This window comes from Hemiscyllium ocellatum, chromosome 36, assembly GCF_020745735.1.
Source record: "Hemiscyllium ocellatum isolate sHemOce1 chromosome 36, sHemOce1.pat.X.cur, whole genome shotgun sequence".
NCBI lineage: Eukaryota > Metazoa > Chordata > Chondrichthyes > Orectolobiformes > Hemiscylliidae > Hemiscyllium > Hemiscyllium ocellatum.
The window spans coordinates 47527824-47672002 of NC_083436.1; the positions used below are offsets into that span (position 1 = coordinate 47527824).

At 43.2% G+C, this 144179-nt stretch overlaps 2 protein-coding genes across 2 annotated transcripts; both read right to left on the reverse strand.

Annotated features, from left to right (window-relative positions):
* Positions 1-17440: 17440 nt before the first annotated feature.
* wdr32 (WD repeat domain 32) lies at positions 17441-119154 on the reverse strand. Its single transcript, XM_060851474.1, has 7 exons — positions 118838-119154; positions 93705-93818; positions 72396-72593; positions 59709-59911; positions 49353-49463; positions 21664-21809; positions 17441-18492 (listed from the first exon to the last, which is right to left on the reverse strand). The coding sequence occupies exons 1-7, from the start codon at positions 119092-119094 to the stop codon at positions 18124-18126; spliced, it is 1398 nt and encodes a 465-aa protein (XP_060707457.1). The 5' UTR covers positions 119095-119154; the 3' UTR covers positions 17441-18123.
* An 8999-nt stretch (positions 119155-128153) lies between these two features.
* Positions 128154-144126, reverse strand: si:ch211-175m2.5 (uncharacterized protein LOC568697 homolog). Its single transcript, XM_060851622.1, has 6 exons — positions 144027-144126; positions 140456-140623; positions 138194-138293; positions 134069-134199; positions 133696-133966; positions 128154-132027 (listed from the first exon to the last, which is right to left on the reverse strand). The coding sequence occupies exons 1-6, from the start codon at positions 144066-144068 to the stop codon at positions 132023-132025; spliced, it is 717 nt and encodes a 238-aa protein (XP_060707605.1). The 5' UTR covers positions 144069-144126; the 3' UTR covers positions 128154-132022.
* Positions 144127-144179: the final 53 nt, after the last annotated feature.

A 144179-nucleotide genomic window follows, 5' to 3' on the forward strand; every position in this document is an offset into this window, starting at 1 on the left:
AACAGTGTGAGGTGATTCATTTTGGAAGGAGCAACAGGAATAAAGTGTACTGGGATAATGGTAAGATTCTTGATGGTGTAGACAAGCAGAGAGATCTCCGTGTCCATGTACATAGATCCCTGAGAGTTGCCACCCAGGTTGATAGGGTTGTTAAGAAGGCATACAGTGTGTTACTTTTTTATGGTAGAGAGATTGAGTTTCAGAGCCATGGGGCCATACTGCAGCTGTACAAAACTCTGGTGCAGCCACATTTGGAGTATTGTGGACAGTTCTGGTCACCACATTAAAGGAAGGATGTGGAAGCTTTGGGCAAGAGTTCAGAGGAGATTAACTAGGATGTTGCCTGGTGTGGATGTAAGGTCTTATGAGGAAAGGCTGGGGAACCTAAGGTTGTTTTCAAGAAAAAGGTTGCAAGGTGACTTAATTGAGACATACAAGATAATCAGAGGGTTAGATATGGTGGCCAGTGAGAACCTTTTTCCTCGGATGGTGATGGCGATCACGATGGGACATAGCTTTAAATTGAAGGGTGATAGATATAGGACAGACATCAGAGGTACTTGCTTTACTTAAAGAGTAGTAGGGGCATGGAACGGACTGCCTGAAGAAGGGCTCATGCCCGAAACGTCGATTCTCCCGCTCCTTGGATGCTGCCTAACCTGCTGTGCTTTTCCAGCAACACATTTTCAGCTCTGAACTCCAGAATCTGCAGTCCTCACTTTCTCCTAGAAGATTTTTGCCTGCAACAGTAGTAGACTCGCCAAATTTAAGGGCATTTAAATGGTCATTGGATAAATAGATGGATGAAAATGAAATAATGTAGGTTAGATGGGCTTCAAATTGATTCCACAGGTCCACACAACATTGAGGGCCTAAGGGCCTGTACTACGCTGTAACATTCAATGTTCCAATTGATTGATAGTTGGTTTAACAGCAAGAGACAGAGAGTGATGAAGGGCTCCTGTCCGAAACATCGATTTTCCTGCTCCTTGGATGCTGCCTGACCGACTGTGGTTTTCCAGCACCACTCTAATCTCCAGTCCTCACTTTCGCCCTGTAGAATAGAGGGACCTAGGGGTTCAGGTACATAATTCTTTGAAATTTGTCATTCCCAATGAAGGCTTATGCCTGAAACATTGACTCTCCTGCCTCTTGGATGCTGCCTGACCTGCTGTGCTTTTCCAGCACCACCTTTTCAACTTGATATAAATGATTTGGATGAGAATATAGAAAGTATGGCTAGGAAGCATGTGAATGACCCTAAAATTGATGGCATTGCAGACAGTGAAGAAGGTTTTTTGTCAGATTACAAAGGGATCTCAATCAAACGAGTCAATGGGCTAAAACCTGGCAGATGGAATTCTATCTGGATAAATGTGAAGTACTGCATTTTGGTACAGCAAACAAGGGTAGGGCTTTGGTTAGTGTTGTAGAACAGAAGGACCTAGGGCTTCAGGTACTCAATTCTTTGAAATTTGTGTCAGAGGTAGACAGAGTGGTTAAAAAGACATTTAGCATGCTTGCCTTCACTGCTCAGTCCTTTGAGTATAGAAGTTGGGAACTCATGTTGTGGTTGTACAGGATATTGATGAGACCTCTTCTGCAATACTGTGTCCAATTCTGGTCCCCTAGTAATAGGAAGGATATTATTAAGCTGGAGAAGGTTCAGAACAGATTTACCAGGATGTTGCTGGGTACGGAGGTTTGAATTATAAAGAAAGGCTGGATAGGCCAGGACTATTTTCACTGGAGTATAGGAGGCTGAGAGGTGATCTGATAAGTTTATATAATAATGAGGTACAGATACAGTTCAAGACTAGGGGACACATTTTTAAGATGAGAGGTGAGAGCTTTACAAAAGACAAGAGGCAATGTTTTACATGGAGAATGGTTGTGTGGAATGAACTTCCTGAGGAGATGGTGGATGCAGTACAATTACAGTGATTAAAAGACATTTGAATAGGTACATACATAGGAAAAGTTTGGAGGGATATGGGCCAGGAGCAGGCAGGTGGGACTAGTTTAGTTTGGGATTATGTTTGGCATTGACTGATTGGACAGAAGGCTCTGTTTCTCTGCTGTACGACTCTGAGAAACTGCAAAGGCAAAAAAAAACCCTGATGAGAGTTATACACAAGACCCTAGCAGTAATGAAGCTGTGGGAAAGGAAAATAAATCAGGAGCTAGAAAGGGCATGTCAGAAAGGCACTGTTAAAATAATCATGGAAAACTTCAGGATGCAGGTGGACTGGGAAAATCAGGTTGGTAGCGGATCTCAAGAAAAAGAATCTGTGGAATATCTATGAGGTGTTGTTTTGGAGCAGCTCATGGTGAAGCCTACAAGGGGGAACAGACAATTCTGGATTTAATGATGTGTAATGAAGCAGATTTAATTAGAGAGCTGAAGGTAAAGGAACTCCGAGGTGACAGTGACCATAATTTTTTTTAACTTACAGTGTGGAAACAGGCCCTTCGGCCCAACAAGTCCACACCGACCTGCCGAAGCACAACCCACCCTGACCCGTTCCCCTACATTTACCCCTTCACCTAACACTACAGGCAATTTAGCACAGCTAATTCACCTAACCTGCACATTTTTGGACTGTGGGAGGAAACCCACGCAGGCACAGGGAGAATAAGATGATAGAATTCACCGTACAGTTTGCGAGGGAGAGGATTGAATCAGGTGTAACCGTATTACAATTGAATACAGAACAACCTTGATTATCCAAATGAGACGGGAGGAGAGTATTTATTATTTGTTTGGATAACTGATCTGATCACAAACAAAAGAAGCAAGATAAATGGAACTCAATGACACACAGCCTCAGCCAGAAGCACCAACTCGTGTTACAGCAGTCAACTTGATCAAATCAAAACAAGGGCATTTATGATGGCAGATAATTTTGAAAATGATTAAAATAGATTGAATTGTTTCATGAATTAAATGGGAGTATTTTAAAGAAAGGTTAAAGTGATTCGGAGCTTCTCAGGTAACTCCAAATATTTGCAAGCGTAGTCCCGTTCCCTTAACAATAAGATGTAGTTTGAGGTACTACAACACGAGTATAAGGTCTCTACGCATGCGACAGTAAACCTTCTGAAAGAGTTTTAATTACATTTTTTATAATAAGTGCAGAGATGCTAAATTGAATTTGTTCTGCATCGTTGTAAATGAGCTTCCCATTTTGAACACAAACCATTGTACCAGTGTCTATGCTGGGAATACTGGTCAATGATGATAGAAAATAGATGTCCCCAGAAACAAAAAGTGAAAATACTTCACAAGCAGAACTAATTAGTAATGTACAGAGCTACAATCTATTTGTACAATCCGTTCCTGCTGGAGGGTATTTACACTGTAGAGTTTATCAGCATTTTAACGCATTACAAAATGAAAACCACTCAGTAAAAGTGTTACTGCAAACTGACATTTGGCCAAGACTTGATACAGTGTTTACACAGTGAATACACATTGTTTTCAGATCAAGGACAATTTCTTAGTGGCTGCGGTAGTGGATAATTTGTAAATCAAATACTTCCGTTGTTTAAATGAATACATGTCAACAAATGATCTTACAGTTCCTTACCATTCCTGGTGGATGCAGAAGGAAGGAAGGAAGATACCTTGCGATCTTGTTCGGGTAATCCGGAATTCGGATAATTGATGTTTGGATAATTGAGGTTGTTCTGTAAATGCAACTGCAAAGACCTGAGGGAGGAGCTGCCCAGAGCTGATTGGGAGGGGAGCCTAGCATGGAAGATGGTGGAGCAGCAATGGTAAGAGTTTCTGCCGGTAATTCAGGAGATACAGCAAATATTCATCCCAAGGAAGAAGAAACGTACTAAAGGGAGGACGAGCCAACCATGGCTGACAAGGGAAGCCAGGGACAGCTCAAAATCAAAAGAAGAGGTATACTATGTGGTGAAAATTAGTGGGAAGCCTATAAAAACCAGCACAGTATCACTAAAAAAGCAATAAAGTGGGAGAAGATGAAATATGAGAGTGAGCTAGTTAGTAATACAAAAATCACAAGTTTCTTTTAGGTATGTAAAAGATAAGGGAGAGGCAAGAATGGGCATGGGACCACTGGAAAATGAGGCTGGAGTAGTAGTAATGGGGAACAAAAAAAGTGGAGGAACTGAATAAGTACTTGGCATTTGTTTGCACAGTGGAAGATACCAGCAACGTATCAGAACTTAAGAGAGTTGGGGACAGGTGTGATTACAGTGGCCATCATTACGGAGAAGGTGCTGGGAGGCTGAAAGGTCTAAAGGTGGGTATGTCACCCAGACCAATGGATCATACCCCAGAATTCCTAAGTAGATAATTGAGAAGATTATGGAGGCATTGGTGGATTCAATTCAGGAATCACTGGAGTCAGGGAAAGTCCTAAAGGACTGGAAAATGGTTCATGTAATACCCCTGTTTAAGGAAGTGAGGCAGATGATGAGTAACTATAGGCTGGTTAGCCTGATGTCAATCCTCGAAAAGATTTCAGAGTCTGTTATTAACATTCAGACTGCGGAGTACTTGGAAGTATAGGGTAGAATAGGGCTGAACCAACATGGCTTTGTCAAGGGAATTCAGGAGTGTGGTGCTGGAAAAGCACAGCAGGTCAGGCAGCATCTGTGGAGCAGGAAAATCAACATTTCAGGCAAAAGCCCTTCATCAGGAATTCCTGCCCAAAACGTCGATTTTCCTGCTCCTCGGATGCTGCCTGACTTGCTGTGCTTTTCCAGCACCACACTCTCGACTCTAATCTCCAGCATCTGCAATACTCGCTTTTGCCTTTGTCAAGGAAAGGTCATGCCTGACAAATCTGCAGAGGTGGCAATGAGCAAGTTAGACAAAGGAGAGCCAGTGGGTGTGATCTGTTTGGATTTTCAGAAGGCCTTTGACAAGGTGCTACACAGGAGGCTGCAAAATAAGAATTCATGGTGTTCAGGAAAAAGTACTGGCATGGATCGAGGATTGGCTGACTGGCAGAAGGCAGACAGTAGGGGTAAAGGGATCCTGTTCAGGATGGCAGGTGGTGAGTACTTGAATTTCACAGGAATCTATGTTGGGACCATAATTATTGTTATACATTAAGAATCGGACAAAGGAGTTAATGGCAATGAGACAAAGATAGGTGGAGGGACAGGTAGTGTTGAGAAGCAGGGATGCTGCAGAAAGTACGATCAAGCAAGGAAAGTGGACAAAGAAGTGGCAGATGAAATACAATATGGAAAACTGAGAGATTAAGCACTTTGATAAGAAGAGGAACAGACCATTTTCTAAATGGGGAAGTCTTCAGAAATCTGAAGTGTTAACATGCAGGTTAAGTTGTCAAAAAAAGTTAGGAAGGCAAATGCAATGTCAGTATTCATTTTCAGAGGGCTAAAAGAGCAGGCATGTACTACTGAGGCTATATAAGGCTCTTGTGAGACCACATTTGGAACATGGTGAGCAGTTTTGAGTCCTGTCCTGAGGAAGGATATGTTGGCCTTGGACACAGTCCAAAGGATGTTCACAAGAATGATCCCAGAAAGGCCTGTCACATGAGGATTGGTCGAGAACTCGGGGTCTACGCTTGGAAGTATGAAGTGGGAATCTCATTGAAATTTACAGAATACTGAGCGGCCTGGATAGAATGGACGTGGAGAACATGTTTCCACTAATAAAAGTGACTCGGACCAGAGGGCACAGCCTCACGGTGAAGGGATGACCCTTTAAAACTGAAATGAGGAGGAATTTCTTCAGCCATAAGTTGAGTCTGTGGAACTCACTGCACAGAAGACCATGGAGGCTGTCATTGAATGTATTTGAGTCAGAGATAGATAGGTTCTTGATTAGTAAAGGGATCACAGGTTATGGGGAAAAGACAGGGGATGGGGGTTGAGAAACCTATCGGCCATGATCAATATGCAGAGCAGTCTCAATGGATTGAATAACACAATTCTTATGGTTCTTAAAAAAAAATCACAATTCTCTGACTTGTCAAGTTTTCACTACTCTGAATGCCTTTGCTTTTGATTTGATATGTTTGTTAACTATGAGTGGTTCATCCTTCTCATTATGTCCTTCTTGATCAGAATAAATTTTTGCTAAGCATTATGAAATATCTTTATCCTGTTTACATTCTTCACTGCTCACATTTAATCTTTTGTTAAACTAAAGCCAACTTTAGACAAACTTTTCTTCATTTCTCTGTAATCATTCTTCTTTGAGCATACTGGATTGAGACATGGGTTGTGATCCCTCAATCTGCACTTGAAATGAGGAAGGATTAAAATTGGACGATGTCAATTGATGAAATTGCAAATAATGATTTTTGACATTCTCAACTAGCCATTGAAAACACAAGCAAGTCAGCCGTTGTCAGATTTTAATGGTGTCAGCCGTTGTCAGATTTTAATGGTGGGGGAACCTTGTGAATTTAAATAACGAACAGCTTCTTGAAAGGGATGAAAGCAAAATGCTGGACATATTGGAAATCTAAAATAAAAACAGAGTGCTAGAAAAACCCAGCAACTCTGGCAGCATCTGTGGAGAGAGAAATAGTTAACTTTTCAAGTCTAATAAGACTTTGTTCTGTTTGTGTAAAAGGAACTTCTGCAGGAAATATGAAGATAAACAGACACTACCCTTCATCTAAAAAACCCGAATGAAAAAGATAACCATCATTAAGCAGTCCATCAGGATCAAGAAAGGTTTGCTTTCACTCTGGTTCAATGATTTCTGAAATGGCTGTTAAGCATGAGAGTCAGACAGTGAAGGTTCAGGTAGATGGGTTAATCGGAGGTTTCAGTGCTCCCCGACACTCAATGTCACCTCTACAGATAGAATTCCCGAATGTGTAAGCAGGCTATTAGGCCCACTGAGTCCACACACCCTCTGAGGAGCATCCCACCCAGACCCAACTGCTACCCTATCCATGTAACCCTGCACTTCTCATGGCTAATCCACCTAACCCACGCATCCCTTGATACTCTGGGAAATTTAGCCAGTCAGTCTACCTAACCTGGACATCTTTGGACTGAGAGGGAAACCGGGGCATCCAGAGAAAACCCACGCAGTCACCTGAGGCTAGAATCAAACCTGGGTCCCTGACACTATGAGGTGGCAGCACTAACCACTGAGCCACCATGCTGCCCTTCTCAATGAAGGCTGATGAATGTGGTGCCTTCCCAAATCAGTATGTGTCTGTCACAAACCAGAGACTTCCAATAGTTGGCAGGTATCTTTGGAGTATTTCCGCCATGCTCCTGAACTCTGTAGAATAATTTGCTTTGAGTCAAGCTAATTAACACATCCTATTCAATGGAACTGGTTTTGACTGATACACATCTCGACGCAGGACGTGTTGCATTGGGAAAAGATGTTGCTGCTGGATTCTATTTGCCACCAAATTTGTAGGATCTTAAGAGAGGTAGTTCTCCAGTGTGTTGAGGCATCTGCTCTCAGTTTATCCAATTCTGTGAAGCATTAGGAACACAAGGATTGTTGCTGCCTAATGAATTCTGATCTTAGTCATGTTTGAGATACAGACATTAATACTTTTTCTTAGATTACCTCCTGAATCAGCAGCCTCCATTTCAGCAGCAGGAGTAATAGAGATGTACAGCACGGAAACAACTCATCCGCGTTGACCAGATATCCTAACCTAATCTAGTTCCATTTACCGAAACTTGGCCCTTATCCTTCTAAACCCTTCCTATTCATATAACCATCCCGATGTCTTTTAAATGTTGTAATTGTACCAGCCTCCATCACTTCCTTGGCAGTTCATTCCATATACACACCACTTTGTGCTTGAATAAGTTGCCCGTTAGGTCCCTTTTAAATTTTTCTCTTCTCACCCTAAACCTATGCCCTCTAGTTCTTGAGGAGAAAGTGAGGTCTGCAGATGCTGGAGATCAGAGGTGAAAATGTGTTGCTGGTTAAAGCGCAGCAGGTCAGGCAGCATCCAAGGAAGAGGAAATTCGACATTTCCTGATGAAGGGCTTATGGCCGAAACGTCAAATTTCCTGTTCCTTGGATGCTGCCTGACCTGCTGCACTTTAACCAGCAACACATTTTCACCTCTAGTTCTTGACTCCACCACTCCAAGGCATAGAGAGTACAAGCTAGGAAGGTAAGTTTGAATATTTAGCTCATGAATTGACAAAGCAAAGGCTGAACAGGAGCAGAATTAGACATAAGGACTGTTAAATAAGTGAATTAATATATTCAGGCAATGGCTAAATCCAAAACACTATATGTGTCGTGTCTCCCACCCATCGTCCTTCTCTAACTAAAAAAAGTGTGTGTGGAGGGTTGGTAAGGTAAAGGTTTTTTAAATGTCTTTTGGCCATTTAGATCAGAGGGGATGGAAACTAGGGCAGTTGCTTGCTCCTCTTGCAGGATGTGAGAAGTAAGCATCATCACTTGAGACCCTGCTGACTTCACCTGTGAGAAGTGCATCCAACTCCAGCTCCTCACAGACAGCATTACAGAACTGGAGCTGAATGAACTTCAGATCATTTTGGAGGCTGATGGGGTGATAGAGAGGAGTTATCAGGAGGTAGTCACACCTAAGTTACAGGATAAAGGTAGCTGGGTGATCGTCAGGAGCGGGAAAAGGAATAGACAGAAAGTGCAGGGATCCCCTGTAGCCGTATCCCTCAAAAATACGTACATCGCTTTGGATACTGTCGCAGGGGACAACCTACCAGGAGAAAGCCTCAGCGGCCATGTCTCTGGTACTGAGCCTGGCTCTGTGGCTCAGAAGGTAAGAGGGAGAATAGGAGAATGATACTGGTAGTAGATTCAGTGGTGAGAGAAACACACAGGAGATTTTGTGATCGCAAACGAGATTCCTGGTTGGTATGTTGTCTCCTGGGTGCCACAGTCGGGGATGTCTCAGATGGAGTCCACAGGATTCTTAAGGGGGAGAGAGAGCAGCTAGAAGTTGTGATACACATTGGTACCAAAGACATAGCTAGGAAAAGGGATGAGGATCTAAAAAGTAAATATAGGGAGTTAGGTTGGAAGCTAACAGGCAGAATGAGCACAGTAGTAATCTCATGATTACTATCCCGTGGCACTGATAGCAAAGCTAGGAACAGAGAACGGGTGCAGCTGAACATATGGCAGCAGAGCTGGTGTAGGAGGGAGGGCTTCAGATAGGTGGATCATGGAATATTTTCTGGGGAAGGTGGGACCTGTACAAGGAGGGGCACCTATATCCTGGGGAGGAGGTTTGCTAGAGCTCTTCGGGAGAGTTTAAACTAGTTTGGCAGAGGTTGGGAACCGGAACTATGGATCAGAGGATGGGGGAAGCTGATGAACAGCCAGATACAATGTACAGAGAATCTGTGAGGAAGGACAGACAGTTGATAGGGAAAAGTTGAAGTCAGTATGATGGGTTTAAATGTGTCTATTTTAACACAAGGGTGATGAACTTAGCTCCAAGTACTGATCCATGATCTACGATGCTGTGGCCATTACAGAGACTTGGATATGGTTGTTGGATGTTCTGGGGTTTAGATGTTTCAAAAGAAATAGGAAGGTAAAAGTGGTGGGGAAGTGGCATTGCTAATCAGGGATAGTGTCACAGCTGAGAAAGGGAGGTCATCGAGGATGGTTTGTCTACCAAGTCAGTATGGATGCAAGTCAGAAACAGGAAAGGTGCAGTCACTTTCTTGGGAGTTTTCTGTAGACTCCTCACCCCCAATAGCAACAGAGATATGGAGAAGCAGATTGGGATGCAGATTTTGGAAAGGTGCAGGAATAATGGTTGTTTTCATGGGTGACTTCAACTTTCCTAATATTGATTGGAACTTCCTTTAGTGCAAATAGTTTGGATGGAGCAGATTTTGTCAGGTGTGTCCAGGGAGGATTACTGATGCAAATATGTCGATAGACTGACTAGAGGGGAAGCTATATTGGATTTGGTACTCGGCAATGAACCAGGTCAGATGTCAGATCTCTCGGTGGAAGAGCATTTCAATGATAATGATCGCAACTCCCTGACTTTTACTATAGTCATGGAGAGGGATAGGAACAGATGGTGTGGGAAAGTATTTAATTGAGCTAGGGTGAATTACAATGCTATTAGGCAGGAACTGTGCAGCATAAATTGGGAGTAGATATTCTCAGGAAAATGCACAACAGAAATGTGGAGGTTGTTTATGGAGCACTTGCTGAGAGTATTGGATAGATTTGTCCCACTGAGGCAAGGAAGGGATGGTAGAGTGAAGGACCCTTGGATGATAAGTGACGTGGAACATCTCGTCAAGTAGAAGGAGGAAGCAAGGCTGAGGAAGCAAGGATCATACAGGGCTCTAGAGGGTTACAAGGTAGGCAAGAAGGAACTGAAGAATGAACTTAGGAGAGCTAGAAGTGGTCATGGAAAAGTCTTGGCTGGTAGGATTAAAGAAAACCCCAAGACGAGTGAGGTTAGGGCCAATCAGGGATAGCAGAGGGAACTTGCACCTGGAATCGGAGGTGGTAAGGGAGGTCCTTAATGAATACTTTGCTTCAGTATTCACTCATGAGAGGAACCTTGTCATTTGTGAGGACAGCATGCAACAGGCAGATATGTTCGAACAGGTTGATGTTAAGAAGTAGGATGTGCTGGAAATTCTGAAAAACATGAGGAAAGAAAAGTCCCCGGGCCAGATGGGAAATATCCAAGATTATTACAGGAAGCAAGGGAAGAGATTTTTGTGTGCCTTTGGTGATAATCTTTGCGTACTCACTGTCTACTGTAGTACTAGATGATTGGAGGGTGGCAAATGTTATTCCCTCATTCAAGGAAGAGAATAGATAACCCTGGGAATTACAGACCAGTTAGTCTTACATCAATGGTAAGCAAATTATTGGAGACGTTTTTTATGATTATTTGGAAAAGCACAGTTTGATTAGAGAGAGCATGGCTTTGTGAGGGACAGGTCAAGCCTCACTAGCTTTATTGATTTCTTTGAAGTTGAAGATATGACAGAGCACCTTGATGAAGGTAAAGTAGTGGATGTGGTATATATGGATTTTAGCAAGATGTTTGATAAGGTTCCTCACAGTAGGCTCATTCATAAAGTAAGGAGGCATGGGATACAGGGAAATTTGGTTGAAAATGTGTTGCTGGAAAAGCACAGCAGGTCAGGCAGCATCCAAGGAACAGGAAATTCGATATTTCGGGCATAAGCCCTTCATCAGGAATGAGGAAAGTGTGTCCAGCAGGCTAAGATAAAAGGTAGGGAGGAGGGGCGATGGAGATGTGATAGGTGAAAGGAGGTCAAGGTGAGGGTGATAGGCCGGAGTGGGGTGGGGGCGGAGAGGTCAGGAAAAAGATTGCAGGTTAGGAGGGCGATGCTGAGATCGAGGGAATCGACTGAGACAAGGTGGGGGGAGGGGAAATGAGGAAACTGGAGAAATCTGAGTTCATCCCTTGTGGTTGGAGGGTTCCCAGGCGGAAGATGAGGCGCTCTTCCTCCAACCGTCGTGTTGTTATGTTCTGGCGATGGAGGAGTCCAAGGACCTGCATGTCCTCGGTGGAGTGGGAGGGAGGGTTAAAGTGTTGAGCCACGGGGTGGTTGGGTTGGTTGATCCAGGCGTCCCAGAGGTGTTCTCTGAAGCATTCCGCAAGTAGGCGGCCCGTCACCCCAATATAGAGGAGGCCACATCGGGTGCAGTGGATGCAATAGATGACGTTTGTGGAGGTGCAGGTGAATTTGTGTCGGATATGGAAGGATCCCTTGGGGCCTTGGAGAGAGGTAAGGGAGGAGGTGTGGGCGCAAGTTTTGCATTTCCTGCGGTTGCAGGGAAAGGTGCCGGGAGTGGAGGTTGGGTTGATGGGGGGTATGGACCTGACGAGGGAGTCACGGAGGGAGTGGTCTTTTCGGAACGCTGATAGGGGAGGGGAGGGAAGTATATCCCTGGTGGTGGGGTCCGTTTGGAAGTGGCGGAAATGGCGGCGGATGATACGCTGTATACGGAGGTTGGTAGGTGAGAACCAGTGGGGTTCTGTCCTGGTGGCGGTTGGAGGGGCGGGGCTCAAGGGCGGAGGAGCGGGAAGTGGAGGAGATACGGTGGAGGGCATCGTCGATCGCGTCTGGGGGGAGTCTGCGGTCTTTGAAGAAGGAGGCCATCTGGGCTGTACGGTATTGGAACTGGTCCTCCTGGGAGCAGATGCAGCGGAGACAAAGGAATTGGGAATATGGGATGGCGTTTTTATAGGGGGCAGGGTGGGAGGAGGTGTAGTCCAGGTAGCTGTGTGAGTCAGTCGGTTTATAGTAGATGTCTGTGTTGATTCGGTCGCCCAAGATAGAAATGGAAAGGTCTAGGAAGGGGAGGGAGGAGTCTGAGACGGTCCAGGTGAATTTGAGGTCGAGATGGAAGGTGTTGGTAAAGTTGATGAACTGTTCAACCTCCTCGTGGGAGCACGAGGCAGCGCCGATACAGTCATCGATGTAGCGGAGGAAAAGGTGGGGGGTGGTGCCAGTGTAGTTGCGGAAGATGGACTGTTCCACATATCCTACAAAGAGACAGGCATAGCTGGGGCCCATGCGGGTGCCCATGGCAACTCCTTTAGTTTGGATGAAGTGGGAGGATTGGAAAGAGAAGTTGTTCAGGGTGAGGACCAGTTCAGTCAGTCGAAGAAGGGTGTCGGTGGAAGGGTACTGGTTGGTACGGCGGGAAAGGAAGAAGCGGAGGGCTTGGAGTCCTTCGTGATGGGGGATGGAGGTGTTACAGGGACTGGATGTCCATCGTGAAGATAAGGCATTGGGGACCATGGAGGAGGTGGAGGGCGTGGATGGTGTCCCGAATGTAGGTGGGGAGTTCTTGGGCTCCCATCCACCGCCTCCAATCTCATAGTCCTACAACCCCGCACCACCCGTTTCTACCTCCTGCCCAAAATCCACAAACCTGACTGCCCCGGCCGACCCATTGTCTCAGCCTGCTCCTGCCCCACCGAACCCATCTCCGCATACCTCGAAACGGTTCTGTCCCCCTTAGTCCAAGAACTCCCCACCTACGTTCGTGACACCACCCACGCCCTTCACCTCCTCCATGATTTTCGCTTCCCCGGTCCCCAACGCCTTATCTTCATGATGGACATCCAGTCCCTGTACACCTCCATCCCCCATCACGAAGGACTCAAAGCCCTCCGCTTCTTCCTTTCCCGCCGTACCAACCAGTACCCTTCCACCAGCATCCTCCTTCGACTGACTGAACTGGTCCTCACCCTGAACAACTTCTCTTTCCAATCCTCCCACTTCCTACAAACTAAAGGAGTTGCCATGGGCACCCGCATGGGCCCCAGCTATGCCTGTCTCTTCGTAGGATATGTGGAACAGTCCATCTTCCGCAACTACACTGGCACCGTTCGCTGAGCTGGAAGTTTTTGTTGCAAACGTTTCGTTCCCTGGCTAGGCGACATCATCAGTGCTCTGGAGCCTCTTGCGAAGCGCTTCTTTGATGTTTCTTCCGGTATTTATAGTTGTCTGTCCTTGCCGCTTCCGGGTAAGTGTTCAAGGTTTGTGCGAAGATTTGTAGCTCGGGTGCTCGTTGTTGTGGTTCTGTTCGCCGAGCTGGAAGTTTTTGTTGCAAACATTTCGTCCCCTGGCTAGGCAAGCGGCAAGGACAGACCACTATAAATACCGCAAGAAACATCAAAGAAGCGCTTCGCAGGAGGCTCCAGAGCACTGATGATGTCGCCTAGCCAGGGGACGAAACGTTTGCAACAAAAACTTCCAGCTCGGCGAACAGAACCACAACAACGAGCACCCGAGCTACAAATCTTCGCACAAACCTTTAACACTGGCACCACTCCCCACCTTTTCCTCCGCTACATCGATGACTGTATCGGCGCTGCCTCGTGCTCCCACGAGGAGGTTGAACAGTTCATCAACTTTACCAACACCTTCCATCCCGACCTCAAATTCACTTGGACTGTCTCAGACTCCTCCCTCCCCTTCCTAGACCTTTCCATTTCTATCTCGGGCGACCGAATCACCACAGACATCTACGATAAACCGACTGACTCCCACAGCTACCTAGACTACACCTCCGCCCACCCTGCCCCCTGTAAAAACGCCATCCCATATTCCCAATCCCTTCGTCTCCATTGCATCTGCTCCCAGGAGGACCAGTTCCAATACCGTACAGCCCAGATGGCCTCCTTCTTCAAAGACCGCAGACTCCCCCCAGACGTGATCGACGATGCCCTCCACCGTATCTCCTCCACTTCCCGCTCCTCCACCCTTGAGCCCCGCCCCTCCAACCACCACCAGGACAGAACCCCACTGGTTCTCACCTACCACCCCACCAACCTCCTTATACAGCGTATCATCCGCCGTCATTTCCACCACCTCCAAACGGACCCCACCACCAGGGATATATTTCCCTCCCCTCCCCTATCAGCATTCTGAAAAGACCACTCCCTCCGTGACTCCCTCGTCAGGTCCACACCCCCCACCAACCCAACCTCCACTCCCGGCACCTTCCCCTGCAACTGCAGGAAATGCAAAACTTGCGCCCACACCTCCTCCCTTACCTCTCTCCAAGGCCCCAAGGGATCCTTCCATATCCGCCACAAATTCACCTGCACCTCCACACATCACCTATTGCATCCGCTGCACCCGATGTGGCCTCCTCTATATTGGGGAGACGGGCCGCCTACTTGCGGAACGCTTCAGGGAACACCTCTGGGACGCCCGGACCAACCAACCCAACCACCCCGTGGCTCAACACTTTAACTCTCCCTCCCACTCCACCAAGGACATGCAGGTCCTTGGACTCCTCCATCGCCAGAACATAACAACACGACGGTTGGAGGAAGAGCGCCTCATCTTCCGCCTGGGAACCCAACCACAAGGGATGAACTCAGATTTCTCCAGTTTCCTCATTTCCCCTCCCCCCACCTTGACTCAGTCGATTCCCTCGAACTCAGCACTGCCTTCCTAACCTGCAACCTTCTTCCTGACCTCTCCGCCCCCACCCCACTCCGGCCTATCACCCTCACCTTGATCTCCTTCCACCTATCACATCTCCATCGCCCCTCCCCCAAGTCCCTCCTCCCTACCTTTTAATCTTAGCCTGCTGGACACACTCTCCTCATTCCTGATGAAGGGCTTATGCTCGAAACGTCAAATTTCCTGTTCCTTGGATGCTGCCTGACCTGCTGCGTTTTTCCAGCAACACATTTTCAGCTCTGATCTCCAGCATCTGCAGACCTCACTTTTTACAAGGAAATTTGGTTGTCTGGATACAGAATTGGCTTGCCCATAGAAGACAGAGGGTGGTACTACATGAAAAGTATTCAGCCTGGAGCACGGTAACCAGTGGTGTTCCACAGGTATCTGCTGGGACCTCTGCTCTTCGTGATTTTTATAAATGACTTGGATGAAGAAGTGGAAGGGTGGGTTAGTACTTTTGCTGAAGACACAAAGGATGGCAAGGAGGGCTGTTGTAAACTGCAACAGGACATTGACAGGATTCAGAGCTGAGCTGAAAAGTAGCAGATGGAGTAAAATTTGGAAAAATGATAAGTGATTCATGTTGGAAGGTTGAATTTTAATGCAGAATATCATGTCTATTAAAATGCTAGTTTTCCTGTTCCCGTATCTCATCTTTCCGCAATGATTAGCGAAATTATTTTATTCAAAATAATGATTTCCAGTACAGTAACTTCTCCCCCAACACAATCCACTTCCACGTGGATCCCCTTTAATACTTATGATGATGATACTTAAGATGGTTTCAGGATATCAATTAAGTAAGTTTTATTACAATGGTCCAGTCAGGGTATTTCAACAATTCAAATTTCATCCTGACAATTTTTCAGCTCATTCCTACACTCCAACATTTTTCTTGATGCTTAGTTCAAATATCTGGATAGTTTTTAAAAAATCAATATAAAAAGTGACCAATTTATCATTGCCCTGGAATCATAGATGGAATTTAATGCAAGTAAATGTAAGGATTTACATTTTGGTACGACAAACCAGGAAAGGATTTACGGAGTTATTAGTAGAGCCCTGAGGAATGTTGTTGATCAGAGAGACCTAGGGTTGCAGGTACAAAGTTCCTTTAAAGTGGTGTCACAGATAGAATGATGAATATATACGGCACTGTTGCCTTCATCATTCAGAGCACAATGAATACAAAGAGTTGGGACATCATGTTACAGCCCTAGCAGATATTGATAAAGTCAGATTTGGAATACTGCATACAATTCTGGTCGGCCTGCTATAAGATGGAAATTATTAAATGAGCAACACTGCAAAACAGATTTACAAGAATGTTACCAATACCAGAAGGTTTGTATTATATGATTAGGCTGACACTTTTTTTTTCTGCAGTGTAGGCTGAGAGGTGACCTTATAGAGGTTTATAAAATCATGAGGGCCACAGATAAGGTGAATAGTTAAGGTCTTTTCCACACGGTAGGGAAGTCCAAAACTAGAGGGTATAGGTTGAAAGTGAGAAGGGGAAAATTTAAAAATGGTCCTGAAGGACAACATTTTCACACATGGAACGAGCTGCCAAAGGAATTGGTAGAGACTGGTACAATTCCAAATTAAAAAGACGTTTGTTAACATCTCTAACAGGATGACTAGAAAAAAAAAGGTTAAATAACAAAAACAATGTAGACTCAAGGGCTCTTGATGCGCAATGGTAGAGTTCCTAAAGTAAAGACATAGGTCTACAGAAAGAAAAAGATAGTGTCCCTATCTCTAGACAGTGAGGCCCACATTCATGTTTCACCTGTTCCAGTAGTGTGTAATAATATTTCTGGACAGATTGATTAGAAAACTAGACTCAAAACATGTGATGCTAGAAAAGCACAGCCAGTCAGGCAGTATCCAAGCAGCATGAGAATCGACGTTTCGAGCATAAGCTCTTCAACATTCCTAATGAAGAGCTTACGCTCGAAATGTCGACTCTCCTGCACCTCGAGTGCTGCCTTACCAGCTGTGCTTTTCCAGCACCACACTTTTTGACTCTAATCTCAAGCATCTGCAGACCTCACTTTCTCCTCCTGATTAGAAAACTAGGTTAAGTTAAATAAAAGATCCAAAGGCTCTCAGCAGAGTTTCTGAACAAAAAAACATTTAGATAGGTCCACAGATAGAAAAGGTTTAGAGGGATATGGGCAAAACCAAGGCAAAGAGGACTAGTTCAGGTTAGGAAATCTGGTCAGACAAGAACAAGTTGAGCTGTCTCAAACTATATATTCTAAGCAGGATTAACAATTATTCTACAATTATTCACTGACTTCACACTTGGCAGTGTCAAAACAGTAAAATTGTACATGGCCCAAATGATATAATCAGAAAACACCTATTGGGGTTTTCTATACACTATAATTACATTACCAATACAAATGAGAATTACAATTCAATGTTACAAGTTCAAAAGTAACAGCACTAGTACATGTCAAGTGCTTTACATTCACTACAGTAGACTAATTAATATTGATATATTGAAATTAAAATTTAGTGTTACAAATAAGGAAAATTTAAATGAATTTGGATCATGCTAATTGCTTTATTAAAAAGTTGACTAACACTCAACCATATGAATTTGATATCAGTGTATGTTATTTGCATGCATCCTCTAGCCGTTTCAATTCAATGTCTGGTTAAGCTAAATTTTCACATCAAACACAACGTTCATTTGCATCTGAATTTAAATAATTTAATTCCACTGTTAAACTCAATATGTATAGAAAAATTAACAAATATTTATGCTAACATTGCATTTGAACAAAAACAACAGGTGAATATAATACAAGCTGAAATGTAAATGTTTATGAATGGACCAGCAGTGCTTTTAAACTCATCTGATTTTTTACTAACAATGTATTTTTTTCAAGATTTTACAAATGCAAGCAGACAAACTTACCATACAATGCACTGGTATAATTTCACATTAATAGCAGAGGAAAAGATTGTTCTTTATAGCAAACTTCAGAAAAGAAATAGTATGAACTTCTGTACCTGTTGCTGACGAGTAATGGTTTATTGTATTGCACTGGAAACTGTATTAAATTCGGATTTTGAACCCTGACATCAAATACCTTAAACATCAATTACTAATTACTGAAACAATTTGCTTGATGTTCAACTCTTCTTTCAAGTATTTCAGGTCACTTAGAACTTTGGCTGGTATAGGTAAACTTGTCCACTAAGGCACCCAGAGGCAAGTTGACAATGAGTTGGTGAAAATTTTGTTGTCAGCACAACATCACTATGAGAATAAATAGTTCTAACTTCCTGCAGTGCAGTGGGTTCTCTGGGTAAGCAATCACAGAGTTCATTGCACTGGCTATCAAAACCCAACAAGCGGATTCCATAACCAAAAGGAGAGCAAATCAGTCGACCATCTGGACTGAAGCAAAGTTCTTTGATGTAACCACGACCCACATTAGCTTCTTCAATATAGTGCGTAAGGCAGAGGGAGCAACGAGGAGCAGATGCACGAACTGGAGGCCCGTCCTGAAACTCATAGATGCAAGTCCACTGATAAAAAGAAAAATATAAAAGATTGATGACCTCTTCCATTACCTCTCACAAGCTCCTTGTTTTCTATTCACTCTTAGTATGTGGACATCACTGGCTGGCCAGCATTTATTGCTCATCCCTCAATGTCTTTCAGAAGATGGTAGTGAGCTGGCTTCTTTAACCACTGCAGTCCACATGCTGTAGATTGACCCACAATGCCCTCATAGGAGGGAATTTCAGGATTTTCACCTGCTAACTTGAAGGAACAGTGATCTATTTCCAAGTCAGGATGGTGAGTGGCTTGAAAGGTAATCTGGAAATGATGGTATTCCCATGTATCTGCTGCCCTTGTCCTTCTAGATGGAACTGGTCATAAGCTTTGAAAGTGCTGTCAAAGGATCACTCATGAATTTCTACAGTGCATCTTGTAAATAGTACACACTGCTGCTGCTGAGTGTCAGTGTGAAGGGCGTGGATGCTTGTGAATGTGTTGCCAATCAAGTGAGCTGCTTTGTCATGTATGGTGTCAAACGTATTGAGTATTGTGGAGTTGCACCCATCCAGGCAAGTGGGGAGTATTCCATCACACTCCTGACTTGCAACTTGTAGATGTGAACAGGCTTTGGGGAGTCAAGTGGTGAGTTATTTGCCACAAAATTCCTTGCCTCTAACCTGCTCTTGTAGCCACTGTGTTTATGAGTCAAGTCTAGTTAAGTTACTTGTTGATGGTAACCCCCAAGGATATTCATCCTGGGTGATTCAGTAATGCTAACACTATTAAATGTCAAGGGGTTGTGATTAAATTGTATCTTATTGGAGTTGGTCATTGCCTGGCATTTTTGTGGCACAAATCTAACTTGCCATTTGTCAGCCCAAGCCTGTATATTGTCCAGATCTTCTTTAATTCGCACTATCTCAGTATCAGAGAACTTGAAAATGGTGCTAACATCCCCATTCTCTCCTTATGATGGAGGGAACGTCATTGATAAAGCAATTAAAAATGGTTAGGTCTAGGACATTACCCTAAGAAACCCCTGCAGAGATGTCCTGGGCTGAGATGACTAACCTCCGACAACTAGGCAAAAGTGAGGACTGCAGATGTCCGAAATCAGAGACTAGATTAGAGTGGTGCTGGAAAAGCACAGCTGGTCAGGCAGCATCCGAGGAGCAGGAAAATCAACGTTTTGGGCAAAAGCCCTTCAGCAATCAATTTTCCTGCTCCTCAGATGCTGCCTGACTGGCTGTGCTTTTCCAGCACCACTCTAATCTAACCTCTGTCAACCACAACTATGTGACAGGTATGACTGCAATCAGTGGAGAGTTTGCCTCCTGATACTCACTGATTCCAGTTTTGCTTGGGCTCCTTGATGCCACACTCAGTCAAATGCACTCCTGATGTCAAGGGCTGCCACTCTCACCTGACCTCTGGAATTCAGTATTTTTTTGTGCACTTTTGAACCAAGGCTCTAACGAGGTCAGAGCTGAGTGACTTGACAGAGCCCAAACTGGGCATCATTGTGCAGATTATTGCTCAACAGATGCTGCTTGATAGCACTGTTGATAACACCTTTCATCACTTTACTGAGAATGGAAAGCAGACTGATGGTCCAGTAAGTGGCCAGATTGGATTTGTTCTGCTTTTATGTACTGGACATACCCGAGTAATTTCCACATTGTCGGGTGGATGCCAATGTTGTGTATCACTTACTGGTTATACTGTTAATATGCAAGAAGTCCTGTTAGTAGCTTCATCAGATTGACACATCATTTTCAGGTAAGCCTGGTGTGGCAGCTGGTAAGCCCTCATGCACTCTTCATTAAACCAGAGTTGATCCCCTTCACTTGATGGTAATGGTTGAGTGAGGGATATGCCTGGCACTAAATTGCAGATTGTGCTAGAGTACAATTGTGCTGCTCTTGATAACTCATAGTGCCTCATGGATGCCTAGTCTTGAGTTGCTAAATGTGTTTCAAGTCAGTTGCATTTAGCACATTGATAGTGCCACACAACATAATGGAGGGTATAATCAACTAGGAGAAAGTGAGATCTGCAGATGCTGGGGATCAGAGTCATGAGTGTGTTGCTGGAAAAGCTCCTGCCTGAACGTCGATTCGCCCGCTCCTTGGATGCTGCCTGACCTGCTGCGCTTTTCCAGTAACACACTCTCGACAATGGAGGGTATGCTCATTGTAACGGGAGGACTTTGTCTCTACAAAAAACTGTGCAGTAGTCACTTTTACCAATATTGTCATGGCCAAATGCATCTGCAGCTGGCAGATTGTTCAAAGATTAGATCAAGTATGTTTTTCCTTCTTGTTGGTTCCCTCATCACCTGCCACAGACCCAGTCTAGCAGCTATGTCCTTGAGAACCCAGCCAGCTCAATCAGTACTGTTTATGCCAATCCACTCTTGGTGGTGGATATTGAAATCCCCCACCCAAAACGTGTCTGCCATCCTCAGTGCTTCTTCCAAGTGCTGTTCAACATGGATTCATAAGCCGAGGGAGGACAGTGCATGGTAATCCTTACCATGTAAGTCTTACTTCAATGATAGGAAAACTACTGCGAAGATTCTTAGGAACAGGATTTACTCGCATTTGGAGAAAAACAGACTTATTAGGGATAGTCAGCATGGCTTTGTGTGGGGAAGGTCTTGTCTCACAAACTTGATTGAGTTTTTGAGGAAATGACGAAGATGATTGATGAGGATAGGACAGTAGATGTATTCTACATGGACTTTACAAAAGCATTTGCCAAGGTGCCCCATGGTCATCTGGTCCAGAAATTTAAGTAATATGTGTGAGTTGCTAAGTTGGAAACAAAATGGCCTTCCATGACCAAGCTAGAGGATAGTTGCAGAGGGGTACTTTTCTAACTGGAGGTCTGTGGCCAGTAGTCTATGGAGAGAGAAAACAAGCTTAAATCCAATGACTCTTCTACGGAAATGAACTTCTTCCTTGAATGTTATAGCTCTATGACTCACTGGATAGACTTGCTAAGCAATCAGACAAAACACACTGAAAATCTGTCGTCTTGTAGTTAGGACACACAAAAGTGCTCAGCCAGCATTTGACTTTGCGGCAACACAGGCACTGTGGGCTGAAGGGCCTGTTGCTGTGTTGTTCTATGTTTGCACTCCCCACTAAAACAAATCAGCTCAGATTTGAAATAATATCAAAACCACTCACCTCTTGGTCATCAGTGATGCTAGTGCATCTAATTAATGTAGCCCAGCCTTTGGGATGAAGTTGTAATGATGTGATACAATTCCCTCGATCTCTTTCTGCAGGAATTTCTGGTGTTAAAACTTCAAGGCTATTTCTTGGAAATTCAGCTGCAATACAAATTTAGTCATTTTGAAGCTCCGGGTTGCATTGTCTAGACAAGCTGTATATTTGTCATGTGATTTATGAGGTAGACTTGAATAAATTTACAGCATTAGAAAATTGTAGATTATTGCTCAAGAGATATGTTACTCATTGTCTTGTACTCATTAGGACAAAAAGAAAATTTCAAACAATCTACAGGATTTACTACAGGAGGAAAATGATTGAGAACTGATTGGCCAAAGTATGGTCACAGAGAAAGCAAAAATCAAAAAAGCACAAGGCCAGCACATGGGTAATACTTTTGCTCTGAAAGACTAGGTCCCCGAGTAAATGCCAACCTAACGCCAGGCACAGAGGCTGCACGTGCTAATTGGCCGATTGTAAACCACTCAAGGAATGTGACAAACAGCATAATCCAGACAGTCCTAAATTGGCCTGTGCTTGTAAGGCCCAAAACAAAATGTCCACTTTTAGATGTAATTCTGAGATTGGTCAATATTTGCTAAGCAATCCTCACAACTAACAGCTACATTAATACCAAATTTAAGATATTGAGTTTTGCTCTCAAAAGGCACCTTGTGTTGCGGTTTTTCATCTTAGTCTTCGAGATAATTCGCAAGGGAAAAACCAACATTATAATCCCATGAGAGGAGAGCGCTGACTGGATTCTGATTGGGAGAGGCGCTGCCATGGAGAACATACCCATTAATAATGATTGAATTCCCTTTCTTCAATGGCCCATTTTAATAAACTAGTGTATTTTTGTTGATAAACTATTGAGAGATTGACCAGGAGGTTCTCTAACACAGTCTTGTACAAACCTATCCTCATTAGTCGGCATACACACTGAGATTCCTATATTTCGTAGTACTGTAAGTTTGGCCTTTTTAACAATCTCATAATTAGGGTGCAAACCATTTGTATCACCATGCAAACTTGATGTTGAAATAGGGTGCATCAAAAGTATCCTGCAGGATAAGTGATTATCTTGATCAGATAATTTCTTGCTACATATCATGCAAAATTACGAAAGACCTTAAGATATTCTTGGACTTGAAAAATGTGCAGTCCACATCCAATTACCCAGTAAGGGCAACATATTGACAAAGTTAGAGTTAACAGGTAAAGCTAGTTGTTACATGCTGCTACTAAGCAGTAAAAGAACCAAAGAGATGTACAGCACAGGAATAGGCCCTTCAGCTTGCCAAACCTATGCCAATCATTATGCCCTAACTAAACCAAAAAATAAACGTTCTGCCCTTATTTGGTCCATTACCCTCTATTCCATTCCCTTCATGCAACCATCCAGATGCCTCTTAAATATCACCATCATAGCTGCTTCCACTACCTCTTCTGGCAGTGTGTTCCAGGCTCCTACCACTTTCTGCATGAAAAACTTACTTTGCACATCTCCCTTAAACTTTCTCCTCTCACTTTGTGGCCCCTTGAAACTTAACCCTGGGAAAAAGCGTCTGACCAGCTGCTCTATGAATGCCTCCCTTAATTTTGTAGATCTCTGTCAGGTCTTCTCTCCGCCGTTGTCATTCCAGGCTCATCCGAGAGAAGGAGATCTTTCTGGACAAGACCTTCAGCGAGGTTATTACACCAATCGTACCAGAAGAGAGCATATAAAGTTAAGAGAAAAAGTATGACATAGCAAAGATAAGTGGGAAAACGGAGGACTGGGAAGCTTTTAAAGAACAACAGAGGATTACTAAAAAGGAAATATGCAGAGAAAAAATGAGGTACCAAGGTAAACTGGCCAATAATATAAAGGAGGATAGTAAAAGCTTTTTTAGGTTATGTGAAAGGCAAAAAAATGGTTAAGATTAAAATTGGGCCCTTGAAGACAGAAACAGGGGAATATATTACGGGGAGCAAAGAAATGGCACAAGAATTGAATGGGTACTTCAGATCTGTGTTCACCGGGGAAGAAACAAGCAATCTCCCTGAGGTAACAGTGGCTGAAGGACCTGAACTGAAGGGAATTTATATTTGCCAGGAATTGGTGTTGGAGAGACTGTTAGGTCTGAAGGTTGGTAAGTCTCCGGGGCCTGATGGTCTACATCCCAGGTTACTGAAGGAGGTGGCTCGAGAAATCGTGGATGCATTGGTGATTATTTTCCAGAATTTGATAGATTCGGGATCAGTTCCTGCGGATTGGAGGGTGGCTAATGTTATCCCACTTTTTAAGAAAGGTGGGAGAGAGAAAGCAGGAAATTATAGACCAGTTAGTCTGACCTCAGTGGTGGGAAAGATGCTGGAGCTGAAAATGTGTTGCTGGTTAAAGCGCAGCAGGTCAGGCAGCATCCAAGGAACAGGAAATTCTACGTTTCGGGCACAAGCCCTTCATCAGGAATGAGGAAAGTGTGTCCAGCAGGCTAAGATAAAAGGTAGGGAGGAGGGACTTGGGGGAGGGGCGATGGAGATGTGATAGGTGAAAGGAGGTCAAGGTGAGGGTGATAGGCCGGAGTGGGGTGGGGGCGGAGAGGTCAGGAAGAAAACTGCAGGTTAGGAGGGCGGTGCTGAGTTCGAGGGAATCGACTGAGACAAGGTGGGGGGAGGGGAAATGAGGAAACTGGAGAAATCCGAGTTCATCCCTTGTGGTTGGGGGGTTCCCAGGCGGAAAATGAGGCGGTCTTCCTCCAACTGTCGTGTTGTTATGTTCTGGCGATGGAGGAGTCCAAGGACCTGCATGTCCTTGATGGAGTGGGAGGAAGAGTTAAAGTGTTGAGCCATGGGGTGGTTGGGTTGGTTGGTCCGGGTGTCCCAGAGGTGTTCCCTGAAGCGTTCCGGAAGTAGGCGGCCCGTCTCCCCAATATAGAGGCGGCCACATCGGGTGCAGCGGATGCAATAGATGGTGTGTGTGGAGGTGCAGGTGAATTTGTGGTAGATATGGAAGGATCCCTTGGGGCCTTGGAGAGAGGTAAGGGAGGAGGTGTGGGAGCAAGTTTTGCATTTCCTGCGGTTGCAGGGGAAGGTGCCAGGAGTGGAGGTTGGGTTGGTGGGGGGTATGGACCTGACGAGGGAGTCACGGAGGGAGTGGTCTTTGCGGAATGCTGATAGGGGAGGGGAAGGAAATATATCCCTGGTGGTGGGGTCCGTTTGGAGGTGGCGGAAATGACGGCGGATGATACGCTGTATACGGAGGTTGGTGGGGTGGTAGGTGAGAACCAGTGGGGTTCTGTCCTGGTGGCGGTTGGAGGGGCGGGGCTCAAGGGCGGCGGAGCGGGAAGTGGAGGAGATGCGGTGGAGGGCATCGTCGATCACGTCTGGGGGGAATCTGCGGTCCTTGAAGAAGGAGGCCATCTGGGCTGTACGGTATTGGAACTGGTCCTCCTGGGAGCAGATGCGGCGGAGATGAAGGAATTGGGAATATGGGATGGCATTTTTACAGGGGGCAGGGTCGGAAGGAGGTGTAGTCCAGGTAGCTGTGGGAGTCAGTTGGTTTATAGTAGATGTCTGTGTTGATTCGGTCGCCCAAGATAGAAATGGAAAGGTCTAGGAAGGGGAGGGAGGAGTCTGAGACGGTCCAGGTGAATTTGAGGTCGGGATGGAAGGTGTTGGTAAAGTTGATGAACTGTTCAACCTCCTCGTGGGAGCACGAGGCAGCGCCGATACAGTCATCGATGTAGCGGAGGAAAAGGTGGGGGGTGGTGCTAGTGTAGTTGTGGAAGATGGACTGTTACACATATCCTACAAAGAGACAGGCATAGCTGGGGCCCATGCGGGTGCCCATGGCAACTCCTTTAGTTTGGAGAAAGTGGGAGGATTGGAAAGAGAAGTTGTTCAGGGTGAGGACCAATTCAGTCAGTCGAAGGAGGGTGTCAGTGGAAGGGTACTGGTTGGTGCGGCGGGAATGGAAGAAGCGGAGAGACGTGACCTTCCCCATACAAAACCTGCCTGTCACTAACTAGTCCATTTTCTTCCAAATGTGCATATATCTTGCCCCTTAGTATCTTCTCCAACAGCTTACCTCCCACAGACATCAGGTTCACCAGCCCATAATTTCCAGGATTACCCCTGCTTCCTTTCTTAAACAAGGGAACAACATTGACTAATCTCCAGTTCTCTGGAACCTCGCCTGTGGACAAAGAGGATGCTAAGAAATCTGCTAATGTCCCAGCTATTTCTTCCCTTCCTTTCTTTGGGGACTTGTCTACGTTATTACACCTTAGGATACCCTAAAACATCTCCTTCAACATAGTGACGTTCTCTAGAGTATTCACTTATCCTTGACTGCAATATCAGTTATATCTTTCTCGGTGAATACCAATACAAAGTACTCAATAAGGATCTCTCCCACTTCCTATAGCTCTGCACATAACTTTCCTCCTTTGTCCAGTAGCAACATAAACTTTATTAACCACTAAAAGGATACTGCTGTCAACCCAAAATGAGATCCTGCCCATCACACAAATGAGTCGTGTGTACAAAATAGTCAATGTCATTGTGAATGCAGGTCTGTAGGCAGTATGCCGCAAAGACTGGCAGACAGTATCTAACAACACATCCCTTCAGCGAGTTGCAACAAGGTACTGACTCTACATAACTAATCTGATTAGATTACTTACAGTGTGGAAACAGGCCCTTCGGCCCAACAAGTCCACATCGACCTGCCGAAGCGCAACCCACCCATACCCCTACATATACCCCTTACCTGACACTACGGGCAATTTAGCATGGCCAATTCACCTGACCCGCACATCTTTGTGACTGTGGGAGGAAACCGGAGCACCCGGAGGAAACCCACGCAGACACGGGGAGAACGTGCAAACTCCACACAGTCAGTTGCCTGAGGCGGGAATTGAACCCAGGTCCCTGGCGCTGTGAGGCAGCAGTGCTAACCACTGTGCCACCGTGCCGCCGTACAAAAATTGCATACAAGTGTCCAATATTAGATGCAACCCAGCAATTAGATAATCCATTACACTGATAACATTGATAACATTTTCAGATTGCCAATCTGCCTTCGAGTAAGGCGCACTTGCACTTATTAGAAGCTACATATTAACATACAGGTCCTCTTCTCTGCAATCTGAAGAAACATGTACGTGTGCATGTTTCAGCTCAATACAGAGGTGTCAGCCATTTGTTGCTACACTTTTCATAGCAAAACCTTGACCATTCATGATTTGGAGATGCTGGTGAAGAAGCCTGATGAAGAAGCAGCGCTTCGAAAGCTAGTGCCTCCAAAAATACCTGTTGGACTATAACCTAGTATTGTGTGATTTTTAACTCTGACCATTAACAGTCAACTTGCCTGGTTTAAAATGTAAAAAAAGTAAGGTAGTTAAATGTAAATTATCATCAATGGGTGCATTCTCCATGGCAAAGCACCTTCCAGAATTCACTTAGCAACGAGATGGAGGAAACAGACCTGTGATATTATCACAGGACTGTTAATCCAGAGGCCCAAAAAATGTTCTGGGCAAACAGTTTCGAATCCCACCATGGCAGATGATGAAATTTGAATCCAATATAAAATCTGGGATTAAGAGTCTAATGGTGATCACAAATCCATTGCCAATTGTCAGAAACAAGGTCTGCTGTCGTACCTGGTCTGGCCTACATGTGACTCCAGACCCAGTGCAATGTGGTTGACTTTTAACTGCTCTCTGGGCAATTAAGGGTGAGTAACAAGTGATGACCTAGCCAGAGATGCCCTCACCCCGTAAAATAGTAAAACAAAACTAATCAGTACTCTCCTCTTATGCAGTGTAAAAGTTAACTTTCTCCTCAAATTGGTATTCTTGCAACCTGGCCTGATGCATGTAAGACGTAAACCTTACTTTCTATTCAATATGGCATTTTTCAGCAATACTCAAGTTCTGCACTACCAAATTTAAGATGATCAGTCAAATTTGTAATGAACTTCATTCATGTTTGGCAGATATGATGTACATTATGTAGAGACTCATTTCTGTAAACAAAAAGAAATACTTAAACCTTGCATATTTTTCAAAGTATCCAAAAGCATGGAGAACATGCAGTTCCCCGTTGTTTTCTCCACAGCAATGGTTCAGCCAGAATCAACTTGCCAACCAGTCAATATTCTATAAATTCTGGCAATTCCTTAAAGTCTTTTTTACAGTCACGATAAGCACAGGATGAAAAGCTTTGGCAACATGTCTCTCTTGTCAGCCGCGATCAAGTACATTACTAATAGGCAATAAATTGCAAATTTTCACATTCTATAAAATGTGAAACTGAAATTTTAAAATATAACCTACACAACAAACAAGATAGTCAGCTAGATGGTTAGCTTGTGGTTCAGACAAACATCAACAGAACAGATTCAATTTCTGTTCTGGCTGAAGTAGACTTAGGGATCTGTCTCCTCACCCTTCAAATGAGTGGAAGGCAATGGCAAACCATTACTCTCAAAAATTGCCCAGAAAACAACTCAAAGGAAAACCAGCAATGAACCAAGTATTACAAACCCCTCACAAAAAAACGGTGGACTGAGAGTAGTGTGGACCTTGCAGCTTTTCTTGAAATTGCAAGCTTACTTTAGATTTTTTAAACAGATAGTTCTTCTACAAGATTGTAGTTGCATTCCAGCGAAACCTCGCTTAATAGAAATAATGGGGCATATGGGAAAACTGGGGTTGGGACAGACCAGCAAAATATATCACGCATGATTGCGCAAAAATCACACAAACGTCTAACGCAAAGTATAGCACAGCCTGAATGAAGGTTGAAATTATGTCTATTAGCGAAACAAAAGTAAATTTAACACAGTACGTTTTTAAAGCTGCTTTCTGTGCAGTACTTCTCACAAAGCTACTCTGCTGGCAGCTGACATCAGCACATGCGTAGAACAGTGCAGAAACTTTGACACGGACACTGGCGCATGCACAGAACAGCAAGAACATCTGCGTGTGAAAAGATCCCCGCCAGAATCACGCTATTGCCAACAGAGGTAACAGTATATTTTCCAAAATACTGTTCCCTAATTCATAGGCAATCTTATAGCCAAATCGCACTGCCGAAACATGCGCTATCCCAGAACTACCTGTAGTTATTACATTTCAGCAGCAAAAAAATTTTTATTTTGATTCATTTTGTTACTTTTACACTCAAAAATGTAAAAAGTGTTTTTTAAAAAAGTGGAGTTATATTTACGGAGATTTTGGAGAGGCCTACATTAGATGGTCAAGATTTTTTTCCTAAATTACACATTAACAGATAAATAATGTGCATAGGAGAGATAATGTTTTTAATATCATTAAAGAGTTTTTCTAAATACGGAAGGAATTTTTTTAAAAAATGGGAGTTGTGTTTACATAGCTTTAAGAGGGGCCTACACAGGAATGGCTCTGGAGTGATATTCTTTTATCTATTAGAAGATTGAAAGCGGTCTGCTGGAACATTTGAGGAAATATCGTTTTTAATTTGTTTGTTCAGCTTAGTGGTTGATTTTATTTAAGATTTAAATATTTGATTTTAAAAACATTGCATGCTTAATATGAATTATTTGGATAAGGAAATATAGTTTATTTTATGTAAGAGGTGCAATTGAAAATTGCTTCTTTTTAGGCTTGATGTCATTAATGGAGTACAAGAGACAGATTTAGATAGCGAGTAGATTTAGGGAAGCAATTACACAGCAGGATCAGTCACCCATTTATGGGTGACTGTCAGGAAAGGTAAGAAGGTAGTTCAGAAGACTCCTGTGGCTATTCTTCTCAAACAGTTACTTAGTTTTGGGTACTGTTGAAAGGGATAGTCTCTCAGAGGGAAAAAGAGGCGGTCAGATCTCGTGCACGAAGAATTAGTTTTATGTTAGGGGTGGCATGTGATAACATTTTTTTTAGAAATTGTTATAGGGGACTCTCATGTCAGGGGCACAGATAGGAGATTGCAGCAGTGAGTTTGAATTGAGGATGGTATGTGGCTTTCCTGGTGCCAAGATTAAGGACATCTCAAAATGTCTGAAGCATACAGTTAAAAGGGAGAGTGAGAAGCGAGAAGTTATTGCACACATTGGTAGGAATGACATTGGTCAGGAAGACATTAAGGCTTTACAGACTGAATATAAGCGTTTAGTTAGAAGCTAAAACAAAAGAACCTCAAAAGTTGTAAGGTTTGGTTGACTCCCAGTTCCAAGCTTGAGTGAGGGAAGAATAAAAGGATAAAAGAAATAAGTCAATGGCTGAAGAGGTTGTGCGATATTCGGGGATTCTGATTCTTGCGTCTTTGGGATCTCTACTGGGGCAGAAAAGACCTGTTCAAAAAGGACGGGTTTTACCTGAACTGGAAAAGGACCAATGTCTTAGCGGGTAGATTTGCTAGGTCTATTAAGGGAGACTGTAAAGTATGGGGAGGACGATGGTGGTGGTAGTGGTGGTGGTGTGGGATAGGGGGATCCTTTGTAGCAGAATAAATAGGAAGACAGATGAAGATAGTTCTGAATCTGAAAAGAACTAGCAAATTAGAAAAAAAGCAAGTCAGAGAACAAACTCTGAGGAATTAAACTGCATTTATTTCAATGCAAGGGGTTTTACAGGTAAGGCTGATGAACTCAGGGCATGTTTGGAAACATAGGATAGCTATTACAGAAACTTGGCTGAGGTATGGGCATGGCTGGCAGCTCAATGTTCCAGGTTTCAGATGCTACAGAAAGGATAGAAGGGTAAGCAAAGAGAAGAGGGAGTGACGCTTTTGATTAATTACAACAGTAATGTTTTACTTAGAGAAGGTATTCCTGTAACAATCATTCAGTGAAAATATATGGGTTGAAATTAGAAGAAAGGGATGATTACCTTGATGGCATTGTACTGTAGCATCCTCTCCCCGCACCCCCACCCCCAATTGAATAGCAAATATGTGGCAAGATCTCAAATATATGTAAGAATAACAAGCATGTAGTAGTACGGGATTTTAATTTTCCAAACATCAACTTGGATTGCCAGTGTTAAATGTTTGAATGATGAAGAATTAGTTAACCACGTTCAAGAATTATGGAAAAGGATAAGTCTTTCATAAAAGTTAAAGCTCTTAACTGGACTAAGATTAATTTTAAGAGTATGAAACAAGAACTTCCAAAGTTGGAGTAGGTAAAGTTCACAAATAAAGGGCAACTGAAAGTGGGAGGCCTTCAAAAGTGTGATAACATGAGTTCACAGGCAGTGTGTTCCTGTACGAGCGAACAGTAAAGCTGGTAAGCTACTTAGTGTTCTTGTTCTGGAGACTAAGTGTAGAGTTATGCAGGCAGTGGAATGTTCCTCCTGCAGAATGTTTGAGGTAGGGGTGACCACCGATGCTCCTGCCGACTTCACCTGCAGGAAGTGCAGCCAGCTCCAGCTCCTCACAGACCGTGTTAGGGAACTGGAGCTGGAGTTGGATAAACTGAGGATTATTTGAGAGGCTGAGAGGGTCATAGATAGAAGCTACAGGGACATAGTTACGCCAGAGAACAGAGGTAGCTGGGTAACAGTTAGAGGCGGGAAGGGGAGGAAGCAGGCAGTGCCAGGGATCCCCTGTGGTCGTTCCCCTCAACAATAAGTATACCGCTTTGGATACTGTTGGGGGGGATGGCCTAACAGGGGTAAGCTGCAGTGACTGGGTCTCTGGCACGAGGTCCGGCTCTGAGGCCCAGAAGGGAAAGGGGGAGAGGAGGAGAGCGCTAGTTATAGGAGACTCTATAGTAAGGAGGGACAGACAGGCGGTTCTGTGGACATGGGCGAGACTCTCAGGATGGTTTGTTGCCTCCCAAGTGCCAGGGTCCGAGACTGTCTCTTCAGAATCCTTAAGGGGGAGGGTGTGCAGCCAGAAGTCGTGGTGCACACTGGCACCAACAACATAGGTAGGGAGGTCATTCAGGTGCTCAGGGAGTTAGGCTGGAAGCTAAAAGCTAGGACGGACAGTCGTCATCTCTGGGTCGTTGCCGGTGCCACGTGACAGTGAGGCAAGGAATAGGGAGAGAGTGCAGTTGAGCACATGGCTGCAAGGATGGTGTAGGAGGGAGGGCTTCAGGTATTTGGACAATTGGACTGCATTCTGGGAAAGGTGGGACCTGTACAAGCAGGACAGGTTGCACCTGAACCAGAAGGGCACCAATATCCTGGGAGGTAGGTTTGCTAGCACTCTTCGGGAGGGGGTTAAACTAATTTGGCAGGGGGATGGGATCTGGACTTGTAGTCCAGCAAGTAGGTTAGCTGTTTTTCAGGATGTCCAAGAATATAGGGAGGCTGTGGAGAAGGTAGCACTGACAGGGACTAACTTGAGGACACAGAGATGGGCTCAAGTGTGTATACTTCAACACAAGGAGCATCAGAAATAAGGTGGGTGAACTTAAGGCGTGGATCGATACTTGGGACTACTATGTTGTGGCCATCACGGAAACATGGCTGGAAGAGGGACAGGAGTGGTTGTTGGAGGTTCCTGGTTACAGATGTTTCAGTAAGATTGGGGGGGGGGGGGGGTGGTAATAAAGTGGGGGGGGGGGGGGGTTGGCATTGCTAATTAGAAATGGTATAACGGCTGCAGAAAGGCAGTTCGAGGGGGATCTGCCTTTGGAGGTAGTATGTGCTGAAGTCAGAAATAGGAAAGGAGCAGTCACCTTGTTAGGTGTTTACTATAAGCCCGCCAATAGCAGCAGAGAAACAGATTGGGAAAGAGATTTTGGAAAGGTGCAGGAGCCACAGGGTAGTAGTCATGGGCGAATTCTACCTCCCAAATATTGATTGGAAGCTCTTTAGATCCAGTAGATTGGCTGGGGCGGTGTTTGTGCAGTGTGTCCAGGAAGCTTTTCTAACTCAGTATGTAGATTGTCCGACCAGACGGGAGGCCATCTTGGATTTGGTACTTGGTAACGAACAAGTGATGGGCTTGTTAGTGGGTGAGCATTTTGGTGATGGTGACCACAATTCTGTGACTTTCACCTTGGTTATGGAGAGAGATAGGTACGTGCAACAGGGCAGGTTTTACAATTGGGGTAAGGGTAAATACGATGCTGCAAGACAGGATCTGAGGAGCATAAATTGGGAGCAAAGGCTGTCAGGGAAGGATGTCGTTGAAATGTGGAACTTTTTCAAGGAATAGATACGACGTGCCCTTGATATGTATGTACCTGTCAGGCAGGAAAGAGATGTGTCGTGTGAGGGAACCTTGGTTGATGAGTGAGGTTGAATGTCTTGTAAGGAGGAAGGAGGTGGCTTACATAGGGTTGAGGAAACAAGGTTCAGACAGAGCATTGGAGGGATACAGGATAGCCAGGAGGGAGCTGAAGAAAGGGATTAGGAGATCTAAGAGAGGGCATGAAAAATCTTTGGCGGGTAGGATCAAGGATAACCCCAAGGCCTTTTATGCGTATGTGAAAACATGAGAATGATGAGAACGAGGGTAGGTCCAATCAAGGACAGTAGTGGGAGACTGTGTATTGAGTCGGAAGAGATAGGAGAGGTCTTGAATGAGTACTTTTCTTCAGTATTTACAAATGAGAGGGACCGTATTGTTGAAGAGGAGAGTATGAAATGAACTGATAGCTAGAGGAGATACTTGTTAGAAAGGAAGATGTATTGGGCATTTTGAAAAACTTGAGAATAGACAAGTCCTCCGGGCCTGACGGGATATATCCTAGGATTATGTGGGAAGCAAGAGAGGAAATTGCAGAACCGTTGGCAATGATCTTTTCGTCTTCACTGTCAATGGGGGTGGTGCCAGAGGACTGGAGAGTGGCGAATGTTGTGTCCCTGTTCAAAAAATGGTATAGGGATAACTCTGGGAATTACAGGCCAGTTAGTATTACTTCGGTGGTAGGCAAAGTAATGGAAAGGGTACTGAGGGATAGGATTTATGAGTATCTGAAAAGACATTGCTTGATTACGGACAGCCAGCACGGATTTGAGAGCGGTAGGTCTTGCCTTACAAGACTTATTGAATTCTTTGAGGAGGTGACCAAGCATGTGGATGAGGGTAGAGCAGTGAATGTAGTGTTCATGGATTTTAGTAAGGCATTTGATAAGGTTCTTCATGGCAGGCTTATGCAGAAAATCAGGAGGCATGGGATAGTGGGAAGTCTGGCCAGTTGGATAGAGAACTAACTAACCGGTCAAAGTCAGAGAGTGGTGGTAGATGGTAAATATTCAGCCTGGAGCCCAGTTACAAGTGGAGTTCCGCAGGGATCAGTTCTGGGTCCTCTGCTGTTTGTAATTTTTATTAATTGACTTGGAAGAGGGAGTCTAAGGGTGGGTCAGTAAATTTGCAGATGATACGAAGATTGGTGGAATTGTGGATAGTGAGGAGGGCTGTTGTCAGCTGCAAAAGGACTTAGATATGATGCAGAGCTGGGCTGAGGAGTGGCAGATGGAGTTCAACCCTGTCAAGTGTGAGGTTGTCCATTTTGGAAGGACAATAAAAATGCGGAATACAGGGTTAACGGTAGGGTTCTTCATAAGGTGGAGGAGCAGACGGATCTTACGGTATACGTTCATAGATCTTTGAAAGTTGCCACTCAGGTGGACAGAGCTTGTAAGAAGGCCTATGGTGTATTAGCACTCATTAGCAGAGGGACTGAATTCAAGAGTCGTGAGGTGATGTTGCATCTGTATAGGACCTTGGTAAGGCCACATTTGGAGTAGTGTGTGCAGTTTTGGTTGCGTCATTTTGGGAAAGATGTGGAAGCTTTGGAGAGGGTGTAGAGGAGATTTACCAGGATGTTGCCTGGAATTGAGAATAGGTCGTACAAGGATAGGTTGAGAGTGCTAGGCCTTTTCTCATTGGAATGGCGAAGGATGAGGGGTGACTTGGTAGAGGTTTATTAGATGATCGGGGAATAGATAGAGTAGACAGTCAGAGACCTTTTCCCCGGGTACAACAGACTGTTACAAGGGGACATAAATTTAAGGTGAAGGGTGGAAGGTATGGGGGGGGGGGGGGGGGGGGGGGGGGGGATGTCAGGAGTAGGTTCTTTACCCAGAGAGTGGTGGAGGCATGGAATGCGCTGCCTGTGGGAGTGGCAGAGTCAGAATCATTGGTGACCTTTAAGCGGCAATTGGATAGGTACATGGATAGGTGCTTAAGCTAGGACAAATGTTCAGCACAACATTGTGGGCCGAAGGGCCTGTTCTGTGCTGTATTGTTCTATGTTCTAGGTAGGATTAAGGAACAATGAATGAATAAAGATATTGAGATTCCAGTCCTGAAGAAAAAGTAATGTAGTAGGTATAGACAACTGGGTTCAAATGCATCTCTTAGAGAGCATAAAGAGTATAAGGACATTCTTAAGATGGAAATCAGGAAGGCCAAGAAGGGTTAGGAGATAGCCTTGGCAGATAAAGCAGTATGAGGATAATTCCAAGAGATTCTACGAGTACATTAAGAACAAGAGAGCAACTCGAGAGAGTTGGGCCCCTTAAAGATCAAAGAGGTCATGTTTGAGTTGAACCTTGGATGATGGGAGAGATATTCAATGAATGTTTCACGTCAGTTTTTAACTGTTGAGAAAGTGTTAGGTCAGAGAGGAGGGTGGAGTGGATAGGTGGAAAGGAAGATTGGCAGGTAAGACAAGCCATGGGGACAGTGCTGAGCTGGAAGTTTGGAAAAGGGGTGAGGTAGGGAAAGGGGAAGGGGAAATGAGGAAACTGGTGAAGTCCACACTGATGCCCTGGGGTTGAAGCATTCCAAGGCGGAAGATGAGGCATTCTTCCTCCAGGCATCAGGTGGTGAGGGAGCGGCGGTGAAGGAGGTCCAGGACCTCCATGTCCTCGGTAGAATGGGAGGGGGAGTTGAAAAGTTGGGCCACAGGATGGTGTGGTTGATTGGTGTGGGTGCCCTGGAGATGTTCCCTAAAGCGCTCTGCTAGGAGGCGTCCAATCTTCCCAATGTAGAGGAGACCACATCGGGAGCAACGGATACAATAAATGATATTGGTGAATGTGCGATGGATGTGGAAGGCTCTTTTAGGGCCTTGGATGGAGGTGAGGGAGGTGGTGCGGGCGCAGGTTTTGCAATTCCTGCGGTAGCAGGAGAAGGTGCCAGGATGGGAGGGTGGGTTGTTGGGGGGGGCGTGGACCTGACCAGATAGTCACGGAGGGAATGGTCTTTGCGGAAGGCAGAAAGGAGTGGGAAGGGAAATATATGCCTGGTGGTGGAGTCCATTTGGAGGTGGCTGAAGTGTCGTTGGATGATTTAGTTTATGCGAAGGTTGGTAGGGTGGAAGGTGAGCACTAGGGGGTTTTGACCTTGTTATGGTTGGAGGGGTGGGGTCTGAGGGCGGAAGTGCAGGACGTGGACGAGATGTATTGGAGGACATCTTTGACTATGTGGGAAGGGAAATTGTGGTCTCTAAAGAAGGAGGCCATCTGGTGTGTTCTGTGGTGGAATTAGTCCTCCTGGGAGCAGATACGGCCGAGGCGGAGAAATTGGGAATACGGATTGGCAAGTTTGCCGAAGGTAGGGTGGGAAGAGGTGTAATCTAGGTAGCTGTGGGAGTCAGTGGGTTTGTAGAAAATGTCGGTGTCAAGTCAGTCGTTATTAATAGAGATGGAGAAGTCCAGGAAGGGGAGGGAGATGTCAGAGATGGTCCAGGTAAATTTAAGGTCAGGGTGGAAGGTGTTGGTGAAGTTATGAATTGCTCAACCTCCTCGCAGGAGCACGAGGTGGTGCCAATGCAGTCATCAATGTAGTGGAGGAAGAGGTGGGTAGTGGTGCCGGTGTAACTACAGAAGATGGACTGTTCTACGTAGCCAACAAAGAGACAGGCATCGCTGGGACCCATACGGGTGCCCATGGCTACCCCTTTGGTCTGGAGGAAATGGGAGGATTCAAAGGAGAAATTGTTGAGGGTGAGGACCAGTTCAGCTAAACTATTGAGTGTGTCGGTGGAAGGGTACTGTTGGGATGTTGGGAGAGGAGGAAACGGAGAGGAGGTGTAGACTGCATTGGCGCCACCTCGTGCTCCCGCAAGGAGGTTGAGCAATTCATCAACTTCACCAACACATTCCACCCTGACCTTAAATTTACCTGGACCATCTCGGACACTTCCCTCCCCTTTCTGGACCTCTCCATCTCCATTAATGACGACCGACTTGACACCGACATTTTTTTACAAGCCCACCGACTCCCAGTTACCTGGATTACACCTCTTCCCACCCTACCTCTGCAAAAATGCCATCCCGTATTCCCAATTTCTCCGCCTTGGCCGTATGTGCTCCCAGGAGGACTGGCTCCACCACAGAACACACCAGATGGCCTCCTCCTTTCGAGACCGCAATTTCCCTTCCCACATGGTCAAAGATACCCTCCAACGAATCTCATCCACATCTTGCACCTTCGCCCTCAGAAACCACCCCTCCAACCATAACAAGGACAGAATCCCCTCCCCCCCCCGGGCTCACCTTCCACCCGACCAACCTTCCATTAAACCAAATCATCTGACGACGTTTCCGCCACCTCCAAACGGACCCCACCACCAGGCATATATTTCCCTCCCCACCCCTTTCTGTCTTCCGCAAAGACCATTCCCTCCGTGACTACCTGGTCAGGTCCACGCCCCCCAATAACCCACCCTCCCATCCTGGCACCTTCCGCTGCCACCGCACGAATTGCAAAACCTGCGCCCGCACCATCTCCCTCACTTCCATCCAAGGCCCGAAAGGAGCCTTCCAGATCCATCAAAGTTTTACCTGCACATCCACCAATATCATTTAATGTATCCATTGCTCCCGATGCGGTGTCCTCTACATTGGGGAGACTGGATGCCTCCTAGCAGAGTGCTTTAGAGAACATCTCTGGGACACCCGCACCAATCAACCACACCGCCCTGTAGCCCAACATTTCAACTCCTCCTCCCACTCAGGCGAAGACATGGAGGTCCTGGGCCTCCTTCACCGCTGCTCCCTCACCACCTGATGCCTGGAGGAAGAATGCCTCATCTTCCACCTCGGAACACTTCAACCCCCAGGGCATCAATGTGAACTTCACCAGTTTCCTCATTTCCCCTTCCCCCACCTCACCCCAGCTCCAAATTTCCAGCTCAGCACTATCCCCATGACTTGTCTTACCTGCCTATCTTCCTTTCCACCTATCCACTCCACCCTCCTCTCTGATCTATCACTTCCATCCCCACCCCATTCACCCATTGTACTCTTTGCTACCTACCCCCACCCTCCTCCATGACTCAACACCTCCATCTCCATTCACCTATTGTACTCTATGCTACTTTCTCCCCATCCCCACCCTCCTCTCATTTATCTCTCCGCCCTGCAGGCACTCTGCCTGTATTCCTGATGAAGGGCTTTTGCCTGAAACGTCAATTTTCCTGCTCCTTGGATGCTGCCTGAACTGCTGTGCTTTTCCAGCACCACTCTAATCTTGAATCTGATTTCCAGCATCTGCAGCCCTTGTTTTTACAAAGAAAAACAACACTCCAGAGTTGTTTTTCAGACGGAAGGCCTGTTATCAGCAATGTTCCACAGGGATCAGTGCTGGGTCTTCTTTTATTCGTGATTTATATAAATGATGTAGATGAGAATAAAGGTGACATGGTTAGGAAATTTGCGGATGACACCAAAATTGGCGGTGTACTGGATAGTGAAGAAGGTTGTTGTGGTTCTGTTCGCCGAGCTGGGAGTTTTTGTTGCAAACGTTTCATCCCCTTTCTAGGAGACATCCTCAGTGCTTGGGAGCCTCCTGTGAAGCGCTTCTGTCATGTTTCCTTCAGCATTTATAGTGGCTTGTCTCTGCCGCTTCCAACTGGGACAACACTACTATTATAGCGCAAGCCAAACAGAGAACAGCCAGGGAATTCCTAGAGGCATGGCACTCATCCACTGATTCCATCAACAAACACATCGACCTAGACCCAATATACCGGCCACTGCAGCGGACAGCAACTGACAACCGGAACCGAAAGTAGTATAGTTGGCATGGATTAGTTGGACTGAAAAGGTGTCACAAAGCTAGTCCCTTTTGTTTTCTAAAAGCTGTTCCTTGATTCAAGGATACTCTGTCCTTGATTTTTCTCAGAGGGGGAATAAACTGGGCCAGGCTCAAATCAGTCTGGTTTGGTACAGAGGTAAAAAGGATTTTGAGAGGCCTTTTTGTTTATATGTAAACAGACAAGACTTCAGGCCATGTTTTGGAAGTCACCTGTATAATGAAAGGGGAGTAAAAAATGAGGTCTGCAGATGCTGGAGATCACAGTTGAAAATGCGTTGCTGGTTAAAGCACAGCAGGTCAGGCAGCATCCAAGGAATAGGAAATTCGACGTTTCGGGCATAAGCCCTTCATCAGGAATCTGATGAAGGGCTTATGCCCGAAACGTCGAATTTCCTATTCCTTGGATGCTTAATGAAAGGGGAGTGTCAGCTCTTGAGCTGGGCAGTTTTAGGTCAGTCTTGAAGTTGTTGGAAGTTCCACAGGGAAACTCACTCACTCTCTCTTTCTGCCCTTCAATGTCAACCAGTAAGCATGTGTTTTTAAAAGGGAGTTTGCTTATTGGGACTGTTGTGTATATTTGAAACAGCATAATTAAGTCTAGTTGGATCAACTGAGTTCAGTAGGAGGGTTCTTTATTCTGTTCTTTTGTGTTTTATTGTGTAATCTTTGGAATAAATGTTTGTCTGTTTTAAAATCTAGTAGTCAATCTAGCTAACTTAATCCAGGTAATTTTTACTGTACACTAACCAACACAAATTGCTAAGTTGTGGTATGAGCTGCCTGCTTAAGGATGTTTTGAGTGGTCTGGCTTAGTCCATAACAGATTGGGTGCTCTTTGCGGGATTTTAAACAGTGAGTGGTAGATGCTCGTATCTTCATTGTGGGTATTGATTTGGTTGGGTAGACAAAGCTTGGGATAGTATTGGCTCTTTCTGCATTCCTGAGGGACTAATGCCAAAAAAGTTACAGGTAACAGGAATTCATGATGAGACAAAAAGTGCTCAAGTCTGTAAAGTGAGGCTAGAGAGTCCAGAGAAAACTGGAGAATTTGTGGTAAGAGTACCGGGCAAACTCTCAGGTCCAGGAATGCAATTTGTCCTTGCAAATGATATAACTGATTCACTGGTAGGCATGCTGCCTACTCTAGTTGAAAAGCTAGTGGAGACACAGGCAACTGAAGATGTGATGAATGCTTTTCTGGAATTTTCCCTGATTGTGTTATCACAAGATCATTGAGGCACAATTTGAAGCAGGAGAGATCAAAAGGCACACATAAGGAAGCTGACAGTGTTATCCAAACTTCCTTTGATCATATAAGTGGAACAGAGAAAGAGCAGATAGGTAAATATGCAAGCATCTTTAGCTCTACTAAGCTGATTGAATTACAACAAAAAGGTGAGGAGTTAAAACAATTATATCAAAAGGCATTTACTAAGAAAGTGAATACATTCCTGTGTATTATTACTGAACAAATGTGTCTTAATGAGGAAATGGAGACCATCACACATTCAAGTATATGCGAAATGGGCAGAGATTCATCAAATTGTTTTGCCAGCAGCATATAGAAAGGAGGTACTGCAAGTGGCATATGAGCTACCACTTTGAAGTCATTTAGGGGTGAGGAAAACACAGGCTAAATACAAAGACAAAGACATTTTTAGTGGCCTGGACTACACAAACATGTAGTTGAATTTTGCCAGACATGTCATACATATCAGCTAATTGGAAAATCACAGGCAGTAATAAAACCTGCACCTTTAATACCTATTCCAGCATTTGAGGAACCTTTCACAATAGTCTTGATGGATTGCATAGGTCCTCTATCTCAAAGAAAAAGTGGGAATAAGTATTTATTAACAATATTGGATGTGTCAACTAGATTTCCAGAGGCAGTCCCATTACGCTACATCATAGCTAAAAGGGGTTGGAGAATTACTTCAAATTTTTTTTTAAACTAGATACGGACTGCCAATAGAGATCCAGTCAGATCAAGGATCAGACTTCACATCCAAACTATTCAAGGCGGTTGTGGATAACTTGGGAATAAAGCAATTCAAATTTACTGTGTACTATCCAGAATCACAGGGAGCACTAGACAGATGGCATCAAATACTAAAAACCATGTTAAGGACTTATGGTCAGGATTATCCAGATGATTGGGATGAGGGAGTTTCATTTGTATTTTTGCAATCAGAGATGCACCAAATGAATCAACCAAATTCAATCCATTTATATTAATTTTTTGGGCAACAATTAAGAGGACCGTTAAAACCGATTCAGAGAAATTAATAAATCAGAATTCAGAGATCACCCATTGGAATTGTGTCAAATTTTACAGAACGATTAAATATAGCTGGAGAGTTGGCTAAACAACATTTAAAAGTATCACAGCATACAATGAAACAAGAAGCGGATAAGAAATCACAAATTCGCAATTGTGCGATGGGGATAAGGCATGGTGTTATTTCCAGTAACACATGAGCCTTCAAAAGTAAGGTTTAGTGGAACGTATCAAATTGAGAAGAAATTGAGTGAGGTGAACTACTCACTAAGGACTCCAGACAGGAAGAAATCTCACAGTGTGTGTCATGTGAATATGCTCAAAAGGTATTTTCAAAGGGAAGGAAAGTAAGAGAAGGTGTTCATGATTATAGCACAGAAGGAAGAACCAAGTTCAGAGGATTCTGAATTGGACATTCCTCAAATCAAATTGGAAAATTAGGAAGTTATCAAAAATTGGGATAAATTATTGAGTTATCTTCCATGTCATTTTGATTTTCTTGTGGAAGAGTTATTACTATCACATGGGGAGAAATGTGGAAATAAACTGGGAAGTACTAACCTAATTGTGCATGATATAGATATAGGATATACTGTTCTGATTAAGCAACATCCTTATAGACAAAACCCTCTAAAGTCAGTACAGGTTCAGAAGGAAACAGAGCAATGCACCAAGATGGCATAATTGAAGTGAGTTACAGTGACTGGAGTTCACCCATAGTCATGGTGCGAAAGCCAGGTGGTACCCGACAGTTATGTGTGGACTATCGCAAAGTCAACACCATTACAAAGACTGATGCATATCCAATTCCACGATTGGAGGACTGTGTCAAAGAAGTGGGACAAGCAATTTACATTTCGAAGTTGGAATTGCTCAGAGTCTACTGCCAAGTATCTGTCAGAAAGAGCAAAGGCAATTTCAGCTTTCGTAACAGCAAATGGACTATATCAGTTCAAAGTCATGCCATTTGGTATGAAAAATGCTCCAGCCGCATTTCAAAGACTGACTAATAAGGTAATTGCCAGATTACCCAAACGTGTGCTGTATATTAGTGACCTGGTGATTTTTAGTCACTCCAGGAAGGAACATTTACAAAATTAACTGACTTGTTCCATTGACTTCAGAAGGCAAGCTTAGTGGTAAACCTAGCTAAAAGTGAATTTGCCAAAGCCCAAGTCACCTCCTGGGCCATGTTATTGGACATGGACAATGGCCCCACAGAATGTGAAAACAAAAGTAATTGGGGAATTTCCTATCCGTAGACAAAAAAGCAGTACTACAGTTCCAGAGATTCAGTGACATTTGTGGAAAAATTTAAGGACATTTAAGACTGCTTCGATGGAGCTTGTTGTTGCAGTCATTCAATTTAACAATTGTGCATGTGGCAGGTTGCAAAAACATGATTGCTGATGCGTTATCGAGACGCCTGTCTCCTGTACAATTAAATGGGAGTGGTCAGCTCTCTAGCTGGTTGGCAGTTTTAGTTCGGTCTTGAACTGATTGGAAATTCCACAGGGAGCTGTGTGAAAACGCTCTCCCCCTCTCTCCCTCCTTCCTTTACAGCTTGAAGTTGAAGGGCAGAAAGCATGTGTTCCATTCATACTGGTTTCTAAAGGGAGTTGGCTCATTGGGACTATTGTGTATATTCGTAACAGCATAATTAAGTCTGGTTGGACAGGTAGAGTTCTGTAGGGGTTCTTTATTCTGTTCTTTGCATTTCATTGTGTAATTTTGTGAATAGATTTTTGATTGTTTTAAAATCTAGTGTCAACCTAGCTAACTTAATCCAGGTAATTTTTACTGTATACTTATCGAAACAAATTGCAAAGTTATGGTCTGAGCTGCCTGCTTAATAATGTTTTGAGTGGTCTGTCTTAGTCCATAACAAAGGTCTGTTTCCATGCTGTTTGCTTGTACAGTAGTCCCCCTGTATCCGTGGGTGATATATTCCAAAACCTACCATGGATACCCAAAACCACGGACAGTAGCAAACCCATCATGTAAATGGGAAACGTACCTCCCCAACAGCCCCCTGATCCCTGGTTCTGGAATGTTCCATGCAATATTTTCAGGCTGCGGTAAACCGCGGAAACTATTTCCCATTTATGGAGGTTCTACTGTACAAGGACTTTTTATCAGGATTGGATGACACAAAATTTTGCATTTTAAGACAATCAGTGCAGCAAACAGACTAAACACAAGACTGACTAAATATTTTTTGTAGTAACCTACACTTTTAAGTATAGAACAGAAGTTATGGATAACTGTTGACAAACTAAAAACAGCATCAGGTATTTATTATACTGTTCTTTAATTTGATTGTAGGGCAGTTTCTGCAGATTGTAAGGTAGCAAATATAATCCTACTATTAGAGAAAGGATTAGATTAGATTAGATTTACAGTGTGGAAACAGGCCCTTCGGCCCAACAAGTCCACACCGACCCACCAAAGCGCAACCCACCCATACCCCTACATTTACCCCTTACCTAACACTACGGGCAATTTAGCTTGGCCAATTCACCTAACCCGCACATCTTTGTGACTGTGGGAGGAAACCAGAGCACCCGGAGGAAACCCACACAGACATGGGGAGAACGTGCAAACTCCACACAGTCAGTCGCCTGAGTCGGGAATTGAACCCGGGTCTACAGGCGCTGTGAGGCAGCAGTGCTAACCACTGTGCCACCGTGCCGCCCAAATGGGGGATGGGGGAAGAAACAGGTCACAACATACCTCTTAGCATAATAATGCTAGATCTATTATAAAGAAAATGGTAATTGGAAACTTAAGATGAGGAGGAACTTCTTCACTAAGAGAAAGGTATATCTTGGAATTCTATACCTGTGGAGTGTAGAGGCTGAGTCATAAAATGTTCCTTAAAACAGAAAATAATAGATTTCTAAGGAGTAAAGATAGAGTGATAATGGGACCATGCAGGAAAATCAGCCATAATGTAATTGAATGGCGGGGATTTCTCGAGACCAATTAGCCTACTCCGACTTCTCGCTTCTCTCTACAATCCTACCATTTCCCATTAACTTAATTAACTGACTTGAAAATGTATCGCTGTTCCAATCCTCACTGGGTCAAACATCCTGGAACTCTCTCCCTACATTGAGATTACTTACATAGTTCGAGAAGCCAGCTCATCATCACCCTCACGGGGGCAACTTTAGATTGGCAATAAGAGCTGACCCAGTTAAGGCTCCCATCTGCTGAATGAAAAAAATTGCCAATATTCCTATCTATCTGTTGCCTTTGTCCTAGGTGGTAGAGGTTCTGGAGGTAGAAAGTGCTGTCAAAAGCTTTTGAGAATTGTTGTAGTACATTTGATAGACGGTGTACACTTTTGCCACTGTGTATCGGTGAAGAAGGGAATGAATGTGAAAAATGTAAACAGGGTACCAATGAGGGGGCTTGTTTTAAAATCAGAAATTGCTATAAAAACCTAGGTCAGTTGGCATCTGTGAAGAAAAAGCAGAATTAACATCTAGTACCCTCCTTCAAAAGTGGATTGTGTCCTGGATGGTGTCAAGCTTCAATTGCTGTTGGATCTGTACCCATCCAGGCAAATGGGTAGTATTGTACCATACTTGTAAATTGTGCAATGTAAATGACAGACACTATTTGGCAAGTCAGGTGGTGAGTTACTGTTTTCAGAATTTCCAGCCTCTCACCTGTTCTTGAAGCCAAGTATTTATATGGCTAGTCCAGTTCATTTTCTGGTCAATGGTAACCCCAAAACATTAACCATGGGGATTCAGCAATGGTAATCCATCGTATGTCAAAGAGCGATAATTGGATTCTCTCTTGATGGAGATGGTTATTGTCTGGGAGAAAGAGAGGACTGCAGATGCTGGAGATCAGAGTCAAGAAGTGTGGTGGTGGAAAAGAACAGCTGGTCAGGCAGCATTTGAAGAGCAGGAGAGCTGACCATCAGGAAAGTGATGAAGAGCTCAAAACGTCGACTTTCCTGCTCCTCAGATGGTTGTCATCTGGAACTGTTGTGGCATAAATTTTACTTGCCAATCGGGAAGTACTGAACCCTGAAATTTTACAAGTCTGAATTTTATCCAGGCCTTACTGCATTTGGACATGGGCTTCTTCAATATTTTTCGAGTTATAAATGGTACCAAACTTGGTGCAAACAACAGCAAATGTCTCCATTTCTGATCTTATGATAGAAGAAGGTCATGAAGCTGCTGAAAATAGTTGGGCTGAGGGCATTACCAAGGAATTCCTGATTCTAAAAACACTTATAATAGAAACAAAAAGAAATGTGGATGCTGTAAATCAGAATCAAAAACAGAAGTTGCTGGAAAAACTCAGCAGGTCTGACAGCATCTGCGAACAGAAATCAAAGTTGATGTTTTGGGTTTGGTAATCCCTCCAGAGAATTGATGGTAGCTAAGAAAATGTTGATTTATATGCAAAAGATAGTGTGGGGGAGGAGGTAAGGAGTAAAGGAGTAATTGATGGGTAGGAATAGACTCCAAAAGAGAAAGAACAGTTGGACTGACAAAGGAGTTGATAATGATCTGGCTGACAGTTAATAGCTGTTAAGAGACACTGTTATTGGCTAACAATAAGTAGTGTGTAATGGCAGACTGTGATAACAAAGTCAAAGAGTGTGGTATTGGAAAAGCACAGTTAGTCAGACAGCATCCGAGAATTCCTGATGAAGAGCTTATGCTCGAAACGTCGACTCTCCTGCTCCTCGGTTGCTGTGCTTTTCCTGCACCACACACTTCAACTCTGATCTCCATCATCTGCAGTCCTCACTTTCTCCTATGTGATAACAAAACCTAGTCTGCATGATAGGGCCTGTTCTCAGGCCTTAAAAATGTGTTGCTGGAAAAGCGCAGCAGGTCAGGCAGCATCAAAGGAATAGGAGAATCGACATTTCGGGCATAAGCTCTTTTTCCTGAAGAAGGGCTTATGCCTGAAACGTTGATTCTCCTGTTCCTTTGATGCTGCCTGACCTGCTGCGATCTTCCAGCAACACACTTTTAAGCTCTGATCTCCAGCATCTGCAGTCCTCACTTTCTCCCTTTTCCCAGGCCAACACCTCTGTCTCATGCTTGCTGCAGTGCTCCAGCAATGCTCAGCGTAAGCTTGAAGACCATCTCAATTTCTACTGGGGAATGTGCAGACCTCCGAACTCAATATCGAGTTCAATAATTTTAGGCCCTGAACTCCCCCATGTCCTAATTCCCTACCACACACATCTGCAGTTTATTTGCTTCAATGTCAAGAGCATTTATCCTTAATTCCCATCAAGTTCAGCTACTTCATCCAGGTTTACTTACCATTCGAGTAAATATATACTGTGTTGCCTCCAATACCTACATGTTTTGCTTAAAGTATGGTCCCACAATTGCAATATGCAGCTGACCAGAGCTTTGTAAAGAAAGGCCCCAGTTTACAAATATGCAACTTACAAAAACTTGTACAAACGAGATTCCATAATTTTAAGGATCCAACATGCAAACATTTGCTCATACTTACTAATGGAAGTTTTGTACTGAACTGTGTTTCGCCTGGTGTACACATTCGTAACCCAGTGCTCTCCTGTACCGCTATAATACAATATCCATCCACAGTATTTTAGTCTTCCAGCTTTAAAGGCCAACTTCCATTAGTATTCTTGATTAATTTCTCCACCCATTCATGATTTTTTTTTTACATGATCCACAAAACCCTTCAGATCTTCAATGTTTCTCAGTTTGCATCATATAGAAAGTACTCTGTTCTATCATTAGGGTATCTGCTTTGGACCCAAGAATGCTTGCTTATTTTATCACAGCTTTCAGAGTTTCCAAATTCAGTAATGGAAATCTTTAACAATGTGGCTTTCTCTCTGTAATGTATCTAGTATTTATATCTAATTCATGAATCAATACATGAATTAGTTGAGTCCCCAACAGAGATCCTGCCAATCAGATACCTGCCAAGTCTGCTATTTCTTTGGGTTGATTATGATACTCTAAGTTTCTAAAATCTGATTGAAGATTTGTAGCTCGGGTATCCGTTGTTGTGGTTCTGCTTGCCGAGCTGGAAGTTTTTGCTGCAAACGTTTTGTTCCCTGGCTAGGGAACATCATCAGTGCTGTTGGAGCCTCGTGTGAAGCGCTGCTTTGATGTTTCTTCCGGTATTTATATTGGTTTGTTCTTGCCGCTTCCGGGTGTCAGTTTCAGCTGCAGTGATTTGTATGTGGGGTCCAGGTCGATGTGTCTGTTGATGGATGTTCTTGCCGTTTCCGGGTGTCAGTTTCAGCTGTAGTGGTTTGCATATGGTGTCCAGGTCAATGTGTCTGTTGATGGAGTTTGGGGATGAATGCCATGCTTCTAGGAATTCTCTGGCTGTTCTCTGTCTGGCTTGTCCTATGATAGTGGTGTTTTCCCAGTCAAATTCATGTTGCTGGTTGTCTGAGTGTATGGCTACTAGAGATAGCTGATGTTCATGGATGCAGATTGTTAGCTGTCTTCCTGTTTGTCCTATATACTGCAGTGTGTTGTGGCCCTTTTGAATAGTGTCCTGATCCACCCCAACACACACAAACGAAGCTGCATCAGGACACTATTCAAAAGGGCCACAACACACTGCAGTACACCAGAACTGCGAAAAGAGGAAGAGGAACATCTATACAAGGTATTCGCCAAAAAGGATACCCACGCAACTTTATCACCAGATGCCTAAGAGATAGACCACGGAACGAGGACATGCCACAACCAAAAGGACTAGCCACACTACCATACGTCAGGAGCGTCTCAGAACTGACAGCCAGACTACTGCGACCCTTAGGACTCATAACAGCACACAAGCCAACATCCACGCTCAGACAACAACTCACTAGAACAAAGGACCCAATACCCAGCACGAGCCAAACTAACGTAGTTTACAAAATACCATGCAAGGACTGCACAAAACACTATATAGGACAAACAGGAAGACAGCTAACAATCCGCATCCATGAACATCAGCTAGCCACAAAACGACACGACCAGCTATCTCTAGTAGCCATACACTCAGACAACCAGCAACATGAATTTGACTGGGAAAACACCACTATCATAGGACAAGCCAGACAGAGAACAGCCAGAGAATTCCTAGAAGCATGGCATTCATCCCCAAACTCCATCAACAGACACATTGACCTGGACACCTTATACAAACCACTACAGCTGAAACTGACACCCGGAAACGGCAAGAACATCCAACAGACACATCGACCTGGACCCCACATACAAATCACTGCAGCTGAAACTGACACCCGGAAGCGGCAAGAACAAACCAATATAAATACCGGAAGAAACATCAAAGCAGCGCTTCACACGAGACTCCAACAGCACTGATGATGTTCCCTAGCCAGGGAACGAAACGTTTGCAGCAAAAACTTCCAGCTCGGCAAGCAGAACCACAACAACTCTAAGTTTCTTTCAATGCTTCTTCTTTGGACCTCATACCAGCTGGTTAATCAATTTTCCTTTTGTTTTACCATATATACTCGTGTATAGGTCGAATTTCGAAGTTTTTTTTAAAGCTGAAATTAGGGAGTCAACTAACACACAAGACGTATTGTTTTTGAGGGGATGAAAATCATGCTTGGTATGAGTCAAAAAATGAACAAACAAGAGCCAGATCTCTATATAAAATAATAAACAGCAATAGGAAAAATAATTATGGCCATTATTGAATATTTATCTACAAAATAACTGTCTCCATTCTGCCTGCTACGTAGAATGGTACAGCATGCACCCCGTACCCACAGGAGACACTTTACGAGACTGACTGTGGAAGCCCGAAACCACGGATAGGTGCGAACCCATTCATTTAAATGGGAAACTTACCTTCCTAGCAGCCCCCGGTCCCTGGTTCTGGAGTGTTCCCTGTAATATATTTAGGCCATGGTAAACCGCAGGGAACTGAAACCACAGAAACCAACTCAGTAGATATGGCAGTCGCCCTGCACTGTTGTACCATTCCAGTACTTCTGAAAACCTGGAGTTGAGCGTGACAGTTGGCAGACTGGAAGACCCAGAACCAAGTGGTATGGCTAGCAGACTGGAAAGCCGGAGGAAGCACAAAGGGCAGGCACACTGACTCATAAATATTGATCTATAACTGTGAACAACTAGGATCAACTTCTACACGAGATATATGGAAAATAAAAGATTTTTTGGCCCCAAATAAGGGGTCAACTTATACATAAGATTGACCCATACATTTTCAAAGTTGGCTTTTCACTTTTGCATCAATTAATTAAATTGAAACTAGTCATCATTTTCATTTATTAACACTAAAGAAATTTAAATAAAGCCATGTTTTAAAGGAGAAGGCTTACAAAAGAAAACTACTACCACTCAGTTATCAGCATTACCTTCTCTCTCCATCCGAACACAAGACTGTGATGGGTTTTTTCCTGAGTTCTGGTTTGTGCCTATCTGATGTGATCGTAAACCAGATAAGCTGCAAGACGACATGGTTAAATCTAGACATAAAAGCACACAGTTAGTATTTTTTAAAAAATGATTCAAAACTACCAGTATATTTATAAAATAATAGATTTCCAAGTAGAGATATAGTAAGTGGGTATACCCATAAACTAGAGATGGGAGTGGCTGAGGTCAAAAGATTAAAAAATTAGTGACCAAAAAAAAGGTGTCTGAAACTTTTCTGGACAAAGAATCATTAACTTTAGCACTTTTTATGATCTACAGTGAAATGTAAATGCTTCTCAACCAGTTAAATTGAGTGGAATTACTAGACTTGGAGTAGAAATATTAACGACGATTACTGTCAAGAATGTCAAGAATATTTGTTTCAGCATTCAGTCCAGTTGCTGAATGCAGTAGAGGATGAAATCCATATGACCAACAGACAATGATCTTGCTGGATAAGTACACAGAATCCCTGCAGTGTGGAAGATCTCACCTGAGGTCCAAATCACACTTTGGAAACACTAATCAAGCTTATGGTTCTAAATATCAATGAAGAAATTATCACTCCCCAGCAAACAAAGTGTGTGTGTAATTTGCTCTCTTTTCAAAGTTTGTGAGAAGATTTGTAGCTCGGGTGCTCGTTGTTGTGGTTCTGTTCACCGAGCTGGGAGTTTGTGTTGCAGACGTTTCGTCCCCTGTCTAGGTGACATCCTCAGTGCTTGGGAGCCTCCTGTGAAGTGCTTCTGTGATGTTTCCTCTGGCATTTATAGTGATTTGTATCTGCCACTTCCAGTCGTCAGTTCCAGCTGTCCGATGCAGTGGCCGGTATATTGGGTCCAGGTTGATGAGCTTATTGAATGAATCTGTGGATGAGTGCCATGCCTCGAGAAATTCTCTGTTTGACTTGTCCTATAATAGTAGTGTTGTCCCAGTCGAACTCATGTTGCTTGTCATCTGAGTGTGTGGCTACTAAGGATAGCTGGTCGTGTCGTTTCGTGCCTAGTTGGTGTTCATAGATGTGGATCGTTAGCTGTCTTCCTGTTTGTCCTATGTAGTGTTTTGTGCAGTCCTTGCATGGGATTTTGTACATTACATTGATTTTGCTCATGTTGTTATCTGGTCCTTCGTTCTGGTGAGTTGTTGTCTGAGAGCGGCTGTTGGTTTGTGTGCTGTTATGAGTCCTAATGGTCACAGCAGTCTGGCTGTCAGTTCAGAAATGTTTTTGATGTATGGTAGTATGGTTAGTCCTTTGGGTTGTGGCATGTCCTCATTCTGTTGTCTTTCCCTTAGGGATCTGTTGATGAAATTGCAGGGGTTTCCGTTTTTAGCGAATACATTGTATAGGTGTTCTTCTTCCTCTTTTTGCAGTTCTGATGTACTGCAGTGTGTTGTGGCCCTTTTGAACAGTGTCTTGACGCAACTTCTTGTGCGTGTGTTGGGGTGGTTGCTTTCGTGGTTTAGGACTTGGTCTGTGTGTGTGGTTTTCCTGTATACCTTTGTGGTGAATTCTCCACTCGGTGTTCTCTGTACCATCACGTGTAGGAGTGGGAGTTGGTTGTCCTTTTCTTCCTCACTAGTGAATCTGATTCCTGTGAGTGTGGCGTTGATGATCAGGTGGGTGTTCTCTATTTCTGTATTTTTAATGATTACAAAGGTATCATCTACATATCTGACCCAGCACTCATCCACAGATTCATTCAATAAGCACATCGACCTGGACCCAATATACCGGCCACTACATCGGACAGCTGGAACTGACAGCCGGAAGTGGCAGATACAAATCACTATAAATGTCAGAGGAAAGATCACAGAAGCACTTCACTGGAGGCTCCCACGCTCTCTTTTCAAGCCGCATTACATACTACATTCACTTCATGTGGATAATGTTTCCATAATTGTTTTTGTTTTGGATAAAAAACTGACAGCTGAGTTTGATAGCAATTTTGAAAACAAGCTTCTTTATCTTCCAAGTTCTGTATTCTTTGTGCTAACTGAATGGTATGGTCTCAAAAAGGGAACAGCATTACGGTCACATTTCCCATTGATTTCTCTGATCTTCTGAATCCTATTTTGTCAGATGTTAGATGAACAGAAGAATTCATATTGCTAGGACAAGGACATATCATGTTTCAAATTTAGAACTGTGTGTCTTTCTGAGGTGTGATGGTTTTTATGCAAGTGTTGTCTGGTGTCTGATGTGCCTGCATCAGAGTTAAAATCAAAAACACCAAAAATTAGCTCAATGGCCTCTATTTCCTCCAGAAAAGAAAGAGAAATCTTTTTCATTTGAAAGATGGGTGTACCTATATGATCAGGGCTAATCCTCTGTAACCTGTAGGTATATTCAAAACCAACAATAATTCCTCATAATGTTGATTCAGACAATGTTGCTTTGTTATGGACCAGGCTAGACCTCTCAAAACATGTCAAGAATGTAGCCCAGACTCTAACTTTGCTAGTTGTTTTAAGCAGACGTAAAGTGGATATTCCAGGAGAGATGCCACTGATCAAACCACTTAGTTTTAAACAAAACAGAATTTACTTAGAAGATTACTGAATGAAAGACAAACAAAAGAGAACAGAATACAGAATAACAACCTATCCAAAAACCCAACAGATTACCTCAACGTAATGATGCTGTTCCTAATACTTGCAACAATCCCCAAAAATATGCCTTGGCACAAAGGTAAAATCAAACACAGGTTCTTACAGGAAAGAAGTCAGAGAGAGATCAGCGTGGACCTGCTTCTTTGGGTCCAGCAGCTTTTTTGACACTACTGCAAAAAACCAGATAAAAGCTGAGCTGGGAGAACTGGCCACTCCCCTTTCATTGTACAAGTGTTTTTTTTAAAAAGACTTGAAAGTCTTTTGCCTGAGGCAATATCTGTTAGCTATAATCAAACTGGCCCTAAAACCCTTCAACTTAGACTTTTTGGAGTCTGTGTCTTTTACCACCTCTCTGAAAAAAACCAAAAGCAACATAACCTTGTTAAAGGAACAGCATTTTCACAGCTTCATTATAATATTGCTAGTAAAACAAGGAATGTTCATTATAATTTTGCTTGCCAGAGTTCATGCCCCATGTCCTGCCAATCCTGGGTTGAAAGTCTAAGATTTACACAACATCTTTATTTAAAGTCAGGGTTATCTCTGAAAATTCATGACATGAAATGTCAGTGATTCTAATGAATCAGTGCTGCAAAACTAGGTTCTGTAGGGAATACTTTAGTAGGGAAAAAAAACATTATGCTTGTACCGTCTAAATTGAACTGGAACTGCATTTAAACAACCAAATTCCTACAGCAGTAGATAACTCAAAATAAAATAAACTGAAAAATACTTGCAAAAAGCAAACGTAACACATTTTACTTAAAATACCTCCTACAGCAGACCTTCCGACTGTGGAGCCTGAGGTATCACTGACTGGGGTCAGTGCTGAATAGCCCGTTTTTAAATCAGGTTGTGGGCCTGCTACAGCCCTTACTTGTTTCTGGCTGCTGTCTGGTAGTGCCTTTTGGCAGGGCAGCTGCATCCCTTTTGTCCAGGATCCACTTGGGCCACTGCTGGATAAAGCTAACTGCCTGAGCCGGTAATAAGAAATCTTGCAAAAGACATTAAGATTTTTCATCCAAATAATTTACAAATGTTAAAGCTAAACTTTGCTAAACAAGGTGATTTTACATGCAAACTATTTATATTTTGACAAATAAGCTCACAATGTACCTCATCAATGGCAAGATTAACTGTCAAGCTTTTCACTGCTCTGCTCTCCCTGGTGCATCTTGGCTGAGGTGCAGGCAGCAGCCCTGGGTCTGCAGTTCCTAGTGCCTTCTCACCTATTGGTGACCTGGGAGGAGATCCAACATATGCCTCCAAGGTTACCACAGACTGGGGTGATGTTTCACAAATTTTCTTTGCACTATTAGGGTCAGTGCGCCAACACAACAAAGTCCTTTCAGCTGCTTCTCTTCCCCACCTCCTCTCCTATCTGGTTTCACCACTGACACTCCTAATATCTATCACCAATACTGGGAAGTTCTTTGGCCACTCAGACATTGATATCGTCTTCTGTCACTAGATGAAGTTGGCAGCTGAGCAAATAAACTCGAACCATTATTGTGAGTGCAACCTTAGTCACTGAATCATACAGCATGGAAACAGACCCTTCAGTCCAACGAGTCCATGCTGAACATCATCCCAAACTAAACTAGTCCCACCTGCCTGCTCCTGGCCTATAGCCCTCGAAACCTTTCCTACTCTTGCACTTATGCAAGTGTCTTTTGTTAACTTTATTTTTATAAAATCAACAGTTGCTTCATTCATCAATGTAGGAATTTAGGAATGGCCACTATTTCAGCTTAGAGTTTGATGCACTTGGTCTGATGTCAAAACGGCTGAAAAACCAAACTACACTTATCACATTAGTTGCAATGGGAAACTTTAATTTGCTCAATATTGTTACATTGAAAGTCACGTGCCTCAGGAATGCAACAACATCGTTTATTGAGAACTTACTGTTTTCCAGGATTGCTTTCAGCGAATCTAACCAAAAGCAATATCCTTCCATGACATTTTGTGCAAGGTTAGGAACTTGAGAATGTATGAATGTTCAGCTGTTGGCTGTTATATCTATGCCAACATTGTCCCTTATAGGGCAAGTACATTAACAATGAAATATAGCTGAAGGTAGAAGATTAGAGGGTGGTGGTGGAGGGTTGCTTTTCAGACTGGAGACCGGTGACCAGAGGTACGCCACAAGGAATGGTGCTGGGTCTGCTGGGTCCATTATTTGGATGTGAATACAGGAGGTATGCTTGTAAGTCTGTAGATGACACCAAAATTGGAGCTGTAGTGGACAGTGAAGGAGATTACCTCAGGAGTACAAGACCTTGATCAGATGGACCAATGAGTGGCATATTGAATTTATTTCAGATAAATGTGAGATGTTGCATTTTGGAAAAGCAAATCAGGACAGGATTTGTACACTTCATGGTAAGGTCCTGGGAGCATTGGTGAACAAAGGGACCTTGGAGTGCAAGTTCATAGCTCCTTGTAAGTGGGGTTGAAGGTAGTTAGGATAGTAAAGGCGGCGTTTAGTAAGCTTGCCATTATTGGTCAATGTACTGAGTATAGGAGTTGGGAGGTCATGTTGCAGCTGTACAGGATATTGGTTGGGCCATTTTTGGAATGTCGTGTGCAATTCTGGTCTCCCTGCTACAGGAAGGATGTTGTGAAACTTGAAAGAGTTCAGAAAAGATTTACAAGGATTATACCCAGGGTTGGGGGATTTAAGCTGTAGGAAAGTGTGAATAGGCTGGAACTATTTTCCCTGGAGTGTCAGAGGCTGAGGGGTGACTTTATAGAGGCTCATAAAGTCATGAGGGCCATGGGTAGGGTAAATAGACAAGGCCTTTTCCTTGGGGTGGGAGAGTCCAGAATTAGAGGGCATAGGTTTAGGGTGAGAGGAAAAAGATACAAAAGGAAGCTGAGGAGCAACTTCTTCACATAAAAGGTGGCGCGTATCTGGAACGATCTACCAGAGGAAGTGGAGGAGGCTGGTACAATAACATTTAAAAGTCATCTGGATGGGTATATGAATAACAAGGGTTTAGAGCGATATGAGCCAAATGCTGGCAATGGGACTGGATTAATTTAGGATATCTGGTCAGCATGGACAGGTTGGACCAAAGGGTCTGTTTTCATACTGTACAACTCTGACTCTTTATCACCCCAGTTGAATTACCATCTGAATCACTGACTTACTAAGAGGGGATGCAAATTAGGCTTTTACTCAGTACTCTATTGCATAAGATGTAGCTATGCCAAAATTCATTCATTCAGGGTGGTAGTTAGATTGCCTCTTTTTGGAGATGGTCATTGCCTGGCATTTGTACAGTGTGAATGTTACTTGTTTCTTTTCAACCCAAGCCTGGATATTGTCTACATGTTGCTGCATTTGAACATGGACCTCTTCAGTATCTGAGGAGTCATGAGAGGTGCTGAACATTGTGCAATCATCCCCACATATATAACCATATGATGGAGAGAAAGTCATGATGAAGCAGCTGAAAATAGTTAGAGCTAGGGCACTACTGCGAGGAATTTCTGCAGAGATATTCTGTACCTGAGAAGATTGACCTCCAACAATCACAATCATCTTTGTATGTGCCAGATATGTTTGGAGAAGAATAGACTAATCAAAGATAATTAGCATGGCTTTATGCATGAGAGCTCTTGTCTCTCAAACTTTGATAGAGTTTTTTGAGGAAGTAACATAGATAAATTATGAGGATCAGACAGTGGATGTTGTCCTCATGGGCTTTATTAAAGCAGTGACAAAATTCCTCATAGCAGCCTGGTCCAGAAGGTAAGTCATATGGCATCTAAGGTGAGTTGGCAAGTGGAATACAAAATTGGCTTGGTTATAAAAGACAAAGGGTAGTTGTGAAAGAGTATTTATCTGACTGTGATCAGTGATCTTCTGCAAGGATCAGTGCTGTTACCTCTGTTGTTTTATTAAATAAATATAAAAATGATTTAGATTGAAAATGTAGATGATCTGATTGGTCGAGATGTGGAGAGTGAGTAAGATTATTAAAGGATGCAGCATGACAGAAAAGTTGGACAGAGAAATGGAAGATGAATTTTGATCTAAGTGTGAAATGATATATTTTGGGAGGTCAAATGCAAAAGGAAAGTATGCAGTAAGTGGCAACACAAGTGGATAAGGTGGTCAAGGCAGAATATGGCATGCTTGCCTTGATCGGTCAGAGTACGCAATATATTAAGTTGGCAAGTCACGTTGCAGCTTATAAAACTTTAGTTAAGCCAAATCTGGAGTACAGTAGACCCCCGCACTCGCAAGGGATACGTTCCAGGACCTACCACGGAAGCCCAAAATGGCAGATAGGAGCAAACCCATTCAATTAAATGGGCAACGTACCTTCCTGGCAGCCTCCTGGTCCCTGGTTCTGGAATGTTCCAGCCATGCTCAACTGCAGGTAACTGAAACAATGGGTATAGGGGTCGTCCTGTATTTACTGCACTATAGAAAGAATGTGGCAGCTTTAGAGAGAGAGTGCAAGAGGTTTAGCAGGATTTTGCCTTGATTGGAGTGAATCAGCTATAAAGGAGAGATTGAACAAACTTGAATTGTTTTCGCTAGAGCGTCAGAGGCCAAGGGGAGACTTGATAGAGGTAAATAAAATCAAGCAGAAGAAATGGATAGGGTGCATAGTCAAGAGTCTTTGGCCCACAATGGAAATGTCAAATATTAGGGGACATTGATTGAAGGTGTGAAGGGAAAAGTGTAAAGAGATCTTACATAAAGGGTGGTAAATGCCTGGAATGCAATGGCAGAGGAAGTGGCAACACTTAAGAGGCATTTTAGACAGACACCTGAACAGGCACAAAATAGAGGATGCGACCACATGCAGGCAGTTGGCATCAGTTTAGAATGGCATATTAGTAGGCACAGACATGATAGGCCAAAAGGCCTGTTCTTGTGTTGTACTGTTCAACATTCTATGATCTCCAAAGACAGACCCCCCACCCCCCACCACCAAAGGAGCTAGGGCTCCTTGATGCCACACTTGTTTAAATGTAGCCTCGATATATAAGCCTGTCACTCTCATCTCACCTCTGGAATTCAGCTTCTTTTTTGTTCATGTTTAAACTAAGGCTGTAATATGGTCAGGAACTGAGTGGCCCTGCTGGAACTGAAATTAAGCATCTGCAAGCAAGTTACTGTTAAACATTGTTGATAATATCTTCCATCATTTTACTAAGGATTGAGAGTAGACTGAAGACTTGTGTTGTAGAACTTGCTGCGCCCATAACCAAGCTGTTCCACTACAGTTACAACACTGATATCTACCAGACAATGTGGGAAAACTGCTCAGATATGTCCTGTACACACAGCAGGACAAATCCAACCCAGTTAATTACCACCCCATCGGGCATTGATAAGGGAATTAACAGACTGGCAGAGGGCAGAGCCTGGGGATAAAGAAGTCAAGATTAGAGTGGTGCTGGAAAAGCACAGCAGATCAGGCAGCATCTGAGGAGCAGGAAAATCGACATTTCGGGCAAAAGCCCTTCATCAGAAGTCTGGATATAAGTTTGCTTGCTGAGAAGTCTTTTTCAGGATGGCAGCCAGTGATTAATGGAGTTTGACAGGGGTCAGTATTGGGACCACAGCTATTCACATTGTACATTTACAATCTGGATGAACAACATGGGGCCACTGTTGCTAAGTTTGTAGACAACACAAAGATGGGTGGAGGGACAGGTGGTGTTGGGGAGGCAGCAAGGCTGCAAAACTTGGACAGGTCAGGAAAGTGGGAAAAAAAGTGGCAGATGGCATAGAATGTAGGAAAGTGTGAGGATATACACTTTGGTAGGAAGAATAATTGTGTGGACTATTTTCCAAATGGTGAATGGCATCTGAAATCTGATTCACAAAGGGACTTGGGAGTCCTAGTTCAGGACTTTAAGATTAACATGCAGGCTCAGTTGGCCGTGAGGAAGACAAATGCAATATTAGCATTTATTTCAAGAGGGCTAGAATACAACAACAAAGATGTACTGCTGAAACTGTATGAATCTCTCATCAGACAACATTTGGAATGCTCTGAGCAGTTCTGGGCCCCGCATCTACAAAAGGATGTACTGGCCTTGGCAGGGTAAGGAGGAGGTTCACAGGAATGAATACTTGTCATCTAAGATGTAACTCGGTTCTCTGGGTCTCTACTTGATGGCTTTTGGAAGGAGTGTGACTGTGTATGCATAGAGGCCTTGATAAAACACATGTGGAGAATAGCTTTCCAGTAGTACAAGAGAAGAGGATCCGAGGGCGTAGCTTCTTAGTGCAGGGAAGACCTTTTTGAATTGAGATTGAGGGATTTCTTCAGCCAGAAGGTAGTGAATCTGAATGTCACAGAATGTTCTTGATTCGTAAGGGCATCAAAAGTTACTGGGAGAAGGCAGGACAATGAGGTTGAGAAACATATCAGCCATAATGGAATGGCAGAGCAGGTTCAATGGGCCAATTGGCCTAATTGTGTTTCTATATCTATGGTCTTATGACACATGGTAATCAATAAGCGGGTTTCATGGACTTCATAGGGTCCGGAGTCAACATTGAGGACTCCCACAGCAAACCTCTTCTGGTTCTGTCCTGCCACTAGAACAGGACATTTATCTGGGACATTGTAAAGAGTGTTTCTGTAATTATGATGAGGTTAGGTGATTGCTAGACCTTTCTGAGAGGTCTCTATTTCTGATCAAGGGCTTTTGCCCAAAACATCAATTTTCCTGCTCCTCGGATGCTGCCTGACCTACTGTGCTTTTCCAGCACCACTCTGATTTAATCACTATCTGAGAGACAGCTCTCCCATTCTGGGGTCTCCACCCTAGATTTAGGGTTTAGGGTGAGAGGGGAAAGATATAAAAGAGACCTAAGGAGCAACTTTTTTACGCAGAGGGCAGTACATGTATGGAATGAGCTGCCAGAGGAAGTGGTGGAGGTAAGTACAATTGCAACATTTAAAAAGCATCTGGATGGGTATATGAATAGAAAGGGCTTGGAGGACTATGGGCCGGGTGCTGGCAGGTGAGACTAGATTTGGTTGGGATATATGTTCAGCATGGACAAGTTGGACCCAAGGGTCTGTTTCTGTGCTGTACATCTCCACGACTCTACGATTCTATTTGTAGAGTTCACAGAGCTTTTCGTATCATTGTTGTTTCCAATGCCCAAGTTGATGCCAGGTGATACATCTGGTTTCATTTTTTTTTTAGACTTTACAGCTATTGTTATAACGACATTGCTGTGACAGAGACCAGGTAAGGATAGCAGTTTTGTCTCCATGTAGGTTCATGGTCATCATCTGACTCACTTCCAGATTTGTTACTGAATTCAAAGTGGAGTCCCCAGAATTTTACCTGAGTTTCTTAATTAATAGCCTAGCGGTAATAGCGCCAGGCCATTGTTACAGTTGAGGGAGACAGTCATCAGCAAGAAGTCATTAAATCACCAGAGTGCATGCAAGAACTTCTTGCCCAACATGTCACACTGCTAGGAGAAGCAAAAAGCAAGACAATCTTTCCAAAACGATCATACCATGACTGACTTAAGGAACAACAAAGCGCAGATGAAGAAATCAACACAAAATGTAAAATTCAATCTGGAGGGACTATTCAAAATATAAAGGATTAGATTCTCTCAACAAACTTAGTAGTTTTTAAGACAGCAACTTTTGGAATATGAAAGCCATAATGTTCAATGTACTAACCTGTATTTGAAGCAGAACGCTTGCCTCTCAAACTGCGGTAATTAGAAACTTCCAGTGATTGGGTTAAATCAAGGTCATGAAGAATTAACAGATAACCAGATGATGTCGATATTAGCATCTTTGAACAGTCTGGTGTTAAACGCATTCTCATCAGGTAACGAGTGTGGAAGAATTTCTTATGTGGACAGCCTTCCTCTGTACATCTGTTTCACAAAAATTTGATAGTAATTACTATAATCATAGGCATAGAAACATAGAAATTAGGAGTAGGCTAATGCCCCTCAAGCCTGCTCCACCATCCAGTATGACCTGGCTGATCCCCTATCTCAATGCCACATTCCCGCTTTCTCTCCATTTCTCAATGTCTTTAAAAAATATCTATTTCTTTCATGAAAATATTCAGTGACTTGGCCTCCATAGTCTTCTGTGACAGCGAATTCCATGTATTCACTACCCTTTGTTTGAAGAAATGTATCCTACGTCAGTCCTAAAATAGTCTACCCTATATCCTGAGACTGTGACTGCTGGCTATAAAAAAAAACAGGCAAAGCATCCTCTCTGCGTCTAGTCTGTGTAACCCTGTTTGAATTTTATAAGTTTCAATCAGGTCCCTCTCATCATTCAAAATTTCAGAACCAATCTTTCCTTCTGGGATAGTCCTGCTATCTGCAGACAGCCTTTGCAATACAAGGAGTGGAGCCATGATAAGTCTGTTGACGCTGTAGCAGCAGTCCAGGGGAAACGGCTAATGCAGTATTGGAGACATACAGGAAGTACAAAGAACAAAGAAAATTTACAGCCCAGGAATAGGCCCTTCAGCCCTCTAAGCCTGAGCCAATCCAAATGCACTGTCTAAACCTGTTGGTCAATTGCCAAGCGTCTATATCCCTCTGTTCCCCACTTACTCATGCATCTGTCCAGACTCATCTTAAACAAATCTACCGTGCCTGCCTCTACCACCTCTGCTGGCAACACGTTCCAAACGCCCACCACCCTCTGTGTGAAGTACCTACCACGTGTATCCCCTTTAAACTTTCCACCTCTCATCTTGAAAGCATGACCTCTCGTTATTGAATCCTGGGAAAAAGCTTGTCTCTATCCACCCTGTCTATACCCTTCATAATTTTGTAAACCTCAATCAGGTCCCCCCTCAATATCCTTTTAGTCAAGGATGTGGGTCATGGAAAGTCCCTTTGATCAGTCTTTAGAAACTAAGGAGAAAGGAGCTTGGGGTGGGGAAATAGCAGCTGCAGCCTCAACATTTTTGGCCTTCAGGATTGGGAGCTGAAGGCTGTGAACACGGGCACAGTTTTTTATGAAGGGTGTGGAAAATAACTGTACAAGACAACTTGGAAGGGTATTGTTGGGGGTTTGTATACACTAAAATGGCACTTACTTTCAAGAGGGAGAGTGGAATAAAACATGAAATGTGACATCAGGCATGGCCTCCTCATATGGCTGTGAGAAGGGGATAGGTAGATTGGTATAGATGAACATGGATGGGCTGGGTGGGGATTTACAGAAATGTGAAAGCTATTGGTTGAACGGGTGGGCAACTTGGGTTCACCGACAGGGTCAGGCTGAGGCTGAGAACTACTGGAGGAGGAGTGCGCACTTTTGCCATCCATCATGCTGGAAACAGAAAGCGTGCAATGGGGAAAAAAATGGCTGTGACCACACTTGGAATAGAAAGGGCAAATGAAAACCTGTAAAGGAGTAGTCTGCAGCACACTGTTCAGAAGGCTTTTAAATGGCAACATCATAAATCATATGCCCCAAAAAGGTCCAGTACAAAGTCCTGTACTCTGCGCCATTCACCCTCTTTGAAGGTGGCACCTTCCTTACACAGCTACAACTTTGCGCACAGAGGGATCCAAACATTAGGGATCATTTATCATGGGGCAAAAGGTATCAGCAGCACAATGCATACACATTGTTCCAGCCAACTGTAGCTGATCTCTGTAGCTCTGTGCACAAACTTCAATTCATAAGACCTATTATTTGACCAAGAACTGCCACTAGATGGTTCATGGTTAAATCGGTTCAGGATCATCATTTGACTCACTTTCAGATTTGTTAATGAATTCAAAATTGAGTGCCCAGAATTTTACCCGAGACCACCGTTTTTCACTCAACTGTAACAGTCGTCAGCAAGAAGTTATTAAATCACCAGAATGCATGCAAGAAATTCTTGCCCAGCATGTTACACTGCTTGGGGAAGCAAGAAGCAACATACTCTTCTTCACCTCACACAATAGCCAAGTGCACTCCCTAGTTCTGCAGCTGGGATGAAATGAGCTTGCTCTGATGTAGAGACTGCTGGCCCTCAAGTTTTGACTGGGCAATCCTGGGGCCGTTTTTGTCTTGATGGGTGAGACACGCAGAGAATTGCAAGTTAACTTTCCACAGCTTAAACTTCCAAGAATCAGAGAGGGAGAGGCCAGGTGGAGGTGAAAGGCCAAGCCTGAGGAGAAACTGTAGAGGGGCCCCATGTGTAGTTCCTCCCCTTGCGGCATGCTTCCTGGCATTGTCCTGTGTCTTGGTAAGGAGAGCAAACCCAGGCTAGGCTCAAGGTTCATCCATCACACTGTTGCCATGCCTTCAGTCCTGGGGTACAACAGGTAGGATGATCAACTGCAGGTATGTGTGGTCACCAGAAGGCCATCAGGATACTGGGCTTGGCTCCCAAAGGCAACCACCAACCTGCAAATGGAGGCAGTCAGTCAGTTGACTCACTGTACTGATGTAGTTTTTGGGTGGAACCATTGCCTCCCATTTCTCAGTGTTCCTTCTTGTGCATTTAGATCAAGTCCCTGTTTGTCATCTGGCCCCGAGCAGCTGGCTGGTCTCCAGCAATTCTCAGTGCCAGTGGCCTGGGCAATTATTTTGTCAGTCAGTTGTAGAATTGTCGCAGGAAGGTGCTCACCAGATTGTGTACCCTCTCTATCATTATGTTTTCTACTGAGGTATCACTATCTGGGCTGGTGGGGAATGCAGGTTTCGTAAGACGTCTCTAAATCCTCAAAGGTCAAGGATGGGGCTGCTGGTGGAACCAGGTGTTTCAATGATGAAATTGAGGGTACGCTTGTGAAAGTCAAAAAAGTGAGTAGGCATAACACCAATGGTTAGAAATGGCAATTAATGACTGGGAGTGATAATGGGGTTAATGGGGCAGTTAGAGGCAATGGCATGCAGAGTGGGACATGGATGTTTCAGCATCCTTGCAGGAGTGATTCTGCTCTTCTTTTGCATGGGCCAAAATCCCTCAAGGATAAAGAGCCTATTGTCGGCACCCCTCCACCCATTCGGCTCTTATCTCTTGTAATAAGCACAAGTCAATAAGTAAGATTACAGTGAGTGACGCACATATAAGTGCTGGTGCATGTAGGTAGACAGGTAGTGATTGAGGCGGTAGAACAGAAGACATGCAAGATTAGTGCTGTGGAAGGCTGAGAGAAGAGAGCTAGTGAGGGAAGGTATTACTTTCATTATTGGCTGCAATATAGCATAAGCACTGGATGGAGGCATGTACAGTAGCAGTATGTGTATGTGGTGACAGAAATAAGAGCATAGCAGCTTTGTCTGGCAGGGTAGAGATTATTAATCCTTCTGCAGCACTACTGGCCATTCCTCTGCATGCTGAAGATGGCAGTGACTTGGACTGTGACCAGAGACCAGACTGGCAGGGCCTGATGGTACAGAATCACTGACAGTCCTTCAGGAGGAGGATGTCCCTCCTCTATACCACCCTGTTCACCAGGACCTCAAGGCCCAACAGCAATTCGCAGTGCTATCCGAATTCTCTGAGACTGGACACAATGCCTGAGCTGGCGAGTGCAACGAAGGGTGCTGTATCCCAAAAAGCACTCAAAGAATCGCTGAACAAAGTCACCAAGAAACCAGCAAAGCAGTGAAAATCGTGGAAACAGAGCAACTCAATCTACACATACCGAGTGCTGACCCAGGTCCGTCCTTCCGTCAAAATTTCAAAGCCCATATACTTCACAAACTCTGTCATTGATATCTTTCAGCACGTCAACCCAAGGCTTTGCACCTGACTCACTACCAGTGCAAGACCATTTCGGCCAGGAAGGTTCAGAATACTGCTTATCTTATGTTACCGGGGAAACTGTCTAACTCTTGAGATCCTGGTGGACAGGGTGGTGCAGAGGAGGGTCATATTTTTCCTGAAGGACTGCTAGTGAAGCTGCATCACTGGACCCTGTCAGCCTGGTCGGAGGTCACAGCCCAGGTCAGTGTCAATTTTAGCGTCCAAAGGAATGGCCAGTAGCGCTGCAGAAAGACCAATCATCTCTTCTCCACTAGGTAAAAACAATGACTGCAGATGCTGGAAACCAGATTCTGGATCAATGGTGCTGAAGAGCACAGCAGTTCAGGCAGCATCCAACGAGCAGCGAAATCGATGTTTCGGGCAAAAGCCCTTCATCAGTAATGAAGGCAGTGAGCCAGAAGCATGAAGTGATAAGCTAGGGGAGGGTGGGAGTGGGGAGAGAGTAGCATAGAGTACAATGGGTGAGTACAAAGGAGATCCACATCCATCAAAGTTTTACCTGCACATCCACTAATATCATTAGTGGCCTCCTCTACATTGGGGAGACTGGGCACCTCTTAGCAGAGCGCTTTATGGAACATCTCCGAGACACCCGCATCAATCAACCACACCGCCCCGTGGCCCAACATTTCAACTCCCCCTCCCATTCTGCTGAGGACATGGAGGTTCTGGGCCTCCTTCACCGCCGCTCCCTCACCACCAGACGCCTGGAGGAAGAACGCCTCATCTTCTGCCACGGAACACTTCAACCCCAGGGCATCAATGTAGACTTACATAGAAAAATACAGCGCAGTACAGGCCCTTCGGCCCTCGATGTTGCGCTGATCCAAGCCCGCCTAACCTACACTAGCCCACTATCCTCCATATGCCTATCCAATGCCCGTTTAAATGCCCATAAAGAGGGAGAGTTCACCATTGTTACTGGCAGGGCATTCCATGTACTCACGACTCGCTGAGTAAAGAATCTACCCCTAACATCTGTCCTATACCTACCACCCCTTAATTTAAAGCTATGGCCCCTCGTAATAGCTGACTCCATACGTGGAAAAAGGTTCTCATGGTCAACCCTACCTAAACCCCTAATCATCTTGTACACCTCTATCAAGTCACCCCTAAACCTTCTTTTCTTCAATGAAAACAGCCCCAAGTGCCTCAGCCTTTCCTCATACGATCTTCCTACCATACCAGGCAACATCCTGGTAAACCTCCTCTGCACCCGTTCCAGTGCCTCCACATCCTTCCTAGAGTATGGTGACCAAAACTGCACACAATACTCCAGATGCGGCCGCACCAGAGTCTTATACAACTGTAACATGACCTCAGGACTCCGGAACTCAATTCCTCTACCAATAAAAGCCAGTACGCCATATGCCTTCTTCACAGCACTATTTACCTGGGTGGCAACTTTCAGAGATCCTTCTGCTCATTCACACTACCAAGTATCCGACCATTAGCCCAGTACTCCACCTTCTTGTTACTCTTACCAAAGTGAATCACTTCACACTTAGCTACATTGAACTCCATTTGTCACCTTTCTGCCCAGCTCTGCAGCTTATCTATATCCCGCTGTAACCTGCCACATCCTTCCTCACTGTCAACAACTCCACCGACTTTCGTATCATCCGCAAACTTGCTCACCCAAACTTCTAGCCCCTCCTCCAGGTCATTTATAAAAATGACAAACGGCAATGGTCCCAACACAGATCCTAGCGGAACACCGCTCATAACTGCACTCCAAGATGAACCTTTACCATCAACTACTACCCTCTGTCTCCTTCCAGCCAGCCAATTCCTAATCCAAACCTCCAACTCCCCCTCAATGCCATACCTCCGTATTTTTTGCAGTAGCCTACCATGGGGAACCTTATCAAACGCCTTACTAAAATCCACATACACCACATCTATCGCTTTACCCTCGTCCACCTCCTAAGTCACCTTCTCAAAGAATTCAATAAGGTTTGTGAGGCACGACCTGCCCTTCACAAAACCATGCTGACTATCCTTGATCACATTATTCCTATCCAGATGTTCATAAATCCTATCCCTTACAATTCTCTCTAAGACTTTGCCCACAACAGAAGTGAGATTCACCAGCCTATAGTTACTAGGGTTATCCCTACTCCCCTTCTTGAACAAGGGTACCACATTTGCTATCCTCCAGTCTTCTGGCACTATTCCTGTAGACAACGAGGACATAAAAATCAAGGCCAATGGCTCTACAATCTCCTCCCTTGCTTCCCAGAGAATCCTAGGATAAATGCCATCAGACTTAAACAGCTTCCTCATTTCCCCTTCCCCCACCTCATCCTAGTTTCAAACTTCCAGCTCAGCACTGTCCCCATGACTTGTCCGGTCTTGTCCGACCTGCCTAGCTCCTTTTCCACCTATCCGCTCCACCCTCTCCTCCCTGACCTATCACCTTCATCTCCTTTGTACTCACCCATTGTACTCTATGCTACTCTCTCCCCATCCCCACCCTCCCCTAGCTTATCTCTCCATGCTTCTGGCTCACTGCCTTCATTCCTGATGAAGGGCTTTTGCCCGAAACGTCGATTTCGCTGCTCGTTGGATGCTGCCTGAACTGCTGTGCTCTTCCAGCACCACTGATTCAGAATCTCTTCTCCACTGCCAGGTGAAGTGCTATGCTCTTCTGTATCACTGCATACACACACTGTTACTGCACCTGCATTCTTCCACTGCTTGTGACACACAAGGCATTTGGTATGCTTGCCATTATTGGTCAGCGAGGTTGTACTGGACATTGGTTAGGCCACATTTGGAATTCTGCTTGCAATTCTGGTCTCCCTGCTATAGGAAGGATGTTGTGAAACTTGAAAGGGTTCAGAAAAGACTTACAAGGATGTTGCCAGGGTTGGAGGGTTTGAGCTACAGGAAGATTCTGAATAGACTAGGGCTATTTTCCCTGGAGTTCAGCAGCTGAAGGATGACCTTATAGAGGTTTATATCATAATGAGGGGCATGGATACGTTAATAGAGAAGGTCTTTTCCCTGGGGTGAGGGAATTCAAAATTAGAGATCATAGATTTAAGGTGAGAGGGGAATGATGTAAAAGGAACCAAAGGGGCAACCTTTTCATGCACAGGGTGGTGGACGTATGCTGCCAGAGGTAGTGGTGGAGGCTGGTTCAATTACAACATTTAAAAGGCATCTGGTTAGGTATATGAATAGAGGGGGTTTAGAGGGATATGGGCCAAATACTTCAAATGGGACGAGATTTATTTAGGATATCTGCTCAGCATAGACAAGTTGGACTGAAGGATCAATTTCCATGCTGCACATCTATATGACTCGATTTCCTGCAATGTTTTCCCTCACTGGGTCTCTTCCCTCAGTCTTACACAGCACTAACCTTCAATGTCCTCTGTGCTGCCACTTAAATCCTTCAGGGTGTTTGGCCAGTTTCCTGGCAGCATAAGTCACAAAAGCGAACACCAAGTACACCAGTTCCACTTAGACAGACCATGCTAATGAAAAATAATCCCCATCGCTAACATTTGTGCACATGCTCTTCAATGAGGGGGGCAGAATCAGAATGCTAATGCTTCCAGAGTGCCCAGATGGTTTTAGAGATGGTGCTGATGCAAGGTCTCCTTGGAGTCTTTGAGTATAATCTTAGACTGTCATTGAGTAATGAGTAGCCGTGGAAAGGTTATGTGCTAAGCTGAGACAGAAATAGGATCTGAGAGGCTCCATATGAATGAGATAGGTAATTAATACATTGACTGGTGAGATATGGCAAGAAGACTTGCGAGGCCATGAGGTGACAAACACTCCAAAAAATTCAAAGTAACTGAGGTTCAGCCCCTGGACTTGAATTCTGCAAAGTCTATCAATAAGCAAACTCTGTGCGAGGAAAGTGTGAGGTCTTGCACTTTGGTAGGAAGAATAGAACCATGGACTATTTTCTAAATGGGGAGAAAATTCAGAAGTCTGAAGTGCAAAGGGACTTCTTAAGGTAAAATTGCAGGTTGAGTCAGTAGTTAGGAAGACAAATACAATGCTGTCATTCATCTCGAGAGGACGACAATATAAAAGCAGAGATGTACTTCTGAGGCTTTATAAAGCCCTGGTCAGGCTACATTTAGAGTATTGTGAGCAATTTTGGGCCCATACCTCAGGAAAGATGTATTAGCCAGTGGAGATTCACGAAAATGATCCTAGAAATGAAAGGCTTATTATATGAGGAAAGTTTGAGGACTCTCGGTCTATACTCAATGGAGCATAGAGTAATGAGGGGGGGGATCTAACTGAACCATACACAATACTGAAAGGCCTGAACAGATGGATGTTGGGAAGATGCTTGCATTGGCAGGAGAGAGGAGGACCTCAGGCCACAGCTTTAGAGTAAAGGGAAGATCTTTTAGAACAGAGATAATGAGAAACTCTTCAGTCAAAGTGGTGATCTGTGGAATTCATTACCACAGAAGGCTGTGGAGGCTAGATCGTTGAGTATATTTAAAACAGAGCTAGATAAGTTCTTGATTGCCGTAGAGGTCAAATGTTACAAGGAGAAAGCGGGCAAATGGGATTGAAAAACCTATCAGCCATGATTGAATTTTGGAGCTGACTAGATAGAATTGCCTAACTTCTGCTCCTATGTCTTATGGTCTGATGAGCAAGAATCTAGACAATAAGCTGCACCAGAGGTTGGTTCTATTCTGGCTGAATAGAACATCCATTTTAAATCAAAATTTCTGAATTCATACTAAAATCAGTCGTTTTGGTTTTGGACTTCATTTGATCTAAATTATCATCACATTATAAATGAAAGCAACTGCATTTGATTTCCCAGAAAACTGCTTCTACTAAGCGAGGTTCCATTAAAATTCACGATCATCATAAAGCTTATGTGGTTACATTAAAAACTGATGTCTTTCAGAGGTGCTTTTGATCAAATAAGACAGTGATTTCAAAAAATGGCATTCAACATACATAAATTTAACAATGTATTTCAGAACAAGAAATGCTAACCATGTGTACAACATAAATTAGTCAAACAGTAAAAGATTAGCGATGGATAGAATGAGGCCCATATGGAACAGTGGAGTAAACATCAGTGAAACAAAAGTATGGCAGCTTTCAGAAGATATCTGAATATATATTTGAAAGTGATTAAATTAGAGGGCGATGGGGATAGGGTTGGAGAATGGGACCAGCTGAATGGCTTTTGAGAGTCATACAGATATAATGGACCAAATTCTCCTCCTGTACTGTAAGAATCAATGAAATCCTATTCTATGCAGGGTTCTGTTTATTTGGCACTGAGTTATGCACTGTATCTGTAATGCAGTTGAGAATGTATATTGGGTATAAGCAGGCAGGGAAAGAGTTAAGATCTGAGTTTTGTGAAACAAGAGGTTCAGCTGAGCACGACTCAGATCAGAGAGAATCTTGCAGTTAACAATGTGATACTGGAGACAAAGGTAATGGGTTAATGAGATGGAAAAGCATTCATTATGTAGAGTCATTTAACATGATGAGGTAACAATCAGTATGTAACGTCAGTTAGCAAGGTGGAAAGTATTTATTATATGTTATTCATTACGTAATAGCAGATGGCTTAATCTTTACTACTGTCACCCGCTTATTGTAACAGTCACCCAATCAATACGCATGTTGCCTTAGCTGGATGCTCTTCCCTGTAAAATGGCGATAGTTCATTGAGAAACTGCTCTTCCTGAGAAGACCGTGAACTCATGTCCCTGTGCACATGGACGATCGATCTCTCTTCCTCCAGGGCCCAGAATAAAGACGAAGGAGGTAAAACTACACTGTGTCTCTGGGTTTTGCTTCGACTGGGGTGGGGGGGGAACTGGATGACACAATCACATGGGAAAAGTCAGGCATCTCACTACAATGACAGTACTATTCTAAACTCAGGAGTACAAGGACTGATAGTGATCATCAACATGGCTTTGTTCGTGGGATGTCGTGTCACACTAACTTAATCAAGTTTTTTGAAGTAGTTACGGAGAGGGTAGATGAGTACAGAGCAGTGGATGTGATCTATATGGACTGCACTATGTTGTTCAACAAGGTTTATCATGGTTGACTGATTAGCAACTTTAGATCACAAGGAATATAGGGAGAACTGCTATTTATATAAAGAATTGGCTTGAAGGTAGAAGACAGAGTGGAGGAGGAGGATTGCTTATCAGACTGGAGGCCTGTGACCAGCAGTGTGCTGCAAGGATCGGTGCAAGGTCCACTGCCTTTCGTCATTTATAGAAGTGATTCGGATGTGAACATAGGAGGTATGGTCAGCGCAGTTTACAGATACACCAAAATTGGAGGTGCAGTGGACAGCAAGGAAGGTTACCCAGGAGTACAACAGAATCGTGCTCAGATGGGCCAGTGGGTCAAGGAGTGGCAGATAAAATTTAATTTAGATAAATGTGAAGTGCTGCATCTTGGAAAGGCAAATCAGGGCAGGACATATACACTTAATGGGAAGGTTCTGGGAAGTGTTGCTGAACAGAGACCTCGAAGTGCAAGTTCATTGTTCCTTGAAAGTGGAGTTGCATAATTTAGGATGTTTGGTCAGCATGAACGAGCTGGACCAAAGGGTCTGCTTGTACAACTGTGACTCAATTCAGAGAACCATAAACAGCAATCACATCACTGGTATTGTGGGTTTAAGGAGACATACAATAAATTACAATATAGCATCTGCAGTTTTTTAAAAACTTCTTTGTTTGCATCAATGTTTTTGACTCAATACAGGTGAGGAATCATTTATCTGAAAATCTCGGGACCAACTCGAATGAAGGATATATTTAGTTTTTCAACTCCATTTACCTTAACCTATAAGGTCTTATACTAATACGCTCATATCCTAAAGGAATTAAAAGCTAAAAATCACACAACACCAGGTTTTCATTATAAAATCTTAAGTTATCTTAACAATGTGATTTAAAAGAAGTTCTAGGATTTACATATTAAAGAACCCAAAACTAGCAAACCCATTTTAAAAGATGAAAGACTTAATCTAGGTTTGTTCATTTCAGTTGCATGACACTGTAATCTTTTACTATAAATTCTGTGTCTTACAATCCTGCTTCACAACTACCTGATGAAGAAGCAGCACTTCGACGCTAGTGCCTCCAAATAATCCTGTTGGACTATAACCTGCTGTTGTGAGATTTTAACTTTGTCCCCCCAAATCCAGCACCGACTCCTCCAAATCATGAATTAAAAGCTGACATTAATATTATTAACCCTGCCATTACCAAATTACTTGTTCTGGAATTAAATTTCTAAGTTGACCTCAGATTTACCCTCTGATTTGGCTAAGCAATTCATTCAAGGTGGCTTACCAGCACTTCTCAAGGGCAATTAGGAGTGCACATTAAATACTGGCATTAACAGCATCACCAATATTCCATGAATGATAATGTGAAAGAGGTTTACATGGGATTAGGAAGCGTAAAGATGGTGGCAAATCATTAGATGAGGTAGCCATATAAAGAGATGAGAAAATAGGTTCACCGAAAGGAATGGTCTCAAGGTTCAACTAACTGCCTCCTTAGTGAAATATTACAGCCAAGATAATCAAAGCAGAAAGTAACTGGCGTAAAAGTAGAAAAAGACTTAATTCCTTCATGAACGTTAAAAATACGAGCAGCACTGCAAGCATAATTTTTTCGGCATTACATAAGGAGGTTTCCAGGGCTGTTTCACGATGGATTTCTTTTCTCTCTCCTCGATCATTATCATCCTAAAAAATCCGTCCTGCTTTCCCATTTTTCAAATAATGTATTTTTCTTTTATTAGATGCGAGGGTTGCCAGCAAGGCCAGCATTTGTTACCCATCCCTAACTGTCCTTCAACTGAGTAGTTTGCTAGGTTATTTGGAGAGCAGTCAAGAGCAAATTACATTGCTGTGGATTTGGAGCCACATTTAGGTCAAACTGTGAAAATATATAGATTTTCTTCTCTAAAGAAGTCACATGAGTTTTATGACAATTGATGATAGTGTCATGGTCACTGTACTGCTCAACATTCCAGATTTATTAATTAAATTAAAATTCCACCCAACTTGTTGAACATACATCTACTTACCCAATTATGAAAGTGGAAAACAAAACTGTGGCAGTCCTGAATAATATTTCACATTAGTGATAAGATATATAGTGACATATAATTTTTCTCATTAAAAATGTTGACATAGAAACTGCACCACAGGTCTTAGAAGCAGGACCAGCGTGCCACATCTCCAGTCAGAAAGTCAGGGTTCAAGTCCTATATGCCACAGAGGTGCATCATAACAGGTTGATTAAAGGAATTAAGCAACTGTCCCTCAAAAAAATGACAAAGCAAACCTATGCAGAAAGGAAATGTTAGTTGTATTTTTAAAATCTCACCTATAATTTTTCCTGAAAAACTGTTTTTGAAACATACATCCATTAAGAATTAACCATTTAGGGAAGAGAAATTGGCAGAAAGAATAGATGCCTTCCAAAGGTAAAAATGGTATTTTTACATTAACTTTGCACAATTTGGTATTTCCTTCCAGGCTTGTATAATCTTACATAATACAAATTCAATTTATTCAGCATACAAAGGCTTGTTAAAAAAACATGCAAAACACCAACCTATTTGTGTCCCACGTGATTACATTCCCATCAAATCCTGATGTTACCAGCAGTCTTGTATTTGTATCATATTCAATGTTCTTTACCCAACTAGTGTGGCCGTGCAATGTGCAAACTTTCGAGTTGAGGTTACGTAAATCCCATAATGCTACTGTCGTATCATCAGAACACGTTGCAAACAGCCTGTTATCAAGGAACCTAAAAAGGAAACAGCAAATTGCTGAGCATTATGTAACAGTAAACATTTACCACTGTGTATAAAAGGAAATCTGAAGCAGTTCCAGTTTCAGATGGCATCCAAAATTATGCTACCTCATTGGGAAATTTCCAGCTGTGTTTTGAGATCATGTATTCTAACAGAAACTCTAGGACAGTAATATACAGATTAAGGTTTAAAAAAAATGTGAAGACATTCGTTTCTTCATGAAGAGACTGGAGAACATGAGAAACAGTTCTTCAGTAGGCTATAAATTTGAAAGCTTTTTTAAAATGATCAAACAGTGAAATTCACAACTGATCTTGGAGGAACTGTTGGGCGAAGTTCACAGCACAGAATCAGATAAGTTAACCGTTGTTTTAAGTGTGGCTTACAGAGAATCTGCAGGAATAGAATACGTTCTTTCTTGATTATATATTTTTTGGAGATATGTCTCGATTAAACGTAAATTTTAAGCCATAACTATTAATTTAACCTGAGGCAGTGTTTGTAGAGGAATAAGACAGTTTTGGGTCTGTAGATTGTGAAGGAGCAAAAATGGCCTTTGCAGTGATGTACTTCTTGTCAGATGTGGGAGTTTAAAGAGAGTTCAAGGGTTACTGTGGATTATATCTGCCATAAATGCTGCTGACTGCGAATCTTATCAGATCAAATAGATCGGTTGGAGAGACAGTTAGAAGCAACGAGGAATTTGCAACAGCAACAGTATGTGATGGAAGGCAGTTATAGGAAGGGGGCCAAGTCACATAGATGGGTTAACTCCAGGAAAGGTAAGAGAGGTAGGCAGCTAATGCAGGAGTCTTTTGTGGATATACCCATTTCAAACAGGTATGCTGTTTTGGAAAATATAGAGGGTGATGGATTCTGAGGGGAACATAGCACGAACAGCCAAATTTCTGGTATGGAGACTGACTCTAATGCAACGAGGGGTACGTCAGGTTCCAAGAGATCAATTGTGTTAGGGGATCCTGTAGTCAAAAGGTACAGACAGACGTTTCTGTGGCCTGCAGAAAAAAAGCAGAATGGTGTGTTGTTTCCCTGGTGCCAGGATCAAGGATGTCTCAGAAAGGGTACAGAATGTTCTCAAGGGAGAAAGGAGCTAGCAAAAGGTCATTGTCCACATTGGAACCAACAACGTAGGAAGGGAAAAGGTTAAGATTCTGAAGGGAGATTACAGAGAGCTAGGCAGAAATTTAAAAAAACAGGTCCTCGAGAGTAGTAATATCTGGATTACTCGCAGTGCTACGAGCTAGTGAGGGCAGGAATAGGAGAATACAGCAGATGAATGCATGGCTGAGGAGCTGGTGTACGGGAGAAGGATTCACATTTTTGGGTCATTGGAATGTCTTTTGGGGTAGAAGTGACCTGTACAAGAAGGATGGATTGCACTTAAATTAGAAGGGGACTAATATACTGGCAGGGAGATTTGCTCGGGACAATTTAAACTAGTAAGGTGGGGGTGGGACCCAGAGAGATAGTGAGGAAAGAGATCAATCTGAGACTGGTACAGTTGAGAACACAAGCAAGTCAAACAGTCAGAGCAGGCAAGGACAAGAAAGGACTAATAAACGAAACTGCATTTATTTCAATGCAAGGGGCCTAACAGGGAAGGCAGATGAACTCAGGGCATGGTTCGGAACATGGGACTGGAATATCATAGCAATTACAGAAACATGGTTCAGGGATGAGCAGGACTGGCAGCATAATATTCCAGGATACAAATGTTACAGGAAGGATAGAAAGGGACGCGGGGGGGGGTGACATTTTTTATAAGGGATAGCATTACAGCTGTGCTGAGGGAGGATATTCCTGGAAATACATCCAGGGAAGTTATTTGGGTGGAACTGAGAAATAAGAAAGGGTTGATCACCTTATTGAGATTGTATTATAGACCCCCCTAATAGTCAGAGGGAAATTAAGAAACAAACTTGTAAGGAGATCTCAGCTATCTGTAAGAATAATAGGGTAGTTATGGTAGGGGATTTTAACTTTCCAAACATAGACTGGGACTGCCATAGTATTAAGGGTTTAGATGGAGAGGAATTTCTTAAGTGCGTACAAGACAATGTTCTGATTCAGTATGTGGATGTACACACTAGAGAAGGTGCAAAACTTGACCTACTCTTGGGAAATAAGGCAGGGCAGGTGACTGAGGTGTCAGTGGGGGAGCACTTTGGGGCCAGTGACCATAATTCTATTAGACTTAAATTAATGATGGAAAAGGATAGACCAGATCTAAGAGTTGAAGTTCTAAGTTGGAGAAAGGCCAATTTTGACGGTATCAAGCAAGAACTTTCGAAAGTTGACTGGGGGCAGATGTTCGCAGTTAAAGGGACGGCTGGAAAATGGGAAGCCTTCAGAAATGAGATAACGAGAATCCAGGGCGAAAGGAAAGGCTGGTAGGTATAGTGAATGCTGGATGACTAAAGAAATTGAGGGTTTGGTTAAGAAAAAGAAGGAAGCATAGATAGGAAAGATTAAGTGAATCCTTAGAAGAGTATCAAGGCAGTAGGAGTGTACTTAAGAGGGAAATCAGGAGGGCAAAAAGGGGACAGGAGATAGCCTTGGCAAATCGAAATAAGGAGAATCCAAAGAGTTTTTACAAATACATTAAGGACAAAAGGGTAACAAGGAAGAGAATAGGGCCCCTCAAAGATCAGCAAAGCGACCTTTGTGTGGAGCCACAGAAAATGGGGGAGATACTAAATGAGTATTTTGCATGTGTATTTACTGTGGAAAAGGATATGGAAGATATAGACTGTAGGGAAATAGATGGTGACATTTTGCAAAATGTCCATATTACAAAAGGAGGAAGTGCTGGATGTCTTGAAATGGTTAAAGGTGGATAAATCCCCAGGACCTGATCAGCTGTACTGTAGAACTGGGAAGCTAGAGTAATTGCTGGGCCTCTTGCTGAGATATTTGTATCATCGATAGCCACAGGTGAGGTGCCAGAATTCTGGAGGTTGGCTAACATGGTGCCACTCTGTAAGAAGAATGGTAAGGACAGGCCAGGGAACTATAGTCCAGTGAGCTGGACGTCGGTGGTGGGCCAGTTGTTGGAGGGAATTCAGAGGGACAGGGTATACATGTATTTGGAAAGGCAAGGACTGATTAGGTATAGGAGAAAGTGAGGACTAAAGATGCTGGAGATCAGAGCTGAAAATGTGTTGATGGAAAAGTGCAGCAGGTCAGGCAGCCTAGTCAATATGGCTCCGTGCATGGGAAATCATGTCTCACAAACTTAATTGAGTTCCTCGAGGAAGTAACAAAAAGAAGATTGAGGAGAGCAGAGAGGCAGATGTGATGTATATGGACTTCATTAAGACATTTGACAAGGTTCCCCATGGGAGACTGATTAGCAAAGTTAGATCTCACGGACTACAGCCATTTGGATACAGAACTGGCTCAAAGGTAGAAGACAGAGGATGGTGGTGGAGACTTGTTTTTCAGACTGTAGGCCTGTGACCAGTGGAGTGCCACAAGGATCGGTGCTGGGTCCTCTACATTTTGTCATTTACATAAATGATTTGGATGCGAGCATAAGAAGTAGAGTTAGTAAGTTTGCAGATGACACCAAAATTGTAGGTGTAGTGGACAGTGAAGAGGGTTACCTCAGGTTACAACAGGATCTAGACCAGATGGGCCAATGGGCTGAGAAGTGGCAGATTAATTCAAATAAATGCGAGGTGCTGCATTTTGGAAAGCAAATCTTACCATTAAGTGTATAAATCCTGCTAAGGTTCTAGCGAGTGTTGCTGAACAAAGAGACCTTGGAGTGCAGGTTCATAGCTCCTTGAAAGTGGAGTCACAGGTAGATAGCATAGTGAAGGCGTCGTTTGGTATGCTTTCCTTTATTGGTCAGAATATTGAGTACAGGAGTTGGGAGGTCACGTTGCGGCTGTACAGGACATTGATTTGGCCACTGTTGGAATATTGTGGGCAATTCTGGTCTCCTTCCTATTGGAAAGATGTTGCGAAACTTGAAAGGGTTCAGAAAAGATTAACAAGAATGTTGCCAGGATTGGAGGATTTGAGCTACAGGGAGAGGCTTAACAGACTAGGGTTGTTTTCCCTGGAACGTTGGAGGCTGAGGCTTGACCTTATAAAGGTTTACAAAATTATGAGGGGCATGAATAGGGTGAATAGGCAGTCTTTTCCCTGGGGTCGGGGAGTCCAGAACTAGAGGTCATAAGTTTAGGGTGAGAGGGGAAAGATATAAAAGAGACCCAAGGGCCAATGTTTTCACGCAGAGGGTGGTACGTGCATGGAATGAGCTGCTAGAGGAAGTGGTGGAGTCTGGTACAATTGCAATATTTAAAAGGCAATTGGATGGGTATATGAGTAGGAAAGGTTTGGAGGGATTTGGGCTGGGTGCTGGCAGATGGGACAAGATTGGGTTGGGATATCTGGTCAGCATGGACGAGTTGGACCGAATGGTCTGTTTCCACGCTGTACATCTCTATGACTCTAAACTTCATTCATGGAATCAGGGCATCGCTGGCTAAGCCAGCATTTGTTACCCATGCCTAATTGTCCAGAGGGCAGTTAAGAGTCATCCACATTGCTGTGGAGTCACCTGCAGGCCAGACCAGGTAAGGATGGCAGTTTCCTTCCCTCATGGGCATAAGTGAATAAGATGGGTTTTTCAGACAATTGACAACAGATTCATGTAAAAAATGAGGTCTGCAGATGCTGGAGATCACAGTTGAAAATGTGTTGCTGGTTAAAGCACAGCAGGTCAGGCAACATCCAAGGAATACGAAATTCGACGTTTCGGGCATAAGCCCTTCATCAGGAATGAGGAGAGGGTGCCAGGCAGGTTAAGATAAAAGGTAGGGAGGAGGGACTTGGGGGAGGGGCGATGGAGATGTGATAGGTGGAAGGAGGTCAAGGTGAGGGTGATAGGCCGGAGTGGGGTGGGGGCGGAGAGGTTAGGAAGAAGATTGCAGGTTAGGAGGGCGGTGCTGAGTTGAGGGAACCGACTGAGACAAGGTGGGGGGAGGGGAAATGAGGAAACTGGAGAAATCTGAGTTCATCCCTTGTGGTTGGAGGGTTCCCAGGCGGAAGATGAGGCGTTCTTCCTCCAACCGTCGTGTTGTTATGTTTTGCCGGTGGAGGAGTCCAAGGACCTGCATGTCCTCGGTGGAGTGGGAGGGAGAGTTAAAGTGTTGAGCCACGGGGTGGTTGGGTCGGTTGGTCCGGGCGTCCCTGAGGTGTTCTCTGAAGCGTTCCGCAAGTAAGCGGCCCGTCTCCCCAATGTAGAGGAGGCCACATCGGGTGCAGTGGATGCAATAGATGATGTGTGTGGAGGTACAGGTGAACTTGTGGCGGATATGGAAGGATCCCTTGGGGCCTTGGAGGGATGTGAGGGAGGTGGTGTGGGCGCAAGTTTTACATTTCCTGCGGTTGCAGGGGAAGGTGCCGGGAGTGGAGGTTGGGTTGGTGGAGGGTGTGGACCTGACGAGGGAGTCATGAAAGGAGTGGTCTTTGCGGAACGGTGATAGGGGAGGGGAGGGAAATATATCCCTGGTGGTGGGGTCCGTTTGGAGGTGGCGGAAATGACGGCGGATGATACGCTGTATACAGAGGTTGGTGGGGTGGTAGGTGAGAATCAGTGGGGTTCTGTCTTGGTGGCGGTTGGAGGGGCGGGGCTCAAGGGCGGAGGAGCGGGAAGTGGAGGAGATGCGGTGGAGGGCATCGTCGATCACGTTTGGGGGGAATCTGCGGTCCTTGAAGAAGGAGGCCATCTGGGCTGTGCGGTGTTGGAACTGGTCCTCCTGGGAGCAGATGCGGCGGAGACGAAGGAATTGGGAATATGGGATGGAGTTTTTACAGGGGGCAGGGTGGGAGGAGGTGTAGTCCAGATAGCTGTGGGAGTCAGTCGGTTTATAGTAGATGTCTGCGTTGAGTCGGTCACCTGAGATAGAAATGGAAAGGTCTAGGAAGGGGAGGAAGGAGTCTGAGACAGTCCAGGTGAATTTCAGGTCGGGATGGAAGGTGTTAGTAAAGTTGATGAACTGTTCAACCTCCTCGTGGGAGCACGAGGCAGCGCCGATACAGTCATCGATGTAGCGGAGGAAAAGGTGGGGGGTGGTGCCAGTGTAGTTGCGGAAGATGGACTGTTCCACATATCCTACGAAGAGGCAGGCATAGCTGGGGCCCATGCGGGTGCCCATGGCAACTCCTTTAGTTTGGAGGAAGTGGGAGGATTGAAAAGAGAAGTTATTCAGGGTGAGGACCAGTTCAGTCAGTCGAAGGAGGGTGTCAGTGGAAGGGTACTGGTTGGTGCGGCGGGAAAGGAAGAAGCGGAGGGCTTTGAGTCCTTCGTGATGGGGGATGGAGGTGTACAGGGTCAGATTCGTGGTCATGATTAGCTCTTAATTCCAGATTTTTATTAAATTCAAATTCTACCTTCTGCCACGATAGGGTTCAAACCAAGTCCCCAGATGTTTGCCAGGTTTCTGGATTAACGTTCTACCAACAATACCTCTAGACCATCACCTTCCCAAGTAATTTAAATATTTTCTGAAATTATATTTTTTGGCAACCAAACTTATTCAAAGCCAGCAGACACAATAAAGACAGGATGTCTAAAACAAAGGCAACAGGAAATACTTGGAGTGAAGATCGGAGTTAGATGTCTACTGCTATCATGTCGGCAGCATTGGTATTTTGGGCTTTGCTCTGAACCAGGGAGGAATAATTATAATCCAGATAGTGAAAGAAGAAATAACAGACAGTCATTACCTGGATTTATTTAGAGTGGAAAACCGGTTTCACCACAGCTGAAATCTCAGCATGCCAGTGTCTCAAGTAACCACTTGATCAATGATCCCCACTTAACCTCAAAGGATACAGTTAACAGAAATATTACAGAATCTCTTCTGACCACCACAGATTCCACGCTCCTCACTGGTCAAAGGAATCAGCATAACTGATGACTGGAGATTTGTTGTCCCCCCACATTTGTTGTTTGCAATGTGCAGCATTTATTGCCCATCTTCAATTGTCCTGGATCTGAGTGGCTTGATATGCCATTTCAGAGGGCAATTAATAGTCAAATGCTTTGCTGAGAGTCTGGAGTCACTTATAGTCATCGAGCTGTACAGCATGGAAACAGAGCCTTTGGGCCAATTTGTCCATGCTGACCAGATATCTTAAATTAATCTATTCCCATTTGCCCGCATTTGGCCCACATCCCTCTAAACTCTTCCTATTCATATACCCATCCAGATGCCTTTTAAAATGTTGTAATTGTACCAGCCTCCATCACTTCCTCTGGCAGCTCATTCCATACATGCACTCGGCGTGAAAACGTTTCCTCTTAAGTCCCTTTTAAATCATTCTTCTGTCACCTTAAACCTCTATCCTCTAATTTTCACCCTGGGCAAAAAACCTTTCCGTGCCCCTCACAAATTTTATGCACTTCTATATGTTCACCTCTCAGCCCCTAACACTCCAGTGAAAATAGCCCCAGCCTATTCAGCCTCTCCCTATACTTCATGTATGCTAGACCTGGTAAGGGCTCAAAATGTAAGCAAGCCATTTCACATAGCTACTATGCAGTGATAACTTCACTAGTATATCCCATGAACAAAATGTCACCTACCACATAACCAAGCAATGTAGTCATTTAATTTCAGTGCCAGTGTGATATCTGGTAAATAAGCCATGTATTCCGATGACAGACTGAATTTTTTTTCTCTCTTTATTCACTCAGAGAATACAGGCATCACTGGCTGGGACAGGATTTATTGCCCATCCCTAATTGCCCTTAACGTGGTAGTGAGCTGCCTTCTTGAACTGGCGCAACCCACTGAACCAATCAATATTGTTTCTCCATCGGTTCCTAATCACAGTGCAAACTTAATTCAACCAACTTACAGTTGTGAAACTCTGAACAAAACATTTGCTGTTAGATGTGATTATGTGAAAGGGTAGCACTCCCTGTACAAGCCCAAGCGTTGTTCGTACCACTACAACTAACTACCAATTTAAGACAGTCAAGCTTGTCATTAAGCTAATTTGCATTTGCTATTAGTGACAATATTGCTAGAATCCATTATCAGTAAATAAAGAAACAAGTGTTTTTGTTAAATTACCTGTAAACGGGAAATCTATAGTTCCCATTACTTTCTCAATAGCCAAACTTTGGTCAGAGTCAACTTGCCAATTACCCGGCACCCTTTTTCTCTACATGTTAAAATCTGTGTGATCATCTGAAATTTGCATATTTATCCTCCAAATGCAAGACAGAAAGCTTCGGGACCTTTTCTCTTTTCAGCAACAAAACATGTTCTCTATTGGGAAGCAAGTGGTTGCATTTTATTTCATTTATGATGTGACATTGGAGATTTAATCAGTCAAATTCTTGCTACAGTAATCCAAAACAATCAGCCATATTTTTTCTCCAATGTCAGAATCATGCAGTGGCACAACTCAACTGGACAACCATTTTAAAATATTCTCGCCCGAGTCAGAATGCTCTGGGTTCTAACAACCCAAAATGTGAGTGCAAAGTTCAAAGCTGAGACTCCAGCACAATACTAAGGCAATAGTGTATTTTCACAAGCGCCATCTGTTTGGATGAGATACTAATCCAAGGCAGCAGCTACCCTTTCATAAGGACTTAAATGATCTATGCACTATTATAAAGGAAGTTAATTTCAGTGATGTGTTTAATATTTGCCTCTCAGTTGACATCATAAAAAAGAAATTATCTGGTCACCACATTTCCTACGTTACTACAGTGACTACACTTCAAAAATGATTTGTTGCCTGCACTTCATGACATCGGAGGTCATGAAAAACATTAAAAGAGTGCAGATTTCCTTCATTTCTTTAAATATCATCAACAATTTTAACTTGCTAAAACTTAACTGTTTAATCTAAGATGATATTTAACAGAGCTTTTAAAATTTGATGAGGAATATGATGCTTGAAACAGGGAAAGACTTTCATCAACTGGGAAGTCAATGATGAGGATGACCAAATTAAAATTCTTGATCAATGTGAGGAGAAAGGTTAGGACCAATTAAATTACAGAGGACTGTAGGTGCGAAGTGGAATTCTTTGCCACTGGGAGAGTTGAGGCTGATAATATTGCATATTTGAAAGCAAAACTAATAAATATTTGAAGCAAAGGAACACATGCTTAATATCAGTGCAGTTCAAGACCATCCTGGACTTTGTGCTAAACTAAAGTGGATTTAATTTGTTCACCTGAATGTATGCTGCTCTTACAGTACTCCAGCTGATCTCATATTTGAACTCTCCTTAAAGGAATATGTGGCAAAGATATGACAAATATTCTGAAAGCTAAATTTGGGTTCTGTAATACCACAGCAATAGAAAATCCATTTGTATATAAATGAAATTTTATTTGGTTGTTTGTCACTTTCTCCTTCCTAACACAGGGACTAAAGCTCTTTCTCAGGCCTCCACCAATGCCACTTTACAACTAGCCACTGGGAGGTGCATAATAGTTTGGAGACAAATCACCCAGCCTTTTGTTTTATAATGCTGTTCTGGTGCAACTTAGGAATTTCATTACACTAAAAGGTATTGTATAAATAGAGGTTGTACAATCCCAATCTGTGTGGATCTATGCTGCACTACCACTGTGTATCTTTGTCTGACAATCCAATCTGGCATTACTGGCTCTCTGAGTGTTGGAGAAAAATATACCAGTGAATTAGCATCTATTCATGCTAATTGTCATTATAATTTTTACATGGACAGTTACTACAGGGGGATTCTGGACATGACTGATTCACAACAAGTCAGTAAGCAAAGTTAAGTCCAGATCCAACTGGCCTAAACAATATCTCCAAATGTATTAAGTATAGTAATAGACTATGCCAGAAAAAAAATCATGCCAGACAAACACCTGCTAGAATGCATATGGCAAATTCCTGATCTTGCCTCAGCATCAAGGAACAACATTACGTGGAGGCTTTCCCAAAGGGAATGCAATAATAATTTTAAAAACTACAGCCAATCTCATGCACCTTCCAGCAGCCACTTACAGAGAAACATCAGCAGAGGCCTAGGAGCAGGTCACCTGCATGCCCTCCTAAACGGTGAATTGAGCATAGCATAGGAACCTAAAAAAAATGGGAAGAAGAGAAATATATTAAAACAAAGTCCCCCACACGCTACAGCTTCTAATAATTAACCAAGACTTGCACAGTAGAACTCAAAGGATCAATTAGTCCCATGTAAATCCCTACTTAACATGATGAGTATACAGAGACAGGAAATAGGAGCAGAAGTTGAGGCTGAATAGGGTGGGGCTGTTTTCCTTGGAGCTTTGGAGGCTGAAGGGTGACCTTTAGAGGTTTATAAAAACATGAGCAGCATGGATAGGGTAAATAGACACGGTCTTTTCCTTTGGCTGGGCGAGTCCAGAACTAGAAGGCATAGGTTTAGGGTGAGAGTGCAAAGTTTTAAAAGGGATCGAAGGGGCAACTTTTTCATGCAGTGGGTGGTGCTGCTTGTATGGAATGAGCTGCCGTAGGAAGTGGTGGAGACTGGTACAATTACAACATTTAAAAAGCATCTAGATGGGTAAATGAATAAGAAGGATTTAGAAGGATATGGGCCAAGTTCTGGCAAATGGGACTAGATTAATTTAAGATATCTAGGTCAGTATGGACGAGTTGGACTGAAGGGTCTGTTTCCGTGCTGTACATCTGTATCTCGATGGCTCTATGAATAAGCTATTCAAGCATGCTCCACTATTCACTGTTATCATTGATGATTATCCAACTTCATAGCCTGTTTTCACTTTTCCCCCTTTTAGCCCCAACTGTTTTATCCACCTCCTTTTTGACATTATATAATTGGCCTTGACTGCTTTCTGTGGTAATAAAATACTCAGATTCCACACTCAGGATGAGAGAAAGGCTTTTCTCCTCACCTCAGTTCTAAATGGCCTAACTCCAGGTTCTGGACTCCCTGTCTTCAGGAATATGCTTTTGCATTTACTGTCTAGTCCTGTTAGAATTTTAGAGGTTTCAACAAGAACCTATTGTCATTCTTGTGAGCTTCAGTCAGTTCTGCTATTCCAGAAAACAAATTGGTAAATCTTTGCTGCACTCCCTTTATAGTAAGAAAACCCTGCACCCAAAACTGCACACAATATTCTAGCTGGTGTGTCACCAAGGTCCTGTATAACTGAAGCAAGACATTCCTGGTGCAATACTCTCATTCTCTGCTCTGAAGGCCTGCATGGGTTTCCCGGCCTGTTTCCACACTGTCGGATTATCAAAAAAATTCTCAAACAAAACTTACAGTTTGCCTGCTGCATCTGCATGCTTACCTTCAGTGACTGGTATAACAGAGTATTCCCATCTCGTTGCACATTCCTCTCTCATTCCGATAATAATAATGTCTTCCTGTTTTTGCGAACAAAGTGGATAACCTCATGTATATCCACATTATACTGCATTTGCCTCCTCACTCAGCTTGTCCAACTCACACTACAATATCTCTGCTTGCTCCTGACAGTTCATCATTCCACCCAGCTTTGTGTCATCTGCTAATTTGGACAGATTATGTTTTCTTCTTTCACCTAAATCATGAAAACATATAATGAATAGTTAAGGTCCCAGACTGATCTCTGCAGTATCCCACTAGTCACTGTCTGCCATTTAGAAAATGAATAATTTATTCCTCCTCTTTGTTTCCTGTCTGTCAACCAGTCTTCTGTCCATCTCAGTACCTATCCCTAATCCCATATGCTTTATAATTACACGCTAATCTCTTATGTGGGACTTTGATGAAAGCCTTCAAAAAGTCAAGATAAACCACATCCACTGGGTCCCCATCATCAATAAGTTACATCTTCAAAGACTTCAACTAAATTTGTCAAGCATGATTTCCCTTTCCTAAATGCATGCCAACTCTGTCTGATCCTGCCACTGTTTTTCCAAATGATCAACAATTAAATCTTTTAGAATGGACTCTCGCATTTTCCCCACTCGTGATGTCAGGCTGACTGGTCTATAATTTCCAGTTTTCTCTGTGCCTCCCTTTTTAAATAGAGGGGTTGCATTTGGCACATTTAAACCTGTCAGAACTGTATATAGAACTTTGGTAGATGATCACCAATGCCTCCACTATTTCTAGAGCCACTTCCTTAAACACAATGGGATGTAGATTATCAGTGCCTGGAGATTTATCAGCCTTCAATTCCACAAATTTCCCCAATGTATGTATATACCTTTTATTGATGAGTTGTTTCAGACATTTTCACAAAATTTGCAAACATTACATTTCTATGAGCCTTAGAATCTGTTCATAAATCTATGCAAAATGAAGCTTAAACATTGCAAGAACAAAAAAGGATCAATCATAATTGCAACAAACTTCTCATTATATTTCTCTCAAAAGCAAAGTTTAAAATCTGGACTTGTTACAGCATCAATATGGCAAGCAATTACAAAAAGGAAAACAATGGATAGTATAGATATATTCTGCAAACCATATTTTAAAAAGTAGTCATGTAATCATAGAAATGAAGCTCTCCCTCCTACACTGGCACTTTCTCCTCATATTTATCTGCACTACCTTCCTATTCCTAGCCTCACTGGCATGTGGCATGGAAATAATCCCAAGATCACAAACCTACAGGTCCTGCTTTTCTACTTAACTAAATTTCCACCTAACTTCCTGAACTCCCTTTGCTGGACCTCATCTCTCTTTCTGCCTGTCATTAGTACCAATATGGATCATAACCTTCGGCTGCTCACCCACCCCCTTTTGCCCACTCAGAGACATCCTTGACCCGGAAATGCCTTGGCCTTTACAACTGCAGGGAATGTCAAATTCCAACACTCGCTTTTTTTCCTTTTTGTGCAAAGATTGAATAAAACTGCTTTCATATCTGTACATGTACATGAGAATTTTTTATGAATAAAGTTCATTTTTCCAGTAAAAAAAATTGATGAGCTGGAGTCTGAGCTTCAAATACTGCGACACAGCAGGGAGGGGGACAGTTACCCAGAATCTGCTTCAGGAGGCAGTCACACCCCTTTGATCAACTACCTCAAATTCAGTGCGGGGTCAGGAATATGTGGCTATGAGCAAGATAGATGGAGGGATCCAGGAGGGAATGGTGAAGGAGACTCAGCCCTTGAGCTTGTCTAATAGGTTTGAGATTTTTGCTCCCTGTCCACATGTTGAGTGTCAGCTGTAGGGACGGGGATGAGCAAACTGACCTGTGGTACAGGAGCCATTCTAAGAGGGGGAGAAAAGAGAAACATAGGATGTAATTGAGGATAGTGCAGACAGGAGAATACACACAGTTCTCTGTGGCCAGGATCAAGAGTCCCAGAAGCTGTGTTGTCTGGCTGGTGCCCATGTTCAGGCTATCTCACCTGGGCTGTAGAGAAACATGGATTGGGAAGAGAAGGATTTGCTTGCCGTAGTTCATGTAGGTACTAACAAGATTGATAGAAAGAGGAAAGAGGTTCTGGTGAGGGAACATGCATAGCTCTGAGCTAAATTAAAAAGCAGAACCAAAAAAATAAAATGTCTGGATTACTACCTGAGCCATGACTACAAGGTCAACAAAACTAAAGAGGTAAACACATGGTCCAAAAATAATTGGTATGGGAGAAATGGGTTCAAATTCAGAGAAAAACTGTCAAAACAACAGCACTTTTAAAAGGAGAGGAGAGATAAAGGCAGCACATGGTCAGGCAGTGCAGGGGAGGGAGAGAGAGAGAGAGAGAGAGAGTCTCTTGATTAAACTTAAAAATGTAAGCCATAAGTATTAAGTTAGCCTGGAGGAATAAGAGTGCTATTTTCTGAGTCTGAATGTTAAAAAAAAGCAAAAATGGCCTGAGTAGAGTGATATGCTCTTCCTGTCAGAGGTGGGTGTTACTGAGGATTATATCTGCAATAAATGCCGTTTGGTTGCAAATCCTATCAGATCGAATGGATCGGTTGGAGACAGAGAGAGGGAATGAGGGATTTGCAAGAGCAAGGAAGTGTGATGGATGGCAGTTATAGGAAGGGAGAAAAGTTGCAGATACAGTCACATAGATGGGGTAACTCGAGGAAAGGTAAGAAAGTTAGGCAGGCAGTGCAGGATTCTTCTGTGACTATCCCCATTTCAAACAAGTATGCTGTTTTGGAAAATGTAGGGGATGATGCATTCTCAGGGAAATGTAGCATGAACAGCCAAGTTTCTGGCATCGAGACTGACTCCAATGCAATGAAGGGTACGTCGGGTTCCAAGAGATCAACTGTGTTAGGGGTATCTTTAGTCTGAGGCACAGGCAGACATTTATGTGGCTAGCAGCAAAACAATCAGAATGGTATGTTGCCTCCCTGGTGCCAGGAGCAATGTCTCAGAGAGGGTGCAAAATGTTCTCAAGGGGGAGAGGGACCAGCAGCAGGTCATTGTACAGATTGGAACTAATGACATAGGAGGGGAAAAGAATGAGATTCTGAAGGGAGAATGCAGAGAGTTAGGCCGGAATTTAAAAAGGAGATCCTCGTGAGTAGTAATATCTGGATTACTCCTGGTGTTGCGAGGTCATGAGGGTTAGCAGATGAATGCATGGCTGAGGAGCTGGTGTATGGGAGAAGGATTCACATTTTTGGATCATTGGAATCTCTTCTGGGATAGAAGTGACCTGTACAAGAAGGAGGGATTGCACCCAAGTTGGAAGGGGACTAATATACTGGCAGGGAGATATGCTAGAGCTGCTCAGGAGGATTTAAACCAGTAAGGTGTGTCTCTGCATGTGCGTGTGCGTGTACGTGTACGTGTGGGGTGGGATGGGGGAGGGGGGAACCCAGGGAGATAGTGAGGAAAGAGATCAGTCTGAGACTGGTACAGTTGAGAACAGAAGCAAGTCAAACAGTTAGGGCAGGCAGGGAACAAAGTAAGACTGATGTTTTGAAATAAATGTAGTTTAATTGAAGTGGCCTAACAGGAATGGCAGATAAACTCAGGGCATGGTTAGGAACATGAGACTGAGATATCATAGCAATACAAAAACATGGTTCAGGGATGGACAGGACTGGCAGCATAATGTTCCAGGATACCAATGCTATAGGAAGGACAGAAAGAGATACAAGAGAGGAGGGGGAGTGGTGTTTTTGATAACTGATAGTATTACAGTTGCGTTGAGGGAAGAGATTCCTGAAAATACATCCAGGGTGGTTATTTGGGTTGAACTGAGAATTAAGAAAGGAATGATCACCTTATTGGGATGTTCAAAGTTTGGGAGAAGATTTGTAGCTCGGGTGCTCGTTGTTGTGGTTCGGTTCGCCGAGCTGGGAGTTTTTGTTGCAAACGTTTCGTCCCCTTTCTAGGTGACATCTTCAGTGCTTCGGAGCTTCCTGTGAAGCGCTTCTGTGATGTTTCCTCCGGCATTTATAGTGGCTGGTCTCTGCCGCCTCTGGTTGTCAGTTGCTGTCCGTTGCAGTGGCCGGTATATTGGGTCCAGGTCGATGTGTTTGTTGATAGAATCAGTGGATGAGTGCCATGCCTCTAGGAATTTCCTGGCTGTTCTCTGTTTGGCTTGCCCTACAATAGTAGTGTTGTCCCAGTCGAATTCATGTTGTTTGTCATGTGCATGTGTGGCTATTAAGGATAGCTGGTCGTGTCGTTTCGTGGCTAGTTGGTGTTTGTGGATGCGGATTGTTAGCTGTCTTCCTGTTTGTCCTATGAAGTGTTTTGTGCAGTCCTTGCATGGGATTTTGTACACTACGTTGGTTTTGCTCATGCTGGGTATCGGGTCCTTTGTCCTGGTGAGTTGTTGTGGGAGAGTGGCTGTTGGTTTGTGTGCTGTTATGAGTCCTAGTGGTCGCAGCAGTCTGGCTGTCAGTTCAGAAATGCACTTGATGTATGGTAGTGTGGCTAGTCCTTTGAGTTGCGGCATGTCCTCGTTCTGTTGTCTTTCCTTTAGGCATCTGTTGATGAAACTGCGCGGGTATCAGTTTTTAGTGAATACCTTGTATAGGTGTTCTTCTTCCTCTTTTTGCAGTTCTGGTGTACTGCAGCGTGTTGTGGCCCTTTCGAATAGTGTCCTGATGCAACTTCGTTTGTGTTTGTTGGGGTGTTTGCTTTCATAGTTCAGGACTTGGTCGGTGTGTGTGTGGCTTTTCAGTATACCTGTTCTTCCAGCTCGGCGAACAGAACCACAACAACGAGCACCCGAGCTACAAATCTTCTCCCAAACTTTGAACACCTACGGGCGAGAGAAGCTAAGACAAGCCAGGAAATGGGAATCCTTTGCCAACCGCCTAAGCGCCACATACGAACAACTCCGGTTCCCGAATGAATGTCGAAAGAATCGAATCCTTCCACCATGTGTCAGATACAGACCACCAGTCAACAATCCACAAGCCAGGGACACAGCCAGACAGAACGGACTCAGGATGATCCAGGTAATGATTACAGACGCTCACAAAAGACTTCACAAATACAGACAAGAAATTGTGTGCCAAAAATCATTAATTTCAAAAACCACCAATCAGGAATGGACCCGGACCATAGAACAGGCTGTCACCATAGGACCGAACAGGACCACACACCGCAAAAAAACGGCACTAAAAGAAAAAATGGCCAAACTAACACACAACGAAGAGGACACCACAACGCACACCTGGGTTAGAAACCTCTCCCACAGACAGCTCACAGACACAGAAAGAACAATACTGGCCAAGGGACTCAAATACAACCACAGGGACGCTAAGACAGCAGACTTCCTAGCAGCACTAGAATGCACACTCAGGAACAATGGATTGACAGAAGAGTCACAACAAACAGTGAGACAAAGTATCGTACCTCTGATAACAAGGAAAAGACAAACACACAACCTCAACACCAAGGAGAAAGAAGCACTAAAAACACTAAGAAATGATAAGAACATAATCATACTACCAGCAGACAAAGGTGAATGACGGTCATACTGGACAAAGCAGACTACATCCAAAAGGCACAACAACTACTTGCAGATACCAACACCTACCAAAAGAGGGAGTCTGACCCCACACCACAGCTCACCAAATAGTATAAACAACACACTGAGGAATCTACAAAAAAAACGGACAGATAACCAGGTCTGACCTACAAAGAATGAAACCGGAAAGCAACACCACCCCCAGATTCTATGGACTACCTAAAGTACACAAACCAGACATCCCACTCAGACCCATAGTATCACTACCAGGAACACCATCACACAAACTGGCTAAAGAGCTACAACAGAAACTGAAACACCTGATCAGCGGATCCAGACACACTATACAGTCAACACAAGAATTCTTGGACATCGTCAGAAATATACACATAGACAAGGAAGAAACCATGGTCTCATTCGATGTAATGGCACTGTTCACCTCTATCGACAAAACCCTAGCCAGAGAAACAATATCCAACCTGCTGGACATACAGAACAGACAACAGGACGTTGAACCTATTAACAAAGACGGCATACTTAAACTACTGGACCTGTGCCTCACAACACCCTTCACATTCAACAACCAAATATATGAACAAATCAACGGCACACCCATGGGCTCACCCATCTCTGGACTCATAGAAGTAGTGGTAATGCAAAGGTTAGAACAAACAAGTCTTACCGCAAATTCAACCCAAACTCTGGGTCAGATATATAGATGATATCTTTTTAATCATTAAAAACACAGAAATAGAGAACACACACTGGATCATCAACGCCACACTCGCAGGAATCCAATTCACTAGAGAGGAAGAAAAGGACAACCAACTCCCATTCCTAGATGTGATGGTACAGAGAACACTGAACGGAGAATTCAGCACGAAGGTAGACAGAAAAGCCACACACACCGACCAAGTCCTGTACTATGAAAGCAACCACCCAAACACACACAAACAAAGTTGCATCAGGACACTATTCGAAAGGGCCACAACACACTGCAGTACACCAGAACTGCAAAAAGAGGAAGAAGAACACCTATACAAGGTATTCACCAAAACGGATACTCGCGCAATTTCATCAACAGATGCCTAAAGGAAAGACAACAGAACGAGGACATGCCGCAACTCAAAGGACTAGCCACACTACCATACACCAAGAACATTTCTGAACTGACAGCCAGACTGCTGCGACCACTAGGACTCATAACAGCACACAAACCAACAGCCACTCTCCCACAACTCACCAGGACAAGGGACCCGATACCCAGCATGAGCAAAACCAATGTAGTGTACAAAATCCCATGCAAGGACTGCACAAAACACTACATAGGACAAACAGGAAGACAGCTAACGATCCGCATCCACAAACACCAACTAGCCACGAAACGACACGACCAGCTATCCTTAGTAGCCTCACACACAGATGACAAACAACATGACTTCGACTGGGACAACACCACTATTACAGGGCAAGCCAAACAGAGAACAGCCAGGAAATTCCTAGAGGCATGGCACTCATCCACTGATTCTATCAACAAACACATCGACCTGGACCCAATATACCGGCCACTGCAGCGGACAGCAACTGACAACCAGAGGCGGCAGAGACCAGCCACAGAGACCAGAATGCCGGAGGAAACATCACAGAAGCGCTTCACAGGAGGCTCCGAAGCACTGATGATGTCACCTAGAAAGGGGACAAAACGTTTGCAACAAAAACTCCCAGCTCGGCGAACAGAACCACAGTAACAATTGGCTGTTAAATGGATGTCTGAGTTTTGGTTCTTGTTTTGACAACAATTCAAATTTAACCAATTAGTTTAAGTTATGCCCAGGATTCCAGAAGCCAATGGAATTTGAATTTTATTCTTTTGACACCTGGGTGGGGGGTGTAGAAGGAAGAGTATATAAACCGGTATTTTGAAAATTAGAGGAAGAGCAACTGCGGTACAGTCAGCAAACTAACTGCCCATCTGACACCTTGCTCTCAAAGAAATTAGAAAACATTCTCTATCAAAGGTACCTTTTCATGTGAAACATATGCGCAGTGATAAGGAAGATGACAATCCAGTGAGATCAGCAGCTGGAAGGAGTGAAGACACCAAAGTCTTGAGACACATATCATCTTGAGATTAAGTTAATGTAATGCTTAATAAGTGTGTTATTGGAACAGCATATTTTTCATAGCGTTGGGGTCAAATAGTAAGTTGTTAAGGAAAAGGGCACTTGGACTTGTGAATAGTTTTCTTTAGTGTTCACTATTAGAATTAAGAAAATCAATGGTTATTTTGCTTTAAGTAGTGGAATTTAGTTCTGTCACTCACTCACACATTTTAACAGAATACGAGGTGAGGCGAGGCGAGCCTTTCTGGGTGTTTGGTTTTAATTAACAGAGGGGTTTGAGCTGAGTCATAACAGGAAGGCAAATGCAATGTAACCATTCATTTCCAAAGGGCTAGAAAACAAAACTAAGATGTATTGCTGAGGCGATTTAAGAATCTGGTCAAACTGCATGTGGCATATTAAGTAGTTTTGGGCCTCATATCTATGGAATGATGTGCTGACATTGGAAGGGGTCAAGAGGATGTTTACAAAAATGAGCCCAGGATGAAGGGCTTGTCATACAAAGTAGTTGAAGAATCTGGTTCTGTACTTGGAGTTTAAAAGATGAGAGGTGATCTCATTAAAACATTGGAATACTGAGAAGTCTGAATAGAGTGGATGTGGAGAAGATGTATCCACGAGAAGAGGAGCCAAGAGCACAACCTCAGACTGAAGGGATGATCTTTTAAAACAGGAATTTCTTCAGCTGGAATGTGGTGAATCTGTGGAACTCACTGCAGAAGGCTGTGGACATTACGTAATTGAGTATATTTAAGACAGAAATAGAAGACAAGTAACCTTAACACTTGGAAACATTAATGGGATTAGACAAAGTCAGCATGGGTATATGAGAGGGAAATGATGCTCACCTAACCTACAGGAGCTTTTGAGGACACAAGTAGAATGGACTGGGAGACCTGTGGATATTTGAATTTGAGGATAGCTTTTAATAAAGGTCCCACTTAAGAGGCTTTTGGGAAAATTTAAAGTACACAGGACTTTGGGGATAAGATACTGGCATGGATTGAGAACTGGATGACCAACCAGAATAAGAATGGGAATAAATGAGTCATTTTGTCAGGTGACAGGCGTGTACCATAGGGATGATGTGTGATGTGTGGTTGGAAAGATGGTGCTGGAGGGAAGGCTGTAGATTCCTGGAAGACTAGGGCTTCCTCTGGTTCAGATGGCACTTGTACCAGACAGATTGAACAGTGCTGAGATTGAATTCTTTGCTGGGTGTCTTACTAGTGGGGAGGGGTTTGAACTGACTCAGCAGGGGTGTGGCAACCAGGAGAGAATATAACCCAAGAAAGACCTCAGTGCACAAAACTTTGGGAAAGGAAGATAGCAGTCGATTAGACAAAGGTAACTTATTATATGCAGTCGGAATAAAGGAGAAAGTAATGAACTTATCTGATCTATTAGCTTTCAGCCAAAGGCTGTTTTTCATTTAGCTAATTGAGGGTTTGAACTCAAATGGACTTGGTGGTCATAGCACTTTCATCTTGCACATCATATTCTTAGAGCAAACTAATTTTGCAACAGCAGTCAAACCATATCATTGTTTCTCAAGAAATTAGAGACTATCATATATAAAGAAACACATATTTTGGCAAAATGCTTAATATGTTACTAAAACATCTTTATGTTCTAGACACTGAACTTTGAAGAACATTGGTTCATTACATAGGTACAAGGTAGAGTGAGAGATAAATGCTTTGCAACATGATTTAACACCAAGTTTAAAATAAGAAACAAACACAAAATGCTGGAAATGTTCAAGATATCATCCATGGAGAAAAACAAGTTAATGTTTTAGATATACCCTTTTACCAAAATGTGTTTGGAAATGTTTTTAAAAAGGGGTCTATCTACACCCAAAATATTGTTTTTTCAGATGTTGAGAGGCCTATTAGTGTTTTCTGCACTTGAACTTTTTTTTTGAGGTCCAATAAATGCAGCATTTTGCCCCTTGACCAGGGTACGGCTAGAGTCCGATGACAGGAAGAAAAACCCAAATTCATAATATATGTTATTGCAATCTTGCTGCAGAACTGACCTGATGTTATTGACACAATCTTCATGAGCTTCAGACAAAGTTCTGATATGTTTTGAAGATACTGGGTCAAACAAGAGAACTTCAGTCTGCTCACATGCTACCGTCAACACAGACCTACATCGGGAACAAAACAAAGACTTAGCAACAAATCAAATAAGTTTTTATTTTCAAACTGTAAATGATATTTGACTAGTATATTTGATATTTTAATAATTTTTAAAAAGTGCAAAATGTTTATTTATCATTTTACTGCTAGCTAAGATGAGTGTGATTGCCCTCAACATCATGGTGGCAATTGACCAAGTGTTGCATCAAGGAACCTTAACAGAACTGCTATCCATTCAGCGGCTCACAGCAGAACTAAAATTGCAGCTGGTCATCATTTATATGAATGGTTGGAATATCTCAGATCCGCTACAATACAGAAGGAACCAATTTAGCAATTTACTGAATGTCACCCTAACTGCTTTTTCTGCATAGCCCTGCACACACTTCCTTCTCAATAATTATCTAATTTTCTCTTGAGTATCTCACATGAATCTGCCTCCACCACATTCAGGTGGTGCAATCCCAAGCAAACCATAGAGTGGAAAGAAATGTTACATCACTAATTTCTTTTGCAAATGACTTTAAATCTGTGCACTCTGGTTCTCAATCATTTTACCAATGAGAACAGTTCTTCCTTACTGGTTTTATCAACACCCCTCATGAATTTGAATACTTTATTAAGTCTCACCTTGACATTTTCTTCTCCAAGGAAAATAGTCCAAATTTCTCAAATCTACCTATACAGCTGAAGTCACAGAACATAGAACAATGCAGCACAGAACAGGCCCTTCGGCCCTCAATGTTACGTCAACGTGTGAACTATTCTCAGCTCGTCCCCTTACAATATCCCAAAATCATCCATGTCAATCCAGGATTGCTTAAATCTCCCTATCATTATTAAAATCATTCTCATGAATTTTCTGTGCCATCTCTTACGTCTTCACATCCTTCCTAAAGCGATGTACCCAGAATTGATGCCACACTCCAGTTAAGTCTAAACCAGCATTTTAGAAACCTATAAAATTCTAACATGACTAAACAGAATAAACGGAGGAGGGATGTTCCCAATGAGTGGAAAATCCAGAACTAAAGGGTCACAATCTAAGGATGTGGTTTAGGCTATTTAGAACTGAGATGAGGAAAGCTTTCTTCACCTGAGAATGTTGAGCTTGTAGAATTCTCTGTCAGAGAAAGCATTTGAGACCAAAACATTGAATGTTTTTAAGGAGGAGTTAGATATCTATCTTAAGATAAAGGGATGAAAAGGGAGAAAATGGAAACAGAATACTGAAATGGAATGATCAGCCAGCTTGAAACTAAATGGCGGATCAGGCTTGCAGGGGCCAAAAGGGCCTGCTCTTGTTCCTATTTTGTGTTTCTATGTTTATACAGGTTTAACACAACTCATTTACTTTGATACTTTTTGCCTGTATGAACAAGGTCTAGGATGTTTAACCTACTCTCTCAACCTGTCCTGCCAGTTTTAATTTTTATGCTTATAAAATTCCAGGTCCCTCCACTCCTGTACTGCCTATAGAATTGTGCAATTTATTTTATATTCTATTCATATTCTTACTACCAAACTGAACCACTTAACATTTCACTGTAATGAGCTTCATCTCTTATGTGCCCAATCAGTCCATCAATCTGTCCTTTCACCGTTCATATTGCTTCCAAATTTTAGATCATAAACAAATTTTGAAATTGTCCCCAATGCACCAAGATTCAGGTCATTAACATTGTGGTAAAGGTTCATGATGTATTAATATTTGTAAACTTTGATCCTGAAGTATATAGCACCATGTACAGTTTTATATTTGCTTTTATTTGTGATTGTATGTTACAGGTGTAGTTCTGTTCTTGAGAATGGCACCAGGTCTGAAGTTTTTTGATACATGCATTTTTAATATGCAATTATAGCCTTGAAGTAGAGATTCAGGTGAACACTTAAGAGTATTAGGAGAAAAAAGGTCTGAAGAAGTTACTTATTGCTGAGTGACAGGTGTTCAGTCTCTAAGAAGTCAGGGCTGTAGAAAAAGCTTAGGAAAAGCAGCACTGTGGTTCAGTGGTTAGCACTGCTGCCATAAGGCGCTCGGGACATGGGTTTAAAGATCCTAAAGTAAGGGAACACTTAGGAAGCAGCGATCATAATATGGTAGAGTTCAGTCTGCAGTTTGAAAGAGAGAAGGCAAAATAGGATGTAATGGTGTTACAGTTAAATAAAGGTAATTATGAGGGCATGAGAGAGGAACAGACAAAAATAGACTGGAAGCAAAGCCTAGCAGGGAAGACAGTAGAGCAAAAATGGCAGGAGTTTGTGGGTATAATTAAGGACACTGTACAGAGGTTCATCCCCAAGAAAAGAAAGATTATCCGGGGAGGGATTAGACAGCCATGGCTGACAAAGGAAGTCAGGAAATGTATTAAAGAAAAAGAGAGATCCTATAAAGTGGCCAAGAGCACTGGGAAATCAGAAGATTGGGAAGGCTACAAAAACAAACAGAGGATAACAAAGAGAGAAATAAGGAAGGAGAGGATCAAATATGAAGGTAGGCTAGCCAGTAATATTAGAAATGATAGTAAAAGTTTCTTTCAATACATAAGAAACAAACGACAGGCAAAAGTAGACATTGGGCCACTTCAAACTGATGCTGGAAGCCTAGTGATGAGAGATAAGGAAATAGCAGGAGAACTTTGCGTCAGTCTTCACAGTGGAAGACATGAGTAATATCCCAACAATTAAAGGGAGTCAGGGGGCTGAGTAGAGTATGGTTGCCATTACAAAAGAGAAAGTGCTAGAAAAGCTAAAAGGTCTTAAAATTGATAAATCTCCTGGCCCCGATGGGATACATCCTAGAGTTCTGAGAGAGGTGGCTGAGGAAATGGCAGAGGCATTGGTTGAGATCTTTCAAAAGTCACTGGAGTCAGGGAAAGTCCCAGATGATTGGAAGATCGCTATTGTAACCTCCTTGTTCAAGAAAGGATCAAGACCAAAGATGGAAAATTATCGGCCAGTTAGCTTAACCTCGGTTGTTGGCAAAATTCTAGAATCCATCCTTCAGGATGAGGTTTCTAAATTTTTCGAAGAGCAGAGTCTGATTAGAACAAGTCAACATGGATTTAATAAGGGGAGGTCGTGTCTGACAAACCTGTTGGAATTCTTTGAAGGAGGTGACAAGTAGGTTAGACCAGGGAAACCTAGTGATGTGGTCTATCTAGACTTCCAAAAGGCCTTTGATAAGGTGCCACACGGGAGGCTGCTGAGGCAAGGTGAGGGCCCATGGTGTTCAAGTGAGCTACTGGGATGGATTGAGGATTGGCTGTCTGACAGAGAGTTGGGATAAAAGGTTCTTTTTTCGGAATGGCAGCCAGTGACAAGCGGTGTCCTGCAGGGTTCAGTGTTGGGGCCGCAGCTGTTCACGTTATATATTAATGATCTGGATGAAGGGACTGGGGGCATTCTAGCGAAGTTTGCCGATGATACGAAGTTAGGTGGACAGGCAGGTAGTACTGAGGAAGTGGGGAGGCTGCAGAAGGATCTAGACAGTTTGGGAGAGTGGTCCAGGAAATGGCTGATGGAATTCAACGTGAGCAAATGCGAGGTCTTGCACTTTGGAAAAAAGAATAAAAGCATAGACTACTTTCTAAATGGTGAGAAAATTCGTAAAGCCAAAGTACAAAGGGACATGGGAGTGCTAGTCAAGGATTCTCTAAAGATAAACATGCAGGTTGAGTCCGTGATTAAGAAAGCGAATGCAATGTTGTCATTTATCTCAAGAGTGTTGGAGTATAAAAGCACCGTTGTGCTACTGAGACTTTATAAAGCTCTGGTTAGGCCCCATTTGGAGTACTATGTCCAGTTTTGGTCCCCACACCTCAGGAAGGACATATTGGCACTGGAGCGTGTCCAGCAATAATTCACACAGATGATCCCGAGAATGGTAGGTCTAACATACGAGGAACAGCTGAGGATCCCGGGATTGTATTCATTGCAGTTTAGAAGATTAAGGGAGATTTAATAGAAACTTACAAGATAATACATGGCTTGGAAAGAGTGGACGCTAGGAAATGGTTTCCGTTAGGCGAGGAGACTAGGACCCGTGGACACAGCCTTAGAATTAGAGGGGGTCAATTCAGAACAGAAATGCGGAGACATTTCTTCAGCCAGAGAGTGGTGGGCCTGTGGAATTCATTGCCGCAGAGTGCAGTGGAGGCCAGGACGCTAAATGTCTTCAATGCTGAGATTGATAAATTCTTGATGTCACAAGGAATTAAGGGCTACGGGGAGAATGCTGGTAAGTGGAGTTGAAATGTCCATCAGCCATGATTGAATGGCGGAGTGGACTCGATGGGCCAAATGGCCTTACTTCCACTCCTATGTCTTATGGTCTTAATTTCAGCCTTGGGTGACTATCTGTGTAGAGTTCACATGTTTTTCCCACGTCTGTGTGGGTTTCTTCCCACATTTCAAAATGCGCAGGTTAGGTGGATTGGCAGTGCTAAATTGTCTATAGTGTTCAGGGATGTGTAAGCTAGGTGGATTAGCCATGGGAAGTGCAAGGCCACAGGGCTAGGGTAGGTGGATGTGTCTGAGAATGTATAGAGGGTATAAGTAGGTAGGGAAAGAGTTGAGTTCTGAGTATTATGACACAAGAGGTTCAGCTGAGCACGACTCAGATCAGATAAGAACATGCAGTTAACAAAGGGGTGCTGGAGGCAAGGGTAATGGGTTAACAAGTTGGAAAAGCAGTCATTATGTAGAACTATTGAACAATATTGGAAGCATTCAGTATATAAGATCAGTTAACAAATGGAACAGTATCTATTATACAAATTCAGTTAACAAGTTTAAGAACATTCACTGAATAACAATAGAAGGCTTAATCTCTACTCGCTGATTGTAACCATCACCCAATTACAGAAGAACCTCGATTATCCAAATACCAATTATTGGAAAATCGGATGTTGGGTGGGGCTGAGTCAGGGGGTGTGTGTGTATGTGTGGGGACAGGGACAGTATTGGACGGGTTTGGGGAGTGGGTTGGTGTTGGACAGTGTTGGGGCGGGGGTGGGATTGGACGGGGGGGCAGTATTGGGGGCAAGGGCTTGCACGCTTTGTGCTGTGGGGCAGGGGGCGGTCTTGGACCGGGTTGGGGGGCAGACAGTGTTTGATGGGGTTTGAGCAGAGGTGGTCAACAGGGGCAGTGGGCAATATTGGAGGTGGGGGCTCACGCGCTGTACTGCTGCATGTTCCTGAACAAGGAGCAGGCTTTAAAATCTCACAGCCCCAGAAGAAAGGCATTTAATCAATTATCCAAACGAAATAGTGCCTGCCCAACTCATACAGATAATCGAGGTTCCCCTATTATATGTAATTGCCATATCTGGATGCTCCTCCCTGTAAAATGACTATTTAATTCATTAAGAAACTGTTGTTTGAAAGAAGACTGGGAACCCATGTCCCTGCACACGAGTGATCATTCTCTCTCTCTCGGGCCTTGAATAAAAGAAGGTAAAACTACTCTTTCTGTGAGCGTTTTGCTTCGACTGAAGAGGGAAACGGGACAACAGGTCTGGGCGGGATGCTCTTCAGAGAGTAGGTGTGTACATGTTAGGCCAAATGACCTGTTTCCACACTGTAGGGATTCTATTCCAAGACCAAAAATGTGTGGGTTAGGTGAATTGGCTATGCTAAATTGCCTGTGGATTTGTTGGGCCCAAGGGGCTGTTTCCACGCTAAGTAATCTAATCTATTCTACGAAAACAAAATCCAACAACTGAAAACTTCTAAAAGCAAGAAACATGCAAAACTTATCTGTTTGTTTCAAAAATGTTTAGATATCACTAAGAAGAAATATTATGGAAGTGCTGGTATTGGACTGGGATGGACAAAGCTCATCAGGGGCTGTGCTCCAAAAGCTTCTTATTTCAAATAAAACTGTTGAACTATAACCTGGTGTCATGTGATTCTCGCTAAGAAGTTCCAGTGATGCCCAATGAACTGGAATGTTGCATTACACTGTAACATTGGTAAAACAGGGAGTTAGGTGGAAGAAGGTGGTGGTGATCAGTCGTTCCTTTCCTCTCATTGGTGAGTACGTCCCTTTAACACAAAATTCAAGTCTTAGGGAACTTAGGACAAAAGGGAAAAGGGCAACTTTAAAGAACAGCTGGTCAGAGAGAGCACAAATCTGGCAAGGAGCAGCTGAACAGAGCAGCAGAAAAACTTTCAAAAGAGCAATCTAACAATACCTTCACTCAAAGGTGACTTCAGGGTTCAAAAATGATCTACGGCAATGGAAGCTACTGACTGGGTGAATACAGGTAAACAACTATCTATACTACTATTGCTTATTGTTTATGGAGTCTGGTAGTTTATAGTTTGTAAGGGCTACATTCTGCCTTAATGAGGTCAAAGAAAAAAGGACCATAAAGTAACTGATGTTATTTTACTTTAAGAAACCATTAAAGCTTTAATCCAAAGGAGTGAGTCATGGCAGGAGAGCTCAAAGCCATGGCTGACTCCTCCTACTTTATGTGGGAAGCCAGATATATTTCCAGTGGTGAGGCCAACATGAATGCAGAAGTATCTCCAACTCCAGCCACAGCTCCTCAAAGCCCTGGTTTCAGAGCTGAAGCAGGGGCTGGGAACACTGTGGGACTGGCATGAAGCTAAGAGTATTGTGAATATGATGCACTGAGATTTCTTTTTGTGGGGTGTGTGTGTGTGTGTGTGTGTGTTTGGGGGGGTTGGGTGGTAGTGGTCGTCGTCACAGATTCCACAGGCAGAAAGGGAATGGATACCAACAAGGCAGACTAAGAAAATTAAGGAGACAATGCAGGAATCCCTGCGGCAATTCAACTGCAAAACTGACATATCGTTGGGGGGGATATAGCCTCTCAGGGGAAATTGATAACAGCCAAATTTCATTGAATCATTGCTGGCTCTGATACCTGGGACAGGAGGACAAATTGTGGAATGCAACTGTTACAGGGGGTTCAATTATAAGGGGAATAGATAGGCATTTCAGTGGCCACAAACAAGATTCCAGGATGATTCTCTTTTTAAATAGGGTGTCAAAGAGAGTAACTTCAACCAATTAGCCTTATTGTGGGAAAAAATATCGGAATCAAATAAGGAAGTCATAATAGAACATTTAGAAAAACATAATATAGTCAAGCACAGTCAGTTTGGCTTCATGAAAGGGGAACTGTGTCTGAAGAACTCATTAGAGTTTTAGGGAAGTCACAACCAAAATGGATAGAAGGCAACCAGTAGTTGTGTTGTATTTGAACTTCCAGAAGGTATTTGACAAGGTATCTGACTAAAGTTTAAGTAATAAGAGCCCATCGTGTTGGAGGTAGCGTATTGGCATGGATAGAGAACTGACTAATGGGCAGGAGCAGTTGGGGGATTGGAACTCCAATACTGTTTATAATATGTATTAATGACTTGGAGGAAGTAAGTAAATGTAACATAGCCCAATTTGCACCAAACATTAAATTGGGCATTTGACAAGGTTCTGCAGATAGATTGTTTACCAAGGCTAGATCACATGGAATCCAGGAAGATCCAACTACTTGGATACAAAATTGGACTGAGGAAGAAGACAGAGGGTGGTGGTGGGGGGTTGCTTTTCAGACTGGAGGGCTATGACCAGCAGTATGATTTTGGTCATTTATATAAATAACTTGGATGTGAACATAGGAAGAATGGTTAGTACGTTTGCAGATGACACTAAAATTGGTGGTGTGGTGAACAGTGAAGGAGGTTATCTCAGAGTACAACAGAACATTGATGGCCCGAGGAGTGGCAGATGGAGATTAATTTAGATAAGTTTGAGGTATTACATCTTTGTATGCAAATCAGGGCAGAACTTATACAATTAATGGGAGGACTCTGGGGAGTATTGCCAAATAAAGAGACCTTAAAGTGCATGTTCATAGTTCCTTCAAATTGGAGTTGCAGATAGATAGGATAGTGAAGCAAGCATTTAGTATGCTTGCCTTTATTGGTCAGTGTAATGAGTATAGAGGTTGGAATGTCATTATGCAGTTGTACAGGATAGGCCATTTTTGGAATACTGCGTTCAATTCTGATCCCCCTCTAATGGAAAGATGTTGTTAAACTTGAATAGGTTCAGAAAAGATTAACAAGGACGTTGCCAAAGTTGGAGTGTTTAAGCTAATAGGGAGAGGCTGAAGAGGCTGGGGCTGTTTTTCCTGGAGCCTCAAGGGCTGAGGGGTGACCTTACAGAGGTTTATAAAATCATGAGGAGCACGAAAAGGGTGACTAGCCAAGGTTTTTTTTCCCGGTGTGAGGGGGGGCGCATTGGTCCAGAACTAGAGGACATAGGTTTAAGGTGAAAGGGGAAAGATGTAAAAGATGCAAATTCTTCAAGCAGAGGGTGATGCATGTATGGAATGAACTGCCAGAGGAAGTGATGGAGTCTGATACAATGTTGTGGTTCTGTTCGCCCAGCTGGGAATTTGCGTTGCAGATTTTCGTCCCCTGTCTAGGTGACATCCTCAGTGCTTGGGAGCCTCCTGTGAAGCGCTTCTGTGATCTTTCCTCCAGCATTTGTAGTGGTTTGAATCTGCCGCTTCCGGTTGTCAGTTCCAGCTGTCCGCTGCATTGGCCGGTACAGAGAACAGCCAGGGAATTCCTAGAGGCATGGCACTCATCCACAGATTCAATCAGTAAGCACATCGACCTGGACCCAATATACCGGCCACTGCAGCGGACAGCTGGAATTGACAACCGGAAGCGGCAGATTCAAACCACTACAAATGCCGGAGGAAAGATCACAGAAGTGCTTCACAGGAGGCTCCCAAGCACTGAGGGTGTCACCGCGACAGGGGACGAAACATCTGAACACAAATTCCCAGCTCGGTGAACAGAACCACAACAACGAGCACCCGGGCTACAAATCTTCTCCCAAACTTTGAACACCTCTGGTACAATTACAAGGCATCTGGATGGGTATATGAATGGGAAGGGTTTAAAGGGATATGGGCCAAATGCTGACACAAATGGGATGAGATTATATTAGGATATCTGGTCAGCGTGGGCAGATTGGACTGAACTGTCTGTTTCAATGCTATATAACACTATTGTTCAAGTGAAATCAAGGGTTCTGGGGAAAAGGCAAGAAGGTGGATATAAGGGATGCCAGATCAGCCATGATCCTACTTAATGGTGGAAGAGACTCAAGGGCTGAACAACCTGCTCCTAGTCCTATTTCATATTATGTTACAGGAAAGCTGATGGAATGTTGACCGTTATTTCAAGGAGTTGGAGCAGAAGACTAGGGAAGTCTCGCTGCAACTGTACAAAGGTGCTGGTGAGACCTCACCTGGAGTACTAAGAGCAGTACTGGTCTCCTTATTTAAGGAAAACATATTTCATTGGAGACTGTTCACAGAAGGTTCTTTGGAACAATCCCTGGTACGGAGGGATTGCCTTATGAGCAAAAGCTAAATTAATTTGGATTCTATTCACTGCAGTCAAGAAGAATACAAGGTGATCTCATTGAAACATAGTGTATTCTTAAGTGGCTTGACAGAGTAAATGCTGATATGTTACACCTCAAGGGAGAGTCTTGAACTGTTTCACATAGTCTCAGAATTAAGTGGCCCGAATTCCTTTCCACAGGGAGCTGTAGGACAGAGTGCTTGTGTATATTTAAGGGTAAGATTGATTGCTGATCAGTAGGGAAATGTAAGGTAAGTTTGTTTTTGTTCTTGTATATATCAACATTCTAATCAATTATTCAGTGAGACAAGTGAGGAAATAGCTAGGGTACCAGTAATATTTTTCAATTCTTTTCTGGCCGCAAGAAAAGTCTGAGAGAACTGGAGGACAGCCAATGTGGTAGTAGTATTCAAGTAGGGAGCGAAAGATAAACCAGGAAACTAAGTTAGTCAGCTGCAAATGTGTTGCTGGTCAAAGCACAGCAGGCCAGGCAGCATCTCAGGAATAGAGAATTCGACGTTTCGAGCATAAGCCCTTCATCAGGAATAAGAGAGAGAGCCAAGCAGGCTAAGATAAAAGGTAGGGAGGAGGGACTAGGGGGAGGGGCGATGGAGGTGGGATAGGTGGAAGGAGGTCAAAGTAAGGGTGATAGGCCGGAGTGGGGTGGGGGCGGAGAGGTCAGGAAGAGGATTGCAGGTTAGGAGGGCGGTGCTGAGTTGAGGGAACCGACTGAGACAAGGTGGGGGGAGGGGAAATGAGGAAACTGGAGAAATCTGAATTCATACCTTGTGGTTGGAGGGTTCCCAGGCGGAAGATGAGGCGCTCCTCCTCCAGCCGTCGTGTAGTTGTGTTCTGCCGGTGGAGGAGTCCAAGGACCTGCATGTCCTCGGTGGAGTGGGAGGGAGAGTTAAAGTGTTGAGCCACGGGGTGATTGGGTTGGTTGGTTCGGGCGGCCCGGAGGTGTTCTCTGAAGCGTTCCGCAAGTAAGCGGCCTGTCTCACCAATATAGAGGAGGCCACATCGGGTGCAGCGGATGCAATAGATGATGTGTGTGGAGGTACAGGTGAACTTGTGGCGGATATGGAAGGATCCCTTGGGGCCTTGGAGGGAAGTGAGTGTGGAGGTGTGGGCGCAAGTTTTCCATTTCCTGCGGTTGCAGGGGAAGGTGCCGGGGGTGGAGGTTGGGTTGGTGGGGGGGTGTGGATCTGACGAGGGAGTCACGAAGGGAGTGGTCCTTGCGGAACGCTGATAGGGGAGGGGAGGGAAATATATCCTTGGTGGTGGGGTCCGTTTGGAGGTGGCGGAAATGGCGGCGGATGATACGTTATATGCAGAGGTTGGTGGGGTGGTAGGTGAGAACCAGTGGGGTTCTGTCTTGGTGGCGGTTGGAGGAGCGGGGCTCAAGGGCGGAGGAGCGGGAAGTGGAGGAGATGCGGTGGAGGGCATCGTCGATCACGTCTGGGGGGAATCTGCGGTCCTTGAAGAAGGAGGCCATCTGGGCTGTGCGGTGTTGGAATTGGTCCTCCTGGGAGCAGATGCGGCGGAGACGAAGGAATTGGGAATATGGGATGGCGTTTTTACAGTGGGCAGGGTGGGAGGAGGTGTAGTCCAGGTAGCTGTGGGAGTCAGTCGGTTTATAATAGATGTCAGTGTTGAGTCGGTCGCCCGAGATAGAAATGGAAAGGTCTAGGAAGGGGAGGAAGGAGTCTGAGACAGTCCAGGTGAATTTCAGGTCGGGATGGAAGGTGTTAGTAAAGTTGATGAACTGTTCAACCTCCTCGTGGGAGCACGAGGCAGCGCCGATACAGTCATCGATGTAGCGGAGGAAAAGGTGGGGGGTGGTGCCAGTGTAGTTGCGGAAGATGGACTGTTCCACATATCCTACGAAGAGGCAGGCATAGCTGGGGCCCATGCGGGTGCCCATGGCAACTCCTTTAGTTTGGAGGAAGTGGGAGGATTGAAAAGAGAAGTTATTCAGGGTGAGGACCAGTTCAGTCAGTCGAAGGAGGGTGTCAGTGGAAGGGTACTGGTTGGTGCGGCGGGAAAGGAAGAAGCGGAGGGCTTTGAGTCCTTCGTGATGGGGGATGGAGGTGTACAGGGACTGGATGTCCATCGTGAAAATAAGGCGTTGGGGACCGGGGAAGCGAAAATCCTGGAGGAGGTGGAGGGCGTGGGTGGTGTCCCGAACGTAGGTGGGGAGTTCTTGGACTAAAGGGGACAGGACCGTGTCGAGGTATTGGGAGATGAGTTCGGTGGGGCAGGAGCAGGCTGAGACAATGGGTCGGCCGGGGCAGGCAGGTTTGTGGATTTTGGGCAGGAGGTAGAAACGGGCGGTGCGGGATTGTGGGACTATGAGGTTGGAGGCGGTGGATGGGAGATCCCCTGAGGTGATGAGGTCCTGGATGGTCTGGGAGATGATGGTTTGGTGGTGGGAGGTGGGGTCATGGTCAAGGGGGCGATAAGAGGAGGCGTCCGCGAGCTGGCGTTTGGCTTCAGCGGTATACAGGTCAGTGCGCCAAACTACCACCGCGCCTCCCTTGTCTGCGGGTTTGATGGTGAGGTTGGGATTGGAGCGGAGGGAGTGGAGGGCTGCACGTTCTGAGGGTGAGAGGTTGGAGTGGGTGAGAGGGGTGGACAGGTTGAGTCGGTTAATGTCACGGCGGCAGTTGGCTATAAAGAGGTCGAGGGCGGGTAGGAGGCCAGCACGGGGTGTCCAGGTGGATGGGGTGTGTTGGAGGTGGGAGAAGGGGTCGTCAGAGGGTGGGCGGGAGTCTTGGTTGTGAAAGTAGGCATGGAGGCAAAGGCTGCGGAAGAATTGTTCAATATCTCGCCGCGTGTTGAACTCATTAATCCGAGGGCGTAGGGGAATGAAGGTGAGGCCCCTGCTGAGGACTGATCTTTCATCCTCAGAGAGGGGGAGATCTGGAGGGATGGTGAAAATCCGGCAAGGCTGGGAGCTAGGACCTAAGTTAGTCAGGCTAACCTCTGTGATGGGGAAAATACTGAAAGGAATTCTGAGGGACAGAATTAATCTGCACTTGAAGAGACAGATTAATCAAGAATTATCAGCACGGTTTCATGGGGAGGTCATGTTTGATCAACATGATTGCATTTTTTGAAAATGTGATCAGGTGTGTAGATCAGAGAACCCCGAGTGTGGAAGGAAGCCATTTGGCCTATCAAGTCCACATTGACCCTTCGAAGAGCATCCCACCCAGATCCACTCTTACTATACTCCATTATCTTGCATTTCCCATGACTAATCCACCTAACCTACACATACATGGACACTATGAGCAATTTTCGATGACCAATCCACCTAAACTGCACAACTTTGGACTGTGGGAGGAAACCCACGCAGAAAAGGGGAGAATGTCTGTATGGAGTTTGCACAGTCACCCTGAGGCAGATATCGAACCTGAGTCCCTGGTGTGAGATTCAGTAATGCTAACCACTGACCACAGTGCCACCCAGAGCAATGCATTTCCAGAGACTCCTTAGATATCACTAAGGCTTTTGATGAGATCCCTCACAGCATTATGATAACAAAAGTTAGGAGCCCAAAAGTTTGAAGGAAATTTGGCAAATTGGATCCAGAGCTGTCTGACTGGCAGGAAGCAGGGTTTAAGGGATGTTTTTGTGACTGGAAGCATGTGTCCAATGCTGTTCTGTTGGGCCCTTGCTGCTGTGGTATGTATAAACAATTATAGGTGGAGTGATCAGTAAATTTGTCAATTATACAAAAATTGGTGAGATGGTAAATAGTGAGAAGTATAGCCTTAGATTTCAGGATGGTCAGATGTGCTCATCAGTGGCAAATGAATTTCAATCTAGATACACATGAAGTGATTGTACTTCAGCAGGACAAGCAAGGCAAGGGACTCCATAGAGCGATAGAAATGTACAGCACAGAAACAGATCCTTCGGTCCAACTCATCCATGCCGACCAGATATCCGAAATTAATCTATTCCCATTTGTCCACATTTTGCCCATATCTCTCTAAACCCTTCCTATTCATGTACCCATCCAAATGCCTTTTAAATATTGTAATCATGCCAACCTCACAACATTCTTCCAATAGCAGGGACACAGAATTGCACAAAGTATTCCAATAGTGATCTAACCAATATCCTGTACAGCCCCAAAGTGACCTCCCAACTCCTATACTCAATGCACTGACCAATAAGGCAAACGTACCAAACACCTTCTTCACTATCCTATCTACCTGGGACTCCATTTTCAAAGAACTATGAACCTGCACTCCCAGATCTTTGTTCAGCGACATTTCGCAGGGCCTTATCATTAAGTGTCTAAGCCCTGCCCTGATTTGCCTTTCCAAAATTCAGCATCTCACACAAATCTGAAATGAACTCCATCTGCCACTCCTCAGCCCATTGGCCCATCTGATCAAGATCCCATTGTACTCTGAAGTAATTTTCTTCACTGTCAAAGTACCCATAGTACCCACACCTCCTATGTTCACATCCAAATCATTTATATAAATTATGAAAAGAAGTGGTGCCAACACCAATCCTTTTGGCACACTGCTGATCACAGGCCTCCAGTCTGAAAAGCAACCCTCCACCATCACCCGGTCATCTATCTTGGCCAGTTCTAAATCCAAATAGCTAGTTCTCCCTCTATTCTATGTGATCTAACCTTTCCAATCAGTCCACCATGAGGAACCTCATCAAATGTCATTAAGCGGAGGTTAACCCCCACCCTGCCCCACCGTTTCAGAACTAAACCAAAACACTTAAACAGGAGCACCTGGTCCTATAATCTGTAAAAACAGTGCAAAAAATGTATTTAGCACTACTTTTCAGCAACTTCCTGTGGATAAACAGAATAAATCCCAGACACTCACTTTAAAATCAACAAGTAACAATTTATTTATCTAACAGTGAACAAATTAACTGAACTATTAACAAACCAAATAAATCCCTTCTAACTACTAACTATTCCTGAATAAAGCAAGACTCTAATGGTATGCTGTTCAAATAAATACAAATCCCACTCATGAAAAAAGTAGAATTTGGACTCTTGAAACTACAGCCAAGTTACATGTCTTACACTATGTCTTGTGCCTTCTCCGTCAATTCTCCTGTCAGGAATAATAACGAGTTGTGCCATTGGTATCACTGTTACTTAGATGGTGCTTTCTCCAAGATATACAGGAGGCTGTGAAAGCCAGCAATTCTCAAAAGTGGAGGGCCGTTAGCTCTAGTGGATGGCAGATAGTTCTGGAGTCTTTGTCCAACTGTTCCCTTCTCTTTATATCCATGATGACATATCAATATTTCTTACAATAGAATTGGTCCTATGTTGTCAAAATCTTCAGATTTAAATTTACTAGGCTTTTGGTTTCTAAACACCTGGTTCAAATTGATTGGCTAAATTCAAAAGCCTGTTATCTTCATTAAAAACTGTTGTCTGGCCTGTTATACCGACTCAACACAGACATCTATTATAAACCGACTGACTCCCACAGCTACCTGGACTACACCTCCTCCCACCCTGCCCCCTGTAAAAACGCCATCCCATATTCCCAATTCCTTCGTCTCCGCCGCATCTGCTCCCAGGAGGACCAATTCCAACACCGCACAACCCAGATGGCCTCCTTCTTCAAGGACCGCAGATTCCCCCCAGACGTGATCGACGATGCCCTCCACCGCATCTCCTCCACTTCCCGCTCCTCCGCCCTTGAGCCCCGCTCCTCCAACCGCCACCAAGACAGAACCCCACTGGTTCTCACCTACCACCCCACCAACCTGCGCATACAACGTATTATCCGCCGCCATTTCCGCCACCTCCAAACGGACCCCACCACCAAGGATATATTTCCCTCCCCTCCCCTATCAGCGTTCCGCAAGGACCACTCCCTTCGTGACTCCCTTGTCAGATCCACACCCCCCACCAACCCAACCTCCACCCCCGGCACCTTCCCCTGCAACCGCAGGAAATGTAAAACTTGCGCCCACACCTCCACACTCACTTCCCTCCAAGGCCCCAAGGGATCCTTCCATATCCGCCACAAGTTCACCTGTACCTCCACACACATCATCTATTGCATCCGCTGCACCCGATGTGGCCTCCTCTATATTGGTGAGACAGGCCGCTTACTTGCGGAACGCTTCAGAGAACACCTCTGGGCCGCCCGAACCAACCAACCCAATCACCCCGTGGCTCAACACTTTAACTCCCCCTCCCACTCCACCGAGGACATGCAGGTCCTTGGACTCCTCCACCGGCAGAACACAACTACACGACGGCTGGAGGAGGAGCGCCTCATCTTCCGCCTGGGAACCCTCCAACCACAAGGTATGAATTCAGATTTCTCCAGCTTCCTCATTTCCCCTCCCCCCACCTTGTCTCAGTCGGTTCCCTCAACTCAGCACCGCCCTCCTAACCTGCAATCCTCTTCCTGACCTCTCCGCCCCCACCCCACTCCGGCCTATCACCCTCACCTTGACCTCCTTCCACCTATCCCACCTCCATCGCCCCTCCCCCTAGTCCCTCCTCCCTACCTTTTATCTCAGCCGGCTTGGCTCTCTCTCTCTTATTCCTGATGAAGGGCTTATGCTCGAAACGTCGAATTCTCTATTCCTGAGATGCTGCCTAACCTGCTGTGCTTTGACCAGCAACACATTTGCAGCTGTTAACTGTACAGCCTTTCAATACAAGTGTTTCAATTTGCATGCTCTCTGTGCATTCACAAACTTTCAAGCTGCTGCTCACAAACATGCGTTTTAAATTTCTAAGTACAGAAAATGCACATGATCTTTTCAAGGGACCATGCAATACTCCACCCCCAGCACTTTACAAACACCAAATTCTATCTCCAAATCTAAATGTACTCTACCCAAATTCACAACATAACCCCTTACTGAAGTCCATACAGATTACATCCACCAGTCTGCCCTCATCAATCCTCTATGTTACTTCCTTAAAAGAATTCAATCAAGGTCATGAGACATGATTCCCCATGCACAAAGCCATGCTGACTATCCCTAACCATCCTTGCCTTTCCAAATACATGTAAATCCTGTCTCTCAAGGTTCTCTCCAACAACTTGCCCACCACCGATGTCATGCTCACCAGTTTATCATTCCCTGGTTTTTCCTTACCACTGTTTTTAAATAGTGGCACCACGTTAGCCAACCTCCAGTCTTCTGGCACCTCATCTGTGGCTACTGATGATACAAATGTCTCAGCAAGAGACCGGCAATCATTTCCCTAGCTTCCTACAGAGTTCTAGGGTATGCCTGATCAGGTAGGCGAAAGTAAGTACTGCAGATGCTAAAGATTAGAGTCAGGGGTGTGGTGCTGGAAAAGCACAGCAGGTCAGGCAGCATCGAAAGAGCAGGAAAATGTGAATCCTTCTCCCCTGCACTAGTTTCTCAGCCCTGCATGAATCTGCTCTATCCATCTATTCTTACCCTCACTAGCTCGTGGCACTGGGAGTAATCCAGATATTACTACCCCCGAGGACCTATTTTTTAAATTTCTGCCTAACATCCTATATTCTCTCCTCAGAATCTCATCCTTTGCTCTTCCTATATCAATTAATTCAAATGCGTATAATGACCTCCTGCTAGTCCCTCCCCACTCTGAGAATATGACTCTATGAGGGTACAGAATCGAGATACACAGCATTAAGACAAATCCTTTGATCCACCCGTCCAGGCTGACCAAGTATTCGAAATTAATCCAGTCTCATTTACCAGGACTTGGCCCATATCCTTTTATACTGTTCCCATTCATATCTAATTCATACCTATTCATGCCTTTTAAATGTTGTAACTGTACCAACCTCCAACATTTCCTATGATAGCTCATTCCATTCAAACAACACCCTCTGTGAGAAGATATTCTTTATTCTGGCACCAGGAACGCAACACACCATTCCGATTTCTCACTGTTGGCTGCTGACACATCTGTCTGTGCCTTTAACTAGAGAGTGCCCAATCACAATCCATCACCTGGAACCTGATGTATATTATAGCCAGTCTCGGTACCAGAAACCTGGCTATCCTTCTACATTCCCGAGAGTCCATCACCCTCAACATTTTCCAAGACAGTATACTTGTTTGAGATGTGGATAGCCACAGAAGACTTCTGCATGACCTGCCTTCCTCGCCTATATTTCCTAGAGATAACCCATCAACCTAACTGTATCTGCAGTTTTTCTCCCTTCCTACAACTGCCATCCATCACACCCCCTCATTGCTTCCAACTGCCACTCCAACCAATCCATGTGATCCAATAGTATTCGCAACCAAATTCACTTCCTGCAGACATAATAGTCAGTAACATGGAAACTCTCCCTAATCTGACAGGAAGAACACACCACTCTACTAAAGGCCATCTTTGCTTCTTAACAATTTACACACTTAGAAACTAGCACCGTCTTACTGCTCTGAAAAACTGCTCCAGACTAACTTAGTCACTATGTTTTAGATTTTTAAAGTTTAATCAAGAGACAGATCTCAATAAAACATATAATGAAAAAAGAACCCACTCCACTCACTATTGTAGCTTTACAAACTAAACAGTAAAGTTATTCTTATTCCCTGAGCTGTCTCATATCTGTACTTTAACAACTTAGTTGCCCCCCTGCTGACAGCTCTCCCACACAGGTTTCTCCAAGGTCAGCTGTGAATTTTGAAGCTTAGACAAGCTTTCATGTCCAGAGATACTTAAAAATTAACCAGCAGAGGCAGTAGCTATGCAGATTCACTGCTTAGTCAGACAGCAGTGTAGACTTCTTTCCCTGTTTGAATAATTTCCCATGTGGTTACCACCTTTGTCTGTCTTCCTCCATTTTCAAAGTGCCATTGTTTTGATATGTTTCCCTGCTCCAAGAATCCAAGAAAATCAGCTTTAACAGTGAAAATACCTCAAAAAAAAAAAGCAGCTCTTACGCCACAATTTTTTCCTTTCCTTCCTCTTGGATTACCCTGAACCCTTTGCGAACAGTAGGACCTTGGGAAATACCAAGGATCAGAGGAACTTTGGAATTCATGCTCACCGGTCCTTTAAAGTTACAAGAAAGGTAGATATAGTTGAGAAGGCAGAGGTAGAGAATTTAAGAGCAGGGAAGTGATGCTGGAACTGTGTAAAACGTTGTTCGGAAAACAGTTTGTGGGCTGTTCTGGAATACATGTTATAGGAGGGATGTAATCGCACTGGACAGTGCGCAGACAAGATTAACCAGGATGTTGTTTGGGCTGGAGAACTTTAATTATGAAGAGAAATTGCATAGACTACACAGGTTGTTTTCCTTGGAGCAGGGAAGACTGGGGAAGGATCATGGTTGAGTTGTATAAAATTGAGAGCGCCATAGAAAGGATAAACAGGAAGAGACTTTTGCACCTTGGTGAAGGGATCAATGACTAAGGACATACATCAAAGTTTAGGGGCAGGAGGTTTAGAAGGGATGTCAGGAAAAATGTTTTCACCCAGAGGGTGATGGGAATCGACAACACTACCTGAAAAGGCAGTCGAGGCAGAAACTTCACAACATTTCAGAAGTATTTAGACCTGCACTTGTGATACCAAAAACACACAGCTATGAGCCAAGTAATGGAAAACAGGATAAGTATAGTTAGGTGTTCATTTATGACCAGCTCAGACTTGATAGGCTGAAGGGCCTATTTCTGTACTGTAGACATCTGGGGCTCTAAGCCTCTCTGAAAACTCTTCAAATATCACCAGTAAGTTAGTTCGCTGCCATTAATTAACCCATATTTGTTAAGCAACTATTATATTGTCCCAAAGTATCATCAACAGCTTTCCCAACAGCAAGTTTAAACTGATTAACATCTAACAGCTGAATATATATTTTTTTGAACAACAGTGTGACATTTACAGCTCTACACACCTGACACTATCCTAGTTTAACATAACACTGTATAAGAGAGTCTTGGAGTCATAGAGATGTACAGCATGGAACAGACCCTTCGTCCAACCCCTCCATATCGACCAGCTATCCCAACCCAATCAAGTCCCACCTGCCAGCACCCAGCCCATATCCCTCCAAACCCTTCCTATTCATGTACCCATCCACATGTCTCTTAAATGTTGCAAATGTACCAGCCTCCACTACTTCCTCTGGCAGCTCATTCCATACATTTACCACCCTCTGTGTGAAAAAAATGCCCTTAGGTCTCTTTCATATCTTTCCTCTCTCACTATAAACCTATACCCTCTAGTTCTGGACTCCCCAATCCCAGGGAAAAGACTTTGTCTATTTATCCTATCTATGCCCCTCATAATTTTATAAACCTCTATCAGGTCACCACTCAGCCTCCAACGCTCCAGGGAAAACAGCCCCAGCCTGTTTAGCCTCTCCCTATAGCTCAAATCCTCCAACCCTGGCAACATCCTTGTAAGTCTTTTCTGAACCCTTTCAAGTTTCACAACATCTTTACAACAGGAAGGAGACCAGAATTGCACACAATATTCTAACAGCGGCCTGTACAGCCGCAACATGACCTCCCAACTCCTGTACTCAATACTCTGATCAATAAAGGAAAGCATACCAAACACCTTCTTCACTATCCTATCTACTGTGACTCCACTTTCAAGGAGCTATGAACCTGCACTCCAAGTTCTCTTTGTTCAGCAACACTCCCTAGGACCTTTACCATTAAGTGTATAAATCCTGCTCAGATTTGCTTTCCCAAAATGCAACACCTCGCATTTATCTGAATTGAACTCCATCTGCCACGTCTCAGCCCATTGGCCCATCTGGTCAAGATCCTGTTGTAATCTGAGGTAACCTTCTTCACTGTCCACTACACCTCCAATTTTGGTGTCATCTGCAAACCTACTAACTGGACCTCTTATGCTTGCATCCAAATCAGTTATGTAAATGACAAAAAGTAGAGGACCCAGCACCGATCCTTATGGCACTCCACTGTATGAAAACAGAAGTCAACCATTCAACCCATTAAGTCTCCTCTGCCATTCACTGAGATCATGGTTGATCTGATAATCCTCAACTCCACTTCCCTATCTTTGCCCTTTAACCCTCAATTCACTTACAAATTAAAAATATGCCCTTTTCAGTCTTGAATATGCTGAATGACAGCCTCTACAGCCCTCTGCAACAAAGAATGGCACAGATTCACTACTCTGAAGAAAATCCTCATCACCGTCCTAACTGGGTGACATCATTGAAATGATAGCCTCTGCTCCCAGGCTCACCTACAAGAGGCTCACTCCAGATCTATTCTGTCAAGTCACCCAAGAATCATGTATGTATCAATAAATTTACCTGTCATTTTTCTAAATTCTAATAAAGTACAGGCCCAACCTATTTAGCTTCTCCTCATTCGAGTGGATCTGACCATGCCGAGGATCAAACTCGTGAACCTCACTCAGATTGATTCCAAAGCCAGTATTTATTCCACAGATAAAAGACCAAAGCTGCTCACAGTATTCCAGCTGTGGTCTGACTGGTTTGTTATTTAGTTTTAGCAAGATCATTTATTTTGATACTCCAATCCCTTTGAAACACAGGTTAGCATTCAATTTAACTTCCCTATTACATGTTAAATTTGTATTCTAACCTTTTGTGATTTCTGTACAAACATACCCAAATCCCTCTGTGTTGTAGGATTCTGCAGTCTTTGTTCAACACTTCTATTCTTTTTGCCAGAGTGGATAACTTCACATTTACCCACATTATATTCAATTTGCCAAGTTTTTGCCCACTCCCTTAATTTTCTCCAGTCAGTTCTGTTATAACGTGGTAGTTTTGTTCTCATGCAATCCCATGTTATAAGAAAATCACATAACAGCAGCACAATTTAAACTTATGAGGCAGGAATCACATTATAACTAATACACGCTCCAAAGGTTCGCGCTTTAGAAACCGTGTTCCCCAATTCGTCAATCACGTAATCATGACACGGAACAACTTATTTGTCTCTCAACACACTTTATAACATCCTCACCATTTGCTTTCCTGCATATTTTGTGTCATCCACAAATCTGACAATTGTATATTCATTTGGGCAGAGGAGTGGCAGATGGAGTTTAATTTAGATAAACGTGAGGTGTTGCACTTTAGAAAAGCAAATCAGAGCAGGACTTACACACTTAATGGTAAGGTCCTGGGGAGTGTTGCTGAACAGAGACCTTGGAGTGCAGATTCATAGTTCCTTGAAAGTGAGTCAAAGGTAGATAGGATAGTGAAAAAGCATTTGGTATGCTTTCCTTTATGGGCTACAGCATTGAGTATAGAAGTTGGGAGGTCATGTTGCTGCTGTACAGGACATAAGCCACTTTTGGAATATTGCATGCAATTCTGGTCTCACTCTGAAACTAGTAAGGATTCAGAAAAGATTTACAAGGAAGTTGCCAGTGTCGGAGGATTGAGCTGTATGGAGAGGCTGAACAGGCTGGGGCTCTTCTGGACCATCGGAGGCTGACGGGTGACCTTATAAAACTTTATAAAATCATGAGCATAGACATTCTAGATAGACAAGGTCTTTTCCCTGGGGTTGGAGAGTCCAGAACTAGAGGGCATAGGTTTAGGATGAAAGGGGTAATATATAAAAGAGATCTAAGGGGCAATGATTTCACGCAGAAGGTGGTGCATGTATGGAATGAGCTGCCAGAGGAAGTGGTGGAGGCTGACACAATTACAACATTTAAAAGGCATCTGGATGGGTATACATATAGAAAAGGTTTAGACGGATATGAGCTAAGTGTGGGCAAATCGGACTAGATTACGTTAGGATATCTGGTCGGCATGGGCAAGTTGGATGGTAGGGTCTGTCTCTATGACTCTGTAATTATAAATCAAACAACATGAGGTTTTAGTCCAACACATTAATTTGAAATTATTAGCTTTCAGAGCCTTAGGCAAGGTATGATTGGGACAAAAAAAACTTCAGATGGTGGAATCCTAAATAGACAGGCAGGAGGCTGGAAGAACACAGCAAGTAAGGTAGCATGAGGAAGTGCAGTGTCCTAAAGAAGGGTTACACCCAAAACATCAACTTCTGCACCTCCTGATGGTGCCTAGCTTGAAGCAGTATGATAAGGAGGCACAAGATAGTATTTACAAGCAAAAAGTTCACAACTCTAAAACTAGCTGCCCATGTTGAATTCTTTCATTAGTTAGGAGGTAGATTGCTGATTAAAATGTAAAATCCAGATTCCTTTCAAGCCTTTGTCCAGAGACAATTAAAGGTTTTATCAATGTAGAAGGGGTGGTATCTCAGTTTAGACAATGCACTTTAGATGGGAGGTCCCACTTCAAATCTATGTTGGACTACAACGTGGTATCATTTGATTTTTGACCTTGTCCACTGCAGTCTAACGCAGCATCTCTACATCATAATTATAAATAATTATGGTTTCCGTACTCATCCCTGTGACACACCACTAGTTACAGGTTACCATCCTACTAATAGCTCCCTGATCTCAATTCTCTTATCTTCTATTAGATGGCCAACTTTCTATCCACGGTAATATGTTACCTCCAGCACCACAGCTGCTTACCTTATTAAGTAGCCTAACATGCACATTCCTGATGAAGGGCTTACACCCAAAACTTGGACTCTCCTGCTCTTTGGATAACCTGCTGTGCATTTCCAGTACCACCCTTTTTGGCTGACTTCTCCAGCATCTGCAGTTCTCACTTTCTCCTAATATGCAGTACTATCAAATACGTGATATCCACTGTTCCCCCTTTATTTATCCTGCCTGTTACTACATCAAAGAATTCTAACCAATCTGTCAGGCATGATTCCTCTTCATGAAGCAATGCCAACTCTGCCTGATTGCTGATTTCCAAATACTCTGCTCTTACATATGTTATAATAGATTCTAACATTTTACCAATGGACTTTGTGCGTGAGAAATCATGTCTCACAAACTTGATTTAAGTTTTTTGACAAAATAATAATGGGGATTGATGAGGGCAGAGCAGTGGACGTGATTTATATGGCCTTCAGTAAGGCATTCAACAAGGTTGTCCATGGAAGACTAGTTAGCCAGGTTAGATCTCATGGAATACAGGGAGAACTAGCCATTTGAACAGCGAACTGGATCAGACAGAGGGTGGCGGTGGAGGGTTTTTTTCAGATTGGAGGCCTGTGACCAGTGGAGTGCCACAAGGATCGATGCTGAGTCCACTACTTTTCATCATTTATATAAATGATTTGGATGTGAGCATAAGAGGTATTGTTAGTAAGTTTGCAGTTGACACCAAAGTTGGAGGTGTAGTGGACAGCGAAGAAGGTTACTTCAAATTACAACAGGATCTTGACCAGATCGGCCAATGGGCTGAGACGTAGCTGATGGAGTTCAATTCAGATAAATGTGAGGTGCTGCATTTTGGGAAAGCAAATCTTAGCAGGACTTATACACTTAATGGTAAAGGTCCTAGGGAGTGTCGCTGAACAAAGAGACCTTGGAATGCAGGTTCATAGCTCTTTGAAAGTGGAGTCGCAGGTAGATAGGATACCTATCTACAAAGAAGGCAGCCTTTGGTATGCTTTCCTTTATTGGTCAGAGTATTGAGTACAGGAGTTGGGAGGTCATGTTACAGCTGCACAGGACATTGGTTGGGCCACTGTTGGAATACTGTGTGCAATTCTAGTCTCAATTCCTATTGGAAAGATGTTGTGAAACTTGAAAGGGTTCAGAAAAGATTTACAAGGACCCAGGCGAACACATTCTCTGACGGAGGATTTGAGCTATAGGGAGGGGTTGAACAGACTCGCGATGTTTTCCCTGGAGCGTCAGAGGCTGAGGGCTGACCTTATAGAGGTGTATAAAATCATGAGGGGCATGGATAGGATAAATAGACAAAGTCTCTTCCCTGGGATGGGGAGTCCAGAACTAGCTTTAAAGTGAGATGGGAAAAATATAAAAGAGACCTAAGGGCCAATTTTTTTCACACAGAGGGTGGTACGGTGCATGGAATGAGGTGCCAGAGAAAGTGCTGGAGACTAGTACAATTGTAACGTTTAAAGGGCACCTGGATGGGTATATGAATAGGAAGGATGGAGGGATATGGGCTGGGTGCTGGCAGGTGGGACTAGACTGGGTTAGGATATCTGGTCAGCATGGATAAGTTGGACTGAAGGGTCTGTTTCCATGCTTTACATCTCTATGACAGATATCAAGCTAACTGGCCCACAGTAAGCTTTTAAATCTCATTCCCTTCTGAATAGAGGTGTTGCATTGTCAGTTTACTAAGCATTCATCAATTTTCCAAAATTTAAGGATTCTTGGAAGATTACTACCAGGGCATCCATTACTGAAAACAAGAAATAGGAAACAGTGTGGGTCATTGAGCCCTTCAAGGCTAAGCCACCATTCACCATGGCTGATTCTCCCGCAGTGTCCTTGTATCCTTTGATATTTTTAAGATGTAGAAATGCATTCATCTGTCTTCAACGCACGAAGACTGAGCTTTCACAGCACTCTTTAAAGTGGGAAAAAATTCAACTCCCTCAGATAAGAAAATCATCTTCTCCGGGATAAATGACCTAGCCTTATTCTGAGACGATCTCCCATGATTGTACGACCTGCCCTGGAAAGGGGCGATAGGAATAGGGGGCGAATCCCGCTGCGGCTCCTTACCCGTCAGGCGAGTACTCCAGGTTGAAGGCGGCTCCGTGGGTCTTGGTACTAAGAGTTACCGAGTCGGCAGGGTTCATGGAGCCATACAGACTGGTCATGATGCAGTGGGTCTCCCGCCCGGAGTCCACCAGCGGCCCGAGGCCGCGGCCCATCGAACGGCCACGGACCCAGGCGAACACACTGCTCTGACGGTGACGGTAGCGGTAGCTCTGCAAGCCTGGTTCCCCGGACAGAGTTGGCGGCGTCTTCCCGCTCATAGCAGCCCCGGAGCTCTGGCTGCGCAAATACGCCAACCGTCACAACCGCCTTGTTTCTGGTGTCTCCTCACTCTCTTCCGGTCTCCTGCGCTGCCCCCTACACAAACGTTCCCTCAGGGAGGAGCTCACCATAAACAAAGAGTGACCTTAATAGGAAAACTACAAGTTCATTGCTTGGGTAGTAACTGTAAATTTGAAATACCTGTTCTAAATTGTTTTCAGATTAATAGCAAATAGTAGAAGAACTTTACAGATTTAAAAAAATCAGTTTGGAAATTTTAAAAATTACCAACATAGAGATATGTTATGCCTGCGTTTTATGGGAGCTGGTGAGAACCCCTTTGTGAGTCACAGAGACTAAACCCGTCACAAGTTTTAGTTGCTGGAGAAGCTCTGACTCGGAGTTGAAGAACTTGAATATGAATTTAGAACACTGGGACTCTTCAGGAATTAGGAGATTACATTGCTGCTGTGTTTCAGGAGTTTGTCACACAGATATACAGCACAGAAACAGAACCTTCGGTTAAACGAGCGGATGCTGACCAAATGAATAGTCCCAACCGCCACCATTTGGCCCATTTCCCTTTAAATCCTTCATATTCATATTCCCATCCAGATGCATTTTATGTGTTGCAATTGTACCAGCATCCACCACTTCCAATGGCAGCTCATTCCATACACTCACCACCTCACATAAATGTAAATTAAACTCCATCAGCCACTTCTCAGCACATTGGCACATCTGACCAAGATCCCATTGTACTCTGAGGTAACCTTCTTTGCTGTCTACTACACCTCCAATTTTGGTGTCATCCAGTTACTATCCATACCTCCTATGTTCACATCCAAATCATTTATATAAATGACAAGGAGTATCGCTCCTTGTCGCACATGGCTGATCACAGGCCTCCAGACTGAAAAGCAAACTTTCACCACTACTCTGTCTTCTACCTTAAGCCAATTCTATATCCAAATAGATAGTTCTCCCTCTATTCCATTTGCTCTAACCTTCCTAGCCAGTCTACCATGAGGATCTTTGTCAAACCTTTACTGAAGTTAGCAAGTCTGAGGAGATTTGTAGCTCAGATTGAGGTTCTGGATGCAAGCTCGCTTCCTGAACTGGAAGGTTTGTTTTCAGATGTTTCGTCACTGTACTAGGTCACATCATCAGTGGGCCTCCACTGAAGCACAAGTGCTATAGCCCACTTTTTATTTATATGTTTAGGTTTCCTTGGGTTGATGTCAATTCCTGTTCTTTTTCTCAGGGGGTGGTAAATAGGAACTAAGTCAATGTGTTTGTTGAAAGATTTCTGGTTGGACTGCCACTCTTCTAGGAGTTCTCTTGCGTGTCTCTGTTTGGCTTATCTAAGGATGAATGTGTTGTCCCAGTCGAAGTAGTGTCCTTCCTCATCTGTATTTAAAGATACTAGTGAGAGTTGGTCATGTCTTTTTATGGCTAATTGATGTTCATATATCCTGGTGGCTAGTTTTCTCCGTTTGTCCAATATAGTGTTTGTTACAGTTCTTGCAAGGTATTTTGTAAATGACATTAGTTTTGCTTGTTGTCTGTATAGGGTCTTTCAAGTTGATTAGCTGCTGTTTTAGTATGTTGGTAGGTTTGTAGGCTACCATGATGCCAAGGAATCTGAGTACCCTCCCCCACCCCTCACCTCTTTATCTACACACACCCCCAGTCCTGAACACCCAAAACACTGACTTCTCACCTCCTGATGCTGCCTGGCTTGCTATGTTCTTCAGCCTCCTGCTTGTCTACCATGGTCAGAATAAATGGCAGAGCAGGCTTAAGGAGATGAATTGCCTACTCCTGTTCCTAGTTCTGATCATGTATCATAAAATCTCATTTTATTTAATTTTTGCTGTCAATCTGGACAGGTAAAATCATCTCAATAATAAACATTTATCAACCCATTGAAGTTGTACTGGACTCAAAATGATTCCAGTTACCAAACCTGCTGAGTTGCTCCAGCATTTTCAGTTTTGCTTTTGAGAAGTAAACAGTCTCCCCATCTGATTCTACATACAGTATATGATATATGTACAGTAACATGATAGAAATTCTTTATCTCAAAAAGCACACAAATTGGAGAACATGACAAACAGCATTGATGAAGAACACAATGTCCACTCAGTATTGGGGATTCATCTAATGTCATTTTACTCTAAATGACTCATCCTTTCTTTAAGCAGAAAGATTTCACAATTGAGAGCAATTCTGCTGTGTAACTGACCTTTGACAAGAGAACAGACTAATTCGGCTCACCAGACTGAAGGCTTTGATCAGGTTTACAAAAACAATAGGTAATAGCTTCAAAATTTCTCTGCATTATTTTTGAAGATGTCTCAACTAAATGTCAAGCCCCTGGTTGTACAGTATATGACAAGGCCATTCAAAGTGTTGGAATCAATTATTAAGAAAGTAATAGCAACACATTTGGAAAATCATAATCTAATAAAGCAGAGTGAGCATGCCTTCATGACAGGAAAATCGTATCTGACATGAAATGATATATTGAATAAACATAAATTGCTGTTAAGTCTTTCATCTTTTAGAATCGTGTAACAACATGGTGGTGAACCCTTCTGCTAATTAAACCAAACACCCAGAAAAGCTTGCCTCTCCTCATAATCTGTTAAAATATGAGTGACAGAGAACTCCCAACTTCCACTATTTAAAGAAAAAATATCAATTTACTTTTTAACGCTAAAAGTGAATATTCAACAACAACTACTTACAACTCAGAGCCTCCTTTACATTAAAGGTTTGTTACCTACCTCCCACTCTATAACAACATTGTTCAATAAAAGAGCCTATTAAAATTACATCAACTTAATTTTCAAAACCAGACAGCGGCTGTCATCTCTGTTCTACTTCCTCTGGCTGTAAATATCTCTGGGTCGTCTTTTGCTGTAAAGATGCTTCATATGAAAGAGTTACCTTTAATAGAATGTTTTGCGAGCAGTTACTCTGACAATGGCAGCTGGTTGGCCTCTCTCTGGCTAACTCTCCAAAATGCTTGCTTATAAATGCCAATAAATTCAAATTCAATAAGGTTTTGGTATCTTGGGGCATAATTTAAACTGATAACTTAAATTCCAACAGTTGCGAAAACAGCCAAATGTTACATATTTTCAATTTTCCAGTTCTCTGAGACTGCTAGCCAGTCACATGGCGAGTGCTTGCAGGCTCTCAATGCAAAACAATTTCACTCTCTCAAAGGTGTAGTACATACCTTCAACTTCATATGAATGAACTGTGAAACCTGCAATTCATTGTTATGTAAATCCCAGAACTTCTTTCAAGTCACATTCTCGAGATAACTTCAAGTTTTAAAAGTGACATCTCAGCCCAGACAATGCACCCATGTGTGTTTCTATTTCTTTCTCTTTCTTGAGACACTGGTTTTATTTCCAAAGTAGGAATTTATAAAATGTTACATGGATTGACTGCCTGCAGATTGTGTGCTTTTTGAGCAAAATACAATGTATCTGCAAATACAATTCTGCAAATGCAAATTCACCTCATAGACAGACATACTCTAACCTCACTCCCTTAATGCATTGCCCAAACTGAGATATCACCTTTTTGTTATAAAACCTCAAGTTATCTCGAGAATGTGACTTGAAAGCAGTTCTGGGATTACATTTTAATGAATCAAAACCTGCAATCTATTCTAAAAGATGAAAGACTTAACAGCAATCTAGGTTTGTTCAGTATATCAATTCAGTTGCGTGACACTGGACTTTTGCTATAAATTCTGTCTTTTGATCCTGGTCCAAAGCTACCTGGTGAAGGAGCAATATTCCAAATGCTGGTGTTTCCAAAAAAAACCTGTTGGACTATAACCTGGTATTGTGTGATTTTTAATTTTGTCCACCCCAGTCCAACACCACCACCTCCACACCATAATTTATTAAGAGTTTTCCAAGGAAGTCACACCCAAAATGGACAGTGGGAAAACTAGACGTCTTGTATTTGGACTTTCACATAGAATGCAAATGTGTTGCTGGTCAAAGCACAGCAGGTTAGGCAGCATCTCAGGAATAGAGAATTCGACGTTTCGAGCATAAGCCCTTCATCAGGAATAAGAGAGAGAGAGCCAAGCCGGCTGAGATAAAAGGTAGGGAGGAGGGACTAGGGGGAGGGGCGATGGAGGTGGGATAGGTGGAAGGAGGTCAAGGTGAGGGTGATAGGCCGGAGTGGGGTGGGGGCGGAGAGGTCAGGAAGAGGATTGCAGGTTAGGAGGGCGGTGCTGAGTTGAGGGAACCGACTGAGACAAGGTGGGGGGAGGGGAAATGAGGAAGCTGGAGAAATCTGAATTCATACCTTGTGGTTGGAGGGTTCCCAGGCGGAAGATGAGGCGCTCCTCCTCCAGCCGTCGTGTAGTTGTGTTCTGCCGGTGGAGGAGTCCAAGGACCTGCATGTCCTCGGTGGAGTGGGAGGGGGAGTTAAAGTGTTGAGCCACGGGGTGATTGGGTTGGTTGGTTCGGGCGGCCCAGAGGTGTTCTCTGAAGCGTTCCGCAAGTAAGCGGCCTGTCTCACCAATATAGAGGAGGCCACATCGGGTGCAGCGGATGCAATAGATGATGTGTGTGGAGGTACAGGTGAACTTGTGGCGGATATGGAAGGATCCCTTGGGGCCTTGGAGGGAAGTGAGTGTGGAGGTGTGGGCGCAAGTTTTACATTTCCTGCGGTTGCAGGGGAAGGTGCCGGGGGTGGAGGTTGGGTTGGTGGGGGGTGTGGATCTGACAAGGGAGTCACGAAGGGAGTGGTCCTTGCGGAACGCTGATAGGGGAGGGGAGGGAAATATATCCTTGGTGGTGGGGTCCGTTTGGAGGTGGCGGAAATGGCGGCGGATAATACGTTGTATGCGCAGGTTGGTGGGGTGGTAGGTGAGAACCAGTGGGGTTCTGTCTTGGTGGCGGTTGGAGGAGCGGGGCTCAAGGGCGGAGGAGCGGGAAGTGGAGGAGATGCGGTGGAGGGCATCGTCGATCACGTCTGGGGGGAATCTGCGGTCCTTGAAGAAGGAGGCCATCTGGGTTGTGCGGTGTTGGAATTGGTCCTCCTGGGAGCAGATGCGGCGGAGACGAAGGAATTGGGAATATGGGATGGCGTTTTTACAGGGGGCAGGGTGGGAGGAGGTGTAGTCCAGGTAGCTGTGGGAGTCAGTCGGTTTATAATAGATGTCTGTGTTGAGTCGGTCGCCCGAGATAGAAATGGAAAGGTCTAGGAAGGGGAGGGAGGAGTCTGAGACAGTCCAGGTGAATTTCAGGTCGGGATGGAAGGTGTTAGTAAAGTTGATGAACTGTTCAACCTCCTCGTGGGAGCACGAGGCAGCGCCGATACAGTCATCGATGTAGCGGAGGAAAAGGTGGGGGGTGGTGCCAGTGTAGTTGCGGAAGATGGACTGTTCCACATATCCTACAAAGAGGCAGGCATAGCTGGGGCCCATGCGGGTGCCCATGGCAACTCCTTTAGTTTGGAGGAAGTGGGAGGATTGAAAAGAATACATAGAATCCCAACAGTGCAAAAAGAGGCCATTCAGCCCATTGAGTCTGCATCAAACAGCATCCCACCGGGAACCCCATAATTCTGCATTTACCATGGTTAATCCAACTAGCCCACAAATCTCTTGACACAACGAACAATTTAACATTGTCAGTTCATCTATCCTGCACATCTTTGGATGGTGGGAAGAAACTGGAGAACTAGGAGAGAACCCACACAAAACATGCAGACTCCACAGACAGTTGCCTGAAGTCAGAATCAAATCCAGGTCACAGGTACTGGTGAGGTATCAGTACTACTGTGTTGAAATGTACCACATAAGAGGTTAAGTCGTGAGACGGGAGTCCATGCTATTGGAGGTAGAACTTTGGCATAGATACAGAATTGGCTAATGGGCAAGTGCAAGTGTGAATAAGGAGTTCTTTTCAAGTTGGAAACCTCCAGCCACTAGTTTCCACAGGGATCAGTGCTGGAACTACAATGTTTGCAATATATATTAATAATGTGGAAGAAGGAAGTGAATGTACTGTAGCCAAATTTGCAATGACATAAAAATGGATGAAAGGGTGGGTTGTGAGAGGGATACAAACAACTTAGGTTAAGTAACTGGCAAAAAAGTTGGCAAATGGAATATAATGTGGGAAAATGTGAAATTGTTAATTTTAGAAAGGAGAACAAAAGAACAGATTCTATAAAATGGAGAAAAACTGCAGAAAGCTACAACATAAAAAGACTTAAGAGATCTAGTGCACAAAACAATGCTAGAACACAGGTGCAGCAGGTAATCAGGAAGGCTAATGGAATGTTGGCCCTTATTTCAAGCAGATTAGAGCATAAGAGTAAGGAGGTCCTACTGCAGCTGTATGAAGTGCTGGTGAGACCACATCTGGAGTACTGAGCATCGTTCTTGGTCTCTCTCTCTTTAATTTCATTGGAGGCAGTTCCATGAAGGTTCACTGGGATTATCCCTGATCCAGCGCAATTTCTTATGAGCAAATGCTAGTTTCAGGAGTCTGCTCATTGGAGTTTAGAAGAATGAGAGGTGATCTTGTTGAGACATCAATCATTTCGATTCTTAAAGGGCTTGACAGGGTAAATACTGAGATGATGTTTCGCCTCACGGAAGACTTTAGGACCAGATTGCATTATAAAGGGACCGCAATTTAAGACTAAAATAAGGAGAAATTTCTTCTGAGGGTTGTATGTCTTTGGAACTGTTTGCCACTGAGAGCTGCGGGTAAAAAGTGTCCTTGCGAATCAGGATTATAGAGAAAGGGCAGGAAAATGGATATGAGAATGTCAATCATCTATGATCCCAGGGAATGACACTGCAGGCTTGCTAGCCAAATGGTCATTCTTGTTCTTATTTCTTATGGTCTCCTGGTCTTAAAATCAATTTCAACACAAATTCATTCTTTTTGTTTCATTCATCTGCCATGTCTAATTCATGTAACTTGGAACTTATTTCTTGAAAGGATGTTGCAGATTCAATAGGAAAATTCAAAAAGAACAAAAACAGAAATTGCTGGAAAAAGTTCAACAGGTCTGGCAGCATCTGTGGACAGAAATCAAAGTTAATGTTTCAGGTCCAGTGACCCTTCTTCAGAAATGCAAAAGGAAATTGGATAAATACTTGAAGGGAATAAAATGCTGGGTTGAGAGGAAACAGTAGTGAGTGGAACTCATTGGTTGTATGTTTCAAAGAGGGGCTTCCTGTATTGCACCATTCTAAACTCTGAAAAGACAAAGTATTTGGGATCGGCTCCACAAGACATATGCTTTTAAACACCCAAACAAGCAGGATACCAAACTATCTTTCTGGTACAATCAGATCTTTTAGGCCAATAAGTCCCTGTTAGGGCTACCCATGGCTGAAGCAGCATAAAATGGCTAAAAGTGGTTCTGACAAAAAGTGACTAGGGCAAGTTTTTTTTTTAAGCAGAAACAGCAACTTGCCTAGTTTTCATCTTAAACCGTATGGCTAAGTTTGCAGAGGATACAAAGATAGGTAGAGGGACAGTAGCATTGAGGAGGCAGGGAGGCTGCAGAAGGATTTGGACAGGTTAGGAGAGTGAGTAAAAAAGTGGCTAATGGAGTACAATACGGAAAAGTGAGAGCGCATGCACTTTGATATGAAGGAGAGAGGCATGGACTAATTTCTAAACGGAGAGAAAATTCAGATATCTGAGTGCAGAGACTTGGGTGTTCTAGTCTAGGATTTTCTCAAGGTGAAGTCAGGTTGAGTCAGTAGTTAGGAAGGCAAATGCTATGATTGTATTTATTTTGAGAGGACTTGAACATAAAAGAAGGGGTATACGTCTGAGGTTCTAAAAGACTCTGGTAATAAATAAGCACTACCGTAGTTAGGCGGTAGTGTGGGGGACAAAAAACAGGACTGTCAGACATCCTGTTCACTCTACAAAATAAAAGGGCTCTGGTCAGACCATATTTGGAGTATTGTGCAGAGCTTTGGGCCCCGTATCGCAGGAAGAATGTACTGCCCTGAAGCATGTTCAGAGGACGTTCTTAGAATGGTCCCAGTAATGAAAAGGAACGTTTGAGGACTCAGGGTCTATATTCAGTGGAGTTTAGAAGGATGCTGGGGGATCTGATTGAAACTTAGAATACTGAATGACCTGAACAGTGTAGCTGTTGGAAAGATGTTTCCAGTGGTAGGAGAGACTAGGACCCGAGGGCATTGCCTTCGAGTAAAGGGAAGACCTTTTAGTACGGAGATAATGAGAAACTTCTTCAGCCAGAGAAAGGTCTGCCATCCATTAGTTAACCCACCCGCACAGTAATCGTAGCCTCAGGTTACATATTTTAAAAATGCATTCCAAGTATACAGGCATTAAAGAGATTTAACTGCATTTCCCTGGATATTCAAAATACAGGTAGTTCTCCTATAACACCGTAGAGCCATAGAGATGTACAGCATGGAAACAGACCCTTCAGTCCAACCCGTCTATGCCAACCAGATATCCCAACCCAATCTACTCCCACTTGCCAGCACATGGCCCATATCGCTCCAAACCCTTCATATTAATTTACCCATCCAAATGCTTCTTAAATGTTGCAATTGTACCAGCCTCCAGCACATCCTCTGGCAGCTCATTCCATACACGTGCCACCCTCTGCGTGAAAAGGTTGCCCCTTAGGTCTCTTTTATATCTTTCCCATCTCACCCTAAACCTATGCCCTATAGTTCTGCCCCTCATAATCTTGTAAACCTCTAAGGTCACCCCTCAGCCTCCGATGCTCCAGGGAAAACAGCCCCAGCCTATTAAGCCTCTCCCTATAGCTCAAATCCTCCAACCCTGGCAACATCCTTGCAAATCTCTTCTGAACCCTTTCAAGTTTCACAACATCTTTCCAATAGGAAGGAGACCAGAATTGTCCAGAGAAGCCTTGCTCAATAGAAATAATGGGGCCGAAGGAAAAAGTGGGGTTGGGGCAGATAAGCAAAACCTATCACTCACGATTACTCAAAAATCACGCAAAAGTTTAATACAAAAGTATAGCACAGCCTGAATGAAGGTTGAAATCATATTTAATGAAACAAAAGTAAATTTAACACAGTATATTTAAAAACACATAAGCAAGCTGCTCTCCACAAAGTACCTCTCACAAAGCTGCTTTGTTAGCAGCTGACATTGGTGCATGCACAGAACAGCACAAAGACCAGCACCAACATCATGCATGCACAGTACAGCACGAACACTGGCGCATGTGCAGAATGGCACACAGATTTCACCATATGCACAAAACAAATCACGCAAACCAATCCCCACTGGAGTCATGCAATTGCCAACTGAACTAAGCGTTCTCAAAAATACCATTTCTTTATTCTTCAGCAACATTATAGCCAAATCATGCTGCTGGATGCACATTATCCCAGAACGACCTGTAAGTCAGATATTGACAGGGGAGTACCAAATAACTGGCGCAAGAGCTGAAGCCTGGAAACTTGTTCAAATAAGAGGTATAGTGAAGGCCCAAAAATGCGATTATGGCATCTGGTAACCATCATGGGAAGACTAAGAACTGTCCATCAATGGATCATGCAGTCACATGATTAACCTGATTGGAGCAGCCAAAAAGGGCTAAAAGAAAATGTATAACACTTTTATTTTCCCTTTTTTCAGCGACAAAGCTTTTGTGTGTCCAGATATTTTCTTCCTACTGGTATAAAATTGACAAAGTGTATCCAGATGTCGAGATTTATTTAGTCATTTCACCCAACTGACCCCAACACAGTTACCCCTGATATTGGCAAATACTCACAATCACATTATGCAACCAGTTTGTACCTCCTTAACCTGATCTCAAAAGCTGATATAGTTGCTGTGAGAATCACAAATCCCGTAACTAGTTCCATAAATTCAATTAACTTAGTAAAGATGTCTTTGCTTTTTGACAACAAGTGCCTTAAGTTTAATCTTACGTGGGATCCTCATCTGATCCGTTCAATGACTGGAATGAACTTATGTCTATCTTCTGTTTTCATCATTTTAAGTGCTCGTTATTAGTGACAATTTAATTGAGGGACATAAGGCAATGATTTTTAAATTTTTCAAATCTTGTCATATATTCCCATTGCCAGGCATTTAATAAAGCTTTTCTGTTATTATTTAGATACTGTTCTAAGGAAGATCCATAATCAGATTAAGAAGTCTAAGTATTTGCTGATATTGAACCAAAGGAAATTTGCAGTGTACAAGCCCAAAAACATGACAAGCACTGCAGAGTGTCTTGCTCTATAAAAGAAAATAATTGAAGAACTTTTATTCGTTGTGTTTTCAAATAATTTGATAAATTGATAGGACACTCGAGCAAAAGTGACAATGATCCTTCATTTTCATGTGTATTGCAAGGAGAATTAAAAAGGAATAGGCCATTCAGCCTGCTCCATTATTCTATATGATCATTGTTGCTCCAACACTTCAATGCCTTTTACGCATCCAGTCATATAAATTTGATTATTAATGTCATAAGGGGTTAATCAACTTCTACTTTAAATATACTTAAAAGTCAGTGCTTCCAAAACTTTCAGAGGGAGACAATTCCAAAGATTCACCATCCTGAGTGAAAGTAATTTGCCTAATCTCAGTCCTAAATGGCATTGCCTTTTATTTTTCCAATTAGAACTAGAGGGCATCAACTCCCCAATCAGGGGAAATGCCTGCATCCACCCTGTGTATCTAGGAAGCTGTAGTGACAGGTCTGTGAGCACTGGACTAGTAATCAAAAACCACATCCTAATATTCTAAGGACATGGGTTTGAATGCCATAATAACAGATAGTATACTATGTATGTTCTTTTAAGTTCAGAATTGAAAAGCTTATCTGAAGAATTCATGTATTTTAGGAAAGAAAATCTGCCACCTTCACCTGGTCTGGCCAACTTACTCCAGACTGAAAGCAATGCAATTGACTCGACTGCTTTTCAGGTAATTAGGGATGAGCAAGAAATTCTGGACAAACCAATGATATCCACATCCCATGAACAAAAAGAATATCCCTCTATCACTTCCAGTACTTTTATAGGTTTTAATGAGATGACCTCTAACTTTTCAAAACTCCAGAGAGTATAGGCCCACTTTGTATAATCACTCTTCATGGAACAATCCATCATCTCAGGATGAAATTTAGTGAACCTTTGTTGCACTCCCTCAATGGCAATATCATTTTTCCAGGTTTAAGGAAACCAAAACTGTACAGTACTCAAGACGCAGTCTAACGAAGCTCCTGTACAATTGATAAGCAAGAACAGAATAGGAATGCAATCTAGCAAATGAAAGAATGGACTGTAAAAGGTTTTGGCAAATAAAAAGAGGAAACATTTCGCTAAGGCAAATGTGGGTCCATTAAAAAGGAGAGTCAGGACACTTTATAATGGAAATAGGGAAGTGGCAGAGAAGTTAAATAATTTCTTTTAAAATTAGACATCCAAGTGACAAGCGAGATTGAGGACTTCAAGGAAATTTGTATGAGTGGAGAAACTAATGGGCTGAAAGTTGATAAATCCACAGGACCTGAGCCTATGTTTCACAGCAATGAAGTAGGCTGGTCAATAGGTACACATGCAGGAGATATATATGGTCACTGTCTTGTCCTTGATGGTTTCATCCACTCACAGATTACCTTAATCAAAAATTTCATAAAAATTACTGATTCTTAATTACTGGACTTTAGGCGTAAATATTTGAAGTACCAAATCAAATTAACAAACAATATCCCAGTTCTCTTTTTGCTTAAACTGCATCCAACTTCTGGATATTCTTACTATTCCCTTTTATAGTTCCCAAAATTAGTTGTTCCAATCAAAGCCTTAACTTATCTATACTGGTCACATCTGCATTTTCCTTTCACTAACCGATATAAATTCCAAAATTGATGTATTCACTTATAGCCTAACAAAATATTTCAAGTTCTCAAAACAGATTTCCCGTTTGTTCTGAGGTATCTATTATTACTGTGGCAGCACAATGGTACAGTGGTTAGCACTGCTGCCTCACAGCGCCAGAGACCCGGGTTCAATTCCCGCCTCCGGCGACTGTGTGGAGTTTGCACATTCTCCCCACGTCTGCGTGGGTTTCCTCCAGGTGCTCTGGTTTCCTCCCACAGTCCAAAAAATGTGTGGGTTAGGTGAATTGGCTATGCCTAATTGCCCGTTGTATTAGGTGAATGGGTAAATGTAGGAGAATGGGTCTGGGTGGGTTGCGCTTTGGTGGGTCGGTGTGGACTTGTTGGGCCGAAGGGCCTGTTTCCACACTAAGTAATCTAATCTATCCAATAAATTACTCAAAATATTGTTAAAATGAAATATTTGATTTCTTGAAATGATAAATCTTGCACATTCATTCTTTATAACTTGTGCATCCCAGGTTTCTAAAAGTAGCTAATTTCCATTTAGGTACTTAATATGTGCTTCTCTACCTGGCACCTCCTAGCCAGAGTCTGCTTCAGACTGTTTGAATTGTTAGTATATCTGTCCAACATGGACTTTCAGTCCAGGGACAGAGTGTGCGCGAGTATGTTCCTGTTGATCAACGTTCTATTGGAGCACAACTCAACACAGTGGAAGGAGACTCAGTACACAGGTAAATGATCATTTATTTTCGCATGTATGCAAGGAAAGCTAGTCTGACCATCATAGAGTATTAAACCGATTCTGCAAAGTTATAGAAACCTTTCGTACAAAACATTATATTTCAATTCCCACTCTTTTGCCCAGATGTCTTACATTATCTATTGTCTTCCCCACAATTCACATGATACAATACTGCTCCTACTTTACCAACCCTTGATTGTCTGCAGGTTTCTGTCTGTTATCCAGTCTTTGTAAGTTGGTGGTTCTCATTTGCTTTTGCTATTACTGACAGTAAATGACTGAAAATTTCACCCTAAAAAAGGGATAGAAGATAAAAAGACAGTGGAATATTATTTGAATTAGTTATAGTCAGCTTCTAACAGTTGAGTTTTCTATCTTGTGGATTACATGATTAATTCATTCCATACTAGCTTAAACTAAATTGCTTAACAAGTAAATTTTAAATGGGAATTCACTTCGTGTGTAACCTGTAGACAGTCTTGATTTCATCTCTAAGATCCATCAAAAATCAAGTCCTACAAAACTAAATTTAATGAAATTTGCAATTATAAAAAATGACACATGGGTTAACAGTTCCAGTTATTAATTGAAGCTATGTACTTGCATCTTATTTTCCTGTCACTCCTCCTTTTAATTCCCATTTAAATGTTATAGTCACTGCCTTGATATCCAAAGTATTCTTTATTCAAGTGACCATTTGCAAAATATTTTGATGTCCTCAATTGCTCTTCTATGGTTGTTTTGCTTTTGCCATTAATAACTGGTTCATTGACAGCTGAAAGTTTCATGTTTTATTGACCCTTTCAAAATTATGAAGGAAGAAGAATTTATTTGCTTATGCTATGACACCAAGTTTATAAAAACAAAGTTAAACTTTCAAATCTTTCCTCATAACTGCAACTCATTCAGCATTTCAGGACATGTTTGTTGTACCAATTCCATGGCTAAAATCCCCTTTAATGCAAGTGCCTAGAATTCCAAATTCTCATTTTCAATACCAATCTATTGAACTACTAAAATTGTTGTTCAAACAAAACTGCCTTTCTCCTCATTTAACCAAGGAATGAGATTAATATATTTGTACTAAACTTCAGTTAAAATTCTTAGGTACATTTAAAATCAATTGATGTCTATCGCAAAATCCTGAAAATACCCAAAATGTGCCATTTTCAAACAGGAACACAACCCAATAGATGTATATACAAACACTAAATACGATTATTTATTTTTAACAGAACTAGCATCATACAGTTCCATTTGACCTCCGACAGTATTCTGGGACTGGAAAAAAAAGTGTCAGATATGCCCATATGACATACATACCTGTAAATAATGGGGAGGCAATGACCTAGTCATATTACTGCCTGATAGTTAATCCAGAGACTCAGGTAATGTTCTGGGTATCCAATTTCAAATTCCACCATGGCAGAATTGAATTCAATACAAGTCTGGAATTAGGAATCTAAGATGACCATGAATCCATTGTCAATTGTTGGAAAAAACCCATCTGGATCACCAATGTCCTTTAGAGAAGTAAACTACGATCCTTACCGTGTCTGGCCTCCACGGGAATTAGATCCACAGGAATGTGGTTGACTCTTAACTGCCGTCTGGGCGATTAGGGATGGGCAACAAACGTTGGCCTAGCCAGCAACACCCTCACCCCATGAATGAATTTAAAAAATTAAGTAGTACAAAATAATTGGGCTTGCAATTCTGGAATATTTGGACAGATGTTCATTACAATTCTCTTGTTACTTCCACGCTTTAATGGCTGTATAAGAACTCTACTCAACTTCATATAGAAATCATTAACTTGTCTCAGATTCTAGTTTCATTTTGTATTTTGTCAACTATTAGCTCTGGGTTCCAGAACTATTACTTCAAAATTAAATAAACCTAAGCTACTTTTAGAGTACACAGCAAGCTGAAACAGTAGTGGACATCAGATTATCTTAACCTTCACTCTTATCCTTCTCCCTGGGCAATCTTCCCAGCATATAAAACTCTTCATTTGGATGCAGATCAACAAGGTGAGCGAGACGGTTGGACATTGCAAAAAATGCAGTTATCGCAGCAATGTCCCAAGCATCCTCACGATCAAATCCATGCATCTCTAGTTTTTTAAGATGATCTTCACTGATGTTTTCTGCATTGCTCACAGCGACAGCAAAATCCAACATGGCATGTTGCCGATCATCCAAGTCAGCCAGGTGTCTGTTCACAACTACCTTAAAAGAAAAAGGCAAAAGAGAGGTTACATGACCAATAATTAAAATAATCAATTTCAAAGCTCTGACTTTGTGAAAATTGATTATTTTATTAGTACTCACCTGGTCTGCTAGAATTGGATTTTTGGAATATATCCGATGTAGGGCACTATGTGCAATAACACAGTAGGGACAGTGGTTATTAGCACTTGTGGCCACAATAATAAGCTCCCTATCTGCTTTGCTGAGATTACCTAGAGAAACATTTCAGGCATCAGGTGGGAACCGAAAGAGAAAAGTTAGAACATTGAAAGTTAGAAAGAAATTAGACGTTTCAATAGCTTGCTCCAAAACTATCCACTTGTTGGTTATAAATCACAAAGTGCAAATAGAGGGCTTGATATGGCAGGCACTCCGATACATTGCAAGACAATTAGGACTGGAAACTAAATATTCAAGCAAGTAAAGTCCACAGGACAACGCTAGATTTGTTTGACAGCAAATAACAAAATGTAAGATAGGAGAGACTTTATGGGTAAAATTTGACATTTTAAAAATGATAAGTCTTTATGGAACTTTTATATAGACATCCTGATTGCAGCTCTGAAGGAATTGCTGGTATAAATGTAGCAAAGGGAGGGTGGGTTTAATGAAGACTTTGTAACATTAGTATAAATTTGGATATGCAAATTAGCACCAGGAAGGAACCGACTTCCTGAGTGTGTTCAGGATAATTTACTGCAACAATAAATTGTAAAACCATCCAAAGGAAAGCAGTTGATAGAAACAGAGGGAGCGGCAACATATAAACCACTTGCTGAAAGGAAGCAGACAGATACAGCAGGCAGTGCAGAATGCAAACAATTTTTAAAAAAATTTAGAATCCCTACAGTGTGCAAACAGGCCATTCGGACCAACGAATCCATACCAATCCTATGAATGACATCCCACCCAGACCCTACCCTATAACCCTGCATTTCCCATTGCTAACACATCTAACTTAAACATCCCTGGACACTCCGGGGTAATTTAGCATGGCCAATTCACCTAACTTGCACATCTTTGGACTGTGGGAGGAAACCCACACAGTCAACCAAGGGAGGAATCAATCCCAGGTTCCTGGTGCTGTGAGGCAACAGTGCTAACTATTGCACCACTCCATTGGCCTTTGTGGTGAAAAAATTCAAGTACAGTTGTACAAGACCTTGGTGAGATCACATCCGGAGTCTTGAGAGAAGTTTGCTCTCCATATTGGAAGAAGGATGTTCTAGTCATGGGGGGATTGTACCAAAGGTTTATCAGACTGATTTCTGGGATGGCAAAACTGACGAATGAACGGAGGCTGGATTGGTTAGAACCATATTTTGTTGGAAGGATCCAACAAAAACCTATAAAATTCTGACAGGACTAGACAAAGTAAATGCAGGAAAAATGGTCTCAGTCTAAGAATATGGGGTACTGAGATGGTAGAAAATTTTGTCATCCAGAGGGTGGTGAGGCTGTAAGGATTTGTAACTACAAAGTGGCTACGGCCAAAATATTGAATGTTTTCAAGAAATAATTATAGTTATCTTAGATAGCATTGAAAATAGGAGTAAGCCATTCAATCCTAGAGTCTTCTCCACTATTTGTTATAACCATGGCTGATCATCCAACTCAATAGCCTGTTCTTGCTTTTACCTCCCACCATTTCCTTTGATCCCATTAGCCACAATTGTTGCATCTCATTCCTCCCTGAAATCTAGTTAATAAAATTGAATTGCCGATAGCCATAGACTATTGTAAGATCTTCCAAACAAGGCTTCAGTTCAGTTAGAAATCAATCTAGGTCCAATGTTTTTGAATAGAGATCACTCTAGCTTTTCACCGTTTACAAGACTAGACTATCAAAATACTGGGTCTGAAAACTTTCAATTCTCAAGTACTTCAACCAAGAGGAAGAGTCTCAATATTCTTACAACTATACTCCTCCTTCTTCGCCCCTTTGGTTTGTTGAACAAAAAACAGTCAAGAGACAGTTGTGAGGCATCCATTCTCACCAAGGCTCCCACAGTCTCTGTGCATTCCAGCAATTCGGGCAATAAATCCCATCTATCATTTCCCTAGAAGTTTTGCTTGGCTAATTTTACCAAAGTCATTTAATTTTCTACAATCAGCAGGCAGATCACAGCCCACATTGAACTGTCGACCTCTTTTCCAATAAATCACAGACTCTCTTCAAACCTTTGGTGGAAATCTTTTTAACCCAGAAAGAGTCCGAACAGTTCAAAATCTTCCACTTCCTTCCTTTAGTCATATAGAACTTGGGTATTGCTAAAATAAAAACATTTGGTTAAAGCTTTTCATCTTGCCCATCAGGATATTTCACAAGAATATCAATTCAAAGAAAAAAAAATCAAGTTTCAGGAGATGACTACAACTGCAGTATTAATTTTCACCTTCAAAATCGATCCTCTCGCAAATCTCCTGATGAAAATCTTTAAAATGACTTTTTTGTTTGAGCAATACTCAAATAGATAGGTATCCCCAACACAATTAACCCACATTACTTTTGTCTCAGATCATCATTTCTAAAACTTTCTAAGATGTTTCCACTGATTGGAGAGACTAGGACCTGAGGGTATAGCCTTAGAGTAAAGAGAAGACCTTTTAGAACAGTGATAAAGGAGAAACATCTTCAGCCAGAGTGATGAATCTATGGAATTCACTGTCACAGAAGGCTGGAGGGGCCAGGTCATTGAGTATACTTAAGACGGAGATAGACAGGTTCTTGATTTTAAAGGGGATCAAGGGTTACAGGGACAAAGCAGAAGAATGGGGTTGAGAAACTTATCAGTCATGATTGAATGGCAGAGCAGACTTGATGGGCTGAATGGCTTAAGTTCTGCTCCTATGTCTTTCCCAGTGAAATTCGACTAACTGATCTTAATTGGGTTTATTGATATACCCTTTTTCGAACAAGATGTAACATTTGCAATCCTCCAGTCCTCAAGCATTGCCAGAGCCCACAGAAGATTGAATATTATGGCCAATGCTTCCCAATTTCGACTCACTTTCCTCAGAATCCATGAATAAGGCATCAGATGAGATGCCTCATCAGCTTGAATTGCAAACAGCCCCCCTACATTTCCTGAAACATTCTCATTGTTGTCTAACCATATTTTGCTCAAGCAATTTATAACAGATTTATTAGGCACGAATGGGTTAAAATACATTTAGTACAAATTAGAATTTCACTTCCTGGAATTTAGTTTAAGGGGCCACTTGATTAAAGATTTCACGATATGAAGAGGAACAAACAGACTGAAATTATTCCACTGGTTGGAGGCACTAAGGCTCAGGGGCACAGTCTAAAACTAGAGCCAGACATTTCAGGACTGAAATTAAGAAGCACTTCCTTCACAAGAAAAAGGTCTCTTCTGCAAATGGCAACTGATGTTAGATCAGCTAGATCAATTATTCATTTTAAATCAGAGATGGATAGATCTTTGTTAACAAAACATACTACATAACATGATGTTCAGCGAGGGATATGTGGTTGTGGTTATAGTTATACCACAGATCAGCAGTTATCTTATTGAATGGTGGCAGAACAAGCTTGATGAACTAAATAACCTCCTCCAATAAACAAATAGAATAGAGGAGGAACTCAATTATTTTAGACAGCACCTTCAGCACTCATTTACCTAATAACATGATTATATGCTTAAAACCACATACAGTAAACCTCTGTCCATCGAAATTCTTCACCAACTCAAAAGTATCCATCCCATTTGTCTTGCTTTAGCATCTTTTACCTGAAGCACCTAATCATTCCTTCCTTCAAAAATGGAAAGGTTTCTCAGATTTTAGGAGAGTTCAGCTGCCCTCCTGATAGAAGGAAAACGAGCAGCCCGCAATTTAAAGAGTCATTGAATTACATTTTGTAACTTACCAGAACAGGATTTCAGCTCACTATTTCTTGCTTGGTATTCTACTATTATATATTCCCCCCCCAATTCCACAATCCCATACTTAGTCACCCACCCCATTACCCAGTGACTTGATAAACATCTTAATTTTCAGCTGCTAATCCCAGATTTAAAATACAAAGATTGGGAAGTGAAAAAAAAACTTACATATTTGTCACTGCAAAAGCAGATAAATACATAAAACTAAGTACCCACCAAAACAAAAATACATGTTCTGTGAATTTTATATCTACATCTCAATTTAGAGAAAAAGTATGATATAAATTCATTTTTTTACCTGTTTCTTTGTTCATTAGGGCATTGTAGTATGCAAAGAACACCCTGAATTCCACAGGCCGATAGGAAAGCACCTTGAATATGTTTGGCAAAAAACCACTCTGCGAAACAGAAGGGTCACTGAAATTATCCAGCATAGTTCTGCAAATCTCACACACCTCAAATTGGACAAAAATGGCATTCCAAAAAATTTCAAAACACAAATTCACTGTAACAGATGAAAAGTAGAAGGATGAAAACAATAATGTTTCTCCCACAAGTTTTAAACTTGAGAAACTACCAAAACAATGGCTAGGAAAATTGAGAGGAAATGAAAGTAGCTACCAGAATTCTGAAGAAACATTTGTGGTAGATGAAACTCTGGAGACATGATGTACTTGAACTCTAGAAAGTTAAAAATCACACAACACCAGGTTATAGTCCAACAGGTTTAATTGGAAGCACACTAGCTTTCGGAGCGACGCTCCTTCATCAGGTGATTGTCCTCCGAAAGCTAGTGTGCTTCCAATTAAACCTGTTGGATTATAACCTGGTGTTGTGAGATTTTTAATTTTGTACACCCCAGTCCAACACCAGCATCTCCAAATCAGAACTCCAGAAAGTTTGCGACATGTTACCACACAAAGAATTAGAGAAGATTAGAAAGCACAGAAGCTTGGTTACAAATGAATTAAAAGACAATAAGAGAGAGTACAAGTTGGGGAAAGTTTCTTGAGGAGAGTGGCAACGACCCTCTAGATTCAGTGTCGGGGCCATTGCATTTCACTCTGAACATCATGATTTGGATAACGAGTATGTTGAAACTTGCAGATTATGCCACAATAAGAGAGGCAGAAAATCTCTCAAAAAAAAAGGGAGAAAAGCCGCAAAGGTCAGTGTACATGAGGTTATGCATGTTGTGACATAATAGAAATTACACAGTGGATTATAAGTTCAGGCTGGGGAAAAAGAAGAAGAATTTAAGATGCAGGATATGAAGGATACTTGTTTAAAAAAAAAGTTCATGAAATTCTAGACTGTATCACAAGATATGAAAATACAAGTTAGGTGACAACCATGGACCAATATAGTATCTTGCCAAGAGACCACTATGTAATATTGAGCTTTATTCTATGGAAAACGTACCGACACTTAAACAGTATAAGAGGGATTCAGGGGTTAAGCCCTGATGAGCGATTATAAAAGTTGGATGTTACCAGGAAAGAACAGGGTAGATAAAAAATAAACTAGTTCCTCTGGTTGAAGATTCTAGAGTTAGGGTGCATAGTCTTACATTTAGAAGATTAAGAACAGAATGCAGATGAAATCACTTCAGAGAAAAACAGACTGTGGAATTCATTTCATTTCAAGGGTTAGTGGCTGACAAACGGTCAATATTCAAGATTAGATTCAAAAGGATAAGGATAACAAAGGGATATGGGAACAGGGCTGTGATTAAGATAAAAATCATAACACAAGGGGTTATAGTCCAACTAGCTCCGAAAGCTAGTGCGCTTCCAATTAAACCTGTTGGACCATAACCTGGCGTTGTGAGATTTTTAACTTGGTACTCCCCAGTCCAACAACAGCCTCTCCAAATCGTGATTAAAATAATTTGCTCCCCTTGAGGGTAAAGAGACACAAGCAATTGGACCAAATGGTTTATACTAACATTTTAACTTATATTAAGGGTGATGCAGAGCAGAATACCCAGTCAGTCTGTGCAGTTTCATTAACAAAACTGATAACAACTGGGGGTGGCAGGTAGCTCAGTGGTTAGCACTGCTAGCAGTGCCAGTGGTTTGGGTTCAATTCCAGCCTTGGGAGACTGTGTGTAGAATTCGCACATTCTTTCTGTGTCTGCATGGGTTTCCTCCAGGTGCTCTGATTTCCTCCCACAATCCAAAGATGTGCAGCTTAGGTGAACTGGCCATCCTAAATTGCGCACAGTGTTCAGGGATGTGTAGTTTAGGTGCATTGTTCAGGGAGTAAATATTGGATAATAGGGCAGGGGAATGGGTCAGGATGGGTTACTCTTCAGAGGGTCAGTGTGGACTTGTTGGGCCGAGGGCCTGTTTCCAAACTGTAGGGATGCTAAGATGTCCTTGTGTATCAGCATTTGAGAACAAAACTTTTAATTAGTACATGCTCAAAATGTCACCTTCACTGCCAGTTGTTAAAATGGATTTCTTAACCACAGTTGGAGGCTAGATAACTAACTTAAATGTAATCAAAAATTCATATATTTTACACTACATCAATACTCAGCATTCCCACAGTCTACCTTAGTTTCAACCTCCTCCATCAGTTCGACAATATCATACGGCAGATCCTTCTTATATGGGACGGGATATCGCCCAATCGGTTGCTGAGGTTTCTCAGACTTCGTGCTGTATTCCAACTTGCAAGTAGGTCTTATTTTTATCCATCTTGACGTTAACACAAAGGAAGACTAGAAAGTGAGCAGAAATAAAACTGAACAAAAAACTTCAGTTGTTAAACTTCGCAACTGAAAGTGATGACTCAAATTACATAAATTGGGAATTCTAGTAATAGAAGAAAGTTGGAGAAAAAAACTCCTCTCTGAGGAGGATCTCTCTAGTTTGACCACTTTCCTTAGAAAAGTACGTATGGTTTCATTAAGATCAATGCAGAAATTCTCCCACGCATGGAACATTTCCCCTACTAGGGAGCCACCTTTTATTGAAGGCTGATATTGATGCAGAGATCCAACACAACAGTGAGCACTGCCTTTGAATATCCATAAATGACACCCAAGATCTTTTGTACAAGGCAGTCATCCTTCCGATTCCTCTATGTGGCTCCAAACCTTGGACAATGTATAAGTGCCAGCTCAAGACCCTGGCAAGTACAAATCAACACTATTTGAGATGGATTCTCCACATGAGCTGGGAGGACAAGTGTCCTAACATCAGCATTCATGAAGGAGCCAATAGCACCAGCATCAAGGTCACAATTGTCAGAAAATAAAGTTCACTAGCCCAGCCACATGTTTAAGCTACCCAGGTTTCAATTCCCAAAGCAAATCATCTTCACCCAGCTAAAAGGAACACACTTAGAATGAGAGGATCATCAAGGAAACAATTCAAAGACCTCCTGCAGGCTTCCCTCAAGAAATGCAACATATACATAAACGCGTGGGACTCCCTTGCTCAGAAGAAACTGACTTGGAGAAACTTCCTGTCCAAAAGGGACACAATTTTTGAGAACAACTGTTGACAAGAGGCAGTGCAAAAAAAGGAACAGGAAAAAGGAATACCAGCAATCGAGGCCAAGGACAAATTTCATCTTCCAGAAAAAAACAGATCAGAGACATGGCTCTCAAATTGACCTCATGAGACACACAAGAGCCGACATAATCCACAAATTTCCTTGGTGGACAATCACACTGCGAAGCAAGTGATTGTCAATGATGACAGCTTCACAAACGTTCTTCAATAGGTATGCTTGTCAGTTCGATCTGTTGGATTTACTGTGGCCAAATGTAAGCAGAGGTATAGCAAACTGCTCAGCAAGGCACAGTTCAGATTCCATCAGGACCGTTCATCTCCTGACCTCATGACAGACCCTGTTCAAACATGAATAAAAGTGCTGAATACGAGAGGTGAGGTGAGAGCAACATCAAGGCCATATTTGACAGAGCATGGGATGAAGGAGCCCGAGCAAAACTGGAATTAATGGATATCGGAGGTCAACTTTCCGCTGGTTGGAGTCAAACACGGTACACAGGAAGATGGTTTTAGCTGCTGGATGTCAGTCATCTCAGCAGGAGTTCCTCGGTAGTATCCTAAGCCCAGCCTTCTTCAGCTGCTTCAAAGACCTTCCCTCCATCCTGAGGAGGAAATGGAGATGTTCACCACTGATTGCACAATGTTTAGCACCATTGACAACTCCTCACATCCTAAAGCAGTCCACATTCAAATGCAACAAGATATAGACAATATTCAAGCTTGGGCTGACAAGTGGTAAAAAACATTCAGAGTCACAAAATTAAACAACACGGAAACAGATCATTCGGTCAACTCATCCACGACACCCAGATCTGAATCTGATCTGGTCCCATTTGTCAGTATTTGGCCCATATCCTCTATATCCTTCCTATTCGTAAGTTCTAGCACGTAGGAACAGAAATTAGGCCAGTTTGCTCTGTAATTCAATCGTGGCTGATAAGTTTCTCAATCCCATTCTCCCTCTTTCTTCCTATAACCTTTGATACTCAAGAACCTATGTCAGTCTTAAATATACTCAATGACCTGGCCTCCATAGCCTTCTGTTGCAATGAATTTCATAGATTCACGACACTCTGGCTAAAGAAGTTTCTCCTTACCTCCATTCCAAAGAGTCTTCCCTTTACTAAAGGTTGTGCCCTTGCGTCATATATCCATCCAGATGCCTTTTAAATGTGGTTATAATTGTATTAACCTCCACCACAACCTCTCGCAGTTTGTTCCACACACGCACCACTCTGCATGAAAAAGTTGCACCTAAGGTCCCTTATAAATCTTTTCCCTCTTACCTTAAACTGCCCTCTAATTTAAATCTCCTCTATCCTGGTAAGATGATCTTGGCTATTAACACTATCCATGCCCTTCATGATTTTTTTAAACCACTATAAAGGTGACCCATCAGACTCTGATGCTCCAGGGAAAAGAAAACTCAGCCTGTTCAGCCTCTTCCTATAGCTTAGATCCTCCAAACCAGACAACAAAATTGTAAATCTTTTCTGATTCCTTTCAAGTTTGACAACATTCCTATATCAGGCACAACATAAATGCCAGGCGATTACCATCGCCAGTAAGAAACAATCTAATCAGTCCTTGACATTCAATAGTATTACAATCACCAAACTCCCCACTATCGACATTTTATTTGAGACGTGCAAGGCTTACAACTGACCAGAAACTCAACTGGACTCACTATATAAATACAGTGACCACAACAGCAGGTCACAGGTTAGGGATACTCACCTCCTGACTCCCCAAAGGCACAAGTCAGGAATGTGATGGAATGCTCCTCACTTGCCTGGATAGGTGCAACCAAATCCTGCACCACTAGCACTCAGTAGCAACAGCGTGCACTTTCCACAAGGTACAATGCAGAAATTCACAAAAGATCACATTCTCAGCGTGGGTTTCCTCCAGGTTCTCAGGTTTCCTCCCACAATCCAAAGATGTGTAGTCAGGTGAATTGGCCATGCTAAATTGCCAACAGTGTTAGGTGCATTAGTCGTGGTAAATATAGGGTAGGGGAATGGGTCTGGGTGAGTTACTCTTCAGACAATCAGTGTGGATTTGTTGGACCGAAGGGCCTGTTTCCATGTAGGAAAATCTAATTTAATCGTTAGGCTGCACCTTCCAAACCCACGACCACTTCCATCTAGAAGGACAAGTGCAACATATACATGGGAAGGCGACCCACTGCCAGTTCCCCTCCAAGCCACACACCATGCTTATTTGGAAACAAATCGTCATTCTCTCCTTGTTGCTAGATCAGAAAACATTGTGGCCAATATATAGCACATGAAATACAGCGGTTCAAGAGTTATAGAGTTCACCATGGTCTTCTCAAGGGCAACGATAAACAGGTAATAAATGCTGGGCAGCCAGCGAAGCCCACACCCCACAAGTGGTTTAAAAAAAACTGGAAAACACGAGTAGAAACCTTTCAATTACAGCATCCCACTGTAGATGTATGAAGTCAGCAACAAAACCGTTCTGAAGGAGAGTCACCAGACCCAAAATGTTAACTCTGCTTTCTCTCCATTGCTGCTGCTAGCCCTGCAACTTCTGTCAACACTCCAACCAGAATGGGCCCAGGCCTGGATCCAAACTCACCGACAAACGGTACCCCTTTACCACGAAACGCATCCAGCTCATGGCACCACCGTCTAAAGTGCTTTCTCCGGAATCTTCAAATCTAACCGGAAGTGTAAAACTACTTCCAGGTGCAAAGCACTCTGTCACTTTACTGTTCACACAGGTCACGCC

What these genes read in the sequence shown, in the direction of transcription:
- wdr32 (XM_060851474.1), bottom strand. Translation starts at nt 119,094, where the DNA reads ATGAGCGGGAAGACGCCGCCAACTCTGTCCGGGGAACCAGGCTTGCAG. An exon ending in CTGGAGTACTCGCCTGACGG is followed by an intron (nt 93,819 to 118,837) that starts GTAAGGAGCCGC and finishes TTCCCGATGTAG; the next exon opens with GTCTGTGTTGACGGTAGCAT. An exon ending in ATCACGTGGGACACAAATAG is followed by an intron (nt 59,912 to 72,395) that starts GTTGGTGTTTTG and finishes TTTGTGAAACAG; the next exon opens with ATGTACAGAGGAAGGCTGTC.
- si:ch211-175m2.5 (XM_060851622.1), bottom strand. Translation starts at nt 144,068, where the DNA reads ATGAGCTGGATGCGTTTCGTGGTAAAGGGGTACCGTTTGTCG. An exon ending in TAAAGGGGTACCGTTTGTCG is followed by an intron (nt 140,624 to 144,026) that starts GTGAGTTTGGAT and finishes CTCACTTTCTAG; the next exon opens with TCTTCCTTTGTGTTAACGTC. An exon ending in CCTAATGAACAAAGAAACAG is followed by an intron (nt 134,200 to 138,193) that starts GTAAAAAAATGA and finishes ATGTTTCTCTAG; the next exon opens with GTAATCTCAGCAAAGCAGAT.